At 36.6% G+C, this 144179-nt stretch overlaps 10 protein-coding genes and 1 long non-coding RNA gene across 20 annotated transcripts; 6 read left to right on the forward strand and 5 right to left on the reverse strand.

The window, feature by feature from the left end:
• The first annotated feature begins 28051 nt into the window (after nt 1-28051).
• LOC103927903 (type IV inositol polyphosphate 5-phosphatase 3) lies at nt 28052-49002 on the forward strand. Of its 6 annotated transcripts, none has more exons than XM_048568651.1 (12): nt 28052-28268; nt 42192-42221; nt 42389-42554; nt 42777-42851; nt 43258-43330; nt 43442-43546; nt 43872-44736; nt 45821-46005; nt 46420-46528; nt 47057-47199; nt 48076-48310; nt 48654-49002. In XM_048568651.1, the coding sequence occupies exons 1-12, from the start codon at nt 28257-28259 to the stop codon at nt 48675-48677; spliced, it is 2022 nt and encodes a 673-aa protein (XP_048424608.1). In that variant the 5' UTR covers nt 28052-28256; the 3' UTR covers nt 48678-49002. The 6 variants fall into 6 exon arrangements, with proteins under 6 accessions (XP_048424608.1, XP_009335151.2, XP_048424607.1 ...); XM_009336876.3 differs by having other exon boundaries at nt 28053-28268; nt 42440-42554; nt 48654-49001; XM_048568650.1 differs by lacking the exon at nt 28052-28268 and having other exon boundaries at nt 41926-42221; nt 48654-49001.
• A 919-nt stretch (nt 49003-49921) lies between these two features.
• On the reverse strand, nt 49922-53779 carry LOC103927902 (probable choline kinase 1). 2 transcript variants are annotated; one of them, XM_009336874.3, is made up of 8 exons: nt 53399-53779; nt 52743-53130; nt 51731-51852; nt 51456-51651; nt 50749-50866; nt 50548-50595; nt 50370-50470; nt 49922-50252 (listed from the first exon to the last, which is right to left on the reverse strand). In XM_009336874.3, exons 2-8 carry the CDS (start codon nt 53094-53096, stop codon nt 50157-50159), a joined length of 1035 nt encoding a protein of 344 aa, XP_009335149.1. In that variant the 5' UTR covers nt 53097-53130; nt 53399-53779; the 3' UTR covers nt 49922-50156. The 2 variants fall into 2 exon arrangements, with proteins under 2 accessions (XP_009335149.1, XP_048424715.1); XM_048568758.1 differs by lacking the exon at nt 53399-53779 and adding an exon at nt 52487-52526 and having other exon boundaries at nt 52743-53017.
• Nucleotides 53780-54777: 998 nt separating this feature from the next.
• Nucleotides 54778-57029, reverse strand: LOC103927900 (probable mannitol dehydrogenase). Its single transcript, XM_009336873.2, has 5 exons — nt 56873-57029; nt 56261-56374; nt 55508-56021; nt 55260-55413; nt 54778-55043 (listed from the first exon to the last, which is right to left on the reverse strand). Exons 1-5 carry the CDS (start codon nt 56968-56970, stop codon nt 54844-54846), a joined length of 1080 nt encoding a protein of 359 aa, XP_009335148.1. The 5' UTR covers nt 56971-57029; the 3' UTR covers nt 54778-54843.
• Nucleotides 57030-58588: 1559 nt separating this feature from the next.
• Nucleotides 58589-59866, reverse strand: LOC103927899 (ornithine decarboxylase-like). Its single transcript, NM_001319805.1, is given in 1 exon segment — nt 58589-59866. A coding segment is annotated over 1 exon segment (1278 nt).
• Nucleotides 59867-75890: 16024 nt separating this feature from the next.
• Nucleotides 75891-81868, forward strand: LOC103927898 (S-adenosylmethionine carrier 1, chloroplastic/mitochondrial-like). The gene is made up of 12 exons (XM_009336871.3): nt 75891-76047; nt 76436-76534; nt 76999-77081; nt 77743-77819; nt 78753-78843; nt 78955-79008; nt 79089-79184; nt 79440-79529; nt 79959-80010; nt 80578-80639; nt 80728-80808; nt 81429-81868. The coding sequence occupies exons 1-12, from the start codon at nt 76014-76016 to the stop codon at nt 81540-81542; spliced, it is 933 nt and encodes a 310-aa protein (XP_009335146.1). The 5' UTR covers nt 75891-76013; the 3' UTR covers nt 81543-81868.
• A 1264-nt stretch (nt 81869-83132) lies between these two features.
• Nucleotides 83133-86283, forward strand: LOC103927897 (tryptophan aminotransferase-related protein 4). Its single transcript, XM_009336870.3, has 5 exons — nt 83133-83446; nt 83618-83912; nt 84362-84651; nt 85325-85605; nt 85825-86283. Exons 1-5 carry the CDS (start codon nt 83157-83159, stop codon nt 86103-86105), a joined length of 1437 nt encoding a protein of 478 aa, XP_009335145.1. The 5' UTR covers nt 83133-83156; the 3' UTR covers nt 86106-86283.
• Nucleotides 86284-90244: 3961 nt separating this feature from the next.
• On the reverse strand, nt 90245-98796 carry LOC103927896 (carboxypeptidase SOL1). 2 transcript variants are annotated; one of them, XM_048568751.1, is made up of 15 exons: nt 98620-98796; nt 98216-98282; nt 98018-98113; nt 97773-97803; nt 97598-97654; nt 96373-96468; nt 95411-95533; nt 94872-94976; nt 94201-94247; nt 93482-93607; nt 93298-93400; nt 92119-92181; nt 91845-91928; nt 91367-91430; nt 90245-90820 (listed from the first exon to the last, which is right to left on the reverse strand). In XM_048568751.1, the coding sequence occupies exons 1-15, from the start codon at nt 98717-98719 to the stop codon at nt 90525-90527; spliced, it is 1458 nt and encodes a 485-aa protein (XP_048424708.1). In that variant the 5' UTR covers nt 98720-98796; the 3' UTR covers nt 90245-90524. The 2 variants fall into 2 exon arrangements, with proteins under 2 accessions (XP_048424708.1, XP_048424709.1); XM_048568752.1 differs by lacking the exon at nt 98216-98282 and having other exon boundaries at nt 98620-98757.
• Nucleotides 98797-104175: 5379 nt separating this feature from the next.
• LOC108865599 lies at nt 104176-106103 on the forward strand. 2 transcript variants are annotated; one of them, XR_007252393.1, is made up of 4 exons: nt 104176-104633; nt 104735-104849; nt 105156-105211; nt 105881-106103. It is a non-coding gene; the product is annotated as an uncharacterized LOC108865599 (long non-coding RNA). The 2 variants fall into 2 exon arrangements; XR_001951380.2 differs by having other exon boundaries at nt 105156-106103.
• Nucleotides 106104-113175: 7072 nt separating this feature from the next.
• Nucleotides 113176-125065, forward strand: LOC103927895 (protein GIGANTEA). 2 transcript variants are annotated; one of them, XM_009336865.3, is made up of 16 exons: nt 113176-113407; nt 113786-113880; nt 114011-114202; nt 116387-116458; nt 116539-116593; nt 116705-116847; nt 117005-117276; nt 118365-118420; nt 118700-118940; nt 119056-119206; nt 120822-121031; nt 121197-122738; nt 122947-123015; nt 123339-123557; nt 124263-124355; nt 124478-125065. In XM_009336865.3, the coding sequence occupies exons 3-16, from the start codon at nt 114116-114118 to the stop codon at nt 124775-124777; spliced, it is 3510 nt and encodes a 1169-aa protein (XP_009335140.1). In that variant the 5' UTR covers nt 113176-113407; nt 113786-113880; nt 114011-114115; the 3' UTR covers nt 124778-125065. The 2 variants fall into 2 exon arrangements, with proteins under 2 accessions (XP_009335140.1, XP_009335139.1); XM_009336864.3 differs by having other exon boundaries at nt 113786-114202.
• A 252-nt stretch (nt 125066-125317) lies between these two features.
• Nucleotides 125318-129187, reverse strand: LOC103927894 (UDP-rhamnose/UDP-galactose transporter 6). The gene is given in 7 exon segments (XM_009336858.3): nt 125318-125848; nt 125850-125882; nt 126279-126440; nt 126537-126737; nt 126826-127010; nt 127986-128232; nt 129021-129187. Coding segments are annotated over 6 exon segments (1005 nt in total). The 5' UTR covers nt 128113-128232; nt 129021-129187; the 3' UTR covers nt 125318-125551.
• A 9915-nt stretch (nt 129188-139102) lies between these two features.
• On the forward strand, nt 139103-142764 carry LOC103927893. The gene is made up of 3 exons (XM_009336857.3): nt 139103-139510; nt 140641-140721; nt 142021-142764. The coding sequence occupies exons 1-3, from the start codon at nt 139352-139354 to the stop codon at nt 142426-142428; spliced, it is 648 nt and encodes a 215-aa protein (XP_009335132.1). The 5' UTR covers nt 139103-139351; the 3' UTR covers nt 142429-142764.
• The last annotated feature ends 1415 nt before the right edge of the window (nt 142765-144179 follow it).

Consider the following 144179-nt stretch of genomic DNA (forward strand, 5'->3'; position numbering starts at 1 on the left):
AATTTTTTTTTATTAATTGAAGAACATCATCGATGGCAAGGAATACAATCCCACGATTACAAATGCAATATAAAAACAACACAAAATTTCAGCCAAATAATCACTTGCAACCAGATGGAAAGACAATGCTCACAAGGACAAACCTTGCCTCACCTTTTGATAAAATTGCAAAAGACAACTCTCATTCGGCATAAAAACCTTACTATGAGACATCAAGAAGGGTTCCTCATAGTCCTTTGCTAGGTGAATAGACACTAAAATCAGAAAACAAATTAGAAAAAAAGAACATATGGGATATGGCTTTGAATCACCTCAAGCCACTGCAATAACACCAAAGTAGAAAGACTGCACCACCATTTGATGATCTTACAATCATCGACAAAAAACCTACGATGAGTTGCCTTCAACAAACTTGGAGCATCATCATCGTAATCTTTTGGCGTGCACACAAACCACAAAGTCACCATCTCAAATTTGAACAACGATCATCTCTTAAGATTTGAGATTGAGCAATAAGTCATAATCGCGCTACAAAAAACGCTCACCTCGTCAAAAGGAGAGAGCGACCACATCCATGAAGACTCCCCTCGACAAAGTGAAAGAGTGATCACTAAAAGAAACAGTAAGAGAAAGAGAAGAAGGGATAAAAAAGGATTGTTGCCGATACCAAAGCCAAATGTTGGGAGTCAGTGGTGGTAGGTTTTTTTCTTTTAGAGTTTTTTTAATACCTTTTTACATTCACATATGTTGATGAATATAAAATGTTTCACAACAAATATGACAAAATTAATATAAGTATATTGAGTAGTTTCACTTCTAATTATTCTGCAAACTTTCATGATAAAACAACACATTAAATAATAGCTTTCTTTGTCTAAGTACGATTTTATACAATGACGCGTATCCTCAAAGTTCAAGTTCACACTTAGCAGTTGATTTTAGATTGTACCTTACACTTAAACAACCATTTTTTTTTTTTTTGTAGGATTTGACTAAAGAAGATGAAGTGTTTTCATCAATCATTTTGAAACTACAAATTTTCTTGACGATATTATAAAAAGATACGTGTCAATTCCTCTACATTACCTACAACGATTACGTAAGTTGTTGTTCGACTCTCAATGCGTATATATAGAATTGGAGACCATCTCGTGATCTAACTCATTGCCAAATGTGTCTTGAGATTGGGGTTTGTCTTCGCTCATCATGAATTCAGGATAATATATATTTGTTAATTAAGACGACATAATTCAGTTAAAATAGTTGTAAGCAAAATCATATGATAACTAACTCATAATGTTTTGCATTACATCTTATAAACAACGACGGATGCAGTAATAAGGTTAGGGTGGGCTTTAGGAGAAGAAGAATTTTAGTTATTTGAGGTTAAAAATACTAATAATTTAAACTATTTTATTATTTTTTATTGTTGTAACTCACCTAATAAGTAAAAGTTCTGAAAACTATGACTACTTTTAGAAAAAAGCAAGGGTTAATAAATATTAAATAAATTGTTTACTTTAATCAATACCGAAATTTAATAATATTATATTTCAAATTATACATACACATCTCTAGTTAACATTAAAAAATTAATTACTCTGTTCAATTTACAAACACACGTTTCCGAGGTTTTCTAGGGATTAGTCTATAGATCTTTATATTTGATTAGTTTAGGTTTCCTAGAGTGGTCATCCGATTTTAAAAAGTAAGTTTTAATATTTTACTATTTTTAGGTTGTCAGGAGTAATTATTATGTTTTATTATTTTGTTACTTACACGTTTCTTAAGATTTTATTTTTGGTTTTTGGGGTATAACAGTGGCCCATTTTTTCACTTTTCAGAAAGCTTTCGTTTGCCGTTCACAGAAACTGAGCATATAAGTGAGAAAGTTTATCGATTTTTCTCATTAATAGATAAGTTTTTGGCCGCTTTATTCTTAAGTCTTGATAATTTTATTTGTTTATTATTTGAATTTTAAGAGTTTGTATTTTAGAAATTCAGTTTCAAATTTAATATATTTTTTCTAATAGATTTCTTAAAATATAATTTATTATATAAACTTGTATTATTGTTGCTCAATTATTAGGTCAACGTTCAATGAAGGGGTTAAAAACTATTGATTCATTTAAAAAAAAAGAAAAGAGATGATGGTGATAAATTAGAAAGTAATATACCTTGTGCAACTAATGATAACGCACCAGTATCAACTGAGTAGCCTCATGATCCTCACCAGACATCTAACAAAGGATTTCAATTCCATTAAAGATCGAAGGGCACAACTTGAATACTTTATTTTTTTTTCTTTTTATTTGTTAGGTTGTTATGATAAGATTGATGATGCATGTTTCTTTCTATTATAAGTTGCAACTTTAAAAGTTTTCTTTGTTAAATCTAGTTGAAACTTGCTTTATTCCAAGTTAAATTTTGTTAAATTATTGCTTTCAGGCTTGTTATTGTGTAACTTTATGTAAGTAACAAAAAAATTTAACCATTTGATCTCATAGTAATAATTTTAGTTTAGCCCACCTACCAAATAATTTATGGCTCCACTATTGCTTATAAAACATTTAATAATTGAGTATATACCAATTAATTAAAGGTATCATTTGATGTCTATAATTAAATTAAAATTGATTATTCACTATGTGTTTAATGTATGTTGAAGAAAGAAATGAAAACACTATGTCAAACTTGAAGGCAAAAGATATATTACTCACTAAAGAAATTTATTCGCTATAATCCTCTAAAATAGTAGGACTAAAAAGAATAAATTTTGTGCCTATGTAATCCTCTTCGAACTCTCTCTTAAAAACGATGAAAAAAAGCAGGCAATCCTAGCTACTTCATATTGTGTTTCCTAATATGGATGTTGAATTCAAAGGTTTTATGACATACCCAGTGCACCAAATTTCAAAATAACTTTGCAATTGCATTGCAACGTACATTTTCATCTATTGAGTACGAGATCCAGTTCGAACCCGCTAGTAATTGGATGTTGGTTACGAATGGAGAATAATAGAGATACGTGGGTGGAGTTCTACTATGAGCGCTTACAAGAGTTTTGTTATTGATGTGGACGAATAGGCCATGCAAACACAAAGTGCTATTTCGAGCCCAACAAGGGAGGTGCAGCAGGTTATGGAGAATGGACCAAAGCAGGACCAATTGGGGACACTGTGGAGGTTATAAGACCCCTGATTCATGGGGTGGGGGAAATGCGACATGCTGGTGCTGTGAGAATCTATTCAATGTCAATCTCCAAGGAAAGTTCGAACACTACAGGGTCGGATGGGCAAGGGGAGGACAATAGCAATTCTAAGGACCTTGAGTATGGTGAGATGACATCTCCACAATATCATGGAAGAAAGAAATGGCATAGGAAACCTCACATGGTGGCTGGGATAGCGAATCTTACACATCAGTAGATTGTGCCGCATGGGAAGAGGCATCCTTCTTAGGGACTTGGGCATGAGAGTTACCCTTAACCACCAAGCATTGCTCTACAACGATAAGTAGGGAACATACAGGCAGTCAAAATAGAAGAAATTAATGAAGAAAATTGCACCGCACAAAGTGGAGATGACGGGGGAACTAGACAAGTAGAGATTCAAAGGAAAGAGATGGCGACCTTCTCTAGCCAACTGGCAGAGGCCAGCCTTGCGAAGAGGGGAGCGAACCCACAGGGTATGGAAATGACGCAGTCTCCACAAAAGAAAGCTAAAAGTCGTGGAAACAAGGAGGAGAGAAAAGAAAAGACAACGGAGAAGCTACGAGGTATGAGTATCAATGAGAGATGTTTGATGGTGGAAAAAGCTTTATATGCAGAGGAAGAACTATAGGAAGTCCCAATCGAGTACCAACATATGTGGGAATACATGGAGGAGGTCTCGGAATCGGAGAAAAGTACGATACTGGCTAAAAAAGCAGGCAAATTAGCTCGGGGTGGTGACGGCTGGCCCACAACAACCGCACATTTGCCATGATACACCTATTCTGGAACTGCCGTGGTCTTGGGTCGAACATGGTAGTTTGGGCCCTACATGGGCAAATAAGAAAATTGAGACCCTCTATGATCTTTCTATTGGAGACAAAAATGAAGGATCATAGAATTGATGAAGTATGAAGGCGTATAAGGTCTCCAAATGGTTTTAATGTGTCACCATTCGGGAGAGTGGGTGGAATAAGTATGTGTTGGGATGACTAGGTGGAGGTGGAAAATATTTATTCTTCAAAACATATCATTAACACTCAAATGAGGAAAAGGTGCACAACTTTGGGTGTGGGTCATTGGAGTTTACAGGACATCATATAGGAGTGAAAATGAAGAATTCTGGGGGTGGATGAATATTCACTTCACTCCCTCAATTATTCCATGGCTATACGGATGAGACTTTAATGAATTTATCTGGGACTCTGAAAAGTCGAGCGGGACAGAGGTGCTATATAATATGCCCCATTATTTGGAGGAATACTTGAACTCCACGGAGTTAATGGATCTGGACTTCAATGGTCCATCTTTCACATGGAGAGGCGTGATGAATGGGATATGGGTGGAAGAGCATTCGGATCGGGGGCTGATCAACAAACATTGGCAGGACCTTTGGCCGAACACCACAGTTATTCATAGGATAGTGTTGGGGTCAGATCATTGCTCGATTATTATCCAAATTGACCTGGGATGTAAGAGGGGCAGAAAAATGTTTCAATTCGAAGCCTTTTGGTCTAAGGAAGAAGAATGCAAAGAGCTAGTGAAAAGATGCTAGGAAAAGCATGAGGAAATGAGTGCCCCGGTGAGATGGCTGAAAAGGTTAATGATTGTCGCTCTCAACTTATTGGGTGGAGTCGTAGCAAGTTCAAATTGAGGGGATGACAGATAGAGGACTTTCTCAATGAATTGGGGGAATTACAAAAAAATTAGGGAGCAAACATTGAGGCGATAAAGGAAAAATCCAGTTTGATTGATGGATTATGGGCGCAGAAGGAAAACTCTTGGCAACAAAGGTCAAGGGTGAAGTGGTTACAGGAAGAAGATGCAAACACCAAGTTCTTCCACCAGTTTACTAATAGGAGCATATTTATGCGACTTTGTTATCTTATTTCTTTGCATTTACTTAGTTAATTTCCATTTATTTTGGTAATTTAAGTTATTTTTGTATTATTGTAGGTCCAGTTGGTAAAGATGACAATAAATAGTCAAATGGAGCAATTTGGTGCATGGATTGGATAACATGCGTGGATAACATTTGGGTTAGACGTTTTTGGTGTTTAAATGGTGTTAGACATGTGCTAAAATCTGGAGAAATTAAAGTTGAGGCTTGGAAGACAAGGAATTACACAAGAAAAAGGAATCTTAGTTGGAGAGGAACCTTATCGTATCTTATCTTATCCATCCTTATCTTATCTTATCTTATCCAACATTATCTTATCTTATCTCCAGCTGCAAGGAGGAATCCTAATCACATTCCAACACTTTCTACCTGATTTTTAGAGTCTTAAAATAACTCAAAAACGCCAAAACCCTTTGTTCCTTGGATTCACCCATTTTCCCTTATATATATGAAAGTCCTGCAGAGATTTAGGGGGTGCCATGCCTACCATTCACCCACTGAAGTTGCTGGAATTTTCAGAGTTATTTCTATCTTTATTTTAAGTTTCAATGTTTATTTTAGATTGTTTTTTTAGTTATGATGAACATGTGTGGCTAAGTTTCTTTGTAACTAGAGGTGAATTCGAAGCCATGATCATATGTTTTATATAAATTGATTACATCCAGTTATTGTTTCATAAAACATGAATGTGATTTACTTATCTGCTTTATAGAGAACTTATTATTGTATGTTTGTTAAGGGTGCACACTTAGTTTGCATGCAAGGATTTAATGCTAGAATATAAGGGAATTTCACCTAATCGTTATGAACTTATATTTGTAAGTAGTAAAAGTCACTAGTTATGATTGAGTTAAGTAAATTCTCGGCAAGAGTATCATACTTTCAATAGTTACGAATACTTTGTCAATGCTTATGATTTTCATAGAACTTAATGATCTTTGAGATGTATCTCTATCATGCTTTTCATAGTTAGGGATGAACTTAGGAAAATCTGAGAGTTAATTAGTGTTGTTTATAGTTAATTTAGGGCATTGTCATTCATGGTTTATAGGAAGAATAACTGGAAATCGATTTGTATGCATATGATTAATGTGTGGAGAAGAATCCTTTAGCTATCATTTCATCCATATTTCATTCACAACTTAATTTACTTGCTACCATGTAATTTTGTTTTCATTAAATTCATCCAAAATATCCTCCCTTTCATTGTTTTGATGTTAGTTTAACCTAGTTTTCAGTTTTATAAGTTTAATTTATGTTGATTTTCATCCCTTCTATCCTCGGAATAGAACGATCCCTACTTACTTGTACTACATTGCATAATTTATAGGGTTTAATTTGTGTGTTAGTTTTTATCACACCATATTAATAAGGTTTCAAAAATCAAAGATGTAAACGGAGCTTGGGAGGAGAACCCTAGTCGGGTCCGAAAGTTGGTGGATGAGCACTTCAACAACACCTTTAGGTCTGGGGGAAGTCAGAACTGGGGGATAATACTTGATAGCTTAAACCCAATAGTCACGGAAGAGATGAATGTGTCACTTAAAGCGCTGGTCACGGATGAGGAGATAAAAGATGCAGTGCTATAAATGGGGGGGCTCAAAGCTCTGAGTCTGGATGGATTTCAAGGGGCATTTTACCAGTCCTTTTGGGAGAACATTGTGGGAGATGTGAATGACTAGTCCGATTTATGATACAGAGGCATGATAATCCAAGCAAACTAAACTCAACTCACATTGTGCTGATTCTAAAGGTGCCAAATCTAGAATGAGTAATGCAATTTCGGCTATAATTCTTTGCAACTACTCATACAAGGTATTATCTAAGGTTCTAACAAATAAGCTAAAACCTATTTTGTCGAAGCTTATCTCTCCTACGCAAAATGCATTTGTTGTAGGTAAACAAATACAAGACAATACTGGGATTACCTATGAGTTGTTTCACTTTCTCAAGTTAAGAAAACCTAAATGCAAGTTTAAGCTTGGTATCAAACTTGATATGCAAAAAGCTTATGACAAAGTGGAATGAGATTTCTTAGAGGCGATCATAAAGAATAGGTTTTAATGTTACGTGGACGAAGCTTATCATGGGTTGTGTGACATCGATGAACTTTGCTATCATCCTCAACGGGCAACCAGGAAACAAGTTTGCTCCGTCAAGGGGTCTTCAGCAAGGAGATCCTCTATCTCTGTACCTTATTCTCATGGTGGGTGAGGTTCTATCTAGAATGATCCAGGGGGCTATTAAGAAAAGGCTTTTGGAAGAGGTGTGTACTATGGGGCCGGTCATCTCCCACATCTTCTTTGCGGATGACACACTGATATTCCTGAAGGCGGATAAGAAAAATTGTAGGAATTTGGTCAACCTCCTCGAGGCGTATTGCTCGGCTTTGAGATAAAAAGTTAATTTGCAAAAATCTAGTGTGTACTTCAGGGCCAACATTCTGACGAATGTCTCTGCTAAGTTGGGTAATATTCTTGGCATGCCTATGGTGAATAACTTGGGCACTTATCTAGGGGTCTCTGCCATTTGGGGTCGATCAAAGAAATGGGGAAAATGCAAGGGTGGAAACAAAGTACCTTGTCAAAAGTGGGGAAGGAAGTAATGATTAAAGTCGTAGCCCAAGCTATTCCTGCTTATCCCAAGAACATTTTCAAGTTTCCTGCGGTAGTGTGTAATGAAATGGATGCCATGATTGCTAAATTTTGGTGGAGGGAAGTAGGGGGTGAGGAAAACACATTGAGTTTCAGGGGAGACATTGGGTCTTCCAAAGCATTTGGGAGGTATGAGCTTTAGAAACTTTCAGGGATTTAGTGATGCTTTACTTGCCAAGCAATGTTGGCGCTTGATAAATGAACCAAATTCTCTTTGGGCTAGGGTAATTAAGGCCCATTACTTTCCGAATTTTTCATTCTTGGATGCTAAAAAATGGGGTAGAGCCTTTTGGGCCTAGACAAGCTTATTAGTGGGACGGGATTTGTCATTGCAAAGTGCTCATTGGCAGATTATGAGTGGGGAGAAGTTTCGAGTTTAGGTCGATAGGTGGCTTCCATCCTTACCAAAAGGACGTCTTACTCCAACCAGTAGGGTTGCGGTGATTAGAAACACTCAGGGTATGCTCTTTGATTTGTTCGATAACTGGTGAATGAGACATTAATTTTCTTCACTTATTCTTTCTATAGAGGAACAAACGGCAATTAGGGAGACTCCAATTGGGGACCCGCGGAGAAAGGATAGGCTGGTATGGGCGGCAAGTAGAAATGACAAATACTCGGTCAGTCGAGGTATCTTTGGGTGCAATCAAGGTCTCTCTCCTCAAGGGATCATCGCTCTTCCTCATCTCGATCCGTTCCGGGGTGGTCATGGAAGGTCATTTGGAAGTTGGAGGTGCCGCCAAAGATAGGTCATTTCATATAGGGTACTTTACACAATGTTATAACAACTATGACTGTGCTATTTAGGAGGCGATCTTCCCTCACCCCAACCTGCCCAATTTGCCGTAGCCAGTATGAAACAGTAGAACATCTATTACTCCTCTGCCATTGGGTCGAGACCATATGGTTTGGTGGGGCAGTAAATTACAAAGTTGACAAAAAGGCATTTCTAATTGGTTGCGTTGGCTGCAATCTGTCTTTAATTCCAACCTTGGGTCTAATGTGAGTAGTAATTGGGTGCAGGCATATGTGGTTGTCTCTTGTTGGTATATTTGGAAAACCCGGTGTGAATTTGTGTTCAACCAAGTGCCTATCAACCCAACAACTGTTTTAATGGCAAATTCCAACTCAGTGAGTGCATTTTCGAATGCGTTGAGTGTCCCTAGGTCTATTGGGACTTCGATTACTAGCAGGGAAAGACAGGTGCTCAGATGGACTCCTCCAACCTCCCCATTCTTAAAGGTGAATGTTGATGCAAGTTGGTCCAAGTCGACTAAAACTGGGTTTGCTGGAGTGGTGATGCGAGCTATGGGGGGGGATTTCATTGTTGCAGTGAAGTACTCGCATCATGGCCCCGAACGTTGCGACGGCTGAAGCATTTGCGCTGCTACAAGGGTGTGAGTTGGGTGCCTCCTTGGGTCATAGCTCCGTAATGCTCGAATTTGATTCCCTTGAATCCATTTCATGTTTATCTGGCTTGATTGAAAATGTCAGTTGGGAGGCCTTTTATCCTGGTGAAAGTTAAGAACTTGGGGGAGTCTTTCTAGAATTGTCACTAGTTTTGGGTTCCAAGATCAACCAATATGGAAGCGGATTCTCTAGCCTCGCCAAACAATCCGGAGATGTGCAATGTTGTTTGGGTCAATCGGCCCCTATTTTCGTTGGTACATGTATTGAACAATGATGGTTTACCTTGTCCTCATTAATTTTGTTGTGGTAATGTAGGGGGTGACACCTGCATCGAAGTTAGTTATTCAAATGTGTGAAATAAATGGATGATTTGACTCGCTCGCGTATCAGGTAATATATTAGTGATAAACCGTTCATTTATTTGATACATTTAGATACACTAATGTTTTTTTCAAAGGGGAATGCAAATAACGTATTTTCAAAGAAAAGTCATAAACTTCCCATAAAATTGGGCATTTGATAAACTACTCAAAGAAAAGGGCTAGCTAACTCAACAAACAATATTTATATTCTATTTGCACTACATGTACACAAAATTATACTATGTATTCTTATATGTAGATAAATTCGTACCACCATGTGGCCATGCCACGTTACCTAAACTCTAATCACAATAATCTGTTGCAAATCAATCATTAACTTTTTAGTTCATTCTTCACATGCAAAATTTACTATATTAATTAATTTGAGTATATAGCAATGAAGGTGGATCCGGCTAGATATAATATAACTGGCAGCTATTCTGTGTGCTGAACATCTTTCACAAATTAGGAGAGATTTTTTCAAATATCAGGTATTCAAATTGTACCCCACATGTCATAATACAAGTGAAAAAAATGATATATTTTTCTGTGTCCCTCCACTTATATTATGATATGTGGAGCACCCACTTGAATACCGGACACTTACAAAATTTGTCCACAAAGTAGCTACTCCAATTTCTAAATTTAGTACGCTACTCCATTTAATTACCCCATACTTATTTAGCTAGGACAAGAAAACTCCAAAACAATTTGGCTAATTGTCACCTAAAATCACCAAAAATATATGAATGTTGATCCAAATGCACATGCAAACATCCATAATCCATATGCTTTTGGCGTAGAGAGGAAGTAAGTGGTACTAACAACTGTTGTTCAAAATTGAGGTGGTTAGAATATGAGCTCATAATTGTTACGTTTTCTAATGCTCGCTCTTGCATACAAATATGAACCCGATACATTGATTTTTAGTGTATGAAATCTTGGTTACATTTTTGATCGATCTTAAATAAATTTTCATTTGATATAACAAAAATTAATGCATACTTATTCTTTTAACTAACAGAATACCAAATCACACGACTACAAAATTAGCTTAATCTGTCAAAGAATGATGGCGGTTTTATAGTATATGTTGTTGGAAAAGAAATTTTAGATAGATAATTTATAGTGTCGGATAACAAAGCAATATTGTCACTTATATAAGTTATTTTAGACGTAAACAATAAATGTTGGATATAAGTCTGAATCTCGTCACCCGCAATTCCTCTTGGTAATATAAGTTTTATGGTAAAATAAGTCATGCATCGCCACTAGGGTTAGCTAAGTTGGTAAAGATCGTTCTTTTCATTAGAGCAAGGCCAATGTTTGAGTACTACTGCTGGTAATCCCTCTTGGTGGGTGATCTGTAAAAACAATAAAAAATGACTAAGATCCCATCTATAAGAGGCCTGCAGTATATCCTAGCCCTAAAATGGGATAGCCTCTCCCCTCCCTAAACGCTTTTCAACCCAAAAAAAAAAAAATTCAATCCATGCATCATCATGGTATTGCTTAGTATTCTTTTAGGGAATTGTTATTAGCACTCCAAAACTCTCATTTGACACTCTAAACTTTCCATAATTAAAAAGAAAAATACACCGATGAGGAGTGTAAAATGATATTTTTAGAGTGCTAATAACAATTCCCTTTTTTTATTAACAAAGAAGGGAGTTTAAACCATAAAGTATGAACCTCTTGTAATATGGAAAAAAAATAAATATCACTTAACTAATATAACTACGTATAATCTGACGTATCATGTATGTTTCTCGTTGTACCTTGTACCATAAAAAAGTTGCAAGTGGCTAACTTTTGCAAAAGTGTTGAGCCTCTCTTATTGGTATATCGCACTATTACCACAATGCTAAATAGAAAAGAAGTGTGATATTCACACACTATTTTTTACTTCTCTTATATCTTTTTAGTATTCAGATGTGTAAATAACACATTCCAATAGAAAATTGGAAAACAAATCGCACTTAGTGGAATCAATAGTGTACACTAAACAGCATTAAAGATGCTGCCAAATGGTATAGGAAAAAACACATACGGGAACCACTATGCTAGTTTTTATTATTCTTAGCAGTTAGCAAACAAAAGAATAATATTTTTTAATTAGTTTTTTCTTGCTTTTATTTTAACTTCTTTTGGTTCGAAGACATGAGTGTAATCACGTTAATTAGAATAAATGAGCCCTTTATTAATCACAACATATTCGTATTTGTTATAAACTTCTTATTTAAGTGTGATTGTGTAAATCCTAAATTATAGTTATTCTTTCTTATTATGACTTGTATTCCTTGGAGGAGATTAGATTTCTTCTCTCTCTTACTACTATAAATAAATGCACTGCATAGGGGGAATAACACATCCTCTACACAACCCTACAAACACATCTCTCTCTATAGTTTCTCTGTGCCACCGGCTCCCTCTCCCTGTCAATTAAATATAGGCCACAACATGTTATCAGCACATTGCTACCGCTACGCTTAGGAATCTGAGTGGAAGTTTTCTGCATCAAACCAGTTCACCAATATCATCACGCAATCAAGTTCTTTCAAAACAACGGTTTTTATCTTGATATTTTTGCATCCTATATAGCATGAACATTCACCATAATGCATGTAACATCCCACATCGCCCATGGGAGTGGATCTTGTAAGCCTTATATGTATATTCTCATCTCTACCTAGCACGAGGCCATTTGAGAGCTCACTGGCTTCGGGTTCCATCGGAACTCCAAAGTTAAGAGACAAAACCGTGAGGGCGTGGTCGGGGTGACCCACTAGGAAGTTCTTGTGTGAGTTCCCAGAAACAAAACAGTGAGGGCGTGGTCGGGGCCCAAAGCAAACAATATTGTGCTACGGTGGAGTCGAGCTAGGGATGTGGTGGGGCCCGAGCCGGGATCTGACAATTTGGTGTCAGAGCCAATCCTGGCCGAATATGTGCCGACGAGGACATTGGGCCCCTAATGGGGGTGGATTGTAACATCCCACATTGCCCAGGCGAGTGGATCTTGTAAGCTTTACGAGGCCTTTTGGGAATTCACTGGCTTCGAGTTCCATCCCTTCGAAATTAAGCGAGTTCGCACGAGAGCAATCCCAGGATGGGTGACTAATTGTGAAGTTCTCGTGTGAGTTCCTAGAAACAAAACTGTGAGGGCGTGGTCGGGGCCCAAAGCGGACAATATTGTGCTATGATGGAGTTGAGCCCAGATGTGGTGAGGGCCCAAGCCAGGATGTGACAATGCATGACCTAACTTTATATTTATCGAATTTTAGATTCTACATAAATTGTGTATGCCTTATATCCATAATTGTTGAATTATGTCAATTTGATATTGCCATGAATTGCATCAAATATATGTCCATGCATTAAATTATTTGAATACATTTGCATTGAACTAATGGAAAAAAAAAAAAATTAAAACATAATTCTTCTAGGGTTCTTTGAACTCAGGGCCCAAGCCAACCCCATGGAGCCTGAAGCTCCACCCCCGTGAACGAACCAAAACGACAACGTCCCTGGCGTCGTCCCAAAACCTAGAAAACCCCCCCTCGTCGTCACAAGCCATGACCTTGCCGTCTTCTTTTCTGGGAAACCAAGACCTGAAGTTGTGTTCTTAGGCTACTTTCATCATCGTGGACGACAATTAAACGGAATTCCAAAATAATTCCTTTGAATTTTTTTTCAAATCTTTGGTTCTAAATCCCTTGATCTAGAAACCTTTTCTCCATCACTTAAATTTGTTCCTCATCGAACTCACGAACCTGCACCATGATTTTTAGTCCAGAACTCAACCGGCTTGCCTGAAGTGGCCAACACCACAGCTCGGCCCAACACATGACACTAGCCCAAGGGTTATGGTGTCCTACATGCACCGATTGCACCAGATCCTAGCCCCGTGCTGGTGCATCTGTGTTCTTGCATACACGTGATCCCAGTCTGTAGCTGGTGCATTGATGCACCTGCACTGCGCCTCATCTGATTAGTGCCCATATGGGCCTCTGTTTTGGACCCTATTTTTGCAGCTCGTTTGCTGCTACTGGGCTTGCAGCCGAATTCTTTTTTACCTGATCAACCCATGTCCACCACATCCCATTTTTGGGCCTGGGCTACATGGCACATATTTGCTCAACCCACCTGTGGGTTTTGGTCCATATTTTTGGGCCCTCGAGCTTAATTGTTTATTTTTTTTAGACAATTTGGTTTTTATAATTTTTTTTAACCTGCACTTTAATTTTGGCCTGAAGTCCAAATAATTAATTCAATTATAATTTTAGACTTGAATATCTTTGCATATTTTCTTGTTGCATATTTTTGTATATATATACGTTTGTTTGCAAGTACTATGAACCTGAAGTTCATAAACTTTTCTCGAAAAATTAATTGAATGTATTTAAGTTTTCAAACTTTTATGCTTGTGACTGGTTCAATTAATTTTATTCTAGGTACGACTAGTGGGAAAGTTAATTGTCTGGCAAATAGTGTAACCACGCACACCGTTTGGCATGGACACATTTATTTCATTAACTTCATACCTAAGAATACACATCTGACAACCCTTGCAGGACCATCTAACCTGATCGAAGGTTATGGTAAAGCACGTATAATGTTGTCCAATGGTGCAATTTTGACCATTGATGAGGCACTATATTCTCCACATTCCAAAAGAACGTTGTTGAGTTTCAAGGACATTAGAATAATAATTACCACGCTGAAACCTACATAGAAAACGGAGTTGAATTTCTGTACATAACTTTCTACGAATATGGCCATAAGCGTATTCTAGAGAAGATGAAGCGTATCTCGAGTGGTCTGTATACTAAGACTATACGCCCAATAAAAAGCCACTATGTGGTCGGCCCTACCTCTGGGACCGAGCACGAAATTACACTTCGGCATGATTGTTTGGGACACCCTGGATGAACAGCGATGTGTCGTACCTCAAATCATCACACGGGCATCCATTAACCCGAAGTTTAGGTTCGATTCAAAGAATCACATGTCAAACCTACTCCATGGGAAAGCTTATTATCAAGCCTTCTTATGATAAGAATCACTCGATTCCTCATATTTTTCTACAAAGGATTCAGAGGGACATATGTGGACTTATTCAACCTCCCCGAGGACCATTTAGATATTTTACGATATTGGTTCACGTTGGTCACACGTGTGATTGTTGTCCACAAGAAACAGTGCACTCTCCACACTAATGGCTCAGATTAACAAGCTCAGGGTTCACCACCCTAATAATCTAATCAAAATTATTTGATTGGCTAATGCTGGAGAATTCACATCTAAAACTTTTGATAACTATTGCATATCGTTTAGGGTTGAAGATGAACATTCAGTACCCTATGTTCATACCTACAACAACCCGGCAGATGCATTCATAAAGTGCTTACAAATGATTGCTCGATCGTTGGTCATATGTACCAAGTTCCTGATCGCTACCTGGGGCCATGCAATATTGCCATAACCATGTTGGTCCGCTTGAGGCCTGTTATAACCCAACCATATAACGCCCTTTAGTTGGTTACCAAATACGAACCCGACATATCGCATCTGCGCGTTTTTGGTTGTGCGGTCTATATGCCGATTTCGCCGCCCTTACGTACAAAAATGGGGTCTTGGTGAAGGATAGGAATCTATATCAGATATGATTCTCCTTCAATCATTCGTTACTTAGAACCTTTGACAAGCGATTTGTTTACCACTCATTTCGTGAATTGTCACTTCTATGAGACAGTCTTCCCGTTGATTATGGGGAGATAAGAACATCAACGTTCCTGAAAAACGTTGCGAACTCTCGTGGATGACTCCCACTTTGTCTTATTTAGATCTCTACATTGCTAAGTCTAAAACTGAAGTGCAGTGCATATTAGATCTTCAAAGCGTAGCTAAGAGCATGCCAAATGCTTTCACATATCTAGTGCGAGTGATAAGATCACATATTCCAGCTGTGAATGTGCCTGTAAAGATGTATGTACCAAATGTACGACGAACTTCCCTCCTGGAGGCTTGGGACACCACTTTGGCCGATCCACAGCCACTGTACAGGCCCCTGAAGAGCCTACCGTGAATCTGACTGTCGTCAATTCATTCTATCCAACTCATGAGGAAATTCTAGATTACAGAAACGACCTTAAAGAGACGAATCCACCTACCGAGAATTGTGAATTTTTGTCCATTTTGCTAGCTTGGATGATGTTTAGTATAGAAATGAGATGATCTTCAACGATGCATTAGCATATACAGTAGCTACTAAGATCATGTTGAACGATGACATTGAACCCCGTTCCGTTGATGAATGTCAACATAGAACCAATTGGTCAAACTGGAAACAAGTAATCCAAGTCAAACTCGATTCACTTGCGAAACGTAAGGTGTTTAGACCTGTAGCTCATACTTTTCCACATGTGAAGCCCGTTGGCTACAAGTGGGTTTTCGTTTGGAAGAGTAATGAGAAGAAAAAAATTATGTGTTACAAAGCTCATCTTGTTGCGCAATGGCTTCTCACAACGCCCCATGATTGACTATGATGAAACTTATTCACTCGTTATGGATGTGATTACTTTTTGCCACCTTAACAGTTTGGTAGTTTCTGAAAAACTGGGTATGCAGCTAATGGACGTAGTAACTGTGTATCTCTATAGAGATCTTGATACGGAAATTTATATGAAAGTTCTTGAATGACTTACATTGACTGGATCAAATATTTCCAAACCCTAGAACACATTCTTAATTCAGCTGAGGCGTTCACTCTACCAGTTTGAAGCAATCCAGGAGAATGTGGTATAATCGTCTGAGTGAGTATTTGACTAGTCAAGGATATGTGAACAACGAACTATGCCCTTGTCTGTTCATTAAGAAGTCACATTCTAGTTTTGCGATTATTGTAGTATATGTCGACGATATGAACCTCATCGGAACTCCTGAAAAGCTCGAGAGAACTGCCGCGCACCTAAAGTCGAAATTTAAGATGAAAGATCTAGGAAAGACTCGATACTGTCTCAGTCTCGAGATACAGTACATTAATCAAATTGCACTAAGAAAGTGTTGCATCGCTTTAACGAGGATAAAGCGAAACCTTTGAGTTCTCCTATGGTCGTTTGATCCCTAGATGCAAAACGAGTTCCCTTCTGTCCGAATGAGGATGATGAAAAGATTTTGAGCCTGAAGTTCCTTATCTAAGTGTGATAGACGCTTTATTGTACTTTGCTCAATGCACTAGACTCGACATCTCATTCACTGTTAATCTTTTGGCAAGATACAGTAATGTACCAGCACGCAGACATTGGACTAGTGTTAAAAACATCTTCCGCTACCTTAAGGGTGCCACAGATCTGGGCTTGTTCTATCCCTATGGATCCTCAAGTGATGCCACACCCCCTTATGTTGAGTCGATTCTCACCTTGTTGGTTATGTCGACACAGCATATTTATCTGATTCGCACAAGGCGTGTTCTCAAACGGGTTATGTCTTTACCGTTTGAGGTACCACAATCTCTTGGAGGTCAACTAAACAGACCTTAGTTACCACTTCTTCTAAGCATGCTGAAATTCTTACCCTACATGAAGCAACTCGGGAATACTTCTGGCTGAGAGCAGTTGTGGGCTACATTCGAAGCTCTTGCAATATTTACCCTGTCATTGACAGTCCTGACGATGATCTATGGAGACAACGCAATATGCATCGAACAGCTTAAGAATAGTTACATCAAATGAGACAACACCAAGCACATCGCGTCGAAGTTCTTCTTCTCACGTCAACAACAAGAGCATCAAAAAATTGAAGTCATGCAAATCCGTTCACAAGACAATCTGGCCAACCTCTTCACCAAATGACTACCGAATGCAACGTTTCAGAAGCATGTTCAAGGAATTCGTATGCGTAAACTTTCTGAGTTGTAACATTGTTAGTTCTTTTTGAAATTATGTCAAACTCAGGGGGAGTATTCTGAAGTATACTTGCTTGATCTTAATGTACTCTTTTTCCCTACAATTAGTAGCATTTTTCCCATAGGGTTTTTGCTACCTAACAAGTTTTTGACGAGGCACCCACCTTGGGTTGATCATATCCTTGATGATGTCCCGTAGATGTTTCATTTGACTCTGCATTTTGTCCCTACTCGGATTTTTACCATAGCCTTAGGGTTTTTGTGAGACTCATTTCCTTATGCAAGTTCCTACCTTATTGAGACTTACGTGTTCCCAGAATCAGTGCCGACGAGTCGACTTTCTCAACTCTAGATGATGCCGAATCTACTTAAGTATTTACACACTCAAGGGAGAGTGTTATAAACTTCTTATTGAAGTGTGATTGTGTACATCTTAGATTAGATTTTATTCTAGTTATTCTTCCCTTTTAGGACTTGTATTCCTTGGAGGAGAAGGATTTCTTATTGCTCTTATTACTATAAATAAAGACACTCATAAGGGAATAACACATCATCTACACAACCCTATAAACATATCTCTCTCTATATTTTCTCTATGCCGCCAGGCCCCTTTCCCTGTCAGTTAAATATAGGACACAACAATATTTGAATATTTCTCTTTGTAATTTTGGTTAATTTATCGCTTAATTAAAAAAAAAATCTTTTGCTAATTTTCCTAGTTGGATGACTGAAGCCCCATCAAGTGGATTATTTTAACTCGAATGATGATCCACCTATAACATACGCACTTTTGACAAAAATTACTTAAGGTGGGACCCACAATGAAGAATCTATGGCAAAGTGTCCGGTTCAACCATTTGGCCTGGCTAGGTACTTATAAACTAATTAACCATTAGTTATGAGCGTAATGCTTACTCAACTGTAAAGATAAAGTTGTTAAATTATTTAACCTATAGGGTGAGAAGATTAATCACATATTGCCATTACGCAATTTGGTAAGATTTGTCCATACACGTGCAGAAACACCTGATCAAATCATATTATGTGATAAAGTAAAGATGGTATTGTTAATACTGTGATAAAGTAAAGATGGTATTGTTAATACTTTGTAATTGTTGCAGTCCTATTAAGGAATGTGATTGTGTAAATTTTAGTGTATCTAGGGATATCTTGAATATTTTCTAGGGTTAGATATTATCATATTAGAGTTGTAATCCTATTACGGTAATGATTTAACCTTCCCTACTACTATAAAGAAAGGCACAATGGGGTGAAATAGAACACACCTCACAAATACACATCTCTCTCTTCTCTCTCTATGTGCCGCACCCCCTCTCCTGGCCTCCATAATTATTCAGTAAATTATGCCTACAACACGTTATCATCACACTCTTGACGCTACGCTAAAGAGAGTTTGATCTTCAATTAGGGGAGTATTACGTTTTAATCATTATTTTTATGATTGATTTATTATTTTATTAAATTGATCTACATGTTATTGATTCAATTTAATTTTTTTTGTGTTGAACGTGATACAACACATTGGAGATGCAATTTCAGCTTTCAGAGAAGGATCTTCTACAAATTCAAAGGTTTTTGTCGTTTTCTGCCAATCAGGTACGCTTCAAATAAAGGAAGATATTTTAAAACAACCATGAAGCATGAAAACATTCCCCATGATGCATGAACCCCCTACATTTATATTTACCTTCCGATATATATTGTATATGTGTCATATATTTGTCAATATATATATATATATGTTCATGCATTACGCAATTTTGCTATGTGCAATTTTGCTTCACTAGGCTTCTGTGTTTTGGACCAAAAATAAAAACCAGTAGCCAATAGGCTTCCTTCACGCCTTTGCCAGCAAGCCTAGCACTGCTGGGCTCTACCTCATTTCCCTAGCCTGCTGACCTGCAACCATTTCATGTAACCTAAGGCATGCAGCTTGCTACAAGGCCGTACCTCACACAACCACCCTAAACGTGATGGGTTGTGGTTTTTTTTTTTTTTTTTTTGACCCGATGCCATATTTTGGCATCCCCTACTTCTTAACCATACGCAAATTTTTTTGGAATGTTTTTGGTTAATGCTAATTAAGCTATAATATACTTGTCACTTGGCCCATCGCCAACCAAAGCTAATATGACCCGTATGTCATTATTTTGCTTCCACAATCAACCTTGAATGGTCCCAATCTATTGAATTAATTAAAACTGACCAACAGTCCATTGATCTGACAAGAAATCCACAATTATTGGCCTGAAGCCCACTTTTGGACATTAACGATTCAATAATTTATTTCTCTTCTTTGAACTGTTGACATCTTTTCGTAGTCTCGAAGCGCTCACACTTGAGTTCCTGAAGCAACTCAAATCCACTGCACTTAAATCAGCACATTGGATTATGTGTTCTTGCAGGAACCTCTTTTTATGAACTAATCGTTCACAAACTAAATTAAACCTGTAGTTTCAAATTTAGTGCCTTTGAACCCGAAGTTTTCATAAAGTAATACACCAATGAAAACCCAAATTTTTCATGTATACCATGTCTTAGAACCCGAATGTTCTAATTTTGATGCTTATGGATAATTCATTCCCATAGCACCAATCACAATCTTGTTCCCTCTAATTTAGTAGATTGTAGAACCGTCACAAGTTTGATTTTCCTGATTTGGACATTTCTAATATAAACCACTTTATGTAGGGTACAAGACGTGAATCTCTACTTGACTATCAAGTTGTTGAGAAACCATTGAAGCCAACAATGGCATGGAAGAGCTGAATAAGCCCCCGTCATGCTCTTCATTCGAAAACTTATACCCGAAGCATTACAAACGGAAGTACCTCCCTAACGAGGATTCCATAGCTTTTTGGCTCGCTCCTACGGACCATCTGATCATGTGAGACATTGCCTGAAGCACACCATGATTATGTTTATGAATGAGTACGACTCTGAAGTTTATAAATTCGATCGAATTTTGACTGCAGAATACTTTTCTCGTCCTTCCAAGTAATAGTGTAGAGAGCAGAAGTTTACCAAATTCTCAGATCTGATTACTACTATAAATGTGAGAAAAAGGTATAGACCTAGCCTCAGCTGGAGTCTACTGAATGGTATAGATTGAACTTCGGTTAGAATCTACCTAATGGCTCGACCCAGTTCGGTCAAGGCCTACCAAATGGTGATTCCGAGTTTCGCTGGGGCCCACCGAATGGTACTACTCAGCTTCGGCAGAAGCCTACCGAACAAACCCCTCCAGCTTCGGCTGGTGTCTACTAAACCCAAGTCTAGGTCTGTCTATCTCACAATCCAATTTTGAGTTTGTTTTTTACAACATATGGTATAATCAGGGCTTGCCAAGGTGTGGCATCACGCCCGAAGCGTGATCCTTGGCACCTAAGACCTAAAACTTCAAGAATAAAGGATATTATTCCCGAACCTCAACCCTGCAAAATCTACTTCCGTCTCGATGGAATAGATCATTGGTTATGCACCTGTTCATGCCTTTACCAATGTCGTTGAGGAGTACCATTCTCGTAGTCAATATGTGAAACTAATTTTACTCCAATGAACGTCGTTGGAATAGCAGGATTTTGACATGGACGGCCTTGTTGGCCGAATCCCCTTAGTAAACCATTTACTTTGTGATCATTTTTCCATGTTCTTGGATTCAAGTTTGGTGTTTGTTTTTCGTTATAAATAATCTTATTGATATTGTCCTCGAATATGAGTTAATTGAATTATGTTTCTTGTATACATGTGATCGAATTCAATTAGACATGTGACTAGGTACCAATGTGGGAAAGTTAGTTGTCTGGATGAATGCGATACTACACACACTAACTTTATGCCTAAATCACATTCCTAGCAACGACTTCAGGTCTATCCAACCTGATTAAGAGCATTGGTACGCTCCTCGTTGTATAAATGGTACTAAATTACCATGTTAGAGACCTTATATTCTTCCCGTTCCGGAAGAACGTCGTTGAGTCTTAAGGATATTCGAGAGAAAAATGATCATGATTGAAACCATTGAAGAAAATAAAGTGAAATATCTTTGCACCACCTCCAAAAATGAGCCTGAAGCTTTACTTTGGGCCCAATGGGCTGTCTCCCAACTAGGAACACACAACATGTGGCCAACCTAGAGCCGGGTGATTCGAGCAGTTTTCGTGCTTTGGCACAACCTTTTGGGACACTTAGGTCGAACAATGATGCCACGATGCATCTCCTTACCTGAAGTAAGGACCTTGTGCCTATAATCACACTTTACCAAGCTTGCTCATTGGGGAAATTGATTTTCTAAATCATCCCTCGCAAAGATATGAAATCACCTTTTTTCACAGTGGACTCAAGGGAATATATGTGGACTAATCCAACCAAAATACGGACCATATAAATACTTATGGTTATGGTTGATGAATTGACAAACTAGTCACATGTTTGTCCACACACATTGCTGCTAAACCTCCTGGTAGATTTTAAGGGTTCACCACCCTACTTATCCCATAAAGTCTGGAAGATTAGATAATGCCTGAGCGTTTATATTGACAATTTTTTATACGTATTGCATGTCTTTTGGGTTTATAATTCAACATTGAATCCCCATATTTACCCCAAATAGCCTTACAGAGTGATCATAAAGTGCAATTTCAATGATCAACTAGACCTTGGTAAACGCACCAAGCTTTCGATTTTTGCCTAGGGCTATGCAATCTTGTATGTAGTTATGTTGGTCTGCCTTGAGGCCCATTGCCACTCAACCATTTCGATGTTACAGTTGGTTACTAAGTACGAACCTGATGTTTCGTATTTACGCATTGGGTGTGCAGTTCATGTGCCAAGTTACGCCGCTGTAATGTACCAATATAGGTCCTCAAAAGAATTACAATGACTGGTTCAAATAGTTCCAAACCACAGAACACCCTCTCAACTCGTTTGAGAAGTTCACTTACGGAATGAAGCAATCCAGCAGATGTGGTATACCCATCTAAATGATTATTTGATTAGTCAAGGATATGAAGTATGCCCTTGTGTGTTAAATTATGAAGTCTTATTTCGAATTACTAAAGTTACAGTTTATGTCATTGACATGAATCTCACTAAGACTCTAGAAGAGCTTGAGAAAACTGCTTCGCACCTGAAGATGGAATTTGAGATGAAGGATCTTGGAAAAACTCGTTTATGCCTTGACCTGAAGTTCAAGTGTTGTTATGACGGTACTTTGGTCTACCAGTCGAACTACACCCCTAAGGTGTTACCTTTGAGTATACCTGTGATCTTCCAACATTATATGCAAATAAGACACTTGAAGAGGTTATGGAATCTGAAATTCTATATCTAAGTTCAACTTTATGCTTTGTTGTACTTAGCTCATTACGTTAGATAGGACATCTCCTTCGCTATTGATCTATTGGTAAAGATGAAGCACATCGCCTACACGTAACCATTGAATTGGTATTAAAGACGTTTTCCACTACCCTAAAGTTACTACGGATTTGGGCAAATCTTAACGCATACAGAGCGGATCTAACCCCTTGATCCTTAGAATGATGCTTGCCTTATTTGTTATGTTAACGCTAGTTACTTATCAGACCCGCACAAGGCACATCCTTAAATGGTTATGTCTTTACCGTTAAGGGATATCGCAATATCTTGGAGGTCCATGATATGAACTTAGTTGTGAAACCTTCCAATCATTCCAAGACCCACCTCACTTCACTACACCACACGTGAGACATGGTTAGGAGTTCTTGTTGAGCATATTCAGGGGGAGTATCCAGAAGTATACTTATTTGATCTAAATGTACTCTTTTTCCTTACGATTAGGAGCATTTTTCCTACTGGTTTTTGCTACCTAACTAGGTTTTGACGAGGCACCCATCTTGGGTTGATCATACCCTTGTAAGCGCTTCTACTTGCGTCAAGAAGACGTATAGTTTTGACTTAATGCAACTTCTCACTTTTCTCCTTAGCCTATAGGTTTTCTCCCACCTTGGGTTTTACCATAGTGAGGTTTTGTGAGTTTTACCTTTTATGCATTCGTTCGTTGATATGAGACTCGCATTCGCTCATTATGCCGTCGACTTCATCAACTGTACTTCATCGCTGAAGACATGATGCGCCATTTGTTTAAGTATTTACACACTTGAGGGGGAATGTTGTAGTCCTATTAGATTAGGAATCTGATTGTGTAAATCCTAGTGTATCTAGGGATATCTTGGAATATTCTCTAGGGTTAGATATTATCCTATTAGAGTTGTAATCCTATTAGGGTAAGGATTTAACCTTCCATACTACTATAAATAAAGGCACAATGGTTCAGTAAATTATGCCTACAACAGTAATGTATATTTGGGTTGGGTTCATGCTTAAGTACAAAAGAAATTTAGATCAAAATATTCAGTAAAATAAATTAAAATACAGTTATACAAAAAATTTCAGTCTAATGCAAATTTGAGTCCATTTTCATATAAGAATAGTGAAAAAAGGGGCTATATTTTTGGTTTTTAGCACTTAGCATTTGAGATGGTCTAACAAGACTAACATTGACAAAATATCCGTTGTGTATAAAGCTTCTTGATAATTTGGTAGTACTTAATATATACTGAAAAGTTTTTGTGTGTACTAAAAATACCTCTCGAGTGTTACCATTCTATGTTTTATAATAAAGGTAGACAACATAATTAATGCCTTACTTTTCGACTATATTAATGAAACCAACTACATGTACTATAATTTGATTAGAATACTCATAATTTGGGCTGGTTTTATAGAATTCGAGCCAAAAATGCCATTTACATTTCTCCACCAATGTTTATTTTATAAGAAAAAACTAACTTCTTGCATTACTAATAAAACAAATGCACCGAAACCGAAACTGTAGGGATGGAGTGTCCTGTTTGCTGTAAAAAGAACAATGAGATTTGACAACAAAAAAAAATTAAAAAAAAAAAAAAAAAAAATAACAATGAGATTTAGGAGTTAGTTAGGAAATGTGCTAGTAATAGTGGTGGCGTTGACGGTAGATGGTGGAGGAGACAACGATATCTGGTGGTGGTAGAGGTGTCAGTGATGATGTTGTGTGTTAGATGTAGCAACGATGATGATGGTGGTGGGTGGCGGTGGTGGTAGTGATGGTAGGTGGTGTTGGTGACCCTGCTAATGGTGATGTGGTGGTGGCGACTACGGTAGTGATGGTGGATGGTGGTGATGATGATGGTAGGCGGCGGCAATGGTGGTAGTGATGATGTCGTGTTGTGGTGGCCACTCATGGTTGATTTTTTTTTTTTTTTTTTTTTTTTTTTTGTGTTTTTTTAACATTTAAAGCTCACTCATGAAAACTTGGAAACAACAATTCACATGAAATTTAAACTTGAGAATTAGAGGTCCCCAAATTCTTTTTTTTTTTTTTTTACCCGAAAGTCCTAAATTTCTATGTTTATGAATCCAAACAAGGAAATTGATTGACACACCCTGACCGAAATCAAGGCATAATGGCTGTCACGTGACAGTGACGTAACCATGTGCACAGTGCAGAAGTGATAAAGATAAAGAGAAATATGAGTAGATAAAAACCAACTACCAAAGTACTAGCGAGAAAATAAGTGTGGAATGCACAATCAGAGCATAAGTAGCCAAATTTCAATCCAGCCAGATAAGTACTAATTAAATAACACTCAAAGATAATCCTACATTGGTAGTCTGTCAGAACTGCCTTGAAGCCCTCGCAAGCCAACAACGAGAATTCCTACCTAGAACCTGGAAGGGCGCAAAACAGAAAGTGTGAGTGGGCAAAAACAAAGCTTTTCAAAATCATTTCATTTCTCAAAAGTTCGAAACCCTCGCTGTAAAACCTATAACTTTTTCCCAGAAAATAGAATATATAAACATATATCAAATCAGGCTCGAAAGCAGAATGTATCAATATTATGCCATGCCAAATGTCTCAGTATAAAACATGCAATCCAGGTGCTAAATCACAATAAAAATGCTAAGTCAACCAGAGTCATCTAACGTGACCTATACGGCGGAATCTAGAGATCAACAATATATATATATATATATATATCTCATCAACAATATGCCTGCACACAGGTCGAAACAACCTAAAGTGGTCTGTACGACAAGCTGGGTGTAAATAAATACGCTCTAGTGCTACAATCACGTGAAGGCTGTGCGAAAGTATCGCAAGTCACCTACAAGTCGGAACCACCTAAAGTGGTCTATACGATAGGCTGGCACTTGCCTTGGATCCAAGATGAGCGTGTGTGGTGCGAGAGGTGAACGATCACGTGAAGGCTAAGCCCTCAACTCTGGCGGAGCACTAACACCGGGGTGCAGGTTAATGAGCTTTCTAAACATCTCACATAATCTTCAATTTACATACACATTAGATAACTCACCTGGTACTTACCTGAGCGTCCACAGCATCAACCATAAATATATGCAACTACTAATGCATGTATAAAATATATGAATACTTGGCATGGTACTTCAAAACATACTTTCATTTAAAATGATTTTCTGGGAAAAATCAAGTATATAGATATATATTGAAAACCAAAAGCCCACTCACTGATATTTTGAAGGATCGTAGCCCCCGAGCCTCGATTGACTACGCTCATCCTCAGGATAGGTCTCACTTATATGCGAAACAACTATATAAACGTCAATTTAATGCACATAAACAAAACTAGGTAATAATTTCTCATACAATGCTCAAATGGGGTGTTTGAATATACCACCATAATCTACACAACCTTAGGAACATCCCCATATTTTTAGAAAAAATTTTCGATCACCCACGTGCCGCCCAAGGCACAGCCAGACGCGCCCTTATGCGCGGCCACGTGCCTGGCACGCCTAACGAAAAAGTTAACACCGTAAGGAATATTCCGTTAAAACTAATCTGACGCCATTAGCTGTTGTTAGGAATATTTCGTCAACTTTGACAAAATATTCTCATTTCTTCTCCGGTGAACCACTAGCCGCCGTCGCCGGAAATTGGGAAAAACTTCTAAACATTATAAATCGTTTGTTTCTTCACTAAAATTCATGAAATCTGAACCAAAATGAAGCTTATGATGCAAGGAACAAAACCTTACCACTTTCAGGACCTGAATCTCACTAAAACTCTCCGGACAAACTTCAAAACTCCGACCACCTCTGCAACTCTTCGAACCAGGACTTCCTGACATCCAAAACACTTCGTTTTTCTTCTCCGAGCTTCGTGAAGATGTTCCAAAGCTCCCTAGAAGCTTAAAAATTTCTAAAAACTTCACAATCACGATTGCATGAACAATACCCAAATCGGAGTTCGTGACAAACTAGGGTTTTCGAAGGTTTCATGCCCAACCAAGGGTATGAATCGACTCCTGAGCTTGCAAGGAGTGCAAAAACACCAACAATGATCTTGATCTACAACTGGAAGGGTTGGTTTGAAGTTTGTCCGTACGGTTGTACAGAAATGGAAGAAAACCCGAGAGAGAGAGTCAACGGGAAAAGTTTGTATGTGTGTGATGTCCAGCTGAGTAACCAACCAAAAACAAATAAAATCTTAGTTCCAATTGGGTCCAAACCAAAGAACAAACTAAACAACACCCCACAACGCCAACTAACGTCCAAGGGCAATTTAGTCTTTTCACACCCTCGATAAAAATAATTTGGGACGGGCTGTCACATTGATGCATGTTAATTTATAAATTCTAAATTTTGTCCAAATTCCAAGTTTATTTCCCTCACACAAGCATAGTGTTAGTTAATACATACCATTATAGAAAATAGAACTACAATTTTCAACAAATCCAGAAGGAATAAACTTGCATTCCCCCACCCGGGGAATGTATGTATTCCACCATTTGTGAATAACGTATCTTCGTTGTATAATTTTAAAATTGCAACCATTTCCTGATTTTCATTCAAAGACTATCCAAAAATAAATAAATAAATCATTCAAATCGGATAGTTTAATTATCCAAATGTATCAAATAAATGGACAGTTCATTATAAATAAGCTACTTGGTAGTCACATCATAAATATATTACTTGGTAATAACTTTGTGCTTTGTTTCATCGTTTGGATGCACAAACAATCTCCAATTCAAATGATTTTCATATGAAAATTAATAAATTAAACGATTCCGCTTATAAAATTTATATGGCAATGAAACATGTTATTCAGAAATTGTGGAATATGTGCATTCCTCTCGCTAGGGATGCAGGTTTATTCATTTTGAATTACCCTTATTCATATTTATTGAAAGCTAAATGGCAGTGGATGAGTTTGCTTGTATAGGTCATAAGTACAATTACTCTTGTTTCTGGTTTAATAATTTTGCAAATCTAGTATTGCCTAGGTTAAAGTTTGATCTGTATTGTTTTAAAGATCGGTCGAGAACCTCCTGTAATGTTATTTTATTCTAGAAAAAAATAATAGAATATATATATATATATATATATATAATGTTTTAATCAGAGACATGGTGGATTGAAAAAGAGGTTTGCTGTTTCTTCCAACATTATAATAGCCAATAGTTATAAGGCTCATCTCTCTCTCTCTCTCTCTCTCTCTCTCTCTCTCTCTCAAAGAAACACAATTACGCCGAGAAAAAGCCAATGTATCCATCTGCAGAGAAAGAAAGACCTTCCTTTTAGACAAAAGAAGAGCTTTAGCTATCTCTCCTAAACACCTACACTCATACTACCAAAAGAACAACAGCTGAATTGCCTTCTTTTCTGTGGATATTGGGGAGAAGAGTCTTCTCATCATCTGAAGAGCTGAAGCAGTATAAAAAGAGTATATATTATGAAACCAAAGGTATGTCTGTATTTTTTATCTCGATCTCTGTGTCTCTCTCTTCCTTTCTGTTTCAGATGCATGCATGTTACTTGTTTCAGTACATATACATAGCCATACAGCTAGTGAACTAGATATGTACAGCAGTTCAATCATGTTAATGTAAGTAGAAACATGTATACATTCTGTTTGTGGATTGTGGATTTCTCAGCTAGTTCGTGTGTTTTATGGGATTTTTGTAAGTTCAAAGAGCTTTTAGAGCATTTTTTTTTTTCTTTTGGAAACAGAAGACTTTAATAATTCTATCGGGAACAAGAAAGGGAAACATAAAACAAATCAAGCAAAAGAATTTCCTCATCACATATATTCATCTATGTTATGTATAAAAATATATATTATGTATTATCTCTTTTTTCTTAGCCAAGGGCTTTTGTTTTCTATCTCACTCACCGCAATTGGTTGATGAATCCAGATCAACCAATGACTTATATATTATTTCCGACTTCATCTTCATTTATACACTCCTTCTTAATTTTTTTTTTTTTTTTTTAAACTTTGATAATTGAGTAAACAAAGCATAATCAAAGCACAGACCAAATGAATGAGTGCAACCAGTCAAAATGCAGTGGAAAATTTCTTGCACTTTAAAAATCTGCTATTTTTATGGGGGAAAAAAAAAGAGAAAAAATTGAAGTGAATCACATAAAAGTTTGTTTTATTATCAGCGGGGGAAGAAAAATTCTAGTTTGTTCCTTTTTTTAGTACAATAATATTTTTACTCTAAGACTTGGTTTCTTTTTAATTTGTTTAATTTAGACAACAAGTCTGTTTATAATATGTTGACTAGACCAGATCTCCCAAATTTTGTGAGAATTAGTAAATGTGTGACAACTTAAAATAGTGATTTTTCTTTGCACAAAGACGTAAATAGTTATGTATAGATATCACTTCATTTTCATCACCAAATTTTGATGTATCTTTAAGTTTTGAACCAATATATTACTATTATCCCAACTAAATTTAAGTCCAATGCGCATGATTTCATCACCTAAATTAAAATGCAAGAACTGTAATCTGTCCTCACCATATTATAAAAAGATTAAAGGATCCTAACTCTCCCTCACCCCACACCCACCTTGATCAGCATCAATATAAACCAGTTGAGTTGCATCAATAACCACGGTGCCTTCTTTGACAAAGAAATTATGATTTACTTGTTACTCTGCTCACTCATGACACATCATGATCATGGACCACTCTCTGAATACAATATGTTTAATTAGTGGGTTTCATTTGTCGTCATTTATAATCACCAAACTGTGAATAGTGATCAACTAGATATATATATATATATATATAGCAAAAAGCTATGGTCAATTGGTAGTTAGGAGTATTAGAGGGAGAACAATTTTTTAGACTTGGCAAAAGGGTCATCTTTATCGTGTTCACGTCATTTTCATATCACATTTGTTATCTTAATGGATCATGTCGTATTAAACTCATTATTTTAACGAGTTCTTAACAGGTGACTCGATAATAATCCAACTCATTAATATGTCGCGTCGTTTCGTGTCAGGTTAATAGGTCATGCAAGAAATTATCATACCTAATGTGTAGACATGACGAATTGGTCATTACATGTCGTTTACGTGTCATACCCGTTATCTTAACGGGTGACCTGATTTGTTAACGGGTAATCCAATAACGATCCGACTCCTCAACGGGCTCACCCAAATCCTTTTTTTTTTTTTTTTTTTTTCTCGTGTTAACTTAACGGGTCATGCAAGAAATAGGCCTAACAATTTTTGTGAAAAAAAAAAGAGGAAAGCTTATACATTAGTATGCGATGTTGGTAGGAGAAAAAAAGGGGCATAGAAGGTGAAAAATTATAGAATGAGGATCCTCTCCAGATTCTCTTTGTGAGGATCCCGGGAATCCTCCAATCACATCTGTTTATCGTATATTGTGCGGTCAGAAATCATTATAAATCTTTTTATTTAAAATTAAATATAAACAGTATCTGAGGAAAACTGGCCGCACGATATATGATGAACGAATGCGATTGGAGGATCCTCGGGATCCTCACAAAGAGGATCCGGAGAGGATCCTCATTCAAAATTATATTGGGTAAGTGTAGTGGTAAATACTCCACTAAAGCTTAGCATTTTCAATGAGTGTATCTTTTTATTTGGTTCAATGTGCGTATGTAGGGTAGGTGTTGTATCATTTTTATATTACATTTGTAGTTATGAACTATATTCTTGATCGATGATGTTTCTCATTCTATTTTATTAATGAAATATTTTTTACCTTAAAAAGATGAGCCTCCTAAAGAAAAAATTCTTGTAGTAAAATAAAATTAAAAAAAAACCTAAACAATTGACTAGTCCAGCCCCCAGGGGTAATGATGCAAGGCTAATGTCATGGTAACGTACGTCGACCGTCACTATTAAACAATTATAAAAAATAATAAATATTATAAAAGATTAATTAAAGTACAAAAACTATAAAAAAAAATTAAAAATATAATAAAAAATTAAAATTCTTTTCTATAAATACCTAATTGTGTTCATCCACCTCACACCACATTTCAATATTTTCAAATACTTTCAACCAATCTTTTATTTTTATCCAAAATTAAAAATAAAATTATTTGTTATTATTTTATAAAAATAATATTTTAATACAAATTGCTTGGACCATTTAGTTTAGAAGGAGATATGCACTTGGACAATTATTGTTCATTAAAGGTAATTACTATTCACTTGAGGAATTGAATTGCCTATTGCCCAATGGGCTTTTAGGGGTGGAAGTGCTCTCACCAAGTCTCCCAGTTCACCACCCACGTGGCTATTTATGAGCCTTTGATTTCAACAACAAACAAATTGAAAATTTAACAACTAGTATTAATCCAACTCTAAAAAGTTAAAAGATTCATAAAACTATCAAAAAGTTGAAAAAACTTACAAAGTTCACACTTTAAAAATCTTACTAAGTTGAACACACTTGCAAATTAAACGTTTAAAATTACCCAAAAATCTACGTTGATAATGATATGTAGGAATAAGATGAAGAAAAAAAATTAAAAAATTAAAATAAATATATGTTTGTCAATAGTAATCGCATTTGCTCTTTCCCTTCCTCCTTCCAAACTGGTGGGCTTGCACAAATGCAATTACTATGTAGAGTAAAAAATAAGGGCAATTTTATTGCCCTTGCCCTTCAATTAACATTGCCTCCACCAACTGGTGGAGATACTCTTGAGGCAATTCTTGCTCAGGTGATTGAGCAATAGGCAATTATTACCTTAGAGCAAGTCCACCCCATTCAAATCCCCTAGGGGATAGGCCACAAAATCCCCTTGATCCCCATCCCCCAAAAAAAAAAAAAAAAAAAAAAAGCCTTCAGCCCACACCAATACACTGGGTTCTAGAAGAGCCTAGTTTTTGTGATAGGCCCAATGCCTAAGGGTAGTGACGCAAGGCAGAAGTAACGATGACGTCATCTATTATTAAAAAATTATAAAATTAATTAAATTTTCAAAAAATTTTAAAAAATACGAAAAAATATAAAATAAAAAACTTATAATTTTTTTCCTATAAATACGTAACATATTATTCCACCTTACACCACATTCCAATATTTTCAAATACTTTCAACCAATTTTTATTATTTTGTAAAAAAATAATATCTTAATACGAATTTCTGGGCTATTCAGTCCAAGGGTGGAGTTGCACTTAGGCAGTTTCTATTCACTAAAGGCAATTATTGTTCATAAGGGGATTGAGTTGCTTATTGCCCGAGGAAGCTTTTAAGCGTGGAAATGGTCTTAATGAACAGTAATTGCCTAAGTACATCACTACCCCGTAAAAAAGAATTATCTTGACAATTTTTATTAAAACATTATATTTTTTAAATTAATAAAAGATAATATTAATTAATTATATTATTTTCTACAACCTTCTTCCTTTCACTCGAAAGAGTCATCTCCCCTTTTTCTCATCCTTCTTCTTCATGCTCTCTCTAAGCTTTATACTAGCTTGGCTTCTTCTTCCTCATCTTCCTCCAAATATTCCGAGCTCTTGGCCCCTACCCTTTCCTATCTTCCTCTTCCTCCCCTTCCGCTCATTTCGCCGCCTTCATTGTTGAAATCGACGAAACCCCTGATTCTGATTCCGAGCTCTTGGCCACCACTTTCTCTTGGAATTATACTCCAACTGTTTTCAACTTCTTAGCAGCTTGGATAGCATTGTCGAAATTGCTTTTCTGGTTTTTCTTTTGCTTTGTTGCAGCCTCCGCCTTCTCTTTTGTGGTCTCGCTCGTCGGCTTCCGTGGATGATGCCATGCTGACATCAACATGACGTCAAACCACTCTGGTAAGAGCTTAGGCTAAAATTGCCTAATAGACCAGTTAAGCGGGCTGGGGCCCACTTAGTTGCCCGACTAATTGGACTGGGCTAAAGCACTTTCTTCTAGTTTTGGGCAAGAATCACCCATTTGTCCAACTAATATGTTTGGGATGGCTACTCTTAAAGCAGTTCTACCCCTCAAGGCAGTTGTCAGGTAATTGTGCAATTGACAATTATCTCCTTAGAACTACGTCACATGAACCCAAGCTATTATTATAAAATAATAATTATCTATTACTAATTTTTCTTTTTTTACAAATCAAGAACCATCTTTTGTCTCCCCTATCTTTATCTCCCTCATTTCTGTCTTATTCCTCTCATTTCCAACTGTTCTCCATCGCACTCTCCTCTCGAAACCCAGATCAAATCCCTTTCTCCCTTTTGTCCCACTACAATTCTCCAAACTCGATTCTCACTCTAAAACTATCTCTCTCTCATCAACAATGGCAGACCGTTCTCAGCCACACCAAATCCAAGTCATCCCCGTGCAGTAGCACTACGGTGAGCACAATTACGGTGAACATGACGGCTTTGCTAGTGGAAAGATGCAACAACACAGTGATGGCCCTTCAACCAACCAAGTTCTGCTATTACTTGCTTGCGTGGCCTTTTGATGGTGGTTAACATCGTGCTAATGTCAACATGACGTCAAATGGCACAGGCACAGATTGGGCTAGGATAGCCTAGTTAGGCAGTCTGATAGTGTAGGGTCCAATGGTTGCCTGAATTGTTTGTCTTAGGCTGTAACTGGGTTTTCTATCTTTTGGGCAATAATTGCCCCATTTTTCCCAACCAAAGGGAAAGGGTTGGACTTGGTTTTATTTAGGACTCTTGTGGAAGATCTTTTCTTATGCTTTTTAAAAATAAATTTTGTGTATATACTATATATCATCATATTAAAAAAATTGTTAGGAAGATCACATTTTTGTACCAAATTGATATATTATCTCATGTGATAAATGATATATGCATGTTACCGTCAATTAATGAATATATTCGATTGGATGTTGATTGTATAACATTACTTGCCACATGAGACAATACAACTAAACATCAAAGACGAGCAAAAAAACACCCACTCACAACTTCTTGCACATCTGACTTCCTCACACATACACTCCTTTCTGGCCTCCCCAAACCAATGCACTTCTTCAACCTCCCTCACCTCTTTCGACAGAGGTATCAACGCCAAAATTGTAGTGCCTAAGAGATGGAACCTTGGTTCTTAGACTAGTCAGTGGGGATAGAGGTGCGTTTTCTCAAAGTTTCTAATTTTTTAATTGTTCGACACATATCCATTTTCAATTGGGTTTTCAGGGAGGACTTCCTCCTTGTTTCAAGATCCAAGTATCCAAACATTTTCAGTTAAATTTTTTTATCCCAACCGGCCAGTTCAGTTTCAAATTTGGTATAGAAAATGTGAATTTTTTGTCCAATCTGAACCAATAATTTTTTATTTAATATTATTTCAATATAATGTAAGATAATTACCTCAAAAATCAGGCTAGAGAAACTTAAATCAATGATCTCCCTTTGAAGATCAAAGGTCTTAACCATTGAGCTAACTTTCAACTTATGATATTGAAATGTAACTAATATATTTAGGGTGCGTTTGTTGTACCGGACTATTTTGGATTGGACTAGCTTTAGGGACTAAATGAGATTGGCTTGGCATAAACTAAGTAATATAAGTATAATGGAACGTTTGGTGCAATATTGGACTACCACAGATTAAATTATTTTTAAAATCCAAATATTTTTCACACTTTTCAATTCTCTCTCTATCTCTCTCTCTCTCCATATTTCCTTTCTTTCTTCCCAGTTCGCACCAGACATATCTCTTCCCTATCTCCACCTTCCTTTCTTTCTTCGCACCACACAAAAATAATTTTCAAACTATGACTGTTAGATAGGCTGGACCATCATTTAGCATGAACTGGAAGTGCGGAGTGTGACATCCCATATCGCCCAGGGAGTGATCCTTAAATGTATATTCCCATCCCTACCTAGCACGAGGCCTTTTGGGAGCTCACTGGCTTCAGGTTCCATGGGAACTCCAAAGTTAAGCGAGTAGCGCGCTAGAGCAATCCCATGATGGGTGACCCACTGGGAAGTTGCTCGTGAGTTCCCAAAAACAAAACCGTGAGGGAATGGTAAGCCCAAAGCGGACAATATCATGTTACGGTGGTGGAGAGCGAGCCCAGGAAGTGGTCCCGCCCCAGGCCGGGATGTGACAATTTGGTATCAAAGCCTAACCTGGTCGCGTGTGTGCCGACGAGGACATCGGGCCCCTAAGGGGGGTGGATTGTGACATCCCACATCGCCCAGGGGAGTGATCCTTAAATGTATATTCCCATCCCTACCTAGCACGAGGCTTTTTGGGAGCTCACTGGCTTCGGGTTCTATGGGAACTCCGAAGTTAAGCGAGTAGCGCACGAGAGCAATCCCATGATGGGTGACCTACTGGGAAGTTGCTCATGAGTTCCCAAAAACAAAACTGTGAGGGAATGGTAAGCCCAAAGTCGACAATATCGTGCTATGGTGGTGAAGCGGGCCAAGGAAGTGGTCTCGCCTTGGGCCGGGATGTGACACGGAGGCCACGACCGACGAAGAAAATCAAAGGGACGAGTAATGCAGCACAGCGCAAAGAAAACAAGAATCGCAAGAGGGAATCGAGATTCAAAGACTTGGTTTATGTGGGTAATTTGACAACGATTTCACAGAGTTGTCGCTACTCTGCCGGAAACGGTTAGATTTTCAGTTTTTTTGTTAAATGGTCCATTGCTGCTGACACTCTCTCTGTTATGGCTTCCCTCATTGGATTTGAGATTTAGGCAAGGGGCTAGGTATGGGCATAGGTGGGGATCGGAGTTGCAGACGGAAAGCCTTATTTTGAGATTTAGGTGGTAGGTGGGGCTGGGTATAGGTATGGGCATGAGGGGATAAATGCAAGCGAAGACGCATACGTGCAAAAGTTAGAGATGGGATTAACAATCACATAGTTTTTTTTTTTTTTTTGGGGGGGGGGGGGTTGGTCTCACTAAAATCACTTATGTCATCTCTAACCGATTCAGCCAAATGGCCATAGGGCTAAAAATAGTCTAAAATGACACAAAAACTGTCTCCAACCGAAGGCTAAGACAAAGGATTGGTAAGCCCCACTGGCCAAAATTATGTACTCAGCCAACCGACTGGTCCAAACCAGCCAGCTAGCCCTGGGCCGGCCCAATAGTTCCAATCCAACGACAATCTGGCGTCAACATGACACCAGCTAGCAACGGTTAGCTAACGCTAGGTTACCGTTGGATTTGAATTTTTTTTTTTTTGGGACAAAATTAAAAAATAAAATATTATAATTTTTTTTCCTATAACTACCTAAGCCATTAAACAACATTATACAATATTAAATAACATTAAACTTAAACGACATTAAAGAACACAATCTCCACCCTAGTACTACTTGGGGAAGTTATTCAAACTTAAATAATGTGAAACTTAAACAACATTAAAAAATATTTTATTTAACAACATATAACTTAAACACCAACTCCATGCTTCTTTTGGCCTAAAGATGTGTAACAAGATCCTATTAGCAGGTACTTATTTGTGGCACACAAACGTATTATCCTATGAAAGGGCCGGCCCTGAGAATTTGGGGGCCCTAGGCGAGTCTTCAAAGTGGGGCCCTAAAGTTCTCGGATCTCCGACTCTTTGTATATTGGTATGTAGTAAAAAGAATTTGCTAATTACATAAAAAGTCTATTTCTTGATCGAATATCATTAAAAATTAATATAAAAAAAAAAAAAGATATACTACCATTACTTAATATTACATGTCACATGTCTTTAGACGCAAATGTACTAAGTGTTTGCAGTCAAGAGTCTAAATACTGGTTTGGTACTGATGTGCTTTTATAAAAAGTGGGTATCAAAAAAAAAGCTAAGCTCAAAAAGGTGTTTGATAAACACTTAAAAACAGCTTATTTTCACAGTTTTGGGTGAAAATAAGCTGAAAACGTGAAGCAGCAAAAATGAGCTTATTCTCACAGCATAGCAGAAGCAATTTTTTTTCAAAACACAACAATACCAAACCAGTGAAGAGCAACAAAACTTGATGATCAAGAAAGTAAAAAACAATCAAACTTGATTGATGAATATAATAATTCATCAACACCAAGTGGTTATATTGTGTTCTTTCTAAAATCAACACACACTAGTGAATCAAATTTTAGAATAACCTATTTAACAATAAATTATTGAAAAAGAAAATTTAAATTCAAAGTTATGGCCACCTCAAATTACAATCTTTAGGACCAAGTGATAGTTTCTTAAACATTCAATAGAAATAAAAAGACTGGGAGGTTGAAAGAAAAAGGATTACAAAGTTATGATTATTCTGGTTTTTGTTATTTTTTTAGGCTATTTTCAAAAGGAAAAGGAAAAAAAATGCATTTGGAAAGATTGAGGCCATTAATTTCACTAGCCTCTTGTCACACGCGTAGGCGTGTGACAATTGGCCTTTGTACGTTTTTTATTTAAGAACTCAAGTTTTTTCTATTTATAAAATTTTTATTTAAAATATTTTTGAAAATAAATAAGAATTTAAACATAAACCACCCACTAACATGAGGTTTTGTTATTTTTTTTCTAAAGTTGAAAATTTTAAATTCATTCAAAATTAATATTTGTTGAATTATTTTAACTCCTTTTGATTCTTGTAATTTTAAAAATTTTAAAGAGCAATTTATCTTTAATTTCATAGATTTAAAAAAAGCAAAAACTAATGCCTACAAGGTGTTTCGAACTACCCACCCCAATGAAAACGGAGTGGAACCATTTCCACTGTACCAACAAGATAATTGTGATGTTTCTATTTTCTTTGTTTATATTTTAAAAATAGGATGTATAAAAAAATTTGGGTCCCCCCCTCCCCAAATTGGGGGCCTAGGCGACCGCCTACCTCGGCTACCCTCAGGGCCGACCCTGAGCCTATGGTGCCTCATGTACTCATTTAAAGAGATATTACCAATTTTTGGATCCAAAGGCAAATTAGGCCCACCCTAATTGACCTATTTGGATCATCTTGGTCGTCATCAGACTCTCCATCAATATAGCCATATCGCTCATCTTCCACAATCATGTTGTGTAATATGATGCACGACATCATGATGGAGTTCAATTTATCTTGACTCCACCCTCTTACCGGTTCCTTAATGATCTTCCACCATGCTTGTAGAATACCAAAAGCTCTCTCAACATCTTTCTGGTATGCCTCTTGGTTTAAGGAACACCACATTTAAGCATCATCCATAGGGTTTGCAATTGTTTGGACAAGTGTTGCCCAGTTTGGGTAGATGACATGTGCCAAATAATACCCCATATTGTACTAACGTCCGTTGATGTAGTAGTCAAGCTAACATGATTTACCCCCCATCAGGCTATTGAAGAGGGGTGAACGTCCAAGTACTATAATGTCATTTTGGGATCTTGGGACTCCAAAGAAAGCATGCTAGATCCATGTGTCAAACAAGGCAACTGCCTATAACACAATAGTTGGCTTTCTCGATCTTTCGTTGAAGCCTCATTGCCATCCAGTGGGACAGTTCTTCCACTGCCAATGCATGCAATCTAATGACCCTATCATGCCTGGAAAGCTATGGTATTCAACTTTGCGAATGAGTCGATCTAGATCTGCTTGATTTGGTTCACAAAGGTACTACTTTTTGTAAATCTAAACAACTATGTGACAGAATTTAGTAAGATTGTCAAGGTATGTAGAGTCATACATACTATATGTATCATCCATCACATCAGCTGGGGAAGCATAGGCCATCATTCGGAGTGCAATAGTAACCTTTTGATGAGGTGAGAAACCAGGGTAGCCTGCTCTATCTAGCTTTTGTCGAAAGTATAGATTGACATGTTGCACATCATGAAGTAAACGCTCGAAAACATGACACCTCATTCGGAATCAACATCTGAAATCCTCTTTTGTGTACACCAAGTTAGGGTTGAAGTAGTTGGTCATCAGAGTCTTATGCACCATCACTCTATTTCGTGGTTTGTAAGAGCAACCAGCAATAAAGCCAGCTCATTGAGGTTGTTCTTCAGTTGGCTCACACTCCATGACCCCAGCCATTTCTACCATATATGTTGTGTTGCGCCATGCTTTATCTTCTTCATTGGACTCCTCATCTTCTTGTCTCATCTACCCCTATTTATCTTCCAATTCGGAATTGGATGAGGACCCCCAGTTGGAATGTGAAGAGGATCCAAAGTTGAAATTCATTACAAAATTGAATTGAAAGAGATATTAGAGAGGCAAAGATGAATGTGTGTGAATTATAGCCTAATATCCATCCTATTTATGGACAATGGAAGTTGAAGATAAGAAGTGCTATGAAGATAAAAATCCTATCTAAAATTCGCACAACCAATTACATCTCGACATGTGGCACTTGAAATCCTATCCGAAAAATTATTAAGATTACATATCAACAAGAAATCTAGAGAGTTACTCACTTTCGCGACATGTGTCACTCGAAATCCTATTCGAAAAATTATTGAGATTACATCTTGAAAAATTATTGAGGTAATTTAATTTAAGTAACCATATTAATTCAATTAAAATAATAAATTATGTTTGGCCTATGGCCCTTTGGCCCCCTCAGTTTTTTTGTCACAAGGCTATGTTTGGCCTATGGCCATTTGGCCCCCTCGGTTGGAAATGGTAAGAAATATGGCTTGACACTGTTCATTAAAATATTAATTTCTTGGAGGGCTATAGGGCTAAAGGGAGCCTTCTAGCCCTCCTTCGGTTGGAGATGGCCTTAGTGAGGCCTTTAGTCCACACGAGTCCGACTTAGTCCCATTAAACTTAGTCCATGCTCGCACCAAACACGGACTAGTAATCCTGGCTAAGCTAGTCCAGTTAAACACGCCCTTATATGTTATCTAATAACTATTAATTATTCAACTTAGCATACCCTTAAAAACCCTAGCCAACATTCACTTCATTTCATTCATTTCAATCGTAAATCAAGTCTCTTCTCCATCTTTCTCCATCTCTGCCATCCATCTTCATCTTCGCCATCCACCAAGCCACCACACAGCCCATGAGCTCCATGTCCACCATCTCTCTCTCTCTCTCGTACGACGACCTACAAGCCACCACAATTGTAGATCGAGTCTCTTTTCATCTGTCTCCATCTCTACCCTTTATCTTCATCCCCACCATCCAGCAAACCACCACGACGACCTCACGACCTATATCTTCACCCTTCATCTCCATCTCTATGTCGCATTATAAGCCACCACAGCACCAGGATCTGCTCAGCCTCTCATCATCATTTTAATATAAACCCTCTCAATTATGCAGATCCTCTCTTTCTCTCTTTCTCTCTCTCTCCCTCTCTCTCTCTCTCCCTCTCTCTCTCTCTCCCCCTTTCCCCCCTTTCTCTCTCAGTTCAGCAAAGTCCTCCTTCCATCCCTCCTCTCACCACCATAACTACAAATCAATCATTGCCACCACCAAATTTCAGTCATCGCCACCACAACTACAAATCAATCACTGTTGTCACCAAATATCAGTCATCGCCACCAACGCACTTTACCGAACCAACTAGAAACCAAAATAAGTTCCAATATTTTTCGGGATCTCAAAATTTTTAGTTCAAAATTGGGCCAAAAAAATCTATGACTATTTCAAAAATCCATTTTCGCGACAAGTTTCGAATCAAAACCACCCCTAAATAAAGTCAAGAGGTTTCTCAAACCATACCTCGTTGGCAAAGTGTACAACCCAAAAGTAGACAATCGGTTGCTACCTCATTCTCTTTACGGCAAAACATAGGAGAAATTTGAACAATGAAGATTTTGTGCAAGCGCTTTTTGAATCAACACACGAATCATCGAATCATCCTAACTTTAAATAAATTTAATGTGTAGAAAAAACGGCACAAGAAAAACTTTATTGGTAATCATTAATAAGAAAATATTTCTTTGCCTTCTTCATCGTTTCATTGTGGAATTCGGGTTAAAGATTGACGGTTGACCTGGCCACCAGAATAGTCTACCATACATGGTACATTGCATAACATAACAAAGTATCGAAAAGAAAATTGCGATCTGTTTTCTCAACGACTCCTCAAATTTATATACAAATAATGACTTTTGCAAAGTGATTTGGCAGAATATTTTATATTTCTTCTACATTGCTGGATACACTTGAAAATCCATCTACAGAAATCTTATCATTTCATTAATTTGGTTATGTAAGCCACAAGGACTAGGTCCGCCGGCGGCATGCGCTATTGTGCTGCGAATGCCATCATTTGGTTTGGTGGCACCGCACTACTTAATTGGTCAACACAAGACAATTATTAATAGATTGATAAATTAGAAAAAATATAAAAGAACAAAATTAAATAAAGATATGCACCCCTAAAAAAAAAAAAAAAAAAAAAAAACAAGAAGCGTGCAAAAATTATTTTCTTTTCTATATTATTATCTTTCAATTTATGTAGATGGGTAGGGTCTCTTCTCTTAGTCTAGAAGCTCAAATGTTATTAGTCAATTCAACTAAAAGGGACCAAAATGAAACCAATGGACAGGAACAAATGGAGAAAATTATTATCTTTCAATTTGTGTAGATGCGTAGGGTCTCTTCTCTTTTCCTTTTTTATTTTTTTTTTCTTTTTTGGAAACATAGGCTCTGTTCTCTTAGTCTAGAAGCTCAAATGTTAATAGTCAATTCAACTAAAAGGGACCAAAATGAAACCAATGGACAGGAACAAATGGAGAGGCCAGAAGGAAACCAATGGATTGGATTGGATTTTGGATTTTGGATTTTGGTTGGAAACCAATGTGATGGGTCTTTTATACCATTTGCTCTCTCTCTCTCTCTCTCTCTCTCTCTCTCTCTCTCTCTCTCTCTCTCTCTCCTACTTTGTCCTGTGTTCTTGTTAGAGTCTGTTTTGGTTTCACTCCACAAAATAACATCACGTGACATTAGTGACGCAAAATGAGGTGGCTAAGAACACAATTAGTAGCTAAATAGGTTAATTAGAGACATCGAATCTAATTTATCTTGTTTATAACTTAAAAAATATATCACTAAACTATAGTATTAAGTGGTAACTATGTTGTACGCATGTAATTATATTGGTTTGGTTACACTTACAAGTTACAAGATAGAGCCACAAGACTACTTGTACATTTTAATCCCATTAACATTAATGCATGCTTTAAAAAAAGATGGTTGGCACATGCAGGGCCAGGCAATAGTGCTTGGTAGTTCTGTCTTTCATGTATAAAAACTTGAAAGTCAAATCATGGAAATTTACGAGTCCAACCTCCGAAGTGTATATTTTTCCCACTGTTGTGGCGCTGCTTTAGTCTTTGTTCTTCATTTACGATCATCTCTTCTGTTTTCACAATTTTAAGCAATTTTTTATTCCTCCAAGCCTGAATACTTCATTCTTCTTCTTGTTGTTGTTAATTCTTATCTTCTCCGACCATGCATTCACATTCTCAGATGAAGCCCAGCTCCAAGAACCCACGGCAGGTACTCTCTCTCTCTCTCTCTCTCTCTCTCTCTGTGTACAAACACACATACACATATTATATAATATATATATATATAATTATATGGATAGGGTAGGAGGGGACATGTGTTTTTCATTTCGTTTAAGTTGGGTGTTAATTATGGGAAAAAATGAGAGAAATGTGCAGAGGAGTTGGGCTGAAATCATGTGTTGTTTGGATTATTGGTCCTGCATACAGCTCTTCTGGCCAAGAGTCGTCATGCGCAAGTGGCTCAACATCCCCGCCAAAGATTCCGATTACAGCGCCGACACGGAGGACGAAGACGACTGTGACGCCGACTCCGACACCCAAGGTGACTGTCCTTTCTTCTTCTTCTTCTCTTTCAACCCAGTACAGACAATTTTTATGTTTTCTGATGATGCGTTTGTGTTTAAATTGGAATCTGGAAAATGGGTTATTTTTTTGTTTGAATATTATGGGAATTTTACTGTATCTCTGTGGAATTTGAGCTCAATTTTGTGTTTTTAGAATACCCTTTTGGGGTTTTAGGCTGACTGTAAAATGGGTTTTGCAGAGTTTTATCAACGGGGAAGAGATTCGAGGTTTAAAGATATCAAAGAAGATGAGACTGAGAGTGATGATGCTATTGGTAATATTATGCCTTATGCTTTCTTTTTAAGTATCAATTTTTTTACCGTCCTCGAGTTTTATGCTTTCTTTTTGACTTTTGATGATTACTGATGACTGAAAACACGGTTCTCTGCAATCTGTTTGAGCTAAAAAGGATTTCACTATTTTGTACTAAGCTTAAAGGTTTGCAATGAAATTGGTAGTGAATAATTTGATTCTGATGTTTTATCAATGTCCCTTGGATCTTTTGTAGCATTGTTCAGTCTCAAAGGTCATATGCATTTCCAGTGTTCTAACTTCTGATTTGAGTCTCCTGTGCCTTATATTATTTTACTTTGTGCTACGGGATATCCCAGTTCCAGTATACTGCTTTTCGCTAATTATTTTCATGATTGTATTTTGCTTCTTGTTTTTTGGTTATGCAGACGATCTTCCAAGGGCACGAAGACGAATGTCAGAGACTTTTAGGACACAGTATATAAACACAAAGGAATTCAGGTTGATTCCCATTGTTTTTTGTGACGTTAAAGTATAATTCACTACAATCACTGCGTGGTTTATCAGGCCTTCCCTTTAACTTCTGATCTTTCTTACTTTTGGTGTTTCCAGAGTATTTGCTACAACATGGAATGTTGGAGGACAAATTCCACCCGATGACCTGGACATTGATTGTTGGTTAGATGTCAATGAGCCAGCTGATTTCTATGTGATTGGGTAAGCGTTTCTCCTTCCATATTTTCCTTGATTCACTGATTTTGCATTTAGGGATCTTTGCTGTTTCTGTCATAATCTGTTTATCATGTGAATGATACTGCTACTGAAAATACGATAGTTATAGATAAACAAGTGCTGTCAAAATAGAGTTGCATCACTTGTACTGGATTCCGTATCTGTCATATTTGTGTCTGCTATTAGTTTTTGGTGTAAGATCAAAATTCTGTCCTTTTTAATACCCTCTACCACTTTGATTATCTGAATCTATTGTTCATGGTCAAGAGTAAATCTTAGAAGTGTGAACTTTTTTGTTTTTTGTTTTCAGTCTTCAGGAGATTGTACCATTAAATGCTGGGAATATCTTTGGTGCCGAAGATAGCCGCCCAATTACTAAGTGGGAAAACATTATTCGTGAAACACTGGATAGAGTTCGACCTGCGATGAGCAAGGTTAAATCCTTCAGTGATCCTCCATCTCCATCAAAGTTTAAGCCAGCTGATGACATCCCTGATATAGAAGAGGAGATCCTACTTGAAAGTGATAGTGATATTGGTGAAGAAGTCCATCCATTGGATGACGAAACCATAAATTCTGGTGACAGCAAGGGTATATCAGTCACAAATGAAATAGTGAATATTGGTTCTCAAGTTCAAGAATTTACTGATAATAGCAAACCAGGCATGCCAACCGGACAGGATTTACTGAGGCAAAGTTATCCTGCAAAGAGATTGAATAGGTTATATAGCCTTCGGACAGATGATTGTTCATTAGATGATGAAGCAACTTCTGGTGTCCAATTTAATGGCAAGTTAACCAGAATGCTTAGTGGATCTGAAAGGATTGGTTTGAGCTGGCCGGAGCCTCCATTAAACTTGCTATCTCAGCACTTACTAGAAAGACGGAATTCCTTTCGAACAATGAAGTCTTTCAAATCCCCAAAATCTTTGAAAACGTACAATTCTTTCAAGTCAACTGTTAATGATGTGCCATCAGAAATAGCATTGCTTGCAGAGGTTGATCTTGAATCTCTCATGAAACGAAAAAGAAGATCATCCTATGTAAGGATTGTAAGCAAGCAGATGGTCGGGGTTTTCCTAACTGTATGGGTTCGTAGGAGGTTGCGTAAACATATTCAGAACGTTAAGGTGTCTACTGTTGGTGTTGGTGTTATGGGATACATTGGTAACAAGGTTTGTTTCTTTTCTACAAATTCCTATCTCCATTTTTCTAAATTCTTTTTTCATCACTATGAGCATTGTAACTGGTGACAAACGTTAACATATGCTTCTTGTCTTTGTCAATAACTATTTGATAGTCTCACAGTTGTTTTCTTTATTTCTGCTAACATAATTCTGTGACAGATCTTATGACGTATTCATTCACATAGCTGATAACTTGTACAAACCATCGGTAGAAATTAGAGCACTTTTGTAGTTTCCTCACTTTGCTTCCACCTGTAATATCTAATATGCTATTGATGTCTGTCTATATTGTTCAATTATGGATAAGCAATAGAGTGGATCCGTTTATCTAATTTGGAAATCAAATGTACATTTTCTGTTGATTAATCATTACTAGGTCTACTTCTAAGGTTTAAGAAATTTTTTTATGTTTCCATATTACGGTGTCACTGCAACACTTTTTTGCCACTTCACTGGACGATCCTGTCATGTTCCTGCACGTTGAAATTTCCAACCCATCGAATGTTGAGGCTCTTTTGGAGGGTCCATTTCTGTAGGTTCTTAATGATCTCTTTATTCCATATGATCCATCTCTATCTTCCTTCCTTTAAAATTTTCTTCATTCATTGAAGCAATACACTTTGTTAACAGACCTGTTCATATTACGTGATCAAAACCGTCTCAAGCAATACACTTTTTAACAGACTTTTTCATATTACATGTGATCAAAACTATCTCGAACAACTCTCTCCCCTTAGTTTCTACTGTTGCAACCTTTGTCTTAGAATTTATCCCTTAATTATTTATCCTCTCCTCATATTCCTTCTAGTCGAATTCTCCGATTATCTTGACCATCCTTGTTCTATGGCTATGGCATAAACGTTTTTCATCACACACCTGCTTGCTGATTTTGCTCAAATACGGATAAAGTAGTACATATTCTGGAAATAATCCAATGCTAGGTCATGTTTCTTCATGTTTCATGCCTTCGTATTCTACATTAGAAAGTGCCCTTATGAAGTAATGTTAACAATTGTCAGATTAATTTTCTTGTCATTTATTTGATTCTTAGACAGTTATTCAATTTTTTCAGGGATCTATATCTGTCAGCATGTCTGTGTATCAGACGCTTTTTTGTTTTGTGTGCACTCACCTGACAGCAGGTGAGAAAGAGGCAGATGAAATAAAAAGAAATGCTGATGTGCGGGAAATACATCGGAGAACTCACTTTCGTACGTTTTCCAGTATTGGGCTTCCCAAGACTATCTATGACCATGAGTAAGTACATTGCAGCTAAACTACAATATGCTTTCTTTGGAGATAATGTATGCTCATATTTTTTTCTTTATTTCTCTTCTAAATTGAAATCTTTTCTGGATGAAATTATTGCTCATTAATCATCAAATTATCTTGGAAAAATTATTCAGTTATAACAGTAAGATTATTTGAAGTAATAGTCTACAAGAGCTTTTCCTATATCCTACCATCTCATGCCAGAAAAATTATATAACTACGTAAGTTATAAATTAATCTGGTGTAGGAAGTTGCAAATCTTGGCTTCACATCTACTTTAACCGATGTGAAAGATTAGTTTAACTTTCAACTATACTATTACTTCAATTTAATAGTGTTTTAAGGATATATTTACCCCTCTTGAAGAAATAACAATAAAAATATTTCCTTTTCCTGCAGAAGAATAATTTGGTTGGGTGATCTAAATTATCGTCTTAATTTGTCATATGAGAAAACACGAGATCTTATCTCCCAAAAGGCGTGGTCCACGTTGGTTGAGAAGGACCAGGTATGTTTTTGTAATTTTCTTAAGACAGTTTGCTGTTTTGATTTATTTTTATTTTTATAATGTGTCCCTGAATATCTTGAACTTTCATTTGATTTACTAAGAATTTTTACTGATGCTATGTAGCCTGCTTTTGTTGCTGGCTAATTCATGCTTACTGATTCTAGGCAGTTGGGTCTTTTAGATAATGTATTTGGATTGTAGATTTTTTTAAGATGCAAGATGTAACAAGATAGAAACACGGAACAAATTCATAAATGTAAAATCGAAATTCTGAAGCCAATAATTTGAGCATCTTAAAACATATAACTCTAATGTGTATGATTGATGGTTTATCCATTCCATTAAAAGAGTCGTGTGTTGAACTGTACAGCATCTCTGCTTTTAAAAAGTATATTGACTTGACTGGAACATTTTTGTGAGATTCCTCCAGTGAAATTTTTTTCTTAATTGATCGAACTTTAGCCTTTCAGTGAAGTTAAGTGCGATTCCAAACTTAGCTACTAGTCACATTTATGTTTATCTTGACAGCTTGCAAAACAGCTTAAAAAAGGCCGTGCATTTGATGGATGGTCAGAGGGTGTTCTAAATTTTCCACCAACGTACAAGTATGAGATCAATTCAGAGAAGTACTGTGGGGAGGATGCAAAGACCGGGAGGCGAACTCCAGCATGGTAGGCCTTTGTTCATCTCCATTTCTGGTTTTTTATTTGTTGACTTACTTTTTTGCTTTTTTTGTTTCAATGAGTGCTTTGCACAATACATGTTGACCACTCTTTTGTAAAGGCTGATTTGATTTTTATTTTTTATTTTGGTATGATTATCCAGTTATTGTAATATAGGTGTTAGAATTTATACAATATTTAAGGAACCCTCTTTGTCAACCAAAGAGAGTGAAATGACATTCGACATTTGTGTCCTATTTATATTAAAGAAGTTTCATAATATCTTTAATAATATCTCTAAAGAAGTTTAATGACATTCGACATTCATAAGCTTTGATGACAGTGCCAAAAGACGGTAATCTATTACAACTACAGAAGACATGTTTGTACATTGAATACCCTTGAATTATGTATGGAGATTGAGAAATGGATTATGCATCTTTTATATTTGTAGGTTTTCCAATAACCAGCGCGTAACATTTTCATCTTTTGTGGATTTCCCCTGTAAATGGTGCTTGATATTATACTAATTAGTTTTATTGCTATGGTAATAGCTAAAAGATCTTCAGCTGGTTTGTTCTAAAGATTTTTACCTATGGGTGGTAAGTTTCGTGTTGAATAACTTGTTTCTTCAAATCTAAACAAATATGAGTATTTGTGAGGCCTCACACGGATTCTTATAGTTCTGGAGCTTATTTAAATATGTGAAATTATTACGTAGTTTATTGCCCATGAACATTGGGGGTGAAGTTTCATATCCTCTTTATGAATTTATGTCTTAACAAGCGTCCGAATTATTTTCATGTTCGTTGCAATATAAGGTGTTTCTTCTATTTTTATCGGTTCCTTGAACAGAATTGACCATAGTGTGACTGTATTTCTCAGGTGTGACCGCATTCTTTCATATGGACGAGCAATGAGGTTACTGAGTTATAGAAGGGCTGAACTTAAACTTTCTGATCATCGGCCAGTGACTGCCACATATGCAGTTGAGGTTGAGGTGTTTTCTCCTAGGAGGCTACAACGGGCCCTCACATTCACTGATGCCGAGATTGAAAATGAGGACACCGTAATGGATATGGGTATTGATGTTGGAGTGAACTGCTTAAAATTGGAACAGGTGAGTACTTTCCTAGGCATTTGATTTGATTAATATCTTGTTGGATTTTCTAACTCTACTGTCAACCCCTCACCCTACCTGGTTCCGAACCAACGGCCTTTTTTCCATGGTTTGAGCAACAACTATCATTTTGTTTAATGTCACTAACTCCCAAGTCATAATACGTCATGTGTACTTACTACATTGTAAAAATACCTCCTTTTTTCAGCCCCGAAGTTTACTCAAATGGTCAATTGTCCATGCGGCTTGCCCATAAGTCGTCTTGTAATACGGTTTTGTGTAGTGAATAGCTTAAATAATTTGTAATTCCATTCCTACTTCCTAAACATGCTTCCTGATGCAGGATATTTCTGGTTGGGAGCGTTAATGGATGCGAAAATTCGGTGCGAGTTGGTAAAACTTGTGAAATTTCTTACGTTTACATTTACGGGGAACATTCATTCTTTGGCGAGATTAATTTGTCAGCACTCAACAGTGATGCATGTTGCAGTTAGATGTAAATATTGTAAGGGATTTTGCGCATTCGTCTGAGAGCATATTTAATCGAGTTGAGTCGGGTCGAGTTGAGCTGAGTTGAGTTGAGTTGAGTCGTAGAGAGTATATGTTGTACAGTAAAGTTGGATAATTAGGAAAAGGATCCTACCATGGGGATTCGGGGGATATTGTAATCATATTCGTTTATCGTATATCGTCCAGTCAATTTTCGTTAAGTATTATTTATATTTAATTTTAATTTTAAATTTTAAATGATTTATGAACGGACATAATTACAAGATCTCTCGGATCGCTGGATCCTTTTCCGGATATTTATACATGTGTATCTTCAATGACTGGTTTGTATTCAAATTACAAATTCCTCATTAATTAATAAACGGATCCGTATTCGGGTTAACCGTTTAAGGGTACTACTGATCTACGGGACACTTGGCAATAATAATCGGATAGTGTTATTTTTTAGTACATTGATATTTTTACACTAAGAGAATGGGAAGTTCGGCTAAGCCATACAATAGGTAGCCTAATTTGATATCGAATTCGTCATCCAAGATATTCGAACATAAGACTTCTCACTTTTAAGCGAAGAAGAATACCACCATACCGTAGTACCGAGTGACAATCAAATAATGTTATTTACACACCTATTTTTATCTCGTTTGATCTTCTTCAAATCATTTGATCCAACGGTCGATAATTGAAAGAGATGTGTGAGAAGTAGAAATTAGCGTGTGGATAACACTACCCTAATAATTAAAGCACCTATTCATTCCAATGTGTTAGATCAAATTTATCGGGTGTATGGATAATATAAACACATGATGTGTAAGCCACTCCATTGCAAAAGGATTTTGAGCTGGAACCTCAACTTTTTTATACTTTCGGAGTTGATTGGCTCGCATATAAAGTTTAACTAGAACGCATACTACATGAGAGTCCATCTTCGTATGTTTAGTTTCCTCTCAGTTCGAAAAGGGTTGAGAAGAGGCGACGGAATGAATTGGGCGTAAAACACCCCCTAACTATACACAATAAATTTCGCAAGGGTACTCAACAACTCTTAGCTAATAAGCACTTGTGCAAGACATTAACAAAACAAAGAAGAAACTAAACATATTTACGAGCATCATCCCTTTGAGTATTATTATCAGCCGTCAATGCCATTGACAACTACATTTCATATTTATATCTCACACATATCTTTTTCTTTTCTTTTTCTTTTTTTTGGTACAAATCTCTCACACGTCTTTATTTGTACAATTATTTCACATTTTCAATAAAATTTATGAAGCAACATCACTAATTACGAACGAGTATAAAGGCCTTGTTCGTGTTATTACAGGGACTCGCCTCAAGAACCCAACAACGCAGGCTTTCTCAACCAATACTGCTGAAACCTCTGCCTTGCATACTCAACGTAGTCAAAATCAATTTTGTTCACATAACCCTGCAAACCAGCAGCGAACGTATCTTACGTTATACACACGAAGACGCAGTCACTCGAACACATATACACACGCAAGCTATTGCGAATAAGAGTGTAATAAAAAGAAGAAAATATTACCGAAATTATTCCCCATAAGCCCCAAAAGAGATGGTTAGCCAAAGTGTACTTCTCTGTTATTTCAACTAGCTGCTCCACCTCAGCATCACTGGGTTCGTAATCTATATGGAATATTGGAGATGAAGTTTGTTGAGAATCACCAAAGCTTTCAAATCATTCGCAAAATCAATAGACTAACCTGCAGAGCTGAGATATGCACGGACAAATTTCTGGCGCTCCTCCAGACCTGATGCAACGCAGTGGAGAAAACCAAATTATTTATTTGTAACGAAATAAAACTACAAATGATTAATTCCATGTTTGCAGCTTGATTGAATGCTCAAGGTTATACTAGGAGAAAGTGCAATGAAGAACGAATCACTAACAGATTAACAGTTACCTGGATAGTTCCTGTAGTCCAAAACGTGAGGTGTGTCAGAGTGGTAGTTCGCAACCATTTCACAGAAATGATTTGCAAGGTCGTATGCGACAGGATTGTAACTGGCATATTCATAATCCTGAAAACATAACAAAATCATATTAGAACTTGTATTGCAATTTGCAAAACAGGTTTATAAACGTTGGTTTACATATCCATTCTTTAGCAAGAACATAACGGAAATCCAACTACGGATAACTTGAATCATGCTTGGTGAATACAATTTGAACATGAGGCTAGACAATTTTCATTAACGTTTACATGCAAGCAAGACATGCCAAGAATATTACTCTCAGCGATTGCTTCACAGGTTACATTTGGCAAAAGTACTACCTAGAACTGTCGATCAATAAGTATACACATCGACATCATGATTCAAATCGAAAAATGATGGATGTATTGTTATAAAAAGATTCGGACAATGTTTTCTACTACTCAAGAAGTTGACACTATTTTAAGTTACTAAAAAAACCCTATGTTAGTGTCCATGTGAAAACGAGAATTCAGGTTGTACGAACTAAGGTGTTCGATTTCAGTAACAATCATAGATTACAAGTGGAATCAGGTGGAAGGAAAGAAAAGTGGTAAAGAAAGTGCAATACTTTTAAAATCACAGAAACAGTTAAGGATAATGAAACAGTTTCATTGAAATCGAGTAAGGAACTCACAATTATAGTGATTAATCTGGTCTCTTCGTCCATCATTATGTTACCGTATTGCAGGTCATTGTGACAGAACCCAATTTCTTGATAGTCCTGTGACAGTTCCTTCTCTAACATACTAATTTCCTCTTCCAAAGTGTCCAAGCCGAATTTCTGTATGTCTTTTATCGAACACAAGTTTTTCGCCTCATTGAGCCAGTTCCTGGGGAAAATAGGTAAATTACATAAAAAAATCATGAATCCTCAAAAGGGAAACTTTAGCTTTCAAAATATAAAATTACCTCATTCTATCCCAAAGGACTACATTTCTCGGACCAGGCATATCCAAATTGTGGAACTCTCTCAGCTTAGCTGCTATAATTGCAGATATTTCAGGATCACGAAGGTCAGCAGCTGATAGCGTCTGGGAATTCAAAAGACAAATAGGTTATGGAGATGCTAAAAATATCCTCTGCAACAGGCTATTTGAAGAGATTTCACTGAAGCTCAAACGTCCCTTTGTTTGTTTTTGGTATGATGTGGATCAAATTCCAAAACAAATAAGACAGTCCCTTTAGACGACTTATATTTTATGTTGAGAAAATATAAGATCACCGAAATCAATTCAAATTAGATGATGCATAAGCTGTCCAGCTGACACAGTAATTGGAAGGTGAAAATGGAGAGGGTCTATTACATATTCATCATCTATCTCGATAGCTAAAAGATCGATTGCCTCTTGTTTTAATTTTTGGATTAACTATAAGATTCTGCAAATCGCAGTTCAGTTGTATCCAAAATGCGTTTCAGTAAGTATAATTCTGTAAAATAGGCCTACAAGTAAGGGTTTCAACAGTCTATATTTCCTGGCGTAACGAGTTTAAGCTTTTCTAGTCTTATCAGTCTTATCAAAAATCGACTCATCGAAAGTGATTTATTAAGTGACTAACGGCTTCTTCCTTTCACAACAATTAAGAAATCAGATACCCTTATCATACAAAAAAAAAAAAAAGCTGAAGTACCACTTAAAGGAATGATCAAGATTACAGTGACCGTACCGCCTGTCCCTGTTTGCTGTCTGCATCATTCAATTTAGTCCTAAGGTGCAAATTGAACCATTAAACTACGATGAGTGTGGTGGGGTGGGGAGGGAAAGAGAGGAGCAGAGAGAGAGAGGAATAAAGAAAAGTAGTGACAATTATAGTGGATTAGTGAAAGTATTCGAAAGACATCATTAGCTGAAGACTTGGTTAAACTAACTCGTACTAAAAAATAGAAGATAACATGAAATGGTAAACATAGCAGTTCACATACTCTAGCATGAATGAACTCCTCAACCCGTCCCTCTGCAAATCGTCCAAGGAGGCGCGGCCCCTGGCCGTGCTTGGACATGCACTCAAACGTCCGAACTTCATCCTCCCGGTTAAAAAACACTTCAACTCCTTCGCCATAAACCCGGACCAGAACTTTTCTGAAAAGGTCAACACCGTTTTTCATAGGCCAACTTATTTGATAGACCTCATTAGTCATGGCCCCCTTCAATGGGATAACCTGCAAGCCATTCATATCATCCACTACATCCCCCCATTCAGAAGCTACAGACAAAAGCACCTTCTTTAACTCCTCCGGAAGACGACCTTTAATAAGACCAATTGTCTTTATGGCCATTTTGTATCAAATTATCAACTCAAACAGGCTTCACCTGCGTATCGATATCACAACCGATGGAATTAGAAAAAAACTGTTGAGCAAGAAGAAATAAACATACCCAAGAATCAAACAGTAAAATTCAAAGGAGAAAAAAGGTCAAAGGTGCAATATTTAATTGTAATATCTGACTGAAATGCTCTACTAAGTTCAGCAGTTAGAAGATCATACCAGCAAATGAATCAAAAGAACAAAAAGTATATGAAAATTACAGAACCCAGATGAAAGAAAAGCACAATAAATTGAGAAACAGAGCAACTCACCTAAAGAATTAGAGGACCAAGAAAGCTGCAGGTTGCTTTGATATGCCAAACTGCACTGCTTTTATATATCAATGTCGGAAACAATCTTTCGAAGTTCAAAAGAATAATAATAACCTTTGAAATAAAGAACAGAATCTCCCTTTAGTCCAAAAGAGAGACAAATTAATATGAGAAGAGAACCCAGAACCCTTTTAAGCCAATTGGATGCAGGAGGGGTGGGGTTGTGGGAATCACAAAAAAAGTCCAAAACTGACTTTTCCCTTTGTTTCTCTGGCAAAAGCAAAAGCAGAGGACCAAAATCTGCAAATGGTCTTCTCACTTCTGGGTATGTAAAATTAGGATGGAATCTTGTTTTTGCAGATTCTGAGTCGGAATTGACCAAATTCTACGGTGAATGCTTTTGCTTTCGTTACTGGGTTAAAGAACGGTGAATGTCAAAAGTCAACAAAGTCTCAGACTTTGGGTCGTAGTATGCAATATGCATGGATTACGCAGAGCACACGTAGAAAATGTGGTGCCTGCGGGGCCCAGTTATACGAAGGGAAGGTCGGCAAATGAAGACTTCTTTTCCGCTAGAGACTTGAGCTTTTAGATTTTCTCCTCAGCTCTGCTTTCCTCCTATGAACAAAACGCGTGGAATGCCTTTGGTGTGGCGGTGGGAAGTTGGGAAAATATTTCGTCGGCAATGGCATCCATGTAATTTAGTACAATTTGATTTTAATTTTTTTTTTGTTTTTAAACAAACCATGCGTATGTACATTATTGACAACAAAAAAAAAAACTATTTGCATTTTGAATATTTTTATATATTAAAAATAGAATACAATATTAACTGGAGTAATGATAAGATTCTTACAATTCATACTAATCACCAAGAAAAACTGCCTGTCTAATTAAATGAATTGTTGGAGAATAGATTCAGAAGAAAATTCATTATAAAATTAATTGATAATATTAAAGTAACTCAATTTTTTATAAGTATAATCACAGCAAATGACTCAATGGTAAGGATGTGAACTACGGTCCTCAATAAACAAAAAATGTGAGAGGTTTCAAATTCAATGCTCCACGTTGGTGAGTTTACTTGCTTGTGATTACAGACATAATGAAATTTTTCATAATCTCTTTGATTCCATAAAAAATAAATAATTATTAAACTAAACAAATCTCTCTAGGCCTTTGATCTTGGATTTGGGTCTGGCCTGTAAAACGTTATGGTCCACGACAAGGTGTGAGTGATATTAATATAAAACCATTCCTAATTCAAAAGCCTGCCAGCTTTATATATAAGAATTTGTTTATTCAGAATTGGGCTTGTCACATTTTGCTGGTTTCAAGGCACAGTTTTCATAAAACCTAGGTATAGTAGACAATAAAAATGTGCGAAATGATTGATCGGTTTTATTTTTCGAGTGCTTGAACATTTCGGATGCAAAACGTAAGACCTAGACGTGCAATGTGTTCCTAATGTCAATGACGAAACGGTATTTAACGTCTGCTTTGACAAGACGTTTCATAGCGGTGTTTACATAATCAATTGATATAACTTCGATGTTTGCTGTTATGTTGTGCTTAGCTGCGAAATCAATCATCTCTTGGGTCTCCTTCATTCCTCCAATGACACTACCAGCTATTATCTTTCTCCCTAAAAGTACAAAAAAAAAAAACGAATATTAATACTAATTATTTCGTTGATGCAAATGCACATCAGTTAAACGTAAAAGAAATTGATTTCAACACACATTCTTTCTCCAGATGCACTTAGTTACACAAGGCATTTAGTTTTAAAAAAAAAAAATCATAATTTTCTTTTATCTAAACCCAATTAAGGTTAGAAGTTGGTGTGAATTCATCTGCTTACCCATGAGCAAGGGAAAAACTGGTAGCTCAAGAGGCTTATCTGGTACACCAAGCAAAACAAGCTTTCCATTAGACTTCAATAGTCCAACCAAAGGCAATAGAGGGTGTACTGCAGAAACAGTGTCAATGATCCCATCCATTGTGCCCACGGCACCCTACACAATCAAAATAAAGACATCTGTATGTCACAGTGCTCACAAATATGATTAAAGTCATAAATTTATTGGATCTTATTATTCATATTATCACCTGCATTTGGCCTTCGTCGTGGCTGACCAAAAAGGAATCGGCACCAAGGTTTTCAATAGCTTCCTCTTTCTTCTTCGGGGAGGTACTGATCATTGTAACCTTGAGCCCCATAGCCTTTGCAAACTTCAAGGCAACGTGACCTAGGCCACCGACGCCAACCACACCCACATGCATACCGGGTTTATCAAGTCCGAAATACCTCAAGGGGCTGTAAGTTGTAACCCCAGCACATAGGAGAGGAGCAGCACCATCGAGAGGTAGGCTGTCTGGAATACGGACTACGAAGTGCTCATTGGCCACCATGATATCAGAGTAACCTCCATATGTCGGGGTTCCATCATGGTACTGGTCACCACTAGTCGCTATCATTTTGGGGCAGTAATTCGCAGCATTGGTGGAACAACTATCACAAGATTGGCAAGATCCTGCCATATATCCAACACCGACGTGGTCTCCAACTTTGAATTTCTCTACTTTGGTGCCTACCTCAGTCACTACACCAACAATCTCGTGCCTGCATGCATTGCCCGATTAAATTAATCAAGTTCACATTGACAAGCTAGTTAAATGGTTAGCAGATTAATCCAATTCATCATATACGTTCGGCAGTGTTCACATGTAATAGACAACTCATTGTAGTACGTACAGTAACTAGATCTGTCTACATTACAGATTAATTAATGGAGAGTTAATTTAACTAAAGTCGTTAACTTGTCATAACAAAGTTTCGTGTAGAGTGGTATGTATACGTACCCCGGAAGTAGAGGATAGGTAGAATTTCCCCATTCATTCTTAATCATGTGAAGATCTGTATGGCATATTCCACAGTATAGTACTTTGAACCTGACGTCGTTCTTTCCTGTTTCCCTGCAACCAAAGTCATAGTAATTTTTGATAAATTGAGTAGGTTGCATTCTGATCTGTTTATATATGCAGAAGAAGAAACAACTTCAGTTGCACCCACTACTAAGACATGAACAACTGAACTCAAATGACTTTTGATTTAAATTCATTAAGTAAATAACTTTTGTTAGAAAATTAGATAGTTGGGTTAGATTTAGTTTTCATTTTAGTCTTAGGTATATCAATTCGAAAATATTTAAGTACACGATTTTAGGTGCACTAATTAGTTCATATTCCGAAGTCCGTACAATTTGGAAATGTAAGTATTCAAAACAATTTATCTAATTGCAGGGCTATTTGCAAAGTTCAAGTTGTCAAATACAGTTTCTTCCTTCTTGGATTTTCATTGTATTTCCTAGGAACTACGTGCAGCACGCAAATTGTAGATGGATGAAAGAAAAACAAAAAGATTAATGAAACACCAATTGGATGGAGCATGTAGACGATAAAATGGAGATAAACCTTCTGGAGAATTTGAAGGGAGAGAGAACACCAGATGAGTCTCTGGCAGCCCATCCAAAGGCTTTCTTGGGGTGCTGTTGTTCTGGAGATTCCACCATTTTCTCTCTTAATTATCTGCTTTCTTCTTTTAGTTGAAAGAATATGAGAGCTTTATAGAGTGCTAGATGCGTGTGTGTGTACACACAGATAAATATTATAGCTAATTATGTATGGTGGGAAAAAAAACTTCAGTGTGACGGGAACATGAGTTGGTATATCAAGTGTCATAATATAAGCGGTTGAACAAAAAATTTATCAAGTATTTAACAACTTGTATTATGACACTTGTTGTACCAGACCGTGTTCTTGGCACATTGAAAAATCTCTTGTGTGGTGAAAGGGTTTGATACTTGGGGGATTGACGTATACCTATTTATTAGCTGAGGAAAGTATATATCAAAATAGTTTTGCTTACTAATCACGTGGAAAATCCAAGTAATTTTTGGCGCCACCCATATCTAAACTATTTATTATCGAGTAATATTAAGTAGACTAATTTTTTTATACTACATTTACAAATCATGTGATGTGTCACTGATAGAAAATAAACATATTAATTAACACTTAACAATTGAATCATCAACAACCACGTTATACGATTTAAATAGATAGTCACCATAGTATTATTTTTTTTTAACAAAAACAAAACAAAAAGACAATTTAATCTTTTATTACAAAATAAAAGCATGAATTATATATAATTTGGCGGCCTGCTGCCCTCGGTTGGTTGCTCACTGGTATTTTCATAATTTGTCCACATTGCGTGATTCGTCACACTGATGTTGCAATCAATTGATAAAGCAAAAGAAGCTAGTGTTATCTCTTCTTTCTTTTCCTTCTTCGTATTTCTGATCTCTGACCTTCGACATAGACAAGGCAAGGTCCCAAACCATCCACTCTGATTGTGGTGTGACTATTAACTACCTCATTTGTTTTTATTACTTTATTAGTGTTTTGTTTTCTCATGAACATGACATCCAAGTTTATTGATCGAATGAATACATGTAACATCTAATTTAACTAGAGTCTCATTAGGTGTAGTGTTTTGTCCTACACGTGATGGCTTTTTATTAGCCAATATGTTGCTCGCATGCTACGGAAGATTGGAATGGAAGGGACACCGTCAACGGCTCTTGCAAGAAATGGATGGTTTGCAATTTGTGATTTGTTTCTTTTCCAAGGAAGCAAATGTGCCACTTTTTTTTTTCCTCAGAGTTTTTATTACTTAAAGGCCACTAATTGAACTTGTAGTGATGTAATTTGGATTATCTTAAATAATTTTCTTTAAGTTGTGCCATTATGACTGTATTTCTCTCCAACTTTTTTATACTTTCAACTTTCGGCTAGGATTGTTATTTGTATCTAAACTTGCTCTTCTATTCATCAACTATTAAACAAAAATAGAATCATTCAATGGTTATATGGGTAATTTTAAAAGATTCCAAGCTTTAAAAAAATTGCATACCAAATGCATGCATAAAACCAATATATATATATATATATATATATATTTATAACAATAGACAAGAAGGGAAAGATCGATCACATACATTGGTATTTTTTTTTTTTTTTCGTTTTTCATTCCCTATTAATTATTAGCACTCAAGAAGGGAAAGATCGATCACATACATTCGTATTATTATTATTATTATTATTATTTTCGTTTTTCATTCCCTATTAATTATTAGCACTTGTAAATGTTAAGTACGTGGGAATAGCAGAAATGCAGAAGCCATTAAAGTTGGTTCCAATGGAATTTGTGTAAGCCCCCATGTTATGAAACACGAGATAATCATTTAACTTCAGTTCCGGCAGTTTCCAGTCAGCCACCACCGTGTCCAGCGAATCACAGGTTGGTCCGAACACCGTCGACGAATATATGGCTACTGAATGATGATGATGATTAGGAGTGTGAAGGAGGAGGGGTGAAAGTGTCAAACAAGATTTATCAAATCCCGGAAGATTAAACGACCCATATATCCCATCAGTAATCCAATACTCTCTTTTCTCTCCTCTCACTCTCTTCCCCATCACATTTGCAACCATTGTGAAAGCCGTTTCGGCAAAGAACCTTCCTGGCTCAGCCATCACCACCAGATCAGACTCCGATTGATGATCACCAAAGTGTTCTTTAATGGTGTCGTTTAGGGTTTCGGCTATTTCATCAAATAACGGGTTTGCCTTGAACCCACCACCAACATCAAGCACATGCATTTTGGGCAGTTTGAGCTCATCTGCCACGTCGAATGCAGCCCTAGCAGCTGCTATTGCTCCACGGTATACTTGAGATTCCGAAGCTTTCGAACCCACGTGAAATGAAACTCCCACCACTCTCAACCCTAGTTTGTGTGCATGTCTAAGGAGAGGCGCGACCTCCTTCGACAATGCACCGAATTTGGTCCCAAATGAACGCCAGGAGCTCGTGTCATTTGGGACTGCAATTCGGAGCAACAAGGAACATTTGGGATGGCATCTTTTTATCTTGTTAAGTTCGTCTATGGAGTCGAAGGTTGCAAGATTGACCCCGACTCCAGCTGCGTGCCTTAAATGGTTCTCACCCTTGCATGGATTGGCGTAGACTATCCTTGAGGGGCTTACACCATGAGAAAGGATGGCCTCGATCTCCACCTTGCTAGCGCAGTCAAAGCTCGCACCGAGCGTTGCCAATGCTGCAATGAATGCAGGCTCAGGGTTACACTTGACAGCAAAGAAGGGCTGAACGTTGGGAAGGCAATGGTTCCATTTTTGCATAAGGCTGACAAGAACTCCCAAATCGAGAACGTAAAAGGGTTGTGGTTCGTCTTGTTTGTTGATGATGGATCTGATGAGAGTCGTGAGTTGGTGTCTTGGTATGTCAGTTGGAACATGTTCACCCTTCACTTGGCTTGCTGCCAATTTGACTTGGAGGCTGCTAAAAGTAGTAAGGCTTGGAATACTTGGAGGGATCAATGCCATGGGAAAACAAATAATTAATGGGTTTATGTGAAAGCTAGCAAGAATAGTGTAGAGAAATTTCGTAACAAATTAAGCGACTGATCTCTCTAAAACTTACTTTGTGGAGGGTTTGCGTAATGTACATCCTTAAATAGAGAATTTAAACGGTCCCCCATCAGAATGGGCTTCACCAACCACGTCTCTCATATTTGTAAAAGCCACCCAATTATTTCTCCAATAATGATACATAGCATCTCCATGACATGCTACAAAATCATGTCATATGTATTGAAATTAAATATTTGCTAACACATGCAAAAGGTAGGCATAGTCAAGTTGATTAGAACATACGTGCTCCTGTTTATGTCATTCGAGTTTGAGTACTGGTTTGGCACTGAAATGTTTTTATAAAAAATAAAAAAAAAATTGGGTATAAAAAAAAGTTGAGCTCAAAAAGGTGTTTGGTAAACACTTAAAAACAGCTTATTTTCACAATTTTGGGTGAAAAAAGCTGAAAACGTGAAGCAGTAAAAATGAGCTTATTCTCGTAGCACAACAGAAGCAATTTTTTTTTTCAAAGCATAGCAATACCAAACTAGCCATCTCTCTACAGTTTATATATATATTTTAATTTTTTGAGTCGAGCGATAGTTTTAGTAAGTTAGATGTTAGATTAGCCACCAACAAGGTTTGAACCACGCCGTCATGTAAGGGCACAATACCTTTCCACCACTGTAGTAAAGGGTCACTTGCCCCTGCAATTTATATTAGTTTAAAGTAGAACATCACTTGAACCAAAAATTGAGGAAACAAGAATTCAAACTGGATGCATAGAAGAGCACATATCCTCTAGCCAATTTATCCACATCCAAGTTTTCGAATTATCTTTAATTGAACTTTTTCAACAACATTTTTTATTCTGGTGAAATTAAAAGGGAGTTAATTGGATCCACTTATTTTAATTTTATCTTCCTCGTTTCAAATAACACGAGAAAGAATGGTAGAAACATGCATTGAGAAAGTTAATTTTAGATTAGGAAGTTCCAAGTTGTTTTTGGTTTCTTGGGAGGGTAGGTGATGATTGCAAAATGGTCATACAAGATAGATGATAGATGGAGGAGTGAGAGTGCCAACCACCAAGGGGATGTTCTTGCTTTCCCTACATAGCGGCATTTACTATCCCAAACAAAAGAACTGCACTCTTTTTCTTCACGACAAAATTGGGTTGATTGCCTTTTTCTTCCAAAATAATTCAAGAAGCAATTCACGTCCACGTTTGGTAAGGGATCATATATTTTCTGCCTGATCAATGACATATATTGATTGTCATGTAATTATAATTATTACTAATTTTGAGTGATTTCGAGAAATGGATTAACATCATGCTATTACTGCTTAGTACTACGATCTAGTAGTATTCATCTTCAGTTGTAAATGAGAGGTATTAGGTTTGATTCTCGCCATTGGTGAATTTGGACCACATTATTGCTAACTCATTGTGAGGCTTATCCCACCCCAACCATTTAGTGTAGATAATATCGATTGTTCAAAAAAAATATCATGCCATTTTACATATAGGAAATGACTTATGCACTCATTTTCTTTCTTTTTTTGTACTCATGTTTATTTATATCTTTATTTTCTATTGATTAATCATTCTAAAAGCCATAAATACACATAGGTGTGTAAGGAGAAATGATGAATACATAAATTATGAAATGTGAAGGTAAAAGAGTCTCACATCGGTGAAAGAAGAAACCGTGCAAGGGCTTATAGGAGGTTGGACAATTCCCCATATTGCCAATTAGTTTTATAGTGGAATCCCAACTTTCTCACCATATGTGCTCCATGTCACCAAATTCGTGTTGTTTATGTGTTTGACTTGAAAATTCACCACAGGTGAGGGAACTTGTGAGTATGTGAAAATAAAAGAGTCCTACATTGGTAAGAGGAGAAACCTTGCAATGGTTCATAAGAGGTTGAGCTACTCTCATATTGTCTATTGGCCTTACGGTGAAACCCAAACTTACTTCATGATATTAAAGCAAGTTTGTCCACTTGTTAAGTCCAACAGCCACACATGCTCCACATCACCCAATTCATGTTGTCAACGTGTTTGGCTTGAAAATTCGTTACATGTGATGGGGCATATGAGGATGTGAAGGTAAAAGAATCCTACATCGGTTAAAAGAGAAGTATTGCAAGAGCTTAAAAGAAGTTGAGTTACTTTCCATATCATCAATTAGTTCTATACTTTCTTTAGAATTCATTTCCCTTCAAATAATTACAGTTTATGCAAAGGTGTTAGGATTTAGGAGGGATGGTATTCGATGTCAAAGTGTTTAGGACAAAGGACCAATGTATCTCGCCTACTATGAGAGTCTTTCTCTCATTTCCTGTGAAAGATTTTCTGGCTTGTTTGCTGAGCCATCTTCCGATTTCATCTCCTCTGTCGCCGACCCTTCTTAAGGCTTGGGTCGGAGGCTCCCAGGTTTAGTTTTTCCTGTAATTTTTCTGTTGATCGTCTCCGATAATGTGCTTTAAGTCAGAATACCATACATGGTCGATATCTAAACTATTTAAGTTGACTAATTTTTTTAGACTATATTTACAAATCATGTGATGTGTCACTAATAGAAAATAAACACGTCAATCAACACTTAATAATCGAATCATCAACAACCACATTATACGGATTTACAAAATACGATTTAAATAGATAGTCACCACAATATTATTTATTTTTTCAACAAAAACAAAACAAAAAAACAATTTAATCTTTTATCACAAAATAAAATCATGAACAATATATAATTTGGTGGCCTATTGCCCCCGGTTGGTGGCTCACTGGTATTTTCATAGTTTGTTCGCATTGTGTGATTCATCAGACTGATGTTGCAATCAATTGATAAAGCAAAAGAAAGCTAGTTATCTTTTCTTTCTTTTCCTTCTTCGTATTTCTGATCTCTAACCTTCGACATAGAAAAGGCAAGGTCCTAAACCATCCACTCTAATTGTGGTGTGACTATTAACTACCTCATTCGTTTTTATTACTTTATTAGTGTTTTGTTTTCTCATGAATGTGACATCTAAGTTTATTAATCGAATGAAAACGTGTGACATCTAATTTAACTAGAGTCTCATTAGTGTAGTGTTTTGTCCTACACATGACGGCTTTTTATTAGCCAATATGTGGCTCGCATGCTACAGAAAATTGGAATGGAAGGGACACCGTCAATGGCTCTTGCAAGAAATGGATGGTTTGCCATTTGTGATTTGTTTCTTTTCCGAGGAAGCAAATGTGCCATTCTTTTTTTCCTCTGAGTTTTTATTACTTAAAGGCCACTGATGAAACTTGTAGTGATGTAATTTGGATGATTTTAAATTTTGTATTTGTTTACAATTGCAATGCACTATGAAAAATAATTTTCTCTAAGTTGTGCCATTATGACTGTATTCATCAATTATTAAACTAAAATAGAATCCTTTAGTGGTTATACATGTACACTTTTTTTTTTTTACAAACCAAAATCTCTTGTGTGGTGAAAGGGTTTGATACTTGGGGGATTGACGTATACCGATTTCTTAGCTGAGGAAAGTATATATCAAAATAGTTTTGCTTACTAATCACTTGGAAAATCCAAGTAATTTTTTGCACCACCCATATCTAAACTATTTATTATCGAGTAATACTAAGTAGACTAATTTTTTATACTACATTTACAAATCATGTTATGTGTCACAGATAGAAAATAAACATGTTAATTAACACTTAACAATCAAATCATCAACAACCACGTTATACAATTTAAATAGATAGTCACCATAGTATTATTTATTTTTTCAACAAAAATAAAACAAAAAGACAATTTAATCTTTTATCACAAAATAAAATCATGAACTATATATAATTTGGCGGCCTACTGCCCTCGGTTGGTGGCTCACTGTATTTTCATAATTTGTCCTCATTGCGTGATTCGTCACACTGATGTTGCGATCAATTGATAAAGCAAAAGAAGCTAATGTTGGCTTTTCTTTCTTTTCCTTCTTTGTATTTCTGATCTCTGACCTTCGACATAGACAAGGCAAGGTCCCAAACCATCCACTCTGATTGTGGTGTGACTATTAACTACCTCATTCGTTTTTATTACTTTATTAGTATTTTGTTTTCTCATGAACGTGACATCCGAGTTTATTGATCAAATGAATGCATGTGGCATCTAATTTAACTAGAGTCTCATTAGGTGTAGTGTTTTGTCCTACACGTGGCGGCTTTTATTAGCCAATATGTGACTCGCATGCTACGAAAGATTGGAATGGAAGGGACACCGTCAACGGCTTTTGCAAGAAATGGATGGTTTGCAATTTGTGATTTGTTTCTTTTCCGAGGAAGCAAATGTGCCACTCTTTTTTTTTTTCCTCGGAGTTTCTATTACTTAAAGGCCACTAATGAAACTTGTAGTGATGTAATTTGGATGATTTTAAATTTTGTATTTGTTTACATTTGCAATGCACTATGAAAAATAATTGTCTCTAAGTTGTGCCATTATGACTGTATTCATCAATTATTAAACAAAAATAGAATCCTTTAGTGGTTATACATGTACCATTTTTTTTTTGGTCAAAGCTCCAGGGAGCAATATTTATTACAAACCAAAAACAGAAACTTTACAAACAAAAAAAACAAACACAAACAAAGGCCCAAAGCTAGCATATGAGCAAGCAAAAAAATGGGTCAAAGAAAAACTAACAAAACCACAGCTCAAGCAATAGTTTGAGCCAAAACAAAAAAAAAAAAAAAAAAAAAAAAAAGCAGTCCAAGAAATTGATTGCAGCCACTGCTGCAACATTCTAGCATGATCCGTCCAATTCCACTCCTCCAACCTGACGTCAGCTCGTTGATCGTAACATCCAACTCCAAGCACCACCAAGTACGCATCCTCATTCATCCATACTCCTATCTGCAGTTATAAGTGTACTTTTCAAAGATTCCAAGTTTTAAAAAATTGTATACCAATCACATAGGACAACAAAAAAAAATCTCCTGTATATACGTACATAAAAAATCTCTTAAACATTACAATACAAAACAACTAAAGTAACATATATTTTTAAGCGCATAGCGCCCCGTGAGTAAAAAAAATCCTTGCATGAGAGGTTAGTATAACATCATTTAACTTTTTTGTTGTACAAATGTTGTAATGTTTCATTACTTAATTTCCCTTTTACAAAAAGATAATGCTAATGAACCAAATTTCAAAACCAAATTTTATAAACCAAATGATGTGGACATTGATGATTGCATTATTACTTTTTTTTTTTTTTAACAGAAACGATATAATTTCATTACCATAACCAACCACTTACAAGGATGCAAGATGAGTACATATGCTCTAGTGATCAAAACTTGAGATTTTTTGTTCTGTCTAGTTTGTATTAAGATCATTCTGTTCCGTCTAGTTCTTGATCTACTGATATTTCTCTTTCAAAAAGTGGAAATCCCACTTACAAGTTAGAATGACAAAAGTGGGACGTCGAGACTTTCTACATCTTGAGTTGTCAACATAGAGTTGAATGCACACCTAATTTGAGTCTTACGTTGCTTGGCCACCATGTGTGTATTTGATATAAAGGAAATGGAAAAGGAATATGAAAGTACATGTAAATGTGGAAGTTCTTTGCAAAATCCAAATGATAATGCTCACTTTAGAAATTTATCAGATTCCTATTGAGAATCTCAATATCTGTAATAATCTCAACTTTTGAAACAAAAAATTAAGTTGAGATTTTGTTCACATTCTATAGCTACTTCAGAATGTTTATTTTGTTAATTTATTGAAATTAATTAATCGATATGTAAAGTGAAAGATGAGTGTGTCATTACCAACCATCTGGTATTGACTACTCAAGTAGTAGTCATCAGTAGAGATTAAAGTATAGTAAGATTGATTAATAGATTTTGACACTAATTATCTTCAGATTTTACCAATTAATTAAAAAGAATTCATCTCATACACCAAAATGATAAAGTCTTCATTATATATATATATAAGGGATTCGTGACACCATTTTTTTTACACATTTTTTTGTGGGACACATTTCGTAATGTATTTCAACAATCCGCACCGTCTATCTTTTAGGTCTTTCCTCAAAGATCATGCATGTATATCAAAAATCACCTAATATATGAAACCATATGACCGCTTGATTAAGGGTTTAGGGTTTTTTTGTAGAACATTATTTGTTTGTTTTCTTCACTACAAGTCTACAAATAATGTCTTAATGGTTTTAGATTTGTCTAATTTTTTGTAAGGATGATCTATGAATGTTATTCTAAAAGATAGGTTGTTTGAATTGTTAAAATACATTACGGAATGAACCCCACAAAAACGTATTTCTCTCCAACCTTTTTTATATTTACAATTTTCGGCAAGGATTGTCATTTGTATCTAAACTTGCTCTTTTATTCATCAACTATTAAACAAAAATAGAATCATTCAATGATTATACGTGTACTTTTTAAAGATTCCAAGATTTAAAAAATTGTATACCAAACACATAAGAAAAAAAAATTCTCCTATATATATGTACATAAAAAACCTCTTAAACATTACAATACAAAATAACTAAAGTAAATATCTTTTGAAACGCATAGTGCCCCATGAATAAATAAAAAAAAATCAGCTCCTGAGAGATTAGTATAACATCATTTATACTTTTAAAAGAATGAACTTAGGCTAATTTTTTTCTTAAATTAACTTTTTTTTAAAATATGTAGACTATCGTAATTTAATTTTAAAAACATTTTAATCTAAAAATATTTAAATTCTGATAAATATTGAAAAATCACTAAATCGACACATAAAACTCACCAAACTTTCAACTTTCATCAATCGTTCAACTTTCATCAAACTTTCACCTTTCACCAATCTTTCAACTTTCATCAATCATCCTCTATATAAACACAGGTTAAATATCAGTTGATCACACAATCTTTCAACCATCAATCATCTTCTATATTCACCGATCTTTCAACTTTCAAAGTGTTTTTGTTTCCTAAAAATCCTCAATATCTCATCAATGAGTGATAGAAAAAGGCGTAACAAGGCAATGCAAATGGCACAATACCAAGTAAGCCCTGACATTGAGTATACAAAAATGATCAACGCAGAAGCTGAACTTGCAAATTCGCTCATGCAATATGAGCACCATGCCGAATCTAGGCATCGTGGTTCTGTCACGGGGCATTCATTTGTGCAGCGTGATAGAGAAGAGTGTCATGATCGAATGATGAAAGATTATTTCATCGAGCGTCCGAGATTTCCTACTCATGATTTTTGGAGACAGTTTTGGATGAGGAGAGCTTTTTGATAGCATATTGAATGTAGTTGTCAATCATGACCACTACTTTGCAAGGAAGATAGATGTCGTTGACCGACAAAGTTTATTACTTCATCAGAAGTTCACTTTTGCATTTCGGATACTAGCTAATGGGTGCTGTGCAGACTCAACTACCGACTTGCGAAGAGTACTGTTATTGAGAACTTGAAGCGCTTCTGTCAAGCAATTCAAGCAATATATGGAGCCACATAACTTCGCAAGCCAAATCATGAAGACTTGAAGCGGCTTCTATGCAAGGCAGACAAAAGAGGCTTCCCAGGCATGATAGGAAGTCTCGATTGTATGCATTGGGAGTGGAAGATTGTCCTACTGCTTGGGCTGGCCAATTTAAAGGCCGCCATCAAAAGCCAACGATCGTGCTCAAGGTTGTGAAGTCTTACGACACATGGATTTGGCATGCATTCTTCGACGCTCTTGGATCAAACAATGATATCAACGTTCTTTGATCTTCACCTCAATTTGATGATGTTGTCAATGGATGGGCACCAGAATTTCAATACAAGGTAAATGGTAATAGTTATGAGCTAGGTTACTACCTAACTGATGGTATTTATCCTATTTGGTCTACCTTTGTCAAAAGTTTTTCTCATCCCGATAGTGCAAAGAAGAAATTATTTTGCAGAGGTAAGAGTCTTACAAGAAGGATGTGGAAAAAGCGTTTGGGATCCTACAAGCTTGATGGGACATTGTTAGAGGGCCTGCACGACTTTGGCATACCGAAGACCTCCATTCAATCATAATGACATGCATAATTTTGCACAACATGATTGTGGAAGATGAGTACATCAAAATTGAAGAAGATTCAGACAAAGATGTGGATGATAACCAACCAACATATGCGAAAGCTATTGCAAGAGATATTGAATATCTCACTGAAACCACATATGAGACCCGACAAGATAGGGTCACATTGAGTGAGTATATGAGACATTTAAATAGAATTCAAGCTTCTCAAGATCATGATACACTCCGCAAGGATTTGGTTAAGCATGAATGGTGTCGAGATAGTGAACGTTGATGATGTTGGTTAAACATTTATGTAATAATTTTAAGTGTACTATGTTGGTATTTTCTAGTAATAAATTTAAGTATCTTCTTGTGCAAAGTATTTTGTGCAGTACGTTGGATAAATTATTGAATGGAAGTTAAATTATTGAAAGCATCTATTCTACATCAAAGTGTGGAATAATAAGTTAATAATAATATCCACCATCTTGAAAAATCACTAAATCAATACATGAAATAAACTTAAAAAAAAACAACAATTAATAAACTACATAAACTTAATACAATCGAAAATTCATAAACTACATAAACTTAATAATGATATCCACCATCTTGATTTGGTGATGGACTTAGTGGTATAGCTGGGATATAACCTTGAGATGAATTATCATCTTGAAATATACTCCTTTTGGCATCCCTTTGCAAAATTTCCTCTTGCTTACTACGTAAGTACTTCTTCCTCTCTGGAGTGTATTTGTTGAGGTCCTCAATATCAAATTTATTTCAAACCTCTCTTGCTCCCTATCCCCTTCTTCCTTTATTTGCAAACTCATTCGGGCCACTTCTTCTTGGCAAGCGCTATGAGTTTTGCTCAAATTTTCAATTCCGGTAGCAATGTGTCATCTCATCGGATCTTGGGACTTCCCTTTTCTCTTTGCTGCCTTTTGCTTATCTCTTCCCGAAGGCCTTGAAAAAGAAAGAGTTGGGGTCATTTGTTCGACACCTTCATTCGCACCTTCATTGAAATCATTTGGGGGCTGGGCTTCACTATGAAATAATCTTCCCCGTTGTTAGTCCACATCGGTTCCCCACCTTGGACAATACTTGAGGACGTTCCAAGCATGATGCAACTTAAAAGCTTGATTTTTTGGTGTAGTTCTTGTCTTGTAAATTGCCAACAATTAGTTGAAAAATACTATTATGTACATGACAAATAAAATATCAACAAAAAAAACTCACAATTTCTGAGAAGCTCATTCCACTGAGCATGTCAACCGTGGCTCTCTCCAAACTTCCCTTCCACAAAGTGCACGCTTTTTTTATTATCTTTCACCGATCATAAACACCACCAGCTTTATAACACCCTGAAAAATTTAAGGATATGAATTAGATAATATAATTATGAATATGTGGAGAAAATCGAAAATAAATCGATTTACGATTATGAAGATAGAATTGGGAAATTATTATAATTCACGTAATTGTATTATTGAGATTTTATATTAATTTTCAAGAAATTATATTAATTTATTTGAGATCAGTTTTAAATTAAATTGGTTACAAAGTTGAGGTTTGGAAGCTAATCATTTAAAATTCGTAGACCATTCAAGGTCACAATTTATATTTTTGAATTGAGCTCGATCTCACAAACGCGTGGGCGCAAACCGTTCATGAAACAGAGTTATAACGAAGAAGTTATTAACGATCGAAGTTAGGGATAAAATGGTCATTTAATCAATTTCTGGAAGGCTCCAGATTTGCTGGAGCAAGGATCTGAGAAGCCATGTGTGTGGCTGTGATGGAAAGGGAATGAGAGAAAAGGAGAGTCACGGGCCAATCAGAAGGGGGAAAAAATGAAGGAAATGAGGGAGAAAAGGGGGGGAAGAGGGTGCAGGTGTTTTCCCGACTAGACCCGGCGAGAAGGACCGACGTTCTTCGTGGTGTTTCATGGCGAAATTGCCACCATCCATTACTTGGAAACACTTACCCCACCTCCCCTCTCTCAATTCTACTAAAAAATATAAGGGTTTTGGAGGTTGTTTGGAGACGAAACACCAGTGGGTGTTGTGGCCACCCTTGTTCGAATTCCACCAATTGTGAAATGTTTCCCTAATTACCACCGAGCACCGAAGATGATGATTCAAGGTCACACATGTATAGGATTTCCGGCAGGTTTGGGCCAAATTGGACTTGTCCTCAGGTATAAAGTTTGCTCTACTCTTTGAGATCTTCATTTCTGTAATTTTTGAGAATTTTTTAAAATAGTTAAATTTTCCGACGAGTCGGGGCGGCCGACTGCCACCCGCGGCAGCGACTGTGGCGGCGCACGGCCAATGAGTCGACATTGTTTTTTTATACGAATTTCATTATTCTAATTATGCTTTTGAGACCTAATTGTTGTGGTTGAATATTAATACGATTGTGGTATATGTTAGATTAAATGAATATATTTGGTTTTGGTTTAATTTTTGGAATTGTGAACTACAAATGGCTTGATCCCTATTTAGAGTACGTAGGCAGTCTAACAAGATGTTAGATGCAGCCATACAATAAGTAAGATTCAATAAACAAGACAAAGCTTTGCTTGCGAAATTGAACTAAGGATTTTAGAATTTTATTATAAAAGGAAATCTTATGTTTTGTATATATAAATTCTAGTTACAATTTGGAAATAAATCAAACAGGAAAATTGATTTGGACCTATCATTGGAACTATTTCCCGAAAATAAATATTTCGGGTCCCGGGGTGTGACAAAATGGTATCAGAGCAAATGATCATATTCTACGAGATGCACTATTCTTGAGCCTTGTTGGTAGGAATTATGACATGCATTGTGGTTACATTAATTCATAGTTTTAGGAATAAAGTGGCATTCATGTTTTATATGTGAAATGCATATATAAATTGTATTATGTTTGTGGTGCAATTTCCATGGTAAATATAAAGGTTTCGTTAATAGAATTGTGATTTGCGGTTATAATGCATTATTTCTAAGTTCTTTGAGTAATGAGAAAGTTATGTGAAATATATATGTGTTGAGAATTATCATGAAGTGAAATGAATTGGATTGACATTATGTTATGTAGTATGAGATATTATTGAATTGTGGGTGTGAATTATGACTTGTATTGACATTGCATGATTTCATAAGTTCTATGAGTTTGACGGAAATTACGTGAAATGCATATATTGTGAATTATGATGCTTTGAATTGAATTGAATGGGAGTAGGAAAATTTTAAAATAGCATATTCATGTTACAGTTTTGAAGATGAGCATTTGATTAAAGTTTTGGATTAATCTTGAGCTGAATCGATATTAGGCTATGTATTATGAAAATGTTGAATGTTAAGGTGATTGTGAGGTGATGATAAGTAGATGAAGAATTTGTATTATACCTGGCACTTGAGAAATTGAATTGGGCAAAAAGGCCCGTGGATATAAGGGTGAATATGTGAGATTGGGCGAGAAAGGCCCGTGAATGTGAAATGGGGCGAAAAAAAAAAAAAAAAGGCCCGTGAATGTGAACTTGGGCGAGAAAGGTCCGTGAATGTGAAATTAGGCAGAAAAGGCCCGTAGATATGGAGGAAAAAAAAAAGAAGAAGAAGAAGAAGAAAAGAAAAAGGAAGTGTGATGTGTATTGGCCAGGTATAATACAATATTTTCCAACCTACTAGTCACTGATTGAAATAAAAGAAAATGATGGTGAAATTATTGTTCTGTCAATGTTAAGTGTGAATAGAAATTTGAAAACCTTATGAACAATGATAATTATGATTAGAAATTTTAAATATTTATGGAAGATATGGTGATTTACCGAATGGGAATGAAATTTTAAACTGTGGTTGTGTGTTATCTACTATAATTAGAGTGGTGGGTAGACATGAATGAAACTATGAAATGAAATTTTGAGTTTGTTTAATATAAATGATTTCTCAGTTGAGTTTTTTTTCGTTTAATGACAAGAATTGGCGAGAAAAGTTTATAATTGTAATTTCGATTGGTTTGGGTTGCCATTAATGAATTATGGCGTGTAATTATGATATTTTGTTAGCCACGATAGTCATGACCCGGAATTTGACATTCGATTTGTCAATGTGAGAGAAAACAATTGGACCACCAGTAGTTTAAAAGAGATTCATTGATGCTTCATTTTCTACACAATTTGTTGTCTCTTGACATACCAAAGTGTGTTAGGTGGTGTCATGACAAACTTGGGTGTGTTATGTGGTTTCATGACAAATTTGGGTGTATGGAAACTCATAAACCTTATGTTCATTTACTTCTTTTTATTTTCTTACTAATATGAGAGAAAAGAAAGAAAAGAAAAGATAAGGTTTTTAAAATTTTGCCTTGAGTAATTGAGTAAATTGCCGAAACGAAGGAAATCAAGGAATGAGATTTTGATTTCATTCCATGGTAACGAAAATTGCGGATCTTTATTTTAGTGGCAAGTAATGATGGTTGGAATTCCAAAGATTTTGGTTGGAACCTTGCTAATTGATTTGTCAATTTTAGTGGTTTGGTTTGACATTGTGATATTTACTTAGCCACTGACGATCACAGCTAGAATTGATGGGGAAGTCTATAATTATAATCTCGATGGGTTTGGTTACCACAATTTTGAATTGTCATTGTTGAATTGGTTATTGCGAACCAATTTAATAACGAGCACTTATCCTCGTGGCTATGTGATAAATAAAGTTTAGTATGTTTGGCCAATAGAGTGTAACCTATTTAAAATTTCTCTTTTAATTGATGAAATGTGAATGGTATTCTGAAGGTGCGAGTCACTTATTTATTATATTTGTAGTTGTACTTTGAGAAAAAAAAAACGATTGAAAGAAAGATTTAAAGGGCTTTAAATTTTTACTATGGGCAATTTAGTTAATCAGTAGAAATGGAAGGAACTATAGAATGAGAATTTATATTAGTGGTGTTGCGAATTTGGTTTTAATCTTCTTTCCATTAACCAGTGAGTGTGATTGGAAATTTCCAACGAATTTGGTTGAAATTTTTTATGTTTGGTTTGCCAATTATAAAGCTTTGGCTTGAAATTTTGAGATTTTACTAGGTTAATGGATGATTTAGAATTTTGATATTTAATTGGCCGAGAATAGTTATGGTTGTAAATTTAGAATAATTATGCTACCAATATCGAGTATTTTCTGATGTTGGTATCGTTAGTGATGGTAGCTAAAAATTTAGAAGAAGGATTGGGGTAATGGCTGTGTATAGCCAATGAAGGCCATGAAAAATTTTGGGTTACTGTGGATATTTATTTTGCCAATGGGTGTGGTTAGGATTTTTTATATGCATTTTGCCAATGAATGTGTTTGGGAATATGAGAATGTGAGTAATAATCATGATTATAATTCGATGTTTCACTTATTTTTGTAACTTGAATAAAATTGGAGACGGATGTTATAAGTTTATTTCACCATAAAAGAAATGGTGGAAGTAGTGTTAGTTCCTTCTTGTAACTTGACGGTTGAAATCTCGAGGACGAGATTTATTTTAACAAGGGGTGAATTAACACCTTGAAAAATTTAAAGATATGAATTAGATAATAGAATTATGAATATGTGGAGAATCGAAAATCAATCGATTTACTGTTATAAATATAGAATTGTGAAATTATTATAATTCACGTAATTGTATTATTGAGATTTTATATTAATTTTCAAGAAATTATATTAATTTATTTGAGATCAGTTTTAAATTAAACTGGTTACGAAGTAGAGGTTTGGAAGTTAATTATTTAAAATTCATAGACCATTCGAGGTCACAATTTATATTTTTGAATTGAGCTCGACATGAAATGGAGTTATAACAAATAAGTTATTAACGATTGAAGTTAGGGATAAAATGGTCATTTAATCAATTTCTGGAAGGCTCCAGATTTGCTGGAGCAAGGATCTGAGAAGCCACGTGTGTGGCTGTGATGGAAAAGGAAGGAGAGAAAGGGAGAGCCACGGGCTAATCAGAATGGGGGGGAAAATGAGTGAAAGGAGGGAGAGAAGGGGGGAAGAGGGTGTGGGTGTTTTCTCGACCAGACCCGGCGAGAAGGACCGACGTTCTTCATGGTGTTTCATGGCGAAATTGCCACCACCCATTACTTGGAAACACTTTCCCTACCTCCCCTCTCTCAATTCTACTAAAAAACATAAGGATTTTGGAGGTGGTTTGGGGACGAAACACCAGTGGGTGTTGTGGCCACCCTTGTTCGAATTCCACCAATTGTGAAATGTTTCCCTCCAATTACCACCATTACTAGACTTCCCCGAAGGCCTAGAACAAAGCCCAAACAACTGTAGGGGCGGCGGAGCATTGAAGGTGATGATTTGAGGTCACACATGTATAGGGTTTCCGGCGGGTTTGGGCCAAATTGGACCTGTCCTCAGGTATAAAGTTTGCTCTACTCTTTGAGATTTTCATTTCTGTAATTTTTGAGAATTTTTAAAAATAGTTGAATTTTCCGATGAGCCGGGGCGGCCGACCGCCACACTGGTGCGGCGGTGCACGGCCAAGGAGCCGACATTGTGTTTTTATACAAATTTCGTTATTCTAATTATGCTTTTGAGACCTAACTGATGTGGTTTGAATATTAATACAATTGTGGTATATGTTGGATTAAATGAATATATTTGGTTTTGGTTTAATTTTTGGAATTGTGAACTACGAATGGCTTGATCCCTATTTAGAGTACGTAGGCAGTCTAACAAGACGTTAGATGCAGCCATACAATAAATGAGATTCAATAAACGAGACAAAGCTTTGCTTGGGAAATTGAACTAAGTAAGGAGTTTAGAATTTTATTATAAAAGGAAATCTCATGTTTTGTATATATAAATTCTAGTTACAATTTGGAAATAAATCAAACAGGAAAATTGATTTAGGCCTATCATTGGAACTATTTCTCGAAAATAAATATTTCGGGGCCTAGGGCGTGACAAGCTTCCCTTCGACCGGTGTTGGAGTTTTCATGGAACTTATCAACGATTTTATCCCACAAAACCTTTCTATTTTGATTTGTGTCGACAGTACCATCTTTGCTAATAGAAATTCATGCTAAACATAAAGCAATATCTTTGTCAAAGGTTCAATTACGTCCTCTAACATGCTCTTTTGCCATCTTGAAAAATTTGGAAATGAGAAGAAATGGTAAAAAGAAAAATTGGAAGAATTGTACGAGAAAAGTGAGTTTTGTGTGAATGTTTGAACAAATACATTGGTATTTATAGAGTTTTTGGGTGAATTTTGAGTTAAATAATTTTTTAAAATTATTTTAGCCGTTGGATTCAATAATTATATAAATATAAAACAACAAAAAAAATTTGAACGTGAACCGTTGGATTAACCAACGGCCCTTTTAAAATCAGTCGTTGGATCGAAAATAGTAGCCCAACGGCTACCGACATGATGTGACAACCAGAGGACATACCTACGTGGGTGGGGTCCCGTTGGGCTGTCGTCTGGCGCATTGGGGCGAGTCGGGTTGGCGTCTAAGCTTCACACCCCATGGTGCACTCGCAGCGACTGGGGTCCACTCCAATTTGTGGGCTAAACTTGGGCTATTTTTTTGCCCTGAGATGAGTTTTAAGTTTTAGGTTAGTTTTAGGCCATGGCTTGGGTTTTTTTTTTTTTTTTTTTTTTGGGGGGGTGGTTATGGACAAGGACTGTCTGCCCTCCCACTTTCGGTGCCCTTCCGTGCCTTCCTGTTTTGTGTGGTCACGGTTAAGTCACGTCAACATTTTATATTATTTTTTTATAGAGATAATGAGACAAAAATAAATAGTAATATAAAATGTTGATTTGGCTTAACCGTGACAGGAGAGATCAAACAATCCTTGTCCATAGGTTATAGCCCAGGATTGAAGTGAGTCTAATAATAACACATCATTTAGTTTGTAAATTTAGTTTAAAATTTTGATCCTCTAAAATTACCCTTTCAAAAATTTCTCTGCTCAGTCGGAATACAAACTGAAAGCCCCTCACAGTTTTGGATTTGGACCTTGCGAAAAATCTTCGAACGGCGACGATGCAAGCCAAAACTTCTCAATCACATTCACCCGGTACTTCTCTTTTGATTGTCTTCTCTCTCGATCTCATTTTCTTTCCATTTACTCTTTTTCCCAGGTCCCCGCGCTGAGAATTCAGTACCAAAATATACATGGATGATCTCTTTCCTTTCCCTTTTTTCCCAACTCTATTTTCTCGGCAGCCAAACCGGGGTTAAATTAGTTTTGTACTTCTGTTTAATTACCCAAAGCTATTGATAATCTTGTTAAACATCGTAAATAACTTTGTAATTTCACTTATGAGTGAGAAAAACTTTGTTTTGGATTTTAATTTTCTAGGGCTTCTTTTAGCTGTAATATGATTTCCATCCTTCTTCCAGTGCAATGTATGTCATATTAGTATGTATTTAATGCTTATAATTGTTCTTTACGATTGTGGTAGCCGTCAGGATGGGTAGCTCTGAGAAGGTGCCAAATGGCTGCTTGACAACAGCCAGTGCTGGAGATGATACGCCATTCGATCTTTTACGCGATTTTTACGGTAAGCATTACAACTTATTGATTGCTCTTGTGCTAATTTAGATGCATATAGTGAATATTGTTTTTTTCGAACTTTCAGTCATGTGTTGGTTATGTGTGAAATATGGTTCCAATTATTAGCTAATGGTTCTGAGAGGCATTATATCAATCCATCGTTTTCGAAAACAAGTGCCAAGTGGAGTGAACTTTTATGAAATGCGAAAGCAGATGCCTTGCAATGTTGACCCTTGTAAAAAAACCAACCTCCCTGAAGCTATTGATCAAGTGAAAATGGAAAAGGCGAGCATAAACTGTGGTCTCCTTCGATTTCATCTCACAGAGTTTCTTTATATATTTTTTAACTAATGCTGCACTGGAAAATGATTATTTCTTCCAATTGTGTACCATACTATTGTGAGCAATTATTTGTATGAATATTTACAAGGAGAGAAGTTAGTTTCTTTGGCTTTGTTGTGAGCATTGCAGATGGTGTCATAGCTGGCGGTGCTGCTGGTGTTTTTGTAGAAGCAGCTTTATACCCTATTGACACAATAAAAACTCGATTACAGGCATGTAAGCTATACTGAATATCTTTCTTAATTATCTTCTGGGTTCTGTTTGGAATGTCTTGTAGGCGAAAGGAAATATTCATTCATATTATATATTTAGGTTGCTTGTCTTGAAAAGTGGAAGAATCAGTGCCTTCATTTATGAATTAATAGGGAGTCACTGTTAGGTGCTACCATGCTCATTTTGGCTAAATTGTCTGACATTTAAGTGACTAATTCCCACTACATGATGCCTTCATTTATATATTTATAGGGCGTCACTTCTAGGTGCTACTATGCTGATCTTTATTTGCTAAGTTATCTAATACGGGAGTGACTAATTCCCAACATATGTGGTTACATAGTCTTGGTCCATGTTCAATGACCTTCACGAGTATTACTTTGTATATGTTCTTAATCAACTGGCTCAGTATTTTTTGGGTCATAGTTATACTTTGCGCAACAAACTCTATATTATTACATATGGTTTCACAAATTTCCATTTGTAGAATGAATAGTGATTTTCTAGAATTGCGTAGTTCATTATCAAAAAGTGAACTATTGTGGCTTTTCATTAATGTAACTATCTGTGTATTTTTGGTTATGGAATGGTCTTCATTCCTACATAATACTTGCCTATTCTCTAAATCGTTATTTTTTCTTTCCTTGCATTCACTTTTAGGTTGCCCATGCTGGAGGGCAAATTATGTTGAAGGGTCTATATTCAGGATTGGCTGGAAACCTTGCTGGTGTCTTACCGTAAGTACATATTTTTCTTAAAAAGAAGAAAAAAAACTTGGGTAGGAAGTACAGTTCAATATCAGATAGATAGGCGTTTGCTGAAAATTTACATGCTGATTGCTTACTTTGGTGTTTTGCCTGTTCCATATGCCTTTGTGATCATTTATGTCAAACCTGACTTTTGGGCCTAAGCTGTCTGAAACGTTAACCAAGATATATTACGAAACCTTACATGCATTAGTATAGTGCATCCAATTTTCCCCATTTGAGGATGCATTTGAATTTGGAGACCAGCTGTTTTCGTTTTCTTTTGATACATAATTTATCTGACTTTAAAACCTATTGAAAAGTGTTTTTTTTTTTTTTTTTTTTAACAAAAGATATTATCACCTATTGAAAAGTGTTAAAACCATTCTTTCCTAACTTTAGTGAACAGTTATGATATTGTTTCCCTCTTTGCAGGGTACGTACTTGTATTTTTTATTTTATTTTTGTTTATTTCTCATTTTCAAGCATTTCCCTTTGAGAACTGTCTGTGTCCGGCAAATAGGTAATAAAGGGTTAGTCTAGTTTACATGTTTATGTAGTCCTATACTATAGCATTGCGTTTGGAACACGACTTGTGTCAAGTTTTTCTCAATCGGCACTACATAGGAATAGCATTGTAAATGGAAATGACTAGACATGAGGAGTTGGTGCAACTTCTGTCAAGATACATGATATCATTCTTGTAGTTTGAACAAGATCTCGTAGTTTTATCTGCAAACAAACAAGTATATTCTCCTTATGGGGAAAAGTGCATATGATGAAAGTACAAATATGTAGTTGTCTCTTGTTCCTTTGGAGTAACATGCAGATTTGGTCAATCTGTCATACATTCATAGTTATTTCCATTTCTCAGATTTGTTGAATTGCTTCAAAATTTCTTACTAAGTGTGTGAATCTTCACAGGGCCTCTGCCATATTTGTTGGTGTTTATGAACCTACAAAGCAGAAACTTCTGAACGCATTGCCAGAAAACCTTAGTGCTTTAGCTCATTTGGTATGTTACCCAATTTTGAATGCACATTAACTAACAATCCTTAATGCTAGGAAACATAAATTACTTCACAAAGGCCATTGTTATTTAAATAGGTATTAAGACTTCAATCAGACTGCAGGTGCCATTGCAGGTGCTGCTTCTTCTGTTGTACGAGTTCCAACAGAGGTAGTTAAGTTGTTTTGTTTCTGATTTCCATCAATTAGTTATTTGTTTCTTCCCCTTGTTACCATTTTGACTATTCCTAGGTTGTCAAGCAACGGATGCAAACCGCACAATTTTCCTCAGCCCCAGATGCTGTCCGTCTTATTCTTGCTAAGGAGGGTTTCAAAGGTCTTTACGCGGTATGTCACCCGTAGTGCTCTCCACTCTAAATTTCTCTGAGCCAAGTTTGAGTCTGAGGTTTCTCTTACTTAGTTTAAACTTTAACCTATAACAAATGTCCCGTCTTAGTTAACAACAAATCACTTATCTTGAAACAAAGGTCGTATGTTGTGTATACAACTTTTACAATCAACAGATTCGCTCATTATAGTATTTGCTTTTAGCTTGTGAAAAGGCTTTGGTTCTTATGCCTTGATGTCTTTGTGTGATTGCAGGGGTATGGATCATTCCTACTGCGAGATTTACCATTTGATGCTGTTCAGTTTTGCATCTACGAGCAGCTTCGAATAGGATTTAAACTAGCGGTAGGATAAGAGTATATTTATAATTGTTAATGGAGATGTTCAAGGAAATCTTGAACCGAGTTCAAATATGCTATTAGTTAAAAGCTAAACTCATTTTCTATACAAAAAATAGTAAGCTTTAGCTATGTTAACTCACCACTAGAAATCATTTGATTGCTACCCATAAAGTTTTTTGCAGCTTCATTTTTTTCCCTCAACATTTTGGTACCTGATCTGCATTGCAATACATGGGTTGTGTCTATGAGTGTGTGATTGAAAAACATGATTCAAGTCTAATTGCATTGTTTGGCCATGTAGTTTGGACTCGATTCCATTCTCGTCCCTAAAGTTTCAGTCTTTGCCATTTTATTTATTTCTTCTGCATTGGAATATACATGGATCTGTCACTGTGTGTCCTGGAAAAATGATTAGATTCTGGCTTCCCTGTAGGCACGAAGAGATCTGAAAGACCCTGAGGTTGCTTTAATTGGTGCTTTTGCTGGTAACATAACATCATACATTTTCTGACTTTAGATTGGGTTCTTTGGACTTTCTGCCCGCTATCTCTACTCTTCACCATGTAATTCCTATGGGATTTATACCTCTGTGTGTATGCATGAATGTTTGTATGCATTACTTTATACACATATCTATAATGTAGGCCTCACTCACCTTATCTGTTTTCTAGGAAGTCATTTTGGGTAGCTGTAGAGTCTTCCTTCAACTTACATAAAGACCATCTCACACAAACTCCTACCCTGAATGCCATTGTAATGATATGTTCTTCCTCTTAAATTCTGATGTATCACTTAATAAATTTAGTTTTATAAACAAGCTTTTGAAAATAGAAAGAACAAGAAAATTCTTAGTTAAGATGATATTTTGCGTGCCAACTTGTACTCTGTAATAAGTGCACCATAACCAGTCCACTCGTGCTTATTGGTACTTATGTAACTTGCATGTGTTTTAACAAATAGAAAAAGTAAGTTGCATGTGCTAGGTTGATCTTCTCATAATAATGCAGCGTTCAATGAAAAGCCTTTCAGTTTACTCTCTCTCTAACTTGCAGGTGCAATAACTGGAGCTATAACTACTCCTCTTGACGTGATAAAAACGAGATTAATGGTTCAGGTATTAATGTGCATTTCTGTTTTGAGATTGAATTAACTCTGTTTTGACTTTCCTTTCCACCGTGCCCTTTGCTTCTTAACTTTTTCAGGGATCAGGAAACCAGTACCAAGGAATTTGTGATTGTGTTGGGACCATAATGAGAGAAGAAGGAAGTCGTGCTTTTTGGAAGGTATAACAACTGACCATTCCTTGCTACTGAAATTTAACTTGATAATTGTCTTATTTTTTACTTTATTTTAATGAAGAACATCTCCGATTGAGATGTCAAAGTCAAATGTCTAGTTTTTGTTTAAAGGCTTCTGTGGCAAATTGACATAGATGCCAAATCAAGCTAGGAATCGGCGTCATTGCTGGAATGCAAGAAACATCTTTTGTGTCTGTTGGGAGTCACCGCTGTAGAAGTGGCTCCTCGGATTGAGAGGCTCTAAGAAATCTGATTTTCTAAGGGCTTTACATTGAAGACTTTTAACCAATGTCTCTCTTTTCAGTTCAGCATCCCCATAGATTTCCTATCTTTAATTCTAGGGTTATATTTGGAGTTTACTCTCCCTTCCCTCTTCTCATTATGCTTTCATTGCTTGTCGGATACATTATGTTTGTTTATTCGTTTCATAATAATTGGCAGACTAAGTGATTTCGGACTTCTTGATATTTTCTATGATCTTTGCGCATTGACAAGTAGACGGTTGGGATCATTGAACTGCGTTGATTGTTGGGCCCGCATGCAATTCCTTTCGATGAGAAACAAAAGGAACCCGTATTAAGCTTCTCTTGTGGTATTTGATGCAGGGTGTTGGACCACGAGTTTTGTGGATAGGTGTTGGGGGTTCAATATTTTTCGGTGTTCTTGAAAGGACAAAGCAAATGCTTGAGGGAAGGCGCCCCAGGCATCACAAGTCTTGACTCTTCCGAGCGGAACTGACTGTAGCAGATTCCATACAGAGTAGGGACTGAGTTGATAAGTAAGTCGCAGTTTGATGCCAACATTGGTGCTTGATGAGGGTCCGCATATCAACCATTCCACCACTATCAACCATTCAACTACCACTATCAAGCTTATCTACCCTATCAACCATTCCACCACCACCATCACAGTTTTTTAATCTTCATTACTTTTTTATTGTTGTGTTAAGCTTGTTTTTTCAGGAATAGTTTGGTATTGTTGCGCTCTTTAAAAAAATGGACAACTGTAAAATAAAGTTGTTGAATGTTTGGTTAACTTTTCTTCTTGTAAAAGTGCATTTAACAAAAAAAAAAAAAATGTCTTAAGTGTTTGGTAAACTATTATAAAAAATCGTTGTGAATATGCTAAATGACTAAAAATAATATAGTATTGAATGTGATATAATAATTGCCAAAGAGAATAATGCAAGAACAAATATTTGAGTTTTGTAAAATATGGTGGGTATATATTGTTATTCGAAAATTTCATTAATTGTGCACTATTCACTATGCTTTGAAAAAAAACACTTTTTGGAGAAGCATGGTAGACTTTGTTTTAGCTTTTTACTATTATTGGCAGCAATTTTAAAATAAAAACTTTTTTTACCAAACACATTTGATATTCCAAAACTTTTTAATAGCTGTTTTTTCTTTAAGCACAACCCCAAACTAGCCCTCGATGTTTACACTAAACGTCGTTGGGCGAAAAAATTACTATCAATCTCACCATCCATGATATTTCAACTTGAAACCTTTTATTTATATCTGAAGATGAATATCATTAAATCATAATACTAAATGACAAAGATAGCAGATTAGATATAGAAGAAATGTACAAAAAAAAAAGATGCATAAAAAGAAAACAAAAAACTATTTTATGTTGTACAAGTACTTTTTTCATATCTCAAGCATAAAATATATAAAAATTAAAAATTAAAAACTGAAAATAAAATAATTATTAGTAAAAAGGCTCAAAAAGTCTGATCAGGGAATTGAATCCTTGACCTAAGCTAAGAGCACGACTAGTGGTTAAGAGTTTAGTATTTAAATCCTGGAAAATACCAGCTTCAGAGGTTGGTGTGTGATTGATGTGAGATTTAAGAATTGATTACAATATTTATTTGTCATTTGTCAGCACGAGGGAAATACTTTATTCAACAAGATGATGCCATGAATGTTATTTTATTCTTGCTTTTATTTTCCGTGTCTAATTTAACAACTAAATGCGAGGAATATTTTCTCAAGACTTTTCTACTCCTAACTTTCGCTTAGGAAAAGTAGTTTGCGTGTAAAACAGAGGCATCGAAATTTTCTTGGTTCAAGGCAATTACCAACTTGTATCACTTTCCAAAATAGTAAAAATACTCAAACCTCAAATCAGTATACATACGGTTGGTGTCATCCACACGTCAATTTTTACTTTTTACACACTTTTCTTAATTTTCAATCGTCAAATTGAATAAATTAAAAAAGATTAATGAATAAAAACTGACAGAAGTGTATGAGAGGTAAAATGAACTATATATAAGACTGTTATGCGTGTAATTTATTCAAGAGCTAGGAGAGTAAGCATATATGGGTAAGGCACAATGCTCCTATGTTGTTATCCTAGCATGTTCTTTACTTGTTAATCTATTGGTGGTTTTTAATTCACTCTATACGGATGGAGAGTGGGCGCTGAGTTGGACCAAAAGAGCAGCAGAACAAGCTGAGCAGGTGGCAGCCATCTGTTGCTCAGGCCATGGAAGAGCCTACTTGGACGGCTTGGTTCTTGATGGAAAGGAACCTGTTTGTGAGTGCAATTCCTGCTACGGAGGCCCTGACTGCTCCGAGTTTACGACTGATTGTGCAGCAAATGCTGATAGGTTCTCTCTCTCTCTCTCTCTCTCTCTCTCTCCCCCCCCCCCCTCCACACCCCCCAAAAAAATATGGAGCGTGAACTTGAGCTCTGTGATTGTTTTTGTATAAAACATATATTTTCGGGTGTGCCTTTTCTGATTTACCATAATGTTTGATACGTAATGTTGTTTTTGCAGTGGGAATCCATATTTCTTGGAGCCATTTTGGATGCAGCATGCAGCTAAAAGCGCAATTCTAGTAGCTGGGTGGCATAGAATGGGGTATTCCTATCCTGATGAGTCTTACATATCAGCACAGCTCGAGGCGAGCATCCGTAAATTACATGCCGTTGTTGGAAATGCGGTCACCGAAGGAAAATATTTTGTTTTCGGAGCTGGCTCAACGCAACTTCTCAACGCTGCAGTTCATGCACTCGCTCCTGAGAATTCCTCCTCACCTGCAAGTGTTGTTGCTTCAATTCCTTACTACAAGGTTCGATCTCAATTACTTCTGAATTTGATGCAAGTCTTTTAAATTTTTCATTTCTATGGTACATAGAGGAGAAATATATATAAGAGAAATGAAGAAAACCGAATAGTGGGGAGGAAACATATCCTTTTATTAACGATAAGTTGGACTCGTAGTTTGATCTCGGTTTCAATCTGGTCGCTATAGCTTTAGTGGTTTCAATCAAACTCTCCTAGTTTCATGTTGGTTAAAAATTTTAGACTTCAGTTATGTTTAGTAACGGTGTAGTCATCTGAAAATCATATGTACAGTTTTACCGTCAAGAAAATTGAACGAACGAGTTGTAACTTTGAACTGAGTTGAAGCTAATAGTGAACTACAAGACCGAACTGAAAGTCAAGGTAAAAGTACAAGAGGATGAAGTTACTGCTACTTTACTTGTATTGTGACAAGTTTGAATTTGATGCATACAGCTTTACGAGACACAAACGGAGCTTTTCAGATCACTGGACTATCTGTTTGAAGGAGATGTATCATCATTGAAGAACATTTCAGATGCCGATCACGTTATTGAGTTTGTAACCTCACCAAACAATCCTGATGGGAAGCTGAATAAGGCAGTTCTTCATGGCCCCAATTTCTATGCAATCTATGATCGTGTCTATTACTGGCCGCATTTTACAGCGATTCCAACTTCAGTAGATGATGATCTCATGATTTTTTCACTTTCCAAGCTCACTGGCCATGCTGGTTCTCGATTTGGGTACGTACCTAAATTCATATGACATCATAAAATTACTAACAATTTTGTCGACAACTAGGAAGGGGAATATAAAGCCAAATTATCTGGAGACTACTCAATGCTACGGAGTGTTTTAAAAATTGCAAAAAGTTTGGGGACAAAGTGATACATTTTATCGTTAGATTTTTTTTGGGTAAAGTACAAAAAACTATCTCAAATATTGATCTCACGACACTTTCATACCTCATCTTTTTAAAATGACAATGTCATACATCATCTTACGAATTTATGTCAATGTCATACCTCTATCAGTTTTTATGTTAGTTTCTCTGTTAAGTGCTAATGTGGCTTGGTTTAAATAGTGACGTGGCTTAAATAAAGCCAAATTACCTGGAGACAAACTCAATGCTAGGAGTGTTTTAAAAATTGCAAAAAGTTTGGGGACAATGTGATACATTTTAAAACACAATCATTTTATCGTTATAGTTTTTTAGTAACACTATTTGCTCAAGGCTGAGAAATTTTCGTATTTCCTGTTTTTCGCTGATCGGAATTTTGACTGAGAAGCCAGATCCACACCAAAGAACCCGTTATTCAAACTTCAGGCTTAGTTAAAAGTTGATGAACCAATTAATTAAAGAAGCTCAGTTCAGTAACGACATATTGCTTGGCATGTTTGCACTTGCGCATGCAGATGGGCAGTGATAAAGAATGAGTCTGTGTATCAAAGAATGGCGGAGTATATGAGTACAAGCAGCATGGGTGTTTCTCGAGATGCTCAGCTAAGAGCTTTGAAGCTTATCGATGTAGCTCTTGAAACTGGAGGCAGGGAAATCTTCGAATTCGGATACACCACCATGAAGGACCGCTGGGAAAAATTGACCAACACCCTATCTGTTTCCAACCGATTTTCTCTACAGAAAATTGCACCCCAATATTGCACTTATTTTCAGAAAATTAGAGGACCCTCACCAGGTAACATCTTCACTATTTATACAGTTTTATACCGTGATTTAATAACAAAGAGTAGAAACTGTCAAGAACTAATGACGCCGGGCAGAAATCTGCAAGCACCATAGAATTTTTGTTAAAAGTATATGAGATATGTACTGTGCAAATGGTGAAAATAAGAGCGCACTAACAAATTGAAAAGGTAGGTTCAAAACTTATACGATTTTCATGTTACATTGGCAGCTTATGCATGGGTGAAGTGCGAGAGGGAAGAAGATGAAGATTGCTACAAAGTCCTGGAAGAAGCAAAAGTTAATGGGCGTAGCGGTAGCGAGTTTGCAGCTGAAAACCGCTATGTCCGTCTCAGCCTAATAAGGACCCAAGATGACTTTGATGTATTAATTCAGCGACTAAGCGAGTTGGTCTTGGAAGAAAGACAACAACCGAGCTATGCAATTGCAAACAATGTGTTAGACCTCAATAAGCCATTGGTGAACACCTTAAGGAGGGGTCTTCTCAGTTGATCACTTTTACGTTCCTCCACATTCTCTATGGATCACTTTTGCGCCTCACATTTCACTGCTAATGACACTTGGGTCATTTATTTAAGAAATTGATATTATTCGAACTTAACCACATATATAGTCCAACAGGTGTCAAATTTTATCATAAAAGACCTCAATGTCGTTAGCATTAAAACCATTCATTGAGTTATTCTTTAATGTAATGACCAGGAACAAAACTCAAATAATTTTTAGGGTTTAGGACATTTCCCCTGATAGAGAAGTAGACAGATTAGTGGGCAATCTATACAAGTAACCCGACGACGACCTATCACCTCACATTCAGTGGCAGATCTAGGATTTTAACTTAGGATGGTTCCAATATAAAAGCTCCAAAAATAAAAAAAATAGACGAAAACATCATTGAACAAATAAATGGCAAACTACAATTTTCATTCATAATCTTTGTTCTAAACAAGATAGAAATACTAAATTTGTCCACGACGGGATATAATACATGTGTCATGATAGTTTCATTGTCAATACAAGAAAAAAACATCTTTATAAACAACTAAGTTATCTTTCTCAATATAAACAAATATGTATGAACTAAAAACCCCTGACTGTAAGTAACGAATCAACAATAAATATGTATGAACACTAAAATAAATATGAAATCATCATTTGCAAGATTCACTGTTCGGCCCCTTTGTTTTTAATTAGTGTTCTTTAAAGCAAAAAAAAAAACCTAATTCTAACAATAAATCTGTATCAACTAATACTAAAAATAAGTAAGAACTTAACACTAAATTAGAAAACTTAAAGAAATGTGGGAGCAGAGACGGAAGTTGAACTATTCTATAAAAGATGGTGATTGGCGAGTGAGTCTGACTATTCTATAAAGAATAAAAGATGGTGACTGGTCAGGCTCTATCACGTGAAGGTGAGGAGTTTTTAAAATTTTTAATAACTTGGTTCAAAACGACGTCGTTTTGGCCAAAGTTATTTAAAAAAAAAAAGTAGTTTTCTTTTTTCTCCTTCTGTTTTGCACAGCGTGCAGCAGCCACTGCTGTTATTCTCCACCACTGCACAATTTTGGGTGGTCCTCGAAGATTCTCATAATCATTTATTCAAGCTTGCGGGTGATCCAAGGACCATTCTGATTCCTTAATAGATCCATCAAACTAAATCAATGCATCTTTTTCAAACTAAATCAATGTGCCGCCGGTCATCATCACATCAAGGAGGAATCTTTCTTTCGTTTGGTACAAATGAAATCAATTATTGCTGTTCATTACGTGAGGTATTACGTAAGTTTACGAAAATATTAAGGAGACTATTTTTTTTAACCATATCAGTGTCACCTTATTGAATATAAACTTGTATTGAATATAAACTTGTACAGAAGTCCCTCTTAAACTTGAGAGAGGATTTCGGAAATCCTCCAATCACAACCGTTTATCGTATATTGTGCGGTTAAAAATTATCGTAAATTTTTTTTATTTAAAATTTATAAACAGTACCTAACGAAAACTGACCACACGATGTATATTGAATGAATATGATTAAAGAATCCTCAAATCCTCACAAAGAGGATTCTCATATTCGTTAAACTTAACAACACCTAAAACAACATCTAATCATCTCTTAGACTATGTCCAATCCTTAGTTTAAACTCACCAAAGTCATTTGCAATCAGTGGGCCAAAATGACCCATGGGAAAAATAAATGGTTGGGACCGAGCTTTGCAACTTTGTACGCCACTCATCATGAGCCAACGACTCTTTCAGCCATCCAATAACTACAATTAATGGGCCATTGGTTCATCTAAGGTTATCCCCAACCAAAGGGTCTAGAGGGCCAAAAGGCCGAAAATAGTTCGAAAACCGTCTCCAACAGAGAGCTAGGTCAGAGGGCTCGTGAGCCCCATGGAATCTGAATTGGCCAAAGGGCCAACCGGCTGGCCCAATCCAACCAACCAGTCAACCCTAGGCTGGTCCATAAATTCTAGCGTTTCTGTCGGATATAACCGACAGGAATATATTTATTAAATATATTCTTGTCGGTTATATTCGACAGGAATTCTAGGCCAAATTTCAAATGCAACAGCTAGCCGTTATTTTTGAAATTTTTTTTTTTACACAATTTTTTTCCTATAACCTGTATTTTTTTTTCTATAACTTCCTATAACTTCTAATTTACAAAATTTGTTTTATATTTTTTCTAAATTATATTTTTTTTCCTATAACTTCTATTTTACAAAAATTTGTTTCATATATTTTTAAAATTCTATGTTTTTTCCTATAACTTCCTAAGCCATTATACAACATTAAATTAAATTAAGTAACACGAAACAACATTAAACAATATGAAACAACATTAAATAACATTAACCAACATAAAAATTATACACTATAAAAATAAAAAAAAGTATTTAACAACATGAAACTTAAACAGCATTTTTAAAAATTCAAATCCAACGGCTAGCTGACGTCACTTAGCCGTTGGATTTGAATTTAAGTTGTAGTTTTTAAATAATAAATTATGTTTGGCCCTATGGCTCTTTGGCTCTTGGTTGGAGACGGTTTTTTGTGACAGGCTAAACGATGCCCTATGGCCCTTTAGGCCCTCGGTTGGAGATGAAGGCAAATATGGTCATGTACTGTTCATTAAAATATTAATATCTTGGAGGGCCAGAGGCTAAAACGAGCCTCTAGCCAGCCTTTGGTTGAAGATGGCCTAACTGTCCAGCTTATAAAAAAAATATTTATAATGTATTAAATCGAGCTGCTATGATTGAATATGAGCATATTTGACGGTAAAAAAAAAAAAAAAAAAAAAAAATTGATTACCTAAATTTAAATCTAAGGGCAAGAACAATTAAAAAAATATTTAACTCAAATTTCACCCCAAAAACTCTATAATATCTATGTATTTATTTTCAAACATCCACACAAAATCTAACGGCTAAATGATCATGTTAGAGGACCTAATCGGTCAAGTGATGATGATATTGCTTTGTGCTTGGCATGAACATTCTTAGATTAAATGTTGATAAAATTAAATTAGGATAGGTCAATTTTCTTTTGTAATCCTCATGGTTAGATCTCACTTTTAATGTGTCACACAAATCATGCAGAAGATCTCCAGCAACACAAATCAAGATAAATTAGAAGAAGAAAGACAATCAAGTTAATGGGATTTCAGTTATTCGATGACCGTGTCTACTGCATTGGGGCTGATGTATCCAAAGTGGTAATCGGACATAGCCATGGCGGAATCGCCATTAACACTAGAGTTTACGGCTTGAGAAGGTTTTGAAAACCCTAGCAATAATCAGCGACTTGAAATAAGTTTATTTTTCTTGAATACCGGCCTATTCGTATCATTAGTTTGTGGTTTCTCATTCTCAATGTTGATCGATAAGCATTGTTCACTGCAACTTCAGCTCACCGAGCTGGTCAATGTCTTGTTGATTTCATCTCAATCTCACCAAAATCATATACAAAGACTAACATGGCCTCAGAGCTCGGTTAGATTCGAATCAAGGGGTATGAATCTGTGATTTGAATGCACCAACAGCTGCAGTGGAAGACATTGCTTGGGAGTTGGGAGTGGCACAGAAAACTTGGTCACTTGAACTTCCGGAGTCTACAAATGTTGGTGGACAAAGAAATGGTAATTGGATTACCAAAGCTGAAACAAGCACATAGAGTATGTGAAGGATGTGCGGTTGAAAACCATCACAGAAAAGCCTTCAGTGGAGAGATGATTCGGAAAGCACGCCATCCATCGGAGTCGATACGCTCAAATACACTCAAATGTGTGTGGTCCTGTGCAGGTCACAACACTAAGTGGAAATAGGCACTTCTTGACGTTATAAATGATTGTATAAGAATGTGTTAGTTGCTTTTCTTGAAGCAAAAGTCAGAGGTGTTTGCTGTCTTCAAAAGATTTAAAGCAATAGTTGAGCTTCGGAGAGGGCACCAGATTTACAATTATATGTAGTGACAGAGTTATAGCCGGTGACCACAACGGCACTTTCTTGGGTGGTGCTTCCCGGTACTCACCCACCTTTGATGACAAGCACAGCCGGTGCTAACGTGCCTGAAATTTGCTCGAGCCAAGGGCTTCAACTGGACAATAAAAAACACATTGAATGGAAAAGATGCACAAATTTGATCTGGACCTAAATGATTAAGTTAAGTAGTCTTTTTGCTACGCGAGGAAATGGAAAATACATCCAAACAATACAAAGTTATCATCCACAGATATCAGTTGATCTGGACCTTGATGTTGCTCAAGTGCTGTACACGTATTCTTTTCCGTCTTCACTGTTGCATTGTTCGTTATCATCCCCGTTCCTTTCTACGTAGGGAATGAGGCTTAATTTTGACTCTCACAGAAAGAAAAACTCCGTATGACAAGTTAAGTCGATCCTTACGCCACAATTGGCCTTTTTGGTCCTACTAACTGCCTTTGTTTTAATCGGCTAAATGTCCTCCTCTTGTATAAAAACAAAAGGAACCCTACAATAACAATCAAAAGCAGGTAGACTTCGAAGGGGATTCCCCAAATGATGCCCATACTGCCCCAGCTGCAATCACAGGCACTTCGAACTTGGATTCCTCTGGTATTGACTACAGGATCGAGAACAAAATCTACATTCGTCGCGCCTGCTTCTTCCAACCAGATACATGTCGTCTTTGATTTATACCCAGGCGCAGTAGCTGTAACTGCACGTAACCAGTAAATCCAACAAAATATTCAGGCATCAAAAGCCATCTAAAGATGAGAAATCGGTACCATAATAGAATTAGAACTATGAGCATACATCCATAAAGCATTCGTTTCCAAAATTCTTCGACAGATCTATTGTCAAGGACTCAAGATACAGATTGTATCTCATGTTCCCCCTTCATAAGAAACTAAGTTCAATTACCATAAAATCCGGTAGCTGCAATTACACCAGGAATAAGAAGAGCAGAAAAAGAGAACCTTCACGTCACATCCTCTCATTTCATGCCCTCAATAAACAATCCACTACTCTCTAGATCTAGGCCAAGTTTGTTGGAAAGAGAAAGTATTTCATGTTCAATGCCATGATAGATATAACGATTTCCATATGACAGTACATGAAAAAGTGTACAACCTATGGAAATGTGGTCTATATTCTATAAAATGATACCAGTAGTTTTAATTCTCAAATTGCAATCATAATTTCTCTTTTTAATATTTAAAGCATCCAGCTCGGTATGAAAACGGATGTAATCTGTAAATACCTTCATATCTTCCAGCAGGGGAAAGCAAGCGATGGTAATCCGCAATTGCTCTGCTAGCTTGAATCTGTCAGGTCAAATAGATGAGCCATTGGTTTACATGTAGTCCTCTTCAGCTTATCAAGTAATGTACAAAAGCTAACTGACCAAAAAAGTATAACAAACTATGACGTAAACCAAAAGGCGTAGCAAAAATAAGCGACATTCCAATGCTTATCCAATTTTCTTTAATTTTGAAATGTACTGATCGAACAGATCATTTTGTCATTTATTTCTATCATTTACTCTACTAATCATACGGCTAGAAAATATCCCAACAACACTTTAGGCTACTCAACAGCTGTTTTGATCTACTACTCAATTCAATTCTAAAACTTCAGTCCAATTTCACATCTCAAATTGAAGCCATATTGTACAATCATAATATGAAAAACAAATTATCCCTCAATTTGAAGAATAAAATGAAAGTTCATCAATATACCGTGGAATTTATCCCTTTGATTGCAATAAATCCAGGCAACGGCCTCCCACCATCTGATGAAAAGATCCTTCCACGTACTCCTATCTAAAGAGTACAAGAGTGTAGTTAACGATATCACACCCATCTAAAATTAAAATTTTGAAAAATCTGAAATGGCCTCATGGGAGAATTTTCGCTCTTATTCTCAAATGTTCCACATAGAGAAAAGCACCATGGAATCAAACAACAGACCACAAGCTAAAATAATAAAAATTCTGTTCCTGTTGTAACATACCTTGACTACGGTTGCAACGAGATTAAGCATGCTCATTTTGTTGTATTCCCAAAGAGTGAGAAGCTGCATGTTTATATGCATAAAAGACAACACATCAAATGGTTAAATGATAGTAAGTTAAAACGAACAGGAAATAATTTCCTGGGCAAATAAAAGTCACTTGTGCCAATTAATCATTAAAAAATGAACCCAACATAGGACAGGCTGGCAACAACATCCGTGAATCTTCCTAACTAAATAGATATAAACTACCAAAATTTCGATATAACAAATCAACTAAAACATGTAAACAAGCAAGAAGGCAATAAAACCTACTGTGGACAAGCTTATGTTAATAGGAAAAAAGAAACAGACAGAATATAACGATTAACTAACATTGTGCCTCGTGTATAGGTCAGGAACAAAGAACATAACATGATATTAGAATAGTATCAAAACTTGAAGCAAGGACAAAATCAAAATAATCAGCCATGTTAGGATACTGAGTAACCCAACTTTCTTAACCAATAGAAAAAAGGGCACAACAATCAATTTGGAGATTAGCATGCTTACACTCCAGTAGAGTATTTTTCCTAGGATATTCACAAAGGAGACACTGACACAGTTGATGAAGCTTCTCTTTAAACAGACATCAAAATATATCCCTGCCTAAAACCCTTCAATGAGGTGAAATTTAGATTGCGAATAGACACTCTCGTGTTTTGAAGGGAGTGATGTGAGGCTATTAACTCTGAAAATGTAAACCCACACTGATAAGATTGCTAGATCCCCTCCAATGATATTTTAAGTCACTTTGAAGTGTCCAGTTCATCAGATATCATGCCTAAGACAAATAAACAAAAAATAAAGGCTCCTGCTCAAGTAATCTGAGCTATGTTTGAGGACGAGCGTTTCTGTTAATGCATGCTTAATAGATTTGCATTCTATTTTTAATGGAGCATGAACAAGGTTAAAGACTTTGTTCTTACTTATCTTCGACCTCTTGCCCCACGGAAACTTATCTTTTCAGTTCTTAACAAGAACAGCCAGGTACCATGCAAAGTTCCATCCCCGCTGCCCTAAGGTCCATTGGACCTATGGCTACACCAAGGGTGTAACCATATCCCCATACATGATAAACTTTGCTAAAATAGTCATTTATATCAAGGTTGCAAACACACGCCCTAACTGATGCCTAACCTCATTAGCAGTAGGCCATTTGTTATCACTAATCTCCAACGTTAATTCGAAACAGCCACCATTTATGTAGTTCCAGTCTTGCATGCCTCCATATACAGGGTACCTACAACAGGTGCAAGAAGCAATTGATGAATATCAAACAAAAAGAAAATACATAAAATTGTAATGTTTCAAGCCATCATACCAGAATGCTCCATTTGTAATCCCTCCCTCAAATTCCTTGCTCAATGACATATTGTAGTGAGAGCGACTATACACACTTGCTAAGAACCGGAATGTCTCGTCGTCCGGACATGCATAATAATCTCTCCTGTAGTTTAATTTAGATCAAAAGGCAAGGGCATGTGCAAAATAAAAAGTAAGGCGCTTTAGCATAAATTCTGGGAGAATGCTATTCTAAGTTGCACATTTGTTAGGCATCATTTGAAAATTCATAAATTATATTAGTAGTCGGCAATGTTCATAACATTATAGTAACACTTTAAGACCTAATATTCACATCACCATGCTTGTTTCACACTATAAAAGAAACATTTAAAACACCTAATACATTTGGCATCATACGTAAAATTGAATAATAATCAAAATCTACACTCTAACAAACACACGCTGAGGCCAATGTACAGCCAAAAGAAGCTTAATGGAAAGGAATACTTGAAGACAAATGTTCGTGGACAAATGTCCAACAAATAAATCGTTTGCATTTTCCTTTGCTGTCAAAGATGTTCCAAGAGAGCTAAAGGTTGACAGGTTTTCCCATTAAGAGGACAAGATTTCAAGCTTTTAAAAGACAAAAGGAAAACAAAGAACAGGAAATACACAATAGCATATTAAGAAAGCAAGACCATACTATCAAGATAACAATCAGCAAATGCAGAACTTTAATGCTAGTAAAATGATTACCTTTTATCCTGAGTGCCATCCCATGGATAATTTGCAACAAGGGCACCCTGTGAACAACAAAAGAATTGGTAATGACTAATTGCGCCACATCTGGATCAAAGAATCCATTAGCTAAGATTGAGAACCACCTGTTGGAATTAAACCCTATGAACATTATGTATTTTTTGAATTAACCGATTTGGATGAGCGAAAAAAATGAATGTGGATGAAGGATAAGGAGCTATATTAGATCTGTTATACAAATTTTGGATGGATCAATTTACAAATTCCTTTCTTCCTAGAAGTCTTCCAATAACCAAATTTAAAACAAACACTTCATAGGTAGCATGCTCCAAAGTACAAGCTGACAAGCACTAATGCAGCGGCTTTGTGTTTGGTAAATACTATATGTCATATTGATTAAGCTAATGTCTTCCTTGTCTCAGAAGAGAGAAGTCGTTCAGGCATTCTCTGTATCCTTAAATATTCTCCATAAGTTTGACACCAAATGTATTTACCAGCATGCAGATCTCAATTATGGCAAAGAGTTATAACTGATTGTTTTTGCAAGCTACTGACAGTAAGCAGGAAATTTTAATTGGCTGCTCAAACAACTTCATGATAAGGGCACAGCTATACTTATGGAATAAACTAAAAGAACGGATCATAGCAGGAAAAACACAATGTATTACCCCATGCAAGCTGGCAGATGCAGTAAATTGTATCTCTCTCAACCACTTCATTATTGCTCTTGTTTCAGGTTGTCTCCAATCCTCATCATCATTGACCGGAAAGAACTATCATTCATGTCAATGTCTCTTATTGTTGAAAATTGGCCAATGACTTTACTGATCATTGTTAAGGCCATAATATAAATAAATACTAAACAAAAGATGCTTCAGACATCCCACTATATAGAGGTTGTAATTTGGAATCTACAGTGAATATCAATCGCGAGGTTTAAATCCTATTCAACTAACAGGAAGTGGAATCTCATAATAATAATGATAGTACAGCCCATTTGCAAGCATTTATTCAACAAAGATATCCATCAAATTCATATGGCATAAAATTATACCCAAATTAATTATTTCTATTGGCATTTAAGATTTTAACCTTAGGTCTCGCTAACAATATTTTACTTCCATTGCATCTTATTTCTTTCCTTGGCCACAAGTCATTGACTCTTCCTATTGATGATGGAAACTAAATCTTGTCACTCAGAAAGTACCTGGTCTGGAAAATCTCGATTTAGGTCAACATTATTTGCATTACCCCGCCTCCTTAATGAAAACCCATCAGGATTCATAGACGGCAGCAAATGAAGATGCACATTGTCCACAATCGATGTTGCCTGCAGTGACCAGTGGACGTTTGAGAGTACGTTAAATGTTGTACAACTGCAACCATGCAGAACTAATATTTGTGACACGAATAACAAATAACTACTTTAAAATAGGTTTATATGATATTATCATGCAAAAATTGAGTTAACACTGATCACTTTAGTTTTATACTCAAATGAAACTTGGAGAATCAAAAGGGTTCAATAACAAGGACTAGGAAAATATAGAAAGAAAACAAACGACATATACATGCTCAGCAGCATAAAAGATGCAACGTTAATCCAGAAGGTCAGAGGAAGAGATGGATGCACATGTCTTGCAAAAAGGATTTCTTTGTTCCACCTGATTAAGATTTACGCTAATTTGGCATGATATCAATTATTTTTTCATAAGATACTTAGGTAAATGATGGTTCTTCTAAGGGGTTCAACAGATAAAAGTTTAAAACCCCAATGTTGTAAGCTCTAAAGCACAAAAGTGAAGGCAACGTTCATCTTTCCATTTTCTACAGTCCACTAAAAAACACACATCACAATTGAAGTGTAAAAAATTCACAAATGACTTGCAAATAGAGGAATATAGAAACTTCCAGAAGTTGTCTGAAAATATTTTTTCTTTTTTTCTGTTAGCAAGTCTGAAAATACTTTATTCACGAAGCAGATATGTCAAAACAGGAACATATAGATGAAAATAAGAGCAATGTGGGATAACACTCAACACAGGAAAAGACAAAACGAAAGAATGAAGTAATTTGCCGTAAATTACAAAGACATGTAGGGTATATAACATGAAAGAGTTACAGAACAATAATTAGACAAACACTTGCAATAAAAGGAAAGAAAAATACCAAAGGATCTTTCAAATAGTTGTCACATATCCAATTTGCAAGTAGAATTAGAAGCTCCCGGCCTACAGGTTCATCTCCGTGCACATTTCCAATGTACTGCAGCACCCAGCATATTTATCAAAAAATGTTAAAAAAGCACTTGAAATTGCATAAATGAGTAACAAGCGATTTACATTAAAGAACAAACGAAAGCTTTCAAGTAGCACACCAAATACAAAAATACTACACAGTCACTGTACGAAAACACTCAAAAAACTGAAAACCGGGTAGTGAGTAAAACTTTTTCTACAAAAATTGAATTCAAGATTTCAGTTTTCAACAGTAAACACGAAATGTGGCAGGTGGAAAATGAAAGGGTAACAACAAAAAAATATTAATAATGTATTATTAGTTGCAGTAGAAGAATTCAGAAACATTGAACTTTAAGGAAGAGAAGAGGGAAAACAAATTATCCAATTGCATGTGATCTTTTGGCATGTACTTATAAATTATAATCTTTGTCCTATTACCGCTTCTCAGATTCATTATAAGTTTCTTGTGGTCGTAAGTGGCTCATAACAGCTTCCTTCATTTGTTTCCATGCAAGATCAGAGAAAAGGTAACAAAAAGTGTGACTAAAACTGCCCTCAAAACACATTCAATTGATAGTCTCTCCTTCCTCGGGGACAAGTAACATAATTCAACTAGTGGAATGAATTTATAAAGAGCTCAGATGGATACCAGAATCAACTCAATTCGGTGGTAAACAGGTACCTAAACCTTCTGGATTCAAAGGTGCAATACCAGAGAGTCAGAGACATAAATTTATTGCACTATTTTAACTTCCACCGCTAAGCAATCAATTTAAACTTCCTATTACTGAAGTTTCTGACCCTTATTCAGCATTATTGTTGCAAAAAGATTTCAGGTACTGGTGTCTGCATCCTTATTACACAGCTTTATGGTTAAATTCAGTTCCAAACAGCTGCAAGGACTAATTTTTGCTAATCTTGACAGCATCACAACAAGTTCCTGTTCTTTTGAATAGTAACTTTTTCTGGGTTATGGATAAACACACTATCAACGAGCATTGTTCCAAAAAAAAATTGATTGTAGGTAGGAAAGAATAAAACTTCAGGATTCAAAAGTTTTTACCAAATAGCACAGCTTGGATAATTTGGATAAATTAATATTCAAAAATAAAAAATTGTTTTGTTTGAGCTTTTGAATGTAACAGAACATTCACCTTAAATGCAGGTTCAGGCTCTTCCTCCCCAGGCTTATCAGAAATTTCTATTGCCCACTACAAGCAATAATAAATCAAACATTACAAACTTCATAAGATGTGAGTCAAGATGTTATTCTAATAAATAAAACCAAAGCGATCGAAAGCAAAGAGGAAACTTCAGTGAAACGATTACCAGAGGAACCCCATTCACACTCTTCCCAATACTGATAATCCATTCGAAAAATCCCTCAACAGGAGAATAGAAAGATAAATCAGCATAATCATCGTGAGCTGCCTAAACAAAAATTCTACAATAAAATCTAGCATTTATCCAACTAAAACTACTACTAACAAATATCATTGTTTTATTCATATACCAAAAAGTGGTAAAATTTTAATCTGGTACATGTTAAAAAATGCACAAGTCCAAGTAATCACCTGTAAACCCTAGAAATGTTACTGCATCTTCGGCCGAACACCTTAATGGCCCGTTCCAGGTCAGAGTTAGTCATGTACCCTTGAGCTACGTCAACACTGTCGCAAATTTTTTCACATTTTCAATAAACACATACGTATATCAAATTAGATTACATAATTCATGTCAAGCTACTAAACTTCAACTTTAGAGATAAATACCGCTTCTGAGACTCCTTATCTTCAAACAATTGCCTTCCAGAACCACCGCGAGGATCAAATTCGATAACTATCAACATTTAACTTACAATTAGCTAAATTCTTAATGCTAAGCTAGTTTCCTTTTTAAGTAACGCCAATCCACCAAAACAGAAAGAAAAAAAATGTATAAAAGCAATAGGCATGATAATCTGTCTTACATAATTAACTACCGTTTGGTTCCTGGGAAATCAAAGGAAAATTTCCAATTTACTTCTTGTTCTTGTAATCTCAGTTTTTCAACTTCCAAAAACAACCAAAAAATTAAATTTACACAGATGCATATACACATAGACATAAAAATGCATACAGATATACATATATATATATATATATATATATAACACAGATGAGGAGATGGGAGGGACCTGGGGGGTAGGAACTGTGAAGGCCGCCTCTAGCAGTGGCAGTACGAAGAAAAGAGGAGAAGCTGAGAGAGAGGAAGAGGATGGAAAGAGCAAGCTTCATTATGTGATCTTTGGGGTTGACGATGGTGGCGATGGAGCTCCAGCATCGGATTCTGGAAGCGGTTGTTGGAGCTCGGAAGGAGTTGAAGAAGAAGAAAATCGTAAAGACGAAGATCGGAGATGGTGGATCTCGCGGGAAAATGGGCTACAAATTCCAATGGAAGCAAAGTAACGGGGACTTCGAGATATGGGTTGCAAATGGATCTCGGCCCATTTTTCAAACAACTTGTCTTTGGGCCTAAATTAGCCATACAAACCTAGCCAGATCAAACCAAATTTAATAGTTTAATCTTGTTGATATGGAGAATGTCACTAAACTATATTACAAAATGACAAAGTTGATTTTGGAAATGGTTGTCTATTACCTAGGGAATTTACTAGTTGTCGAATGTAATATCTAAATTTTCTCATATGTTTACTAAGACATAAGAAATCCGAAAAAGTGTTAGTTTTTCTTAAAATTCGTTATCAAATACCTAAAAAACAAGAACCGTATCAAATAGGGGGGCTAGTTGATCCGATTTTCTTTCTTTATTTTCCATATTACTATTTTCTCTCAATCCTTCATTTTTCTCATTCTTAATTGAAGTAAACATGAATGAAGAGTTATATGGATCCAATGCTGCATATCATGTTTGTGAATGAACCATGGTAGGCATCACCAGGGACAAATATACATTGGAACCAAGGTGGTCCTAGGATCACCCAATGCAAAACATATACATGTGAAGTACTTCTGAAAACTCTATGAATGCTTGGAATGGATTTTTTTTTTTTTTTTTTGTGCCTACCAAGGGTTTGATATAATGCATGTTAAACATATCTCGACAAGTTACGTCACAGCACTCAACAAATTCTCTCGATATCACTCATCGGATTGTTTCGGCATATGGCGATATCTGTTAACATATGTGCAACATGGATTGGCTGACGACAACAAGCCTACCAAATGTTTAAAGAAAAGTCTCAGTGAATAAACTGAATTTTGTTTTGCGCGTTTCATACTCTATTTTTATCTGAAAAACTTAAACATTAACACTAAACTCCCCTAAAGTTTGAAACTTGAATTCACCATTGAGAGTTACAATCTAATCTTTAACGGAATCGACACGTGGATACTTTGCGATTTGAAAATCTTTAGGTTCAATTTCAACAATTCTAAAAGTTTTGACAAATGTTAAAGTGAATCTAAAGAGTCGATGTGATGAAATATTCGAACATTGAAATATTGTAGCCTCCCCCATAACCTTACCCCAAGCAATGTGTGTATCCATAGATTTAGTTATTCAAACAATTGGCGTTGGTGGTAAGGAATGAAGTTTATTCGTCAGCAACTGCATCATGCACCTACTTATCTTCAACCGTCCAAACTTTTTAAAATCGCCTCTGATTGGCTGAGCTTGAGGTCATCAATATCATGGTCTCAACGCGGACGGCGGACCCCCAAGATGGCCGACCAAGAAATGTCAAAACTTTGGACACGTGTACGACTGTTGTATCAACACCTAATGCATTGCATATCAATATCCATGATCTCGATCGATCTTAATGGTTATTATTTTTTTATTGCATTGTTACAAATAATATTAAATTGTTAGTGCTATGGGAACATATTATATGTCGCAATTATTATATTTCTTACATTAATGGAGCCTCTTTTGTCTTTGTCCTATCGTTCGAAAGGGTTCCTAAGGGCTGGATCAATTCTTTAGAATGCGTCTATTGAACTTGATTATCTTAAATTTGATTAATTTTATGGACTATATTAGATTAGTTTGACTTGAATTAAGCTGAATAAGAATTAAACGAAATAATTATCAAAATAGTTTTCCAATAAAATCACTAGTAATTACTTTGTTAAAAGATATTTATCTAGTATGAAAAATTATGTAAATAGTTCGTACATTGAACTATCATACTACCAATTACGACTTCCTTTTATTTCTTTTTAGTTGAGAGAATCTCTATTAATTAATGAAACCCTATTTGTCAATTAAAAAATGGTGAAAAGACTATTTAGTCTTCTATCACACAAAAAAAAAGATGGAAAATAGTGTAATTTCACAGTTTCAAATTTTACTGTTTTTTATTGAAGCCTCATCTAAAGATGATGTTCAAATACCTCCAATATAAAAATAAATAAATAAACCTCCCACTCCCCCACATTCTCTCTCTCTCCCTCTCTCATTCTCATTTTCTAAAAAAATGTGTTCATGCAAACAAAATGTGTAGACAAATGCTTGTATTCATTAAGCCCCCGTCTCTTGAACACGAAAGACCAAAAAGCCCGTTTCTTGAAGTGATATGGACAAAGAAAATTGGGTAGAGACAACTAGACCTCGTCATTTATCTATTGGAGGGGCATTGGAACTGAATGGTTTCTTCAATGGAAACGTTTTCAATAACCATCTCTTTTTTTTTTGTACGCATGTATATTCATGAAGAAATGCATAAGAAATTTCATATTTTGTCCAATTCGAGGGTTATTCATGAAGAAAATATATCCATACTAATCCTCACACAAAAAATAGGATTAAAGACTATTTTTCTTCATGAATAACTTTTGACTTCTACATAAGGAAGTTATCATCCGTTTATTCCTTCAAATTGCTTTCGATATAGTAAATAGTTATACCCAAGTCAATACTCTTTAACAAACAAACGAGATCATAGCGTGTGTAGATATAATTACAATATCTTAGTAGATAGGGTGTTGAGTTTCCACTCATGTGTCTCGGTTCAAAACTTCCAATTTCCTAAATTATTGTAATGTTTTGAATTCCTCCCTCTCTTTTTAATAATAATAAGAAAATTTGAAAACCAATTACAATATAATCATATTATTATTCATAAGAGAATTTTCCATGAAATGGGCATGCACCTAGGTATGGAGTAAATGATATGCAGATGGAATTGGTGGCCTTGCCCTCACTACAAATTAGAAATTTGGGTCATACATACTGCATTAACGTAACCAAAGTTAAAATACTATTTTTCTGGTATATGTTATGGACACATAAAAAATTTAGGTTTAGTCTAACAAGATATCTCCGTTATCGGTTACTTGTTTGGGCATATTTATCACTAAAAAAACACAAAGGTAGTCTTTCAAAAATGAAATTCCACATAAATTCTCTGTTATTTCACATTTTAACGTTAATTATTATATTAATATTATAAAATATTGTGTTAGTAATATGTAAGAAAAGAGATCATCTCTGGATCGTTTCCTTTAAATTCACTCAATTAATCAATTCGGACCTTTAAAATTTGATTAAACGGCTACAAACAGAAGGCCCTTTAAAAGTTATAATAATTTTAACTGTTAGATCAAATTTCAAGTATCCAAATTTAATGATTGGGTTTATTTGGTGGAAGACATTCACACAACATTTCTCTTGTCCAAGCGAGAATTTCGGTCAACGTAGACGTCAACACATCTTCTTTTAACACTGCCAATAGAAGCCCACCACGTATGATGGTAAGATGGGATAGCATGCATCATCCGCATTCACCATTATCATATGATTCATTCGTCAATCAGCAGCCCAAAGGAGTAAGGACAAATGGGCCCGGAGGTTGCAACCAATAGCGAGAGGCCGTGCATAAATTACATGTCAGATGGGACCCACACGGATCACGAGCCAAGTTGGGAGAAGATGGATGGGCAGATCCCACCAGTCGAAGAAGGAAGATATATTGCTGGCACACCATTACGCCACGTCGCTTAAACAGAATATTCGAGATCCTTAGGTACCATTAACTTATGTATAATATCTAGAGCTGGTCGCTTATTGGCTGGCGGCACAAGAAAATATCTTAGAGCACGTCTAACGGCAAGACCATGATCTAAAGACAAAATGCCTTCCAAACTAACATAATTCTGAAATTTCTTTTTTCTTTTTTCTTTTTTTGTTCAAGTGATAAGAGAGGTTAAAGGTTAAAAAGCGTTAAACGACTTGATCTTATTGACTACCGACATTGTTCTAAGTTGGTCTAATAAAAGTTCTTAAGCAAGGCCTGAGGCTAATTTGGGCTCACAAAGAGCCTTAAGCTCTAACTAGCCTAGGCTGATTGGGTACGTTAGAAAGCTTTTGTTTGCAATTTGAGCTAAAAATCATTCGTCAGATGTGCTCTTAGCACAATGCTCAGTCACACCCACGACCACAAGATATATCTGTATGCCTGATAGACCGTCATGCCCTGCTGCCCGCTCGCTCCCACCCACACATCCCTCCACATGTCACTTCCTTAAGGACTTGATTTTCTCGGCCACAACTCAGTTGCCGGGTTTTCTCATGAAATTAAAGATTTTTAACTTCAATCAAACTATTTGAACTAGATAAATTCTAACATGTTACTTAGTACTATAATTTAGTGGTATAACTTTTTATTGTAAGTTAGAAATCTTAGGTTCGAATCTCATCAATAACAAGTTGGATATTAATTTATTCTCTCCACCCCTAATATAAATATATTGTTGTATTAAAAAACTATTTATTAAAAGAAAATAAACACTTACAAAATAATTATTTTTTCATTTAGTTATTAATATTTATTTAATCCTCATAAAACACTTGGTGAGCCAAATCTATGTAACACCATCACCAGTTAACGGAACACTTGGCAAATGATTAACAGAAGTATAAAAGTGACAGAAAAATTAAAATTTAGGTATGAAGTTGAGACGGAAAAAAAAGGGCAGTAAAGTGAAAATTTTATAAAATTTAAGAATAGTAAAGTGAAAATTACTTAACTGAAAACCAAAAAATATTTTAAGTAGCTTCAACTTTCAAGATATTGTTTTCATTAGTTCTTTTCTGTTTCTTTATCTCCTTCTAGCCCACCAACCTCTTTTTCATTCATCATTTTTTCCATATCTAAATAAAAATAATAAAAAGTAGAAGTTAAAAATAAAATGGTTATCAAATCAACTTATAAAAATAAAACATACACACACAAAAAAGGCAAAATTAATTGATTACTCTCTATTCTAGTCGATATTTTCTCTTCTTTTTTTTTTTCACTTTTCGTCAATAATTTCTCTAACTAAAATAAAAGTAGTGTGACGACCCGTCCCTAATTTTCCATGTAATTTTCTCCCCAAGTGTGTAAAATGACGTTTATGCCCTTTTTGGCAAAAGTGGAACTTGACTTGGACGTAGTTATTCGGCTTCAAATTATTTTTCTCGTTATCGTAATTAAATAGTACTTGTCATTATGAATGTGTGAGCGTGAGTTAGACCCAAATCGGACTTGTAACGAAAACGTTAAGTTTGGTTACAGTGCGTTAACAACGGGTAGATTTGTACACGTGTGTGCTAATTATTCAGTGTTGGAAACACTGTTTTAGATAAGGTGAGTTAGATTTTATAGATTTCTTGTAGTTTTATATTGCACGAAATCTGATCCCTTCTCTTTAAAAACCTGTCTTATGACCCATACCTCACCCACCAATCAGTCACTATCCTATTTACCCTCACCTAACCAGACAACTTCCCTCACTTTTCCACCAATCAGAAAAATTTGTCTCTTTTTCTCTCTCCCTTACTTGTAACTCTCTCCTTTCTGTAATACCAAGGATCATCATCAAACTTTATAGATCAAGCCTAAAATTATCACCATCAAGATCCTCTCATCCTCACAAACCCATTCATACCAACTGATCACGAAATGGACAAGTTTTGAGTGTCCAACTTGGAGCTCTGACTCGGGCGTGGATTCTTCGACGTTTTCCTGTGCAAGTTACAACGTTTTGGGAGTTTTGGAAGCACCTACGCAACTCCCCGTGGCCACTAGACTAGGGTTGAAGTGGAGCCGATGTGAAAACACACAATTTTGAGATGACGAGTTTGGGTCCGGGGCTATCAAGTCTATTTTGATCCATTTTCGTCCACCTTTTGGAATTTTAAGAGGTATAATCTTGTTCTCCTCTTCCCCAACTTCAGTTATATATAAAGTTTGTCAAAAATAGTTGAGAAATGAAGAAGATATGAAGGTTTGAAATTTTTTCCAGAAATCGATGAATTTTTCCAGATTCCGACGAACTAGACGGTGGCAAACAGCAGAGGTCAACCGGAGAAGAAGGAGAATATTTCGTTAAAGTTAACCGAATATTTTGACGCCGTTAGGTAACACCGTTAAACTTAACGGAATATTCCGTCAAATCTAATGGAATATTCCCTAGGGATTTGTCAGTTCTACTAGCGTGTGCAGGCACGTGGCTTGCGCATGGACGCACGTGTGGCCACAACCTGACAGCGCGTGAGGGCGCGTCCGGCCAGTGGCCAGCGTGTGCTTGATGTGTATAGGTCCATGACGTCGTGTAGAATATTTTCGTATATTTAAACCCTCCGTTTGAGCAAACTATGGGGGATTTTCCTAGCCTTTTAGTATATGTCCTATTTAATTAATTAGTTTAGTTATTTCGCATATAGGTGAGAATTACCCCGAGGACAACCAAGGCTAGGAGGCTACGATCCATGACGTATTAGTGAGTGGACATTTGTTTTCGTGTGTGTGTGTGTGTGTATATATATATAGAAACTTTATAGTTTCCACATATGCTTTGGATTGATTTTACACCTAACTTGCCATGTTTTATTTAATCTTTAAAATGCCATTATTTAGTGAGATTTATATATATTCATGGCATGCTCATATGCATTATACTTGCTCATCATCATGCATGCTTGCATCGGTGTAGTACTCGCCCCTGCCATGGCCAGACTTCACGTTTATGTTCACATCGCACTGCACACTCACCTTGGATCCATTGTAGGTGCCAGTCATGTCGTACAAGTTGCCTTAGGCAACTCCGACTCATATGTGATGCACTTAGCGCCAGTTTTCACATGATTGTAGTACTAAAACGTATATTATGATTACACCCAGTCCTGTTCATGTTAGATTTCCTCTACATAAACTCGTGTGTTAACATAGATTGATGAGCACCTGATTTTATTATGCTACTGTTAGATATTGTGATTTGGCGTATTTATGGATTTATTGTTGATTTACATTTGATCTCATACTTATATGTAGTATGATTTTCTAGAAACTATACATGTTTTACGGTTAGGGGTTAGTATGTTTAGAAAATAAATGTGTTTTATAAACCTTTGTTTTTTCCCACTCACCCTTCTATTTTTCACTACTCCAGGACCTAGATAGCTGAATTCTCTATGGCATTACGAGGATTCTGCGACGGTTCTGACATCTCCATAAATAATGTAGAAGTTTTTTCCTGCCGTGTATTAAGTATTTTGATTAGATTCGACTGCACTACTTATGTCATATATGCTCCAAACATTTGTGTTTATGGGTTCTTCCCATTATTGCGCACTCTCTACTTTAGATTAAATAAATATTAGCTTTGGTTTAAATTGATCCTTATTTTTATGCTTCACTTTCCTTTTTGGTTACGTGTAACAGCCCGTCCCTAAAAATGATGATTTTATAACTTTAATACGTGATTTTACGAAAATACCCTTTGAGGCGAGGGTGTTTGACTTTCGTTGACCGTTCGAAGTCACAATTAATGTTTCCAATTAGATTTGAAGCTACGGACGCATAGGCAAAATAAGTTTGTGAGTTCAGATTATAACGGTATAACTACGGACAATAGAAATTGTTTCACTAAACTTTAGATTTAAAGGAAAATTAAATCCCACCATGTGGGAAGTGTAGCCAATTAGAAAATTAGGGAGGAAGGAGTGGACCAATCAAACAAAAATGGGAAATGACCAATTAGGAGAAAGGGGTGGACATCCAATCAGGAGAGGGGATTTCCCTCTTCCCATCAGCCACACCCATACCCACAACCAAAACCGGTTTCAACTCGGTTCCAATTCCGGGTGATTTCCACCAAGTAATCTGACAAAATTCACCCATTCTCCACCTGGAAATCATCCCTTGACCTCCATTCTTCCATTTTCACCCAAGATTAGGAGGAATTTGGTGGTAAATTGTTCTAAAAACCGACGGCGGGTGCCGTGGGACATTTCTCGAGATTCACTAATTGTGAATCAATCTCCTTCATTTACCACTACCAAAACACTTCCCTGGAACCCAAGAACAAAGCCCAGACAGTGGTGGAGGCGTCGGAGCAAGTTTAGAGGTCGAATCGAACACACCTAAGTATAGGGTTTCCAACGGGTTTTAACAAAATTGAAGCTCTTCCCGACCTAATTGGCCTTGGCCACATGTATGAAAGTTACCTCTACCCATTGACATCTTCATTCCTGTAAATTTTGGTAATTTTTGGAAATAGTTGAATTTTCCAACGAGTCAGGGCAGCCGACCGCCACCGGCGGCGGCACATAGTCAGTGGGCCGCCAATGCTATTTTTAGGCTATATTAAATGTCTTGAATTTAGTTTTGATATTTGAATGACGTAGGTTGATCATTGGAACCTAAATTCTCTACAATACGTTAATAGGTATTTATGTGAATCAACGATCCGACCGTTGGATTACATTGTAGTACGTAATATTTGAAGAATGTAGGAACTTACGGATTGGGAATCCGACCTACGGATCTTCCCAAATTGGATTTGTAAGTTCATAAAATAAAATGTTGACCGCCACTTGGTTGTGGCAATTGGCGGAGATCTGACCGTTGGATCATAATGAAACATTAGGACGTGATTCTAGGAACATAATGTGAATCTTTGGAAGTAACAGATCAGGAATCCGTGATGCTGATCTTCCAAAGTGAATTACGTAGGGATGTGTTTTATGTAAATTATGTATTCTATCGGTAAGAACTCTGAGACATGATTTGATAATTGTTATAGGCGACATTGGTTCGTGATGTCTCGATATGCGTGCTAGGGAGTCGTAGCGCTAATCTCAGGTGAGTGGGTCTTTTCCTGTCCATCGTGTGTGTGTGTGTGTGTGTGTGTATGATTGATAATTCCACAAACGTTTATAAATCGATTATTGCTTATGATTACTATGAATGCTTTGAAGCAATTATCGTGAACTACGAATGGCTTTATCCTTGGTTAGGGTACGTAGGCAGTCTAACGAGACGTTAGATGCAGCCATACAATAAGTGAGATTAAATAATCGAGACAAAAGCTTTGTTTGGGAAAAAGAGCAATGCGAAGGAATCTGGTGAAAAACATGAGATTTAACCTTATGTCTTGGTTGTTAAATGTTGGTTATAAATCAATGTATGAAGCATCGAGAAATTGAAGTAAGAAAACGTAAGTAGTGATAGTTAATTAAACTAGTGTCTAGTTGAGCTTATCACCGATAATTATTCCCAAAACTAAGTAGTTTGGAAGTGGGGCGTTACAGATTATGCATTTCATGCTATGTTATATTATTTATATTTGGAAACACTATGAAATGTTTGGGTTTATATTGTATCATGGCATATTCATATGTATATTACCTGAATCTAATTATTGTGAATGCTTTGAAGTGCCAAATGACGCTACGGACGCTCAGGTGAGATTCAGGTAAGTACACTTTGATGATAATGATGGTAGTGAGTACGATTGTGTTGAGATATATTAGAGCTTATAAACCTGCACCTCGGTGTTAGTGCTCCTGCCCGTGGCCAGGGCCTAGTCTTCACGTGATTGTTCACCTCCCGCACCACACGCTCACCTTGAATCCAAGGTAGGTGCCAGCCTGTCGTACAGACCACATTAGGTGGTTCCGACTCGTAGGTGACTTGCGATACTTCGCACAGCCTTCACGTGATCGTAGTACTTGAGCGTATTTATTTACACCAACCTGTTGTACAAACCACTATAGGTGGTTCTGACTCGTGTGCAGAGATATGTGATGAGCTATGGGTTCAGCCGTACAGGCCACAAGACATGGATTTGACTGACTTATTACTGAGATATGAATAAGTCGTACAAGTCATTATAGGTGACTCTGACTTATTTGCTAGCCATGATTGATGAGATATGAATAAGTCGTACAGATCATTATAGGTGACTCTGACTTATATGCTAGCCATGATTGATGAGATATTTGATGAGATATGAATAAGTGGTATATGTCACTATAGGTGACTCCGACTTATACACTAGCCATGATTGATGAGATATGTGATGAGATATGAATAAGTCGTACAGGTCACTATAGGTGACTCCAGCTTGCGTGCTAATATAGTTTTATTAAGCACATGTTTATTTATATTGCTAATGAGATGTTGAGTAGTATTATACTTCTGAGTTTACTGTTAGTATACTTTTGATGTCATACTTCTACGTAGTATGATTTGCTGGAAACTATTCGAGTTTTACTGTGAGTGGTTACTACCTTTGATAATGGAAATAATTTTGAAAATCTTTATTTTGACCACTCACACTTTCTATTTTTACACCCCTCCAGGTTCTAGTAGCATGGTTCTGTATCGACAAGGACATGTGGCACTCCCAGTTCTGGTGGCATATATTGATGGTATAATTATTATCTTTGTTCACTGAACTTGTTTTATACTCTGTATCACGTGTGAAATGAGTTCATACCTACTCAGTGCCTAGTTGTGTATATAGGCACTTTTAAGTTTAAATTTATTCACACTTTACACATCATCACATTCTATGGCTTCGTCACCTTCCGGGGTGTCGATTAGCACAGCTCGATTCGGAGTCCTAGTGGACTTTCCGAGTCGGGGTGTGTCATTACGTCACCTTCAGGTGACGGTCAACATGTCTTGACTCCGGTTGGAATGTGTCAAGTAGCACTAAGATTAAAAACTAGAAGTTGGATTTATCAATTGCTTGCTTTATGCACTTGAGATGCAAATTGCAAAGTGGTTTTCTCCTGTTTATGCTATTTAAACGACAATTGCATGAGTAAAGGATAAAAGGCAAACAATGAGCACCATTTGAGGAGCTTTTTTGGTGTCTTGAGAACACAATCCAGTACACAAAGTGTAATAAAAAATTGATTAGAAACTTAAAAAAAAAAATCGAACCAATTGTATTATGATACTTGATGTACAGAGCCCAGTTCTCAATACACTGAAAAATTGCTCCACCATTTGATGAGGCATTACTGTATAAATATGTAATGAATCGGGTATTGGTCCTACAGGAATTTTGGAACCAAAAAAATGTTGAAGTGGCGCACTAATTTGATAACTGGTTTGCACTTTTCATAAGTCAATCCAAATACTTAGAATCTTATATGTTCTCTCTCACCCCACTACCAAATTTTATGCATTAATATTGACCAAAATTTCTTTTATGCATACCTAGTCAACTAAATAGTCATTTGATTTGATTTTACTAACACTCTCTAATCTTCATTGAGTAAAGTTGGAAACATGCAACTTTAAATTTGGTCAACCAAATATTTGTTAAAGGTAATAACAGTGTGAGAAAGAACAAATTAACATAAGTAATCAACATGAAACCATTATTTATTTTCTTGTTAAACAAGTTGAACATGAAGTCATTGAATATTTCTTCCCACTACTATAATAGGGTATTCGACGATGCTAGGGTATTCAAAAGACTTGACCCTCTCTCGTACCTTAATGAATTTAACAATCTAGAATATGGACAACAACCAATAGACGCACTCTAGGAGTCAGTACCTTGAGTCTAAGGAAAAGACACATATCCCCAACCAAGCCTCACAATAGGCTAACAATAATGTGGTTCAAATTCGCCTTTGGCGAGAATTGAACATAATACCTCTTACTTACAAATGAAGAGAAATACCACTAGACCGTAATACTAAGTTGCTCAATGACATAGTTAGATTCAACATCTTTTACCTCAATATTTGCATCATTCGTGCACTCATTTTGTTGGGGGGTTTGAGTTATGAATATGTGTTTCTCTTTTGCAGGTTGTTTGGTTAAAATTTTGCTATAGTATAGGTTAATGTTCTAAAAATTGGCCTAGGCGCTAAGCGGTGGAGGACCGATGCAATTTAGGTCGGAATGTGGAGAAAAGTCAGGCAGGGACTAGGCAAGCTAGGCGGGTTAGGCGCGGGTTAGGCGAAGGTTAGACGGTTCCATTGTTTTAATTTCTTCTAATTAAGTTAATGGGTTTTCTAAATAACCTACTTAATTAGTGAATTTTCAAATTTGGTTTTTGGTTTTTGGTTTTTTTTTTTTCCCTACATTTCTCAGTGATGATGGTAATATGGCTTTAGTTTTAAGTTTTAACTTTCCTAAATTCTCAATACAAGTATATTTTTATTTTTTAGAGTGTACTTATTTATATGTTATATAATAAATTTAATTAAATCCTCCTAATCTGCTTAGGCCCTCGCCTAGGCGCTAGACCCCAACCCGCTGTTCTACTAGCGTCTAATGTTTTTTAGAATCTTATTTTTTAGTGAATGACTCTTCATTTTATTCAGATTCTCAGGTTTCATAATATTGGGATGAGTGATTTAGTTTTTTAGCAAGTGAGATTGGGAATATTTGAGTTACATTTTTAGCACCAATATCATTTAAATGTGAACTCGTTTAAATGTCTCTGCTAATCAACCATTTTTAAGTCACTTCCTAACAATTACTAAATATTTCCATTGCTAACTTGTTAAAAACTAAAGGTCCACAGATTTGTCCAGTGAAATAAATTACAGATCTAATTTTTAGGAACTGAATCCAGCACATTACTCTATACTAAATGCACACAAAAATTTCTTGTAGCATTCTGTATCGATACCAATTTTTTACTTCGTCTTGTCCCTTGTATTCAGGCCAAACAAAAAATTCTCCATGTTCATTTTGTTGGAAAATATCAACAATCAATGATAAATTTATATATGCTAATAAATGATAAATGCGAACAACTAACTTAGTAAAGTATGAACAACGAAATAATATTAAATAGATACATTGAAGATCGAAACTTGTGTACCGCAATGTTCTTGAAATATATATTTTGTCCCTACTCAGTGTTTGTAGTTCTACGAACGTCTGCTTCACCAGAATTCAACGATCAAGTCAGAATTCCAACATCGGAAGACTTAACTTCTGGGAAATTTCTTTGTGGTTCTCTCAGTAAGAATGCTTTTTGGATTGTAGAAGAAGATTTCTTTTAATTTTTTTTGGTTCTAAATGTCATGCAAATTGATGTATATATACTAGGATTATGCTTGTTCGCAACAAGTACGAAAAAAGGATGCATCTGTTGGAAGACATCTTCTCAGAGGGGTGTTTGCTCTTTGTGTTCTTTCACCACACTTCAGACTTCATCTGAAAAGATGAGTCTGTTGGTAAAAAATAATTAATTAATTAAATCCAAAATTAATTAAAGAATTTAATTATTAGAGCCCCAACGCCCAAGACCCATCTTTTGATAATTAATTATATATTAATTATCAATTAATCAGTACACCCCAAAAGTCCAAACTCAATGTTAAGCCCAATTTTATTCTTCATGGTCCATCACTCCGATCACTTTCTATAAGGAACAAAACTTTATAAAGTGAGAGAACCTTTTGGCAGTGACCAATGTGGGACAATGAAATTATACTCAAAATTTCCAACACATTCAAATAACAGTAATTCTAATTCAAAAAGGTTGGTCTAGTGCAAAGTGAGCAAAAATTTGAAACCCTCAACCTGAGTAGGAACTCCCATAGATACGCTCTTTAGGGCCACTGGCCAAGAGCAAATTTAGAAATAATGTTCAGGGGGGAGGGTCACAACTAAGTAATGGCAGACGCAAGTCCTTATGAATTTCCAAAAATGGTATGCGCATCGCCAAATTTTTATTCAATTTTAAGTAAGCAATGTCGTCGAGCACTTGACCAACCCATACTTATTTGTGCTTAGTGAACATCCACACCCTTTGTGCCATTTCGATTATATCTTTAGAGAATATTGTTTTCATGAACAAATAGATAATTATATGTGCATAGGGCTAGGATGTCAAATTTGTTAAACGTATTGGAGGAGGGATCCTTCTTACAACTAAACTTTATGTTAATCTGCCTCACTGTGATTTCGATGAGGAGGAAGTGATAGAATTAATGGTGGTGAGTTGATTATTATTTACCGTAGTCTGATTTGAATTAAGTAACTAAAAGGCAGCTGCAATTTAAACGGGATCCTAATTCATGCTCACGCCACTATTTTTCCAAGACCAAAAACTTGAGGGGGCGCGTGCCCCCTCTGGCCATTTGATTTGGACATGAAAAATATATTGTAGCCTCATGCGGTACCGAGACAATTATTTGTTGGTGAGATTTCTCGTATATTTTAAAAAATATTTCTATATTATTAACTTTGGAAGTATATTTCTATATTTATATTGACAATAAAGTAAAGTTGGCAAGCCTCAGTGCTTGTCCTAGTTTGGAGTTTCTCATATTTCTTCTCTTTCCTCGTCATTTGACATATATTTAATATGTATGTGTGTATATGTCATGTGTGCATGATGGGCATCCATGCATGTGACATGACGTGCCATCCGGCCCTAGGCGAGAGATAAATATCATTGCCACGTATGCACCAACATCGGAGAGCAAGCCTAAGGCCTTGTAAAGATCTCCTCTTTCTCTCTCCTCTCTCTGTCTCTATCTCTCTCTGTAGCTCTCTTACCAAAACTACAGCCCCTTACAATTATTCCAACTACAAAGCAAGATAAAAGGAAAATAAATAACGAAGCTGATTTTTACAGTGAATATTTTCCAGCATACAGATCCGAAGCCGAAACCTTTCAACAGAATAGCTCTCAGAGAAACCCCAGGTATTTATTTTATTTCAGTTATTTTATGGGAAGGTTCGGATTTTTGCAGTTTTGGCATGTAATTAGTTTTGATTTTCTGTATTTTGTGATGTGTTTTTGCATTTTAATTGAAAAAGATATGATTTTGAAGCCAACCCAATTTCCAGAACTTGGTATTTTTCATTCATGTGCCAGATTTTGAGAAGGAAATTAGTTCAGTTGAATGTTTAGGTGCTAGTTCATAACTACCCACATGGGTTTGTTTATTGATTTCCATTAATTTTTCTTATTTTTTTAATTTGATGTTCATGTGAATGATTGGACGGTTGGCAATCTTTTGGAATTTGTGTTTTTTTCCTATAAGGTACTAAATTTATGTGCTGTATCTTGCTTTCACAGCAATCAGATTGCAGTAATGTGGCATTAAGTTATCAAGATTTGAAAGTTTTGAAGATTTTGTGAGAGGCAGAGACTTGGATTGTGAAGAACAGAGGGTTGGATTACCCACTTTTTTTCAGATTAATTATTTGGGTAGCACCGGCTTTATTGTTTAATTGTGGGAGATTGGTGAAGTAATTTTATGCTGGGATGTTAAACTACAAAATTTTGATTCTTGATTGGTAGCGGGTGGAAGGGAAAGCGTTGTGGGCTCTCTTGTGTGTTGTTTTGTTTTCGTTGCAAAGTTGGTGTTGACACTGGATTAAAGGTTATCTGGGAGATTAAGCTTCTATGGCTGCTACATCTGAAAGATGGTTTGATCGGCTTCAGTGCTCCTCATTGTTTGGGCCGCCCCCGCAGGACACCCTACCACGGAAGGTGAATGCAAATTTTATTCCTAATCTTGTACATAATTATATTATATTTTTCAGTGTCTATATTTGTATTGCTAGCTTGACATGTCTCATGAAATTTAAGGGTCATCCACTATGGTACTGGTTCCTAGAGGTCTTGGGTTTGAAACCTCTCATGCTCTGTTGCTATGTGAGCATCCATGTTGACTACTACTCTGAATTGTCTTCTTAATATATGTCCAGTTTGGTGGCTTTATTTTTGGTGCTAAGGAGGGCCGAAACCCAACAATTGCATAACTCTGGGTATTTAGTGCTTGTTTGGGACTGGTTTTGTAGAAAGAATGCTTTGGCTTGAAGTGCCTTTATTCGAAATATGTTGAAGTTTTTACCAAAAAAAGAAAATGAAGCGCTCCGAAGTGTATCTTCAGAAAGTCCTTGACACTGACACAAACACTTTAAATTTTTCTGCCAAATGCAGAAGTGCTTTTATCCACTCCAAAAGCAATCCCAAACAGGCCCTTAAAACCCACCAGTGTCTTCCAACAAGAGCTTTCCAACCCTTCTTGGTACAGTATCAAAATAATGACAACCTAACTCCCAACTTTAAACCAGAGGCAGCAAGACAGTCTGCCACATAGTTCTTCTCCCTATAGATGTGAATAAGCTTGCAGTCATTCATCCCTTGATGTGAAGAAGTATGGTTTAGTTTGAATTACAAGTTAGTGGGACGGTAGACTTTGAATAAACAGATTTTTCTCCTTGTTCTTTATATCGATCTATTCTAGTTTTCATGCTTTGTGCGGACTTATTCTGTATACATGGGATTTGAGGAATGAATCTTTATGTTAATTGCAGCTATACGACACAAAAGTTGACATGCTGCTAAAACCAAATTATGTGAAATGCCACAGTAGGTATCCAGCTTCCACTATTAAGTGTGCCAGTTATTTCATTAATTGGACAAAAATCTCGAGTACAAGTACAACCAACCATGCCCTAAGGTTGATTTGAGTGAGGAACTTCCAAATTTCAAGGGATTTAGGCATAGTGATGAAGAAATGGATCACAAAAAGTTAGATAGGAGGGATTAGAAATGCACACATGAGCATTACAAAAGGCATGTGAGAGGGATTTGCAAATGACTACTCTGAAGGAGTCAATTACAAATTCCTTTTACACACCTTTGAAATGCTCACGTGGTGCATTTTCTGATTCCTCCTATGTCCTGTCTAACTTTTTGTGATCCATTTCTTATTCATTTTGCCTAAATTCCCTCGAATTTGGAAGTCCCATCACTCAAACGTACCCTAAAGGAATTTTAAGTTTAGTGTGATTTCATAGGTAACCTCTGATGCACTTATGATATATATTGCTCAGAACAGTTCTTAAATAGGGGTGAAAATTTGAGCTAGATATTTCAGTTGAAGCCAGAGTTGGGACTACTAGTTTTTGAAGGCTCATATTTGAGTTGATTTAGATAGGAGACCTAGAATCTAAGACCACAGGTGAACCTTTATAATCAGCATCTATTGATTGTACTCCACCCAAAGAGACAATCTGTCTTCTCCCTTACCCTGAAATAATGTCGCTAAGAGTTTAGTTTAGTAATTCATAAACCATTGTGATGATGTATTATCTGGAGGGTCTTAGCAATCCAACTCCATTATTTCTTTGATTTATTCTGTAGTAAAAGGTGAAAATATTGTGGATCCGACCCAAACTTGTCATGTGACCTCCTTTTCATGTTGATTTCTGTTGTTGAGAAGCATGAGGTAAATAGCCCACACAATTTGTGTAATAAAAAGTACAATAGGAATGACAAAGTCTTTTTTTTTTTAAATGAAAATTTAAAGACAGTAATGGTTGCCAAAAATTGTACTGTCTCATCCTTTGGGTGACGAACTTTCTGATGAGGTATATATGTGGGAGAGGCAAAATGCCACCAAGTTTGTTAAAGGATGACTTTGCCTCATAATTATGCATAATCCCTTGGAGATGTTCTTAGAAAAACAGATATAGTCTATAACTTACTACAAAATATAAAAGTAATAAAGTCAGCCCTAGGTATAGACTCATGACAACTAATCAGCGATTGGAAAAGATCAATTTCTTTCTTTTTCCAGAGATTTTTTTTGTTGCTATATTCTGCCTCTAAACCTCTGACAAGAACTGAAAAAATGCTTTCCTTATCGCTTCTACCTTCCTGTAGGCACAAATTACTGCATATGTGGACTACTTTGGTCAGTTTACATCAGAACAGTTTCCTGAGGATATTGCCGAAGTAAGCTCTTTGTGTTTATGTCATGGTCATTGTCTTTGTGCAGTCCGCCTTGTTTGTACTAATACATTGTCTGCTGACAGCTGATCCGCAACCGTTATCCATCAGAGGTGAAGCGTCTCTTTGATGATGTTCTAGGTATTCATACTCTACCCTGTTAATTATTATATGATTGATTAGAACTTGCAGCTTATATTATGCCGTTTTGTGGTTGCATAATGAATGCTTTTCTACTTGGACATATTCCAGCTATGTTTGTTCTTCATCACCCTGAGCATGGACATGCTGTTATCCTTCCAATTATTTCATGCATCATTGATGGTACCCTGGCCTATAAGAGCAGTAGCCCTCCATTTGCTTCGTTCATATCATTGGTCTGCCCAAGCAGTGAGGTGATAACATATCAGATTAAGAGTTTTCATTTTTCAGTTCAATCTAATACCGACACTTTCTTTCTTGATGAAACAGGAATGTTTTCTATGTAGCAAAAAATTCAGAAGTATTGTTAATTTAATTATTTACTTATTTGTATCTTCCCATTTTTCACAGGAGTATTCTGAGCAGTGGGCTTTGGCATGTGGGGAGATTTTGCGAATTTTAACTCATTACAATCGCCCCATATACAAGGCGGAACAACAGAATAATGAAACAGAAAGAAGCAGCAGTGGAAGCCATGCCACAACAAGTGACTCTGGAGATGGTGAATCCAGCCATTTACCTTTGGTACAACAAGAAAAGAAACCCATAAGGCCGTTGTCTCCTTGGATTACTGATATATTGCTTGCTGCACCTCTAGGCATCAGAAGTGATTACTTCCGCTGGTGAGTGCGTAGTTTGATTGAGTATTGTTATTTTTTGTTGAAAGTCAATGTCATAACCATTGTGGTGTTGATTTCGAGTCATGTGTATATGCACAAAGCGGAACCCACTCCAATCAAAGTAAAACAGTAAACAACAGAGGTTTGCTCGTACGTATTGCCTATTAAGCAGCACTTCATCCAAAAATGTTTTTTATTGTTCAAATGGTACATTGACCAATGAGATAGTAAACACGTGAACTATTCAAAATCATTTTGTTGCCCCATGGGTTTGGTGGGTGTTTGTAGCAATTTTCATGGTAACGGGTTGTTTTCATCCCTCCAGGAATTTCTTAAATAGATAACTCCACTAAAGAAAAGCTAGGATTTTTAAGCTTCCAAAGTCTGTTAATTTTTTGATTTTCTAACTTAGGTAGACAACACTTATGACTGCCTGACAGTTAGCAATCTGTTTGTCAACAATATGAAACAGTATCTTGTAGCTTAAATTTGAATGTTTTAGATTTAGCTGGAGGACTTTAATCTTCACACTGGTCTCATAAAGCTTTTTAGACGAGTACAATTTACGGAAAGGAAATGGGTTATTAGGGTTCGGTGCAATTATGAGATTTAATGTTTGTATTCAGTAAGTTCATCATGTGAACCTCTGTTATTATTGTCTTAGCATCGTATCTACTTTTTAAACCTGAACCATGCGCTTTTGTCACATTCACTAAGGATATATTTGGGTGAGGGACTTTTAAATTCCAAAGGGATTTAGACAAAGTAAGGAAGACATGGATACCTTATATTTCTGTATTCCATTCTTAATTATGGTATTTCTTAATTCTATGTCCGTGCATGTAAATGATAGAAGGGTAGACCTGTAGAAGATTAAGCTCTGAAGGAGGTTGGAACATTCCTTGTGGCTATTTATGTTTTTATGTTAGAGATAAGTTCTTCATTAGTTCAATAGCAGTTTCGTGCTACTCATTGTTCACAATTTCAAAAGAAAGTTTAAAAGCTATCAAATGTTAAACAAATCATTTCATCTTGCTGCTACTTTTCTTATTCAATCTCATGTAATTTAAAAAGCTGTGTGTTCTTTACAGGTGCAGCGGGGTTATGGGAAAATATGCTGCTGGAGAACTCAAGCCACCATCAACTGGTTGGTTAAATCTTCCTTCACTAGTATAGAATGCAATGTTGCTGCTGTATTCATTAGATTGTTTGTGAGCGCCATACGTTAAATGAAATTTTTTTCTTTCTGCAAGAATCAGTTAACATGTAACACAGAGTCTGACTGCATGCAGTTTATGCATAACATTCTGGTGGAATGTAAAGGAAAATAGCATTGAGATATCCTAAAAATCCTATCTATTTATATTATATAGAGTCCACTATGAATGACTTTCATTTTCTTTTTCTATTTTCTCCTCTTTCTTAGCTTCTTCTCGCGGATCTGGAAAACATCCACAGCTCATGCCATCAACTCCAAGGTGGGCTGTTGCAAACGGTGCTGGAGTTATATTAAGTGTTTGCGACGAGGAAGTTGCTCGCTATGAGACTGCTACTTTGACAGCAGTCGCTGTCCCTGCACTTCTTCTTCCTCCTCCAACTACAGCTTTGGATGAACACCTAGTGGCGGGGCTACCAGCTCTTGAGCCTTATGCACGTTTATTTCATAGGTAAATCTTCAAAATTCCATCTCTCGAGCCACTACAAAAGGAAAAGAATCTGAGTTGCTCTGTGTACCTGACTGAGTTTTGCTAATATTTATTCATTTCTTACACCATGCAATAGGTATTATGCCATTGCTACTCCAAGTGCCACCCAAAGACTTCTTCTTGGACTTCTAGAAGCACCACCATCCTGGGCTCCTGATGCACTTGATGCAGCTGTACAGCTTGTGGAACTACTTCGTGCTGCTGAGGATTATGCATCTGGCATAAGGGTAAGCTGGACACTAGTGATTGCAAATATTTGAATATTATCTGATGCTATGATGGTGATCAGTATCAAGCTTGATTTGAAGACATACTATCTTCATTTTTTCAGCAACAACTTTTTTGGCATCTCATGCATGGCATGCTTTATGATGGACAAATTTCTCTCGATCGGAAATAGCAATCAATTAGTAAATGTGAAATTGCCATTGATCAGCAAGAATATCTCTAAAATGGTTTTCTCCTCACATTTGTAACTAATTTCTGCTAGCATTAGATGGTGAGGAACATAACTATTGATACTTCTGTTATATGAAAGGTCTTTCAGTGGTCTTTCAGCGATCAATCCCCATTCCAGTATACATATACAATAGTCTTGTTTCTTACCTGATTCTGAAAAGTGGCGATTATGTAAACAGCCCACTTACAATTAAGCCCTGATTTATCATAGTTTGGTTCAAAATCTAAAATCAATTGATGTGTCATTTTTACGCACATGTAAAAAGGATACATTTTTTAAGCTCTGATAAAGAAACAACCTTTCAACCTTATTGACATTTAAGATACCTAGAATATCACCTTCAGAAACATTATGCGAAGTCACGATGTGAAAGGCATCCTTCCTGTTAACTGGTAGATGCTGCAGAAGCAGATCTAGTGAGTTCCCTCTGAGGTTATTTGTTGACTGTTAAAAACCTAATTAAGTGGGAGTATATTATTTTGATTGACACCACATGCATAACGACAAAAAATAGTGGGAAACCATTTACTACATTGTCTGATAGTACTCTATCAATTTTCATTTCGGTTTTGTAGTGTCATGGGCTTTGCTTCTTTCACTCTTTTTATGTGCTTCCTAGCTGGCATGGAAGTTTCAGAAACATATATTCTTTGCGAGTTTGTGGGGTGGCAACTTTGTGCTTGTTTTGGAGTATCTAGTTGGAGTGGGCGATTGGTCTTTTTACTGGTTTTAATCCATCCTTGAAATTTTCATGGTTATGCGTTCATTACATTTGTTAAAAGCTGAAAGCTTTGTTTTTAATTTTGGGTGGTGATTTTCACACACCCCATGATTCTTTACTAATGGTGGGACATGGCTGTCACATTTGCAAAGGTGACATTGATCCTATGATTCACTTTCTTTCTGCTCTATTGCCCGGTTAGACAACTTTAGGATTTTATGCTTCCCTCATTTAGGGTAATTGATACTCTGATGGAATTACTGGTGAGATACCGCTTTGGTGATAATAGGTGCATGACAAGGAAAAGTGCACCTTTGCATATCATTAGCCACTTCTAAACAGCTTAAGATTCTGGGACATGCCGTTTTCCAAATCTTGCACTTTCACATACTTCAAGAGATAGATTGATGTACTTGTGTAACATGTACAGTTGAATAAAATAGAGTAATCAATTTTTAATCTTTTAATGCATGCCTTGTTGTGTAGACAAATGTAAATATCCAAGCTTTTAGAACAGCAGTCCACTAATAAGCTGAAAATTCCATAAGCTGTCCCCCCTCTCTCGTCCTCTTTTAGTGGAAAGTATTTGATTTGTAGCAGCTCTGAAAACTGATGGATGCAGCACTTTTGGCTAATTGCATTTTTTCTTTTATTCATGCAGCTTCCTAGGAACTGGATGCATTTACATTTCTTGCGGGCAATTGGGACTGCAATGTCCATGAGAGCAGGTATAGCAGCTGATGCTGCGGCAGCTTTACTTTTCCGAATACTCTCACAGCCTGCATTGCTTTTCCCTCCACTAAGACAAGTTGATGGAGTTGAAGTTCAGCATGAGCCTTTGGGTGGTTACATCTCAAGCTACAAGAAACAGGTACCAGTTAATAACTTTTTGTATTCAGGTTTTTATCCTTCAGCTGCTAAAATGCACTTTGATCTAGTTTCTTTTTTGTTGACGCTCCTTTTAATCATATTTTTTTTGTTCAACGAATAAGTACTAATTGAACCTAAATGCTACCTCAAAAATACTATTGATCAGATCGAACTTCCTGCCGCGGAAGCTACAATTGAAGCTACTGCCCAAGGGATTGCTTCTATGCTCTGTGCCCATGGGCCTGAGGTTGAATGGAGAATTTGTACCATATGGGAAGCTGCCTATGGCCTCATTCCTTTAAGTTCCTCTGCAGTTGACCTTCCTGAGATTATTGTTGCCACTCCATTACAACCTCCGATTTTATCGTGGAATCTGTATATACCCCTCCTCAAGGTCTTGGAGTATCTTCCTCGCGGAAGTCCTTCTGAGGCATGTCTTATGAAGATATTTGTTGCCACTGTTGAAGCGATTCTTCAGAGAACATTTCCGTCTGAGTCCTCTAGAGAGCAAAACCGGAAAACAAGGTACCTTTTTGGTATGGGGCCGGCCTCAAAAAACCTGGCTGTTGCAGAGCTGCGTACAATGGTTCATTCACTATTCTTAGAATCATGTGCCTCAGTAGAGCTTGCTTCACGTCTACTTTTTGTTGTGTTAACTGTATGTGTCAGTCATGAAGCGCAGTCCAATGGTAGCAAGAAAGCAAGAGTTGATGAAAGCTTCCCACCAAATCAGAGCATTGAAGAATCAGATAAGATGTCTGATATGCAGAGAGACAGAACTAAAACGACCAAAAAACAAGGGCCAGTAGCAGCATTTGATTCTTATGTTCTGGCTGCTGTTTGTGCTCTTGCATGTGAGCTTCAGTTGTTCCCTTTGATTTCAAAGGGGGTTAATCATAGTCACTCTAAAAATGCAAAAAATGTAGCAAAGCCTGCGAAAGTAAATGTATGCACTACTGAGTTTCGAAGTAGCGTAGACTCGGCAGTTTGTCACACACGCAGAATATTATCAATCTTGGAAGCACTTTTTTTGCTGAAGCCATCTACAATTGGCACTTCGTGGAGTTACAGTTCAAATGAGATAGTTGCAGCAGCTATGGTTGCCGCTCATGTTTCTGAGTTATTTAGATGGTCGAAAGCTTGCATGCATGCGCTGTCTGTCTTGATGCGCTGTAAGTGGGACACTGAAATTTGCTCCAGGGCATCATCACTATACAACCTTATTGATTTCCACAGCAAGGCTGTTGCATCTATTGTTAACAAGGCTGAACCATTGGAAGCACGCTTAATGCAAGTTCCAATTTGGAGGGATTCCTTTGTGTGTTTTGAAGGCAGAAAACTCAGTCAAGGTGGAAACAGTAGATGCTCCATTGTCGGGCAGCCATCTGCCTTGCATTGTGAGGATTCTTCACATTCAGAATCTAAACGAAAATCTGTTGGTGCATCACGTTCAAATGAGGGGTCCGGAAATACCTTTGGTAAAGGTGTTGCAAGTTTGCCATTAGATGCTTCGGATTTGGCCAACTTTCTTACCATGGACAGGCATATAGGATTTAATTGCAGTGCTCAGGTTCTTCTAAGATCAGTACTCGCAGAGAAACAAGAGCTCTGTTTCTCCGTTGTCTCGCTGTTGTGGTACAAGTTAATTGCAGCTCCTGAAACCCAACCTTCTGCAGAAAGCACTTCTGCTCAACAAGGATGGCGGCAGGTAATATTATATTTCTTGTGTTACTTTGCATCACCGTCATGATAATCTTCTCCAATATTATTAGCAGGTTCCGCGTTTCTATATTCTGCTCTGAATCAGTAATTTCATTAGATACATTTGTACTACACTTTATTTGATATATTGTTGCCATTTTTCCGTTATGTATAATGTTTGACATGTAATTTTTATTTCATTTTTCTAACTTTAGGTCGTTGATGCATTATGCAATGTTGTGTCAGCAACACCCAAAAAAGCAGCCACAGCAATCGTTCTTCAGGTCTGAACTTTGTCTCACTTGTACACTACATGATTTTCTATTTATTTTTTCAGGTGAGACCATGTACGAGTTCATTGATATATACTGAAAACTAGATCTTTTATTGCAAAGTAACGAAGTCCAAAAACATTGTTTTCTTGTTAATTCGTTTTCAACACCTGATTTTGGAAGAGTTGTTCTTGGCTGGTGTCAAAACAGTGGCTTTCTTATTTGGCATTATTTTCCTGGCATAGTTGTAAATCAGTTGGATTACCATTCTCCATTATTAGTTCTGGGGTGGCTTCATTGGTTTAGTTGGTTTCATGACCTTGTACTCTTTTCAGGCGGAGAGGGAACTGCAGCCTTGGATTGCCAAAGATGATGATCAAGGTCAGAAGATGTGGCGAATCAACCAGCGGATTGTGAAATTGATTGTGGAGTTGATGAGAATTCATGATAGCCCAGAGTCATTGGTAATTTTGTCAAGTGCCTCAGATCTACTCTTGCGTGCCACCGATGGGATGCTTGTTGATGGAGAAGCTTGCACCTTACCTCAACTGGAGGTAAACATGCGACTACATTGATGTTTGTGGCCTATGACTTGTGTTAACTAATCTGAGACATGAATTTTAGTATCTTTTTATCTTTTCTTTTTGGAAACTGTATGAACACTGCATATCCGAACTGAAGGTGGATTTCAGCACCCGGCAGTCACATGATCTCCCATCCTTACATTTCAAAACATAAACCATCCTCAACTAGTGTCCTTATCTCATATAAAGCTTTTTTGAGTTGTATATTCGTTATAAGTACACATAAGATTGCCGAAGGCTCAAAATGTTAAAAGAGAAACAAATTGATAATCTAAACGTGGTGAAGCTAGACCCAAGATTCCAAAGAAATCGGGTTTGGCAAGTGAATTTCTTTTACAATTTTCTCCCATATAATCTCATTTTCTTCTTTGATAATCATATCTTCTATCAGTTTCAACTCTGGGCAGCCCTCAAGTTTTTGGGTTCATAAACTAGAATCAAATCTCTTTCTTGTAGCATGAAAAGCTGACATATTACTGGGTCATCTTTTGCAACTCTTTTACATTTTAGCTTCATTTGGATCCTCATTTACAACTATATGTGTCTGATACTATCTTCATCAGTTATCTCGTGCTCTTTACCTGTTTTCCACATAACCTAGAGTGAGTCCATATAAATTTTCAATTTCGTTAACCTTCAATGTCTTAAAGCATCAATCTGTTTATAAATGGGCAGCTACTGGAAGCAACAGCTAGAGCAATTCAGCCTATGCTAGAGTGGGGAGAATCTGGGCTGGCGGTCTCTGATGGCCTTTCAAACCTGTTAAAGGTAAGTACCCACCCCTAGTTGATACAATCACTGTTATGTTCCTAGGACATTTGAGAAGTATTTCATTTTAATGTTTAAGAGAAACAATTAGTTATGTGATCTATCTGCTTCGATAAATGCAGTGTCGTCTGCCAGCTACCATCCGCTGCCTTTCTCATCCTAGTGCACATGTTCGTGCTCTGAGCACATCAGTTCTCCGCGATATCTTGCAAGCCAGTTCAATAAGACCTAACCCTAATCCGGTGGAGATAAATGGTATCCATGGTCCGTCGTACAAGTATTTTAACTTAGATGTCATTGACTGGCAAGCTGATATTGAAAAGTGCTTGACATGGGAAGCACATAGCAGACTTGCGACTGGAATGCATATTAAATTTCTTGATACTGCCGCAAAAGAACTGGGTTGTAGTATATCCATATGATATCGATTAGCTTCTTCCAGTGTACAATTTTTTTCATGTGAGACATACGCAACAGATGCTTGCATATTTGTTCCCTTTAAAGAGATTATGAGTTTGCAGGTAAGTGGATATACATTTTGTTCTTGTGGATATAAAGGTGTCTATATTGTCAAAATTTTCTTTTCCGACGAGACGTTACGGTCCCTAATGGAAAGAGATTTGTGTAAATGAGAGTTCAGACAAGCTGACTGAGCCCTATCTTGTGTTTGAACTGTTATCCAAGTCTTCAATCTTGTGTTTGAACTGTTATCCAAGTCTTCATGTCAGATTTTTAGTCTCATCTAGACTTTTAACACGGGACCTCGGATGCAAGGGCGAATGTTTTAACTTGAGTTTGAAAAAGCCTTTCGCTCGACACAACCATTTTTGTTGAGGGGTGTAGGGGCAACCGCTGATAATCCGAAAAGTTACAGTTCAGTATCTTATACACGCTTACTGACATAGTTAAGAATGAACAATAATCCGACAAGCACTTTCTGATTCAAAAGAAAGCCGAAAATATAGAGAGCCAGAAAAATAATTACTATGATTATGATGATGTAAACAAAAAAAATTGAAATTTGGAAGAGTTTTCCCCTATCTTGATGTATCCATTCCACTCCCCCAATGGGAGTGAATAGGAGGGCAAGAAATAGAAATTACGAGGATAAATAATTCGAAGAAATTTTGGTTTTCTAGCCTCAAATCATTTAAGAATTTCCTGAAATCTTCCATTTCTACTTAGACTGAATGAATTTAAACTTTTCCATCATGTTCAGTAGATTCAGGAAAACCACCGTGTTTTTGTTGCCTGCTCGTAGGGAGAGAGTGGCTCCAACGCTCCTTTCCACCGGGCTTAGACGAGGCATTTCCATACCAAATCATCCCAACCACAGCTATGATCATTCCCAATACAACATGCAGATTCAGACCCTCCTTCCCAAAGAAAAAGAACCCCATGATCAAAACAAGAATTGTCTTCATATGCCCCAGTACTTGGAAGGACACAGCGGTAAATCTTCCAATGCAGATGAACTGGCTGAGATTGGTGCCCTACTGCGATTGTGCATGAGAGAATTATAAACATCTGCGGACATAAGGGTTCAGAAAAAACTGTGAACGACCTTTCTGTAAAATTGAAACATCTTAAAACTCGAAGACAAATGAATTAGTTAATCACTTTGAAATTGTACAGATTAAAGTAAGCAAAGCTCTATATTAACAATATCATATGCTAATAGTTTTTCAAGCTCATGTTACTAATTCAAATATTCCCATCATGACTGAGGTGCAGAAGAAAACATGGAAATGCTACCAATGCCTGTGTAGCTCGATGCTGGATTTCAGCTGTAAAATGCATATTAATGCACTATAAATTATGGTGCTTGTAATGATGCTTGTAATGCTAAGGTTGAGTCTGGGTACAGTCAGCTTAAGATGATTATGGTAATCACAAAACAATAATAAATTGGATTACACTTACCAGAGATCCAAAGTTATAGTCATAGGCATCAACCCTCTTGTTTGTCAGCCAATAGTCAAGGAAGGGGCCGAGTAACAGAAGAGATCCAGCCTGGGCCGGAGCAGTATGTCCCAACAGACTGAAAGAACCGAGTGAATATTTCCGTTGAAGAAAGTGCACATACTGCAATTAAAAATTGATATAACTTTTAGATAAGCAAATATGAAAATTTAAGAGCTTGACAAAATTGCAGCTTGTGCCGAGGAATGGAGAACTTACATACTGTTGTAGCGAAGTGCTCCATACAGCTATAAAGGCAGCAATGAAGCCTTTGGCATTGACACTCACATCAGTGACAGTGCAAACACCAACTCCCAAGAGAACAATTCCTATGCTCAACTTTGTATCTCTTGAGTAACGGATCTTGTCGAGAACAACTTCCAGTAAACATGACACAGGGATCATACTCAGCTTTGCTATCTGTCAATTATATTAGAGAAATGTAACTCCCAAATATATTGCACTATTTAGTAGCTAAACCCAAGGTGCATCAAAACCCTAGCTATACCTGATAAAATCCCACCGAGTTCCACATTAGACTCACGTTCATTCCAACAATAGAGAAGTTAGCAAAGACCATAAATTTTAGAAGCTCAGAGACAGGTAGATGCGAGGGTTGAATGTATCCCAGCCACCTTAGAACAAGTGTCATCAAAGTTGTCGTAGCAAAATGCAAACCAGTTAATGTTGTAGCTGCAAATTGTTTCAATTTAGATTTGTATAAATACAAGTTAAAAATAGCATGCTTATGGCTATACAAGTTTTCTAGATTCATATCTCCTATAAACAAGTAAACAGAAAAAAAACCAATTGATAAAGAAAGTTTAAGGTTATAGAAGATTTCTAAATGTGTATCAATGAAATAAAAAACAAATATATTAATGAATTCAAGGTCAAAAATGCAAAAAATGCCATTACTCCCTACTTTTCCCACAACCATTACTGTCTCAAGGTCAGCCGAAAATTAAATCTAGCTACAGCTTTTCTCCAGGTAAAATATTGGATCTTGTGAGTGATAGTATTCACTACACCTTATGTCACAAAGAATTGACTGGCTACTACCAAAAGAAAATCAAATAGCAGGGTCATTATCTGCCTTGCACATGATATTTCCTATGCTCCCCTTGCCCTTTCTAGTCCTACCACTCAACCCATAACCCTCCCCAATATTCTATCCACTTCCAATGCTCTGCTATCATGAGTGTTGACTGTTGACTTATAACTTCGGTCTCAAGAGATTAACTCATAATTAGTATGAAATCTTAAACAAAAAAAAAAAAAAAAATTAAAGCATTTATGACAGCACACTTACAAAACATACATCACAAGACTTTTGTATATGCGGTCAAATTTCCTGGAAATTTGATGCACAAAATTACCTTGTATTATAATCTGGCCACCTATTTGTGCAACAAGAAAAGCCATGATAACATGTTTGTCACTTTGCTCTATAACCATCATAGTTTGACGTCCAAAAGGGAACAATGCCGCGTTCATTTTCTTACTAATTTTAATAAAGTTTGCAGAAGAAATGCAAGAAAGGTTTTACTTTAATCCTAAGCTTTAGTTTTTAAACGATATAGTTGTCCAAAACCTGAACTCATATCAGAAACAACCCAACCCGACTCAAATCAAATCAATCATTAAAAAGAAAGAAGAATAATTTACCAAAACTGAAGCCATATGTAGCCATCAGAGCTTTATTGACAATTATAATCCCAACAGAAGTTACAACATTGAACATCCATGCAGCTACATCTCCTGCCTTCTTATCAGCTTTGCTAGTGGGAGCCATTTGTTTATATACTCCGTTCAACCAACCACTGCAGAGTCTTTACCCCTCAGCCTCCAAAAAGGCATCCATCTACACCCATATGAAGCCGGACGGTTTCACCTGCTTTAGGAACAAAAAACTCTAAACTGAAAAAATTGAAACAAATAAGAAACTGAAATTCTGCAATAAATTAAAACTGTTTAATTTCAAGTATGATTCAACACATTGATGCCAAAAATAATAAATAATCATTTCCATTATACATATGTTTATAATATAAAACAACTCAACTTAAAAATCACAATCATGCTTGTAAAAGCTCCAAACAAACTAATATAATAACTTTGTCTGCCTTACAAAAAGACTAAACATCTGATCACAGAGATAAGGAGTCAGTTGTTCGAACACATATCGCTTGCCTTTCCTCGAGTTCAAGCTTACCGAACAGTTAAGTCATTCAATGGAAACACAGAGATGGGTCCTGCTACTACCGCATTCGAAAATACAATTAAATCATCTAGTGCATTCCCATTTCTCTATTCAGTGAGAGAGAAACTGAAAACCATCAGGACTCACAATTCACTGAACTATGGAACTACCAAAACAGCAATGTATCAATTCTTTTGGGTAAAGCCCATTTTTTCAAAAACATAAATATACAAAAAAGTAGTCACCTTTATTCAAATCCACAACAAAATTGCAAATCAACTACATACAGACCCACTGACATTCCAGATCAACCACACAAAAAGCAATCAAATTCCAAGATAGATCTAATCTAACCCACAATCAGATCCCAGAAAACCCAAGAAAAAAAAAAACGAGCCCAATTCAGCGGATCTGGTCGCAAGAGCCATCGATCACAGAGATGCAGTTGCAGAAAAAAGCTATGGAAAAGTAAGCGAGCGGTTCAGAAACAAGAAACGTACCGTGTGGAATTACAATGGGATTGGTTTCTTTGTGTTTTAGTAAACCCAAAGGAGTCCCTCAGATTTGGAGAGAGAGAGAGACAGTCGGTTAGGCAATGAAGAGCTCGTGGAGGTAATGTTGCCGCCAGCTAACTGGAACACGAATTTACGTTTATGCTTTTGCTTTTGCATTTGCAATTACTAATTCTGTGTTTATACACCAAATTTTATACATTAATTTTATTTTTTTGGCACTTTAAAGAAATACTCTTATGTGTGAGAGGTGTTAGGTTTAATTCTTGCTAAAGGTAAATTTGAATCACATTATTGCTAGCTTATTATGAGACTAAACTGGTTCTCTTCCCTTAGTGTAGATGTTATCGTTTGTTAAGAAAAAAAAATATATATATATATATTGTTGTAAACTTTTCTAGTTTAAGTTCAATTGTGTAAATCCTAAATTAGATTTGGTTTTAGTTATACTTTCCTATTACAACTTGTATTCCTTGGGGATGAAGGAATTTCTTCTCTCCTTTTACTACTATAAATAAAGGCACTATGTAGAAGGGATAACAAATACATTCCCCTACAATGATACACACACCTCTCTCACTCTCTCTTCTCCTTGCCGTTCGCTTCCTCACCTTTGTCAGATAAAATATGCTACAACACATTATCAGCATGCTCCTACCGCTACGCTTAGGAATTTGACGTTGAAGTTTTTTCTGCATTAAAGCAATTCATCCATATCATCACGCAATCAGGTTTTATCAAAACAACGGTTTTAATCTCGATATTTTGCAGCCTTGATAGCATGAACATTCACTATAATGCATGACCCAACTTTACATTTTTTGAATTTTAAATTCTACATAAATTGTGTATGCATTATATTCATAATTGTTGAAATTATGTGAATTTGATATTTGCCATGAATTGCATCAAATACTTGTACATGCATTAAAATATTGAATTGCATATGCATCAAATAGAATTATATATGAATTGAATTGAAAAAAAAAAAAATCAAAATCACCACATGGGTTCTTCAAACCCATGACCCTGAGCAAGCATAAAGCATCAAAGCTCCTTTGAAACCGGACGCACATAGCATCCAAACCCAGAAAATCCACATCGCCTGGAGCGAGACCACGACTTTGCCATGCAATTTTCTAATGAAATCCGACATGGTATTGTAATTTTGATTCGATAGCATTGAAATTCCCAAAGAAATTTCATCAAATTTGGGTGAAATTCTAGTTTGAATTTCTTAGGTTTTTTTTTCCCCGATGTCAAGGTACTCTCTCCATCCCCCAAAACTTGCTTGTTGTCGAACCTATGACCTTATTTTTCCCAAAACACGGCCGTATGCAGCGATGGCACTGGCCTTCATCCCCGGTGACTACACCTAGCTCTGGCTGGGGTGGTTTTCTTTTTTGTTTTTGGTTGAAACACTAAGCCCCAAATCTTTGGGCTAACTCAGTCGCAAAAAAAGAATTTAAGAACAGGGCTTGCATGATGCGGCCCAATCCTTGGCTCGACCTAACACCAGCTCTAGGTGCCATGGTGTCTCGGCGTCGTGAGCCGCACCAGATCCCAGCTCTGCTGGCGCATTTATGTTCCCCCGTATCACATCACACATGACGCGACCCCCGTTTGGGCTCGACTCCTTTTATGCAGCTGATCTAAAATATTGGGCCTTCAACCCACTATTAATATTAGGGCTTGATCAGCCTGTGAAAAAAAAAAAAAACAACACAAAATTCTTAGGCCCACCTGTAGTGGGCCTTGTGGATTTTTTTGGGGGCTCACTTGTTGCGGCCCGTTTAGTCCCTCTCCTCCCCGTGGGCCTGAAGCCTGCACCAGAGAAACCCGAGCCCAAGTTTTGGGCCTGGGTCACACGGACCAAAATTTGATCAATCCATCTGTGGGCCTTGGCCTATATTTTTGGGGCCCGAGCTTCAATTGTTTAATATTTTTAAACAATTTGGGTTTTATATTTTTTCACCTACACTTTAAATTTGGCCCGAAGTCCAAATAATTAATTCAATTACAATCATAGACCTGAAGTTCTATTTGCATATTTTTGTTGTGCTTGCTTGTAGGAATATATGAACCTGAAGTTCATAATTATTTTGAAACTTGAAGTTTCTTAAAAACATGCCTTGTTTGAAAACCTGAAGTTTTCAAACATCACCCATGAAAACCTGAAGTTTTTTTTCTTGAAAAATTAAACCGATACATGTCTATTGGAACCTGTATGTTCTACTCATATGTGAATGGATTGATTTTTTCTCCATTACACTAACCACATCTTGTCCATCTATATTGTGATAGGAACATGTTGAATTTGAACAAACTCGACTTCACCGTTTTGGAGGTCTCTGGAAGGAACTACCTCAAGTGGATCTAAGATGTGAAGCTTCATCTCACTGCAAAGAACTTGCGTCCTACCATTGAAGAAAAGACGGACAACCCTGTTGGCGAAGATGAAAAAGACACTGCTATGATCTTCATCCGAAGACATATTCATAACCCCTTGCAAACTGAGTATCTTGCTGAGGAAGATCCACGTGCATTATTAGTCGCTTTGGCTCATCATTTTGATCATCAAAATGACATATTCTTGCCTGAAGCAAGACATGACTGGCAACATTTGCGCTTTTAAGACTTTAAGTTTGTGAGTGAATGTAATTCTAAAGTTTGTTGAATCCGATCACATTTTGTAACGAAACTTTGACCGAAGAGGATCTCCTAGAGAAGACGTATTCGACATTGTCTGCTTCTAATATTGTCTTGCAGCAACAATATAAAGCTTAGAAGTTCACTAAGTTCTTGGATTTGATCTTTGTTTTACTTCTTGCTGAAAAGCAGCATCAGCTGTTGATGAAGAATCATCAAGCTCGACCTATTAGGGCGACTGTTGTGCCTGAAGCACATTATAGCACAAATCAACTCCAAAACGCCAAAAGAGGCGTGGTAGGGGTGGCCATAAGCCATCCCACCAAGGTCAATAGAGTCAAGGTCCATCCAAGGGAGGAAACAAAGCCCAGAAGTGCTCAAACCTTGCTCTTAAGGCCCTAAAATTCAAGAATAAGGGCAAAGCACCTAAAACCATGGATGCGAACATGTGTTATCACTATGGTTCAAAGGACCATTGGTCCTGTATTAGCTGAGCTCCCAAGAAAGTTGTAGATGAATATCATTCTCGTCGTAAGAAGTTTGAATCAAATTTTGTGCAAGTGGACGAACCAGAGACTACAAAGATGGAGGTTTCTAACTTTCAAGAGGATACCACCCCTATGGAAGATTAGAATATTAGACATAAACAATTTTAGTTAGTTAAAATTGGATAATGGGATCGAATTCCACCTAGTGGCCGAACCCCCCTCCCCCTCCCCTTTTTTTTTTGTTGTTTTTGGTTGATTTTTGAACAATTTTCCTTTATGTTTGAATTATTTGTTGGTAATTTGTTTTTGGATATTAAGTTGTCATTCATTACCATCCTTGAATAAATGAAATTATTTTGAATTGATATTCGTTTTTAGAACTTTTATGCATGTGACCGATTCGATTTAATTTTTCATTCTAGGTATGACTAGTGGGAAAGTTAGTTGTCTGGCAAAAAGTGCAACCATGCACACTGTTTTGCGTGAACACATCTATTTCACTAACTTTATACCTAAAAATGCACATCTGACAACCCTCTCAAGCCCATCCAACCTGATAGAAGGATACGGTAAGGCACGTATAATGTTGTCCAATGGTACAATCTTAACCATTGTTGAGGCACTCTATTTTCCACATTTCGGAAGAACGTTGTTAAGTTTCAAGGACATTAGAGATAACAATTACCACACTGAAACTCACGTAGAAAACAGAGTTGAATTTATGTGCATAACTTCTTACGAATATGGCTAGAAGCGTATTCTAGAGAAGATGAAGCGTATCCCGAGTGGTTTGTATACTATGACCATACGCCCCATAGAATGCCACTATGTGACCGGCCCTACTATTGGGACTGCGCACGAAATTACACTTTGGCATGATCATTTGGGAAATCCTGGACGAATAGCGATGCGCCGAATCCTCAAATCATCACATGGGCATCCGTTAACCCGAAGTTTAGGTTCGATCCAAGGAATCACATGTCAAACATGTTCCATAGGAAAACTTATTACTAAGCCTTCTTATGACAAGATTCGTTCGAATCCTCCCATTTTTCTGTAATGGATTCAGGGGGACATTTGTGGACCGATTCCCCTTCCATGTTGACCATTTAGATACTTTATGGTTTTGGTTGTTTCTTCCACACATTGGTCACTTGTGTGTTTGTTGTCCACAAGGAACGCTGCATTCTCCAAATTGTTAGCTTAGGTTATCAAGCTCAGGGTTCACCCCCTGATTATCCGATCAAATCTATTCGATTGGATAATGCTAGAGAATTCACATTTAAAACTTTTGATGACTATTGCATGTCGGTTGGGGTTAAAGTTGAACATCCTGGTACCCCATGTTCACACCCAGAACGGCCCTGATAGATGCTTTCATTAAGCGCTTACAAATGATTGCTCGATCGTTGGTTATACGTACCAAGCTCCCGATCGCTGCTTGGGGCCATGCAATATTACACGCAGCAAAGTTGGTCCGCCTAAGGCTGTTGTGACATAACCATTTAGTGTCATTCAATTGGTTACCAGATACAAACCCGACATATCTCATCTGTGCATTTTTGGTTGTGAGATATATGTGCCGATCTGCAGCCCTTACGTACAAAAATGGAGCCTCAGCGAATATGGGAATCTATGTTGGATATGATTCTTCTTTGATTATTCATTACTTAAAACCTTTGACAGACGATCTGTTTACCACTCGTTTCGTGGCTTGTTACTTGTATGAGACAATCTTCCCGTCGTTAGGGGGAGATAAGAATGTCAACGTTCATGAAGAACGACCCCACTTTGTCTCATTTAGATCCCCGCACCGCTCAGTCTGAAACAGAAGTGCAACGCATATTACATCTCCAGAGCATATTTCAAAGCATGCCATATGTTTTCACCGATTTAGCGCGTGTGACAAGATCACATATTTCAGCTACGAATACACCTGTAGAGATAGATGTACCAAGTGTACGACAGACCTCCCTCCTGGAGGTCTAAGATGCCAATCTTGGTGATCTACGTACATTAACGGCTAGCCAATCATCTGCCTTTACACAAAAGCGTGGCAGACCCCTTAGTTCAAAGGATTCACACCCCCGAAAGAGGAAATCCACGACACAAGGTCCCAAGAGCCTACCGTGAATCTGATTATCGCTTACTCATTCTATCCAACTCATGAAGAAATTCTAGATTATAGAAGCGTCCTTGAATAAACTAATCATTCCCCTGAGAATCGTGAGATTTTGGTCTATTATGCTAGCTTAAATGATGTGTGGCGTAGAAATGAGATGATTGTTGATAATACATTAGCATTTGCAGTAGCCACTGAGTTCATGTTGAGCGATGACATTGAACCGCGTTCCGTTGATGAATGTTGACGTAGAACTGATTGGTCAAACTGAAATAAGTAATCCAAGTCTAACTCGATTCGCTTGTGAAACATAATGTGTTTGGACCTTGTAGCTCCTACTCCTCTACATGTGAAGCCCGTTGGCTAAAATGGGTTTTCGTTCGGAAGTGTAATGAGAAGAACGAAATTGTGCATTATAAAGCTCGTCTTATTGCATAAAGTTTCTCACAACGCCCCGGATTAACGATGACAAAACTTATTCACTCGTTATGGATGTGATTACTTTTCGCTACCTTATCAGTTTGGTAGTTTTCGAAAAACTGAGTATGCAGCTGATGGACGTAGTAACTGCGTATCTTTATGGGATTTTGATATGGAAATTTACATGAAAGTTCCCGAAGGATTTACATTAAGTGGTTCAAATATTTCCAAACCCCGGAACACACTCTCGATTCGGCTGAGGCGTTCATTCTACGATTTGAAATAATCCGGAAGAATGTGTTATAACCATCTGAGTGAGTATTTAACTAGTTAGGGATATGTGAACAACAAACTTTGCCCTTGTGTGTACATTAAGAAGTCACATTCCAGATTTTCGATTGTTGAATTAGATGTCGATGACATGAACCTCATCAGAACTCCTAAAGAGCTCGTAAGAACTGCCTTGCACCTGAAGTCGGAATTTGAGATGAAAGATCTAGGTAAGACTCGATATTGTCTCGATCTTGAGATAGAGCATTGTTCGGATGGAATCTTAGTACATCAATTGAACTACATCGAGAAGGTGTTGCGCCGCTTTAATGCGAAGCTTTCGAGTACTCCTATGGTCATTCGATCGCTAGATGCAAAACGAGATCCCTTCTGTCCGAAGGAGGATGATGAAGATATTTTGGAGCTTGAAGTTCCTTATCTAAGTGTTATAGGCGCTTTATTGTACTTAGCTCAATGCATTAGACCCTGACATCTCATTTGCTGTTAATCTTTTGGCAAGATACAATAATGCACCTACATTTAGACATTGGACTGGCATGAAAGACATCTTCCATTACCTTAAGGGTACTATGGATTTGGGCTTGTTCTATCCCTATGGATCCTCGAATGATGCTGCACCCCTGCTTATCGAGTCAATTCTCGCCTTGTTGGTTATGCCGACGCATGATACGTATCTGATCAGCATAAGGCACGTTCTCAAATGGGTTATGTCTTTACCGTTTAAGGCACCCGCAATCTCTTGGAGGTCAACTAAACTGACCTTAGTTGCCATTTCTTCTAACCATGCTGAAATTCTTGCATTACATGAAACAACTAGGGAATGCTTTTGGTTGAGAGCAGTAGTGGGCCATATTCGAAGCTCATGCGATATTTATCCCGCCATTGATGTCCCGACGACGATCTTTAAAGACAATGCAACATGCATTGAATAACTCAAGAAGGGTAACATCAAAGGAGACAACACCAAGCACATTACGCCGAAGTTCTTCTTTTCACATTAACAACAAGAGCATCAGAAGAATGAAGTCACGCAAATCCGTTCACAAGACAATTTGGCCAACCTCTTCACCAAATCACTGCCGAAGACGACATTTAAGAAACTTGTATGAGTAAACTTTCTAAGTTATAACATTGCTATTTCTCTTTGGAATTATGTCAAACTCAGGGGGAGTATCCTGAAGAATACTTGTTTGATCTTAATGTACTCTTTTTCTCTACGATTAGGAGCATTTTCCCCACTGGGTTCTTGCTACCTAACTAGGTTTTAACGAGGCACCCACCTTGCGCTAGTCATATCTATGATGACGTCTCGTAGATGTTCTTTTGACTTTGCATTTCTCACACATTTTTCCTTAGACTATGGATTTTGTCCCTCCTCGGGTTTTTGTCATAGCCTTAGGGTTTTTAGCGAGACTCATTTACTTATGCAAGTTCCTACCTTATTTTCCTCAGAATCAGTGCCGACGAGTCGACTTCCTCAACTTCTGCATTATGCTAAATCTACCTTGAGTATTTTGTAAACTTTCCTAGTTTAAGTGTGATTGTGTAAATCCTAGATTATATTCGATCTAGTTATCATTTCCTATTACAACTTGTATTCCTTGGGGATGAAGGAATTTCTTCTCTCCTTTTACTACTATAAATAAAGGCACTATGTAGGAGGGAGAACACACACATTCCTGACACACATCTCTCTCACTCTCTCTTCTTCTTGCCGCCGGCCCCTTCACCTTTGTCAGATAAAATAGGCTACAACACACACACACACACACACACACACACACACACACACACACACATATATATATATATATATTTAAGAGTATCACACATGATTTATTTTTGGGTGTTTCTGCAAAAAAGGATTAAAACCTATTTTGGTAGGGCTGATCATTCTTATGTAATTTAGTTTGTTTGATTCAAATTTCATTATTTTCCTTAAAGATGTAACAACTTCTCTGTGTTAGTTGTTGCAAAATTAAGTGAGTGAATGAGGTTGAGTAAAGCTTGACAAAATAAAAAAATGAGGTGTGTAAAGAGTTGGAGATTAGGGTCGAGGCTATGGGCGCATACAAGGGGAAGTGGTAGTGGAGAGAGAATGAATGAGTCTTGAAGTTTTAGACGAAAACTTAGCAAGGATGCCTGCGCGATGTTGCAAGTTTTAAAGCTATATAAAACATGTAAAAGTTTAAAATATGTATATGTATTGTATATGGAAATTTGCATATACTGAAATCTATTTACATAGTATTTACAACCTTATTTATGATAAGGAACAAAATAGATGTTCAAGCGTGGGGTACTATTTACATAGATTTGAAAATTTATTTACAACTTTATTTTCAATGGAGAACAGAATAGTCCAAGGGTAGGGTAATATTTACATACACGAGGAACAAAATAGGTATTAAAGGGTGGGGTTATGGTCTAAAGCATTTCTTAGAGTATTCTTCTTCTCGTTGAGTGTAATGATCACACCTGTCGTACACGCACATGCCTCTATGAATAAGTCCAAGACTCCAACAATGCGTGCAACAAACCAAAGGATTATGATGCATCATTAAATGATAAAAAAAACGTATCCATAAGACAAATATGGTGCCCTAGGTCTAAGGACGATTGCACTATTATAACAATAAAGTTTCTTATTTGTCTTGTAAGTAAAAACTTCCGTATGAGCACTGGCGAAGCCAAGAACAAGGTTATAGTATAGAGAGAGAGTTTTGGTTCTTTAAGCTTAAAAATATTAATCTTTTGAGTTTTTTTTTTTTTTTGAACAAATAATATTATTTACACTAAGGGAAGGGGTGGGCTTAGTCTCAAAATGGGCTAGCAATAATGTGGTTCAAATTCACCTTTTGCAATACTTGAAATAAGACCTCTCACTTACAATTGAAGAGGAATTCCACTAGACATATTCCACTTAGTAAATGAAAATTTTGAATCTTAAAGGTGCTTTTGAGGAAAATAAGAGCTAATAAATGTTAAATAGACTCATCACCTTAACCAGTATTATAATTTAATATTAACAAATTAAAACTCCTATAGTACAAATATGTTGCTTCAAGTTATTACTTTAGTAGTAATTTTAGCTTAGCCCACCCATCGATTAATTTCTAACTACGCCATTGCATATAAGAACTCTTGTTTGGTCGTGTTTAATGAATTCACCCGACATATTTGTGTTGGTCTCCTTGACACCAACGACTCAAAGACCAATCATTCTATCAAGCGAGAAAATATCATAGGCATTGATCTTCGAGGATTGTCAACACTTAGCTAGTTGAAAATTAGAGGATATGACGAACAAACAAAACATAAAACTTTATTAATTTAAACGAAAGAGAAACTAATCTTAATAAGCAAGGAAACAAAAACCTAATTTAATGGGTTGGGCCTAAAACCCAAACAATAAAAATAAACAACTAATATTCCAACAGAGCTAGTATTCCTACGATCAGGATTATGAACATTTATGATATCTGTATGAGAGAAAAAAAAAACTTGAGATTCTAACTTATTGATACTGCATTTTTCTATTATATATTTCTTGAACTTATTATTTAGGGACATTACAAATTGACTAGGTCTTTGTGTAATTTCAACAATGAGAAAGATATCCTTACAATTCAACTAAATCTTAAGAAATCTCTTATAAATCATTGATTTAGAAGAAGAAATTAGAGTCTAGTGTGACTAGATCTTTGTGTAATTTCAACAGCGAAAGAGATATCCTTACAATTCAACTAAACCTTAAGAAACCTCTTATAAATCATTGATTTAGAAGAAGAAATAAGAGTCAGTGTGAGACTCTTTTTAATTTTTTTGCTAAAAAAAAAAGAAGGTCTAGTGTGAGACTTAGTCCATCTCTGATTCCATAAGTATAAATAATATCGTTTGTCCAAAAAAAAAAAAAAAAACAGAAATAAAACGGTGCTCGGAAATAAAGTAAGATTAGAGTGCAAGTAACTGTTGGGATATGGAAGCAATGTTCACGTGGGGCGAATTGCCAAGATAGTAAAGCATGTGTCCTTCCCTCTTCTGAAACGGTGAAACCCCTCTTGTGCTCCATGTCGACGTGATAATTGTTGCAAAAGGAAAACCAAACAAAAAAAGCCCAAACCAAAAGACACCCACACCCATTTGGATTTCCATCCAAGTCCCCCAAATCCCCAAAAATCCCAAATTCCCATATAAATTCGATTCACTCTTCTTCCTCCTCTCTCAATCGATCAATTTCGATTTTCAGAGGACCAGTTTGGCCTCACACGCAAAACCCACAACCTGGTTCTTCTGATAATATCATATCAGAAGAAGAAGGAGATTGTTGGAGACAGAAACTGCCTGCCATGGGGAAGAAGAGAAAGTCGGTGGCCACCAGCCTAGACGAGGTTGATCGAAGCATGTATACCTCCTTCTGCAGCGCCGCTAATTCCCTCTCTCAGCTCTACACTCAGGCCATGAACCACCAAAAACTCTCCTTTCAAGCCGGTGAACGCCACGCCCTTGTATGTCTCTTTCTCTCTCTACCTTCTTTATTTGTTGATTGTTTATCTAATCGCTGATTCCCTCATTGGGTTTTTGGTTCTACATCAGGATCAAATCAAAGTCACAATTTTTTGTTTCCAATTATTGATAGAAATTGGGGTTTCGTGGTTAATTGGTGTATTTCGTTTGGTTGTGAATTGGGTGAATGGTAGTTTTGAGTGAGCATGTCATGTCATTGCCAATAAGGTTGGATGAGAAAGACACCAACTTTTTCTGTATCTGTAGGAATTGTAATGAATATTAATGTTAAACTTGTCGAAAGTGCTTAAGATAATTGGTGGGGATTTCCAATTGTGAAAGGAATTTTTTGTTTGTAATTGGATATTATATTTACATCTTAATAAACCCTAAACATTAGATAACATGAATGATTTTTATCCCTATGTTGACAAAATGATATTTCTTTTACCCTCCAAACACGGCAGTCGGACTTAAAGTCCGGAAATTTGTATGATTCTTACTGCTGTTCTGATGTTGTTTGGCATAAAACTTCGAGTGGGATATGTTTTTGAAAAGTTGGTTTTGCAAAGGGTTTTGTATTCAACGCTCATGACACAAACATATGTACCATTTCCTTTCTCCAACTGATTGATTTGCCGTTCTCTTGCAAATTATGGTGCAAGTCTCTACTCTCTGTTGAGTTGGGCTCCACCATTTTTTGGAGTAAGAGGTTTTTATGTTCCTTTTTCCTTTCTCCCGTAGCCATATTTTTTGTACATTGTTTTGGCTTTTCACATTTTCTTCCTGCGATATACAGGGTTCTTGTGAACTGGCTAAACCAGCCGGATGGTGTGTGACTTTTTTATGAATTTAAAATTTTGTTAAATATATTGTTTCCTTTTAGTTGATTGAATGTGCGAGGTCTCAAACGTTGCTTTATGCTTCCATTTCAAAATGACATGCAATTTTTGTTGCTGGTAGCCAATAGTGCAATTGGTCTACAATGTTTATTAATATCTGTGCATATTCATTCTTGTATAAATTTTTTGCACACATAATTGCCCTATTAATGTGTAAATTTGCTTTAAAGATGGGCTGCATATCTGTTTTCAACATTTCATTGATGAAACTGTGCTGGATGTTTTTTCAGGATAAAATATATCAGTGGATCTGTAGACAACAAGATGGAGGCTCACGAGTTACAACAGTCGATATAGTAAATTATCTTCAGGTTTGTTTACTATTTTCTATGTTTGTTTTCATAAAGGATATATTGTTCCATCTTGTTTGTCTCATAGTGTGATAACCTATCCAGAGGGCAAAAGAACACAGGGATGTTGCGCGCAGAGACATACACACGAAGTTGCTTCTTTGACATTCAAACTTTGTGTAAAACAAAACGGTTCTATCAAACTTAAGTGTGTCTTTCTTTCAGGGATGTTATATATTAGTGACGGCGTTAATTTTTTTAGCAGAGTCCATTAAGCACACACCCTTTGTATCAACTAACTTTTTACGGGTTTATTATATATTTTAAAAAATATTTGCAGTTTATTTGGATGATGTCACTTCCTCTCTTCTGTACATTCTATCCATCCCTCATGTAACATGTTACTAATGCATTCTTGAATCTCATGTTGATTACTTGACATTTGCTCTTTCTAGACTTGATGTACATGCTAAGTATATATCTCGTATATGTTTGTATTTGCCTTCTAGGAGAGCATAGGGTTAGGTGTTACTAGATTAAGACCTTTTATAAGTGCAACATTGTGACCTATGGTTTCATTTCAGATTACCATTGCTGTGGTTCAGCTGAACTTTTGTGAGGGTTTATTTCCATATTTTTCCCAGTTGAAGAATTCCAACCTTCTTTTTTCGCCCAACGGAAGGAATTAATTTCATGGTTGGCATATTCTGTGGAATTGGGCCTGTATCCAGAATTTAACTTTCGAACCTGTTTGAAACTTTAAACATTGCACAGCTTAATGATTCTCCTTTTTTCAAGGGAATACTTTTATACCCTTTGTTAACTAGAAACTAAGGGCTTGTTTGGTAACCATTTGATTTTTAGATTTTACATTTTGTGCTTGAGATATGGGGAAAGTATAAGGAGGAAGGAGGGGTGATGAAGGGTGGAGGAATGATGGTGGGTGAGATGTAGAGAAATGTATAAGAAACAAAAGTATACAGTCCTCTACTCTTCTTCATGTCTTCTTTCTACTGTATACTTCCCCCATATCTCAAGCACAAAAAATAAAAACTAAAATAAAAAACCAAAATGGTTATGAAACGGGCCCTAAGAGTTTGGTTTTCTTAGGTGGTTCTTACCAATCAACATCCATGGAGGAATGTTTCTAAACCTTGGTTTTGTACTGATAAGTTTATTTCTTGTGTGTATGGATCATGCCTGTTTTTTAATAAAGAAATTCATGATATGTAGCAACGGATGTGCTCTTACAATATGTAAAATTTAATAATCTAAACCTCATTTGTACAGCTTACAAATATCTTTCTTATCTCCATGCAGAATGAGTTGGACTATTGTGGGGAGGAGCCATCAATGTCCCCTAGGTTGCCACTCCAACATCAGCATCTGCAGCCCACTGCTCATTTTTCAAACTCAGGTTTCCCAGTTACTTCTGGGTCATCTGGTCCAACAAATACTGGGCAGGGAATTCGTTCTGAACAATGCGATCACCAATCTAAGAATTCAGTCTTCTCAAATGCTTTGTCAAGCCCTGTTCGCCAGAGTCTTCAGCACTATCACATTTCTCAAGATGGATATTATCCAGGAGCAGGTCTGCCGTCTGGAAATGGAGCCCGAAACAGTGAACCTAGCTTTCTCCACCCAAACCGGGATGCTAATCCTCCAAGTTCTAATGATACCTCGATGGACATGCATGCGGATAGTCCTGGTCATGATTCTACCTACTGAAAATGTTCAGTTGGTTCATCCAAGTATTTCCCATGGGACGGTGTCAGAAGTCTTTGGAAGAACCCTGACAATACAAAGCTCCTCTCTGGTGCAATTCCATAGGGAAGACGGCACATGGAAGCGGTAATGCAATCAATTTAATTTACTTTTGCTGTCTTGTTTGAGAATGGCTTGGTCTTCTCCATCTTCTGTAAGCATCTTTTTTGTATTGCTTTTTGTTTCGTTTTGTTTTACCAAAAACCGTTGTGTTTCTATTAGGCATTGCTTTTAATGTTGAAAGATTATCTCTGTAAATGTATTGATTCTGCTTTACATGACAATTGAAGATTTCAGTCATTAATTTATAAATTAAGATCATGAACGCATGAAAAATCCTTGTATTCGAACCCGATTCTTCGCTTGCCTCTGTCGAGTGTTATGCAATTGATCCCACCAAGCAGCGACAATTGCTTTGTGATGGAAGGCAATCATCGTCAACATTTTTGTCTCGGGAACTTCCATAACGGCGAATAATCTATCTTCTTCCACCGGCCAATCTCAGAAAACTGACTTTCTGCTTTTAATCATTACCCTTTGCGGAAACTCTATCGTTGTCGGCGAGTAGTGAATAAGAGACATGTCTCCTATTGTAAAATGAATGGCATTCGAGAAGCTCTCATTCAAACAAGGACTTTGTCTGCTCAACCATTTATGGAATCCATTAGTTTGATAGAAATCCCAAAGGGTTATTTGATTAAAGATTGAATTGAGGATTACAATGGAAGCAGCCAATGGCTTAAATAATCTGATTACAACTCCTTGGGACAACTCAAAGGTCATAGGTAATTAAAAACGAACGCAAAAGACATTAATCAGACGACAAACGGAAAGTCCGATTTTTATTATAGAACTTGAAATGTAGCTTGGAAGCCTAAACGGCCTTTGGCAAAAATTCATTATATATCACGACAAAGCTATGAGTTTGAATCATGACGTCGTTCCTTTTCTGAAAATATATCATGGGCACAAATTGGAGCTCAAACGCCAAATTTGCAAATTCGCTGCATCCCTTTGTCTTATGTTGGTCTATTTTCTCTTCTAAGCTATTTGTTCTACATAATGCCCGCTTTGAACGCAGAAACCACATCCTTTGAGGCAACAATTGGAAAGTGCTTTTAAATTACTGAAATCGCTCTTAGAGAAAATGTTTTTAAAATCAATCCTTAGTAAAAATGTTAGTTTATCCTAAAAAAAGCACTTCAATTGTTTACTGCTAGAAGCACATAACTAGTGTTTCTTGCAGGATGCACTTCTTTGATCTTCGTTTCCTTGAATAAAGTGGAATGAGTCATAGTGAACTTGCTAGGTGGATTTGTTCGCTATCTTTTCCTTGAATGGTGACCTACTCATGTTCGTCATATTCATTTGGAGTGCTTCATCTATGGGTACCATGCATTGGAAATTGCGTAGTTGCTTAGTTAAGAGCCTTTCTACTTCCTTCTAGATTTGCCTTTGGTGCTGCTGCCTCAGACGGTGATTTGTAGATCTGTGCTGCTCTTCTCGTAGGTTTGCTCGTCTGTGTCGTGGTTGCAGTACATGTTGTTCGTCTTTAGCTGGTGAGCGTGCTGCTCATGTTTGCGCTTAGCATTGCATGCCAATTGGACTTGAGCTTGAGTATCCTTGAGTTTCTTCTTGTTCCCTGTGTTGCATGTTCTAGTGTGAGATAGGAGAAGCTCCATACGAGCCAAGTTGTGGGTAGACATTGCACCTGC

This window comes from the organism of the source record quoted next, unplaced genomic scaffold (genome assembly GCF_019419815.1).
Source record: "Pyrus x bretschneideri cultivar Hongxiangsu unplaced genomic scaffold, Pyrus_bretschneideri_v1 Contig49, whole genome shotgun sequence".
In the NCBI taxonomy this organism is placed as follows: Eukaryota; Viridiplantae; Streptophyta; class Magnoliopsida; order Rosales; family Rosaceae; genus Pyrus; species Pyrus x bretschneideri.

Bases quoted from the DNA above. Each gene is read 5' to 3' on its own strand.
- LOC103927903 (XM_048568649.1), top strand. From the start codon at position 42,326: ATGTGTTTTTCATTTCGTTTAAGTTGGGTGTTAATTATGGGAAAAAAT. The intron at 42,555-42,776 runs GTGACTGTCCTT...TGGGTTTTGCAG, and splicing joins CGCCGACTCCGACACCCAAG to AGTTTTATCAACGGGGAAGA. The intron at 42,852-43,257 runs GTAATATTATGC...TTGGTTATGCAG, and splicing joins TGAGAGTGATGATGCTATTG to ACGATCTTCCAAGGGCACGA.
- LOC103927902 (XM_009336874.3), bottom strand. From the start codon at position 53,096: ATGGCCATAAAGACAATTGGTCTTATTAAAGGTCGTCTTCCGGAGGAG. The intron at 51,652-51,730 runs GTAATTTTATAT...TATTTTCCCCAG, and splicing joins GTCCTTTGGGATAGAATGAG to GAACTGGCTCAATGAGGCGA. The intron at 50,596-50,748 runs GTAACTGTTAAT...GCGTTGCATCAG, and splicing joins GGACTACAGGAACTATCCAG to GTCTGGAGGAGCGCCAGAAA.
- LOC103927900 (XM_009336873.2), bottom strand. From the start codon at position 56,970: ATGGTGGAATCTCCAGAACAACAGCACCCCAAGAAAGCCTTTGGATGG. The intron at 56,375-56,872 runs GTTTATCTCCAT...CTTTGGTTGCAG, and splicing joins CCCTTCAAATTCTCCAGAAG to GGAAACAGGAAAGAACGACG. The intron at 55,044-55,259 runs GTAAGCAGATGA...TTGTACTTTTAG, and splicing joins AGTTTTTCCCTTGCTCATGG to GGAGAAAGATAATAGCTGGT.
- LOC103927898 (XM_009336871.3), top strand. From the start codon at position 76,014: ATGCAAGCCAAAACTTCTCAATCACATTCACCCG. The intron at 80,011-80,577 runs GTAACATAACAT...TCTAACTTGCAG, and splicing joins TTTAATTGGTGCTTTTGCTG to GTGCAATAACTGGAGCTATA. The intron at 80,809-81,428 runs GTATAACAACTG...TATTTGATGCAG, and splicing joins GAAGTCGTGCTTTTTGGAAG to GGTGTTGGACCACGAGTTTT.
- LOC103927897 (XM_009336870.3), top strand. From the start codon at position 83,157: ATGGGTAAGGCACAATGCTCCTATGTTGTTATCCTAGCATGTTCTTTA. The intron at 83,447-83,617 runs GTTCTCTCTCTC...TTGTTTTTGCAG, and splicing joins TGTGCAGCAAATGCTGATAG to TGGGAATCCATATTTCTTGG. The intron at 85,606-85,824 runs GTAACATCTTCA...TTACATTGGCAG, and splicing joins AATTAGAGGACCCTCACCAG to CTTATGCATGGGTGAAGTGC.
- LOC103927896 (XM_048568751.1), bottom strand. From the start codon at position 98,719: ATGAAGCTTGCTCTTTCCATCCTCTTCCTCTCTCTCAGCTTCTCCTCT. The intron at 95,534-96,372 runs GTATTTTTCTTT...TGGTCACTGCAG, and splicing joins ACTATTTGAAAGATCCTTTG to GCAACATCGATTGTGGACAA. The intron at 93,401-93,481 runs GTATGATGGCTT...CACCTGTTGTAG, and splicing joins ATTACAAATGGAGCATTCTG to GTACCCTGTATATGGAGGCA.
- LOC103927895 (XM_009336864.3), top strand. From the start codon at position 114,116: ATGGCTGCTACATCTGAAAGATGGTTTGATCGGCTTCAGTGCTCCTCA. The intron at 116,594-116,704 runs GTATTCATACTC...GACATATTCCAG, and splicing joins TCTCTTTGATGATGTTCTAG to CTATGTTTGTTCTTCATCAC. The intron at 118,421-118,699 runs GTTGGTTAAATC...CCTCTTTCTTAG, and splicing joins ACTCAAGCCACCATCAACTG to CTTCTTCTCGCGGATCTGGA.
- LOC103927893 (XM_009336857.3), top strand. From the start codon at position 139,352: ATGGGGAAGAAGAGAAAGTCGGTGGCCACCAGCCTAGACGAGGTTGAT. The intron at 139,511-140,640 runs GTATGTCTCTTT...ATGTTTTTTCAG, and splicing joins CCGGTGAACGCCACGCCCTT to GATAAAATATATCAGTGGAT. The intron at 140,722-142,020 runs GTTTGTTTACTA...ATCTCCATGCAG, and splicing joins ATATAGTAAATTATCTTCAG to AATGAGTTGGACTATTGTGG.